The sequence below is a fragment of the Psittacula echo genome (assembly GCF_963264785.1).
Source record: "Psittacula echo genome assembly, chromosome: 4".
Taxonomy (NCBI): domain Eukaryota; kingdom Metazoa; phylum Chordata; class Aves; order Psittaciformes; family Psittacidae; genus Psittacula; species Psittacula echo.
The window spans coordinates 36,811,357-36,924,757 of NC_137738.1; the positions used below are offsets into that span (position 1 = coordinate 36,811,357).

Below are 113,401 nucleotides of genomic sequence, written 5' to 3' on the forward strand. Positions count from 1 at the left end.
TTGGGTCCAGGTCTGTGCCTGAGGAGACGAGGCACTGTCTGATGGCTGATTTCAAACAAGAGAAGCTCTTTTATCCCAACAGGACTAACTGGGACACCAGTCATGCCAAGATGTCAGAGCTGAGAGGGTTTATGCTGACAGCTTCCAGCAACGGGGGAGGAGATTGTCTCTGTATGAACCACCACAAAGACAAATAAATGGGGATAGGGCCTGATAATCAGCCTGCGCACTGCTCTCACAGCTCTGCTCAAGGGTGTATGAAACCTCTACTGCTCTTCAAGCCTTACCCCAACTAAAAACGTTGCTTTCATCCTATTGGGTATTAAGTCAATTTTAAATCATAAGGGTTAGTTCTTTGTAAGCCATGTACCAATGTAGCCGTGCTCAGCATTTTACCCATTTCAGAAACCCACTGGTGAAATTACCATAGTCATCTCTTGGCTAATGAGTGGAGCTAGACCAGATACAGTTAAGTAAGAATTTAGTCCACTACTGCAACATTGCTTTGGGAGCTACTTTCTTTCCTAAAAGAAAGCATCGTCTAGTAGCTGGGTGTCAAGATTTCACACACCTCATCCATCATGCTCTTGTCATGTACAGCATGTGCATCACAATCTGCCAGACCAGAAGCCAGAAAAGCTAGCAGCTGAGAGAGACATCAGCATTGATGTCACAGCAGTGCATGTCTGGGAGTCTCCTGACATTCACCACAGTTACACTGCTGGTCATACAAGATTCATTCAGTAAAATCAGTTCAACTGTCTGGCATGGGTGATGTCAAAGTGACCTTGGTTCCTCAGTATTCACCCATGTTTTCATTTCTCTATTCAAAATAGTTTATCAATATTTGCCACCATATCAGTGTGTTTCAAGACTCTGGTTTGTCAAAGAAATTCAAAACAACCCAGTGACAGATGCATGTGAGTGTGCATTAGTGCATTTATTCTATGGCAAAAAATTCCCAGCTTCCCCAAGATTTTCCTGGAACTTCAGCTCTGTGCACAGCGAGAGCTGAATACATCTAAGGACAGGAAGATGAGGGGTTTGTATACAATGCCTCTAACTGTAACCTCTTGAGAGAATGCCTTTAAATCTTTGAGGACAGATCTCAGGGTCAAACCATCATTTTAAACATTTTATCCTATACATACAGTAAAAAAAAAATATGCTCTTTGATATTGGGAAAGAAGCAAGGGAAGAAAGCCAAAGAAGATGTTGACTGATGAAGAAGGCAGAAGCAGTAAAAATAGATATGTAGAAGAGAACAGAAAGAGGGAGGGGAAGAGTGCGAAGGCAGCAAGCCAGTGAAAGAGCAGAGGCAGAAGCAGTGATGAAAGGTGAGGAGAAAGAGATATAAAAGTACAACTAAGTTACAATCATGAGCATCTTCAGTTGGAGCTCTGTTTAGAAGCCCAAATGTCACAGCTATTTCGGACACAGAATGAAAACTATGTAGTCTAGAGGGGAAGGCACACACATTCCCTATACACCCATGGCACTAGACTAGCATTTATACATGTCTGGGTGACAGCATGGGACCTTTGGATCAATGGCTGCACTGACTGAATTCTGGAAAGTCAACCTTACTGCAACACCCTGGATAACCTTTGCCAGTGCTTCAGACAATACTTGAAAACCTCAAAGTCCTTGTTTGGGACACTGTAAGCAATAAGGCAAAGACATCAGCCAGCTTGCAGACACCCGAGGGCACCATCCTACATAACAGCACCTTTTCTGAAGTTATGCAGAAAACTACGACCTAAGTTTATGATGCCCTATAGACACATGCCTCTTGCTAAATAAAAGAGGGCCTGTGAACAAACTTCAGCAGTGATCATTCACCCTGCCTGTTATCTTGCTGTTTGATGCAGCTTCATATTGCGGCAAATATTTGTCCCCCAGACAAATCTGCTGTAGATTCTACAGTCCTAAGGAGCAGGGGTGCAAATCAGCCAGCACCACACCATTCCAGGGGCAGAAGCCTGCCTACACTAGCTTTTTCTTCAGCTCTTCGTGCCAGGAGAAGGGGCAGAGATCCTCACAGCTCTTCCCTTGGGGCTTACTGTACTTCTGCTAATTGCCACAGCAGAGACTACCACAAGGATTCAGGCAGTAGTAACTCTAAATAGATGGCACAGAATCTTCATGGCAAAGCTTGGTTCACAGTAGAAGATGGCAGGGCCCTTCATCATTCTTCTCCACTCACTTCTTTCATGCACTTTCCAGCTGTTTTTTGCACAGGAAAACCAAACCTGCAGGGTTTGGTTGTCCTGTGCAAAAAACATTGCTCATCCATGCTGGAGTGCAGAAGCCTCACACCAGCCCCAGAAATACCACATGTTCATAGGGCTCACATTGTTACAACATACCTCATTAAGACCCAGGCTGGAAAGGATATAGGAGCTCAGATTTAGAGATTAAATAAATAGTGGATTTTTTTGGTCAGTAAGAGACCTCTTTGTGGCGCAATTAGAGAAGTTTATGCTCCCCTGTTCCACATATGGTACAGTTACATCCCAACTCAGGACACCAAATTGCATGCAGCTTTTTCTCTGACAGCTCCTGTGTTTTGGTTTTTGTGGCTGTTGGTTTTTTAATTTCACTTTGTTAATCTTTCTTCTTCCTCCCACCACCCACTTTTGTCTTCTTCTTTTATATCCCCCTTCTTCTCCATCCAGATTTCCTTTTTTTTCCTAAAAAGTGGCAACTCTACTCAAAGAGGTACGTCCTTTCCCAGGCCTCCAGATCAACTTTGTGAGCTGCAGGCCAACTTTGAGACATGGGAAAAGTCAATTCCAATCAACAGGATTTCCACCTTTTGGCAATTCATGAAAGCAATGCACAATGCATTATACTCCCCTCCCTCACTATTTCCATGGCCTTTAGGCTATTTTTACCATATCCATTCCAAGAACAAATATAAACAAATGTAGTTCTAGGAACTGTGGAGTACAACAACCAGGGGAATCTGTACACATCGCTTGGACAGCAGCTGAAACAGCAGAAGGAAACGGGAACATGGGAGAGAAGAGAAAATCCAAGAGAGAAGAAAAAAGTGGAGAGTGAAAGGAAAAGCAAAACAGGCACAAAGAGACTGTCACAGGAGAGGGGAAAAAACACCAAAACCAGAAGAATGAGTAGTGACCACACTGGAGACAACCTGTATCTGCCATTCTGAATGCTCATAGGCAAAAACCAGCAACGAAGAAAGCCATCCTCCACCTGCAGCCTGCGCTCATTTTCACACCCTGAACTTTCCTTCCTGCTGCCCTGGTGCAGAGGGTGGGGGAGTACATGGGGTTTAGGTTCTTGTAGTCCCAAGGCTCATCCCCACCAAAGCAAGCAGCAAGGGCTCCCTGCCTGCTGCCCCACACCTTTCCTTGCACATACCGTCTGGGGGCAAAGCATCCTCTGCTGCAAAGCCACTGAGAACCTGTGGAGTCTGTGTTTTCTTACCCAGACCCAGGGCTGCTTCACAGCCATGGCGCTTGCACACTGCTCCTCTTTGCCTGCTGCAGAAGGTCAGGTGCCACACATTTTGGGTGCCTGCAGATAGCCCATGTCTCTTCCTCACTGACTTTAATCCTACTTGGAGAAAGCAGAAGAAACCTGTGGCTCTCCAAGCACATCTGGGAACACATGCTCATTAGGATTTCAGCTCAGCATCTGAGATAGGCCAAGGAATCCAAAGGGCTCATCAGCTTCCCCAAGGCCAGCTGAGGAAAGGGCAGACAGAGGAAGAGATGTTCATGCACACACATTTTTATAGTCCGTATGTGGCTTTCCTCATCCTTTTCCTCTTCACCCGGTCACTCTGGAGGCCAGTGGAAGAGGCTGCACTGGGCTCTACCTTCCTGTTCAGATAAACATGCCAGAATCCCACAGCACATTCATCAGGACCTTTGCTAATGGCTTAGAATAACCAAGCATTTTGGCCATGAGATAAGACAAGCTGAGTTCACTGAAGGCTATTTCACACAATAGAATGAACAAGGAATATTTCCAGAGATGGGGGTAAAGGCCTGATAAAACGAAAATGCCTCCCCTCTCCTTGTTAACAGACACAATCTGTTGTGAATCGCAACGTCACTTTCTCTCTCAGCCACACCTGCCTCAAGTCCTGACTGGGAAAACAGGGTTTAGTTTGTGATTCCTCATGATCACACATCCCTCCCTCCATGACTCAGTTTCCGTCAAGTTTGGAAGCAAACATTCCTACATGTTAAGAAAAGGGCTTTGCATGAAAGTTTCCAGCCCCATTCAGTGAGGATGAAGGTGAAACTTTTAAAACATATCAAGGATGAGCTCGGTGCAATGAAGACTTCTGGGGGTGCCACTCACAACCTGCCTGCTTCCCCAGCTGTTTCTGAAGTGGGACTTTCACTAAAAGATAAAAACCCCCACAAAACCCAGAAAACCCCACAAAACCAAATACACACACACCCCCCCTTGCATAGTTTCTAGTATTAGTCTTCTTTATCTACTTCCATGCCATTTCTCAGTTTGCCGTTACATCAAATATTCTCAACGAGCTTTTTTTGTGGCCTTTCTGTTGCATTATTTTTATTGCTGAGAGCTCTCAGGAACTTAGAAGACACTAAGCTGGTCAGTGTAATAAAAATATTAGCATTCTTGCATATGAGATGATGGTAATAGAGCAATTCTAGGCCACCACTGTCCATCTTATGGACAGCTTTGGGTAGAAGCAGCATGACTTGATATAGAATACTATTGAGGTTCAAAATATCTCAACAGCTGAATAGCTGTCTGATCAAACTCCATACGGAAGATTCAATGTACATTGCATATTTATGTGCAAAATGATTTAGTCTCAGCAAATTCCTGTTTCTGGCTTTCCAAGAAAATAACCTTTTGTTTTTTAACTGCCACTGAAAAAGAACAGCCCTGCAGTAAACAAAAAAGGCTGCAGGAGCAGAATAAATTCAGAGCAGCGGCAGAGACTCAGTGGACTTCAAATGCACCAGCAAAAGTTTGAGTCTTCCTGGAAGGATGGATGGGAACTAGTAATTCCTCAGCGCCTTTCTCTAATCTCCCTGTAGCTGTTTTTGGAAGCCCTTAGTGGTAACAATCTATTTATAGTTGACTCTGTTTTTGTAGTTTATCTCTGCTATAACATTGTGTCCTTTGCCCTAACTGCACAGTACCAACCTAAAGGAATTCTTTGCAGCTGGGTTCTCACCTCTTACTTGATTAACATGCTTTATTAATAGGAAGAGGGACCAGGCCACTTTCATCAGGCCGCTTAGCTGGGTGTACACACTCTCTGTTTACAATTCGGCACCTAGCACATTACTTAAAATGGGCATTTAGAAATATGTGGTCCTACCACAGGATACTTCAGTTGCTCAGAACTTCCAGTTGTTTTAATGCTTATTTGCTTTTAGATGTCAGTATATTTATTACACAGGGTTTGTTATATTTTCCCCTCCCTAGTAACTGTTCCTGAGTGTATTTAATTAAAAAATACAAAGATGTAAATATCTGATGTGGAGAAGCAAAGCAAGAATGATTCAACAAACAGTTGAAAATCAAGGAATTGTTTACATTGGTCTGAGATCCTGAAATCCTGAGCAACCAGAAGAGCTGAAACAAAAGCCTGTTGAAGCTGAGTTTATCTGAAAAGAGTGCATTGTTTTTACTCATTTTCCCATGAAACTTTCCTGCAGTGACTGGATGGAAAGTCTAACATCTGCTTCTTGGGAAGCTGGACGAGACAAAATAATGCAGATGGCAGAGGGAGTCCTTGAGATGATTGCTGTATTTCTAGGCTGAGCTTTCAGTCATCAGGGTCTACAGACCAAACCCATACTTTAACAGAGGATCCTATGTAAGGGGGGGGGGGGGAGGGCAGTGATCAGGTAACTCAGAGAGGGAGACCATGGCAGTATCACCACAATGTAAAGTACAGCAGTAGATGGAAAGCCCTGGGCACCAGGAACTGGAAGGCATTGTCTGCAAAAGACTTTTCTTCCGACCACAAGATTGCTCCCCTTGGCATCAGGTCTCAGCAGAAGGTGTGCAACCCTTGACTGAGCCCCTGTAGCTATGCAGTAGCCAAGAGCTGGGGCCACAGACAAGGAATGGGACCACAGTTCTGACCCCAACTCCGTGCTGCCGAGCTGCAGTGGAGTAGGAAGTTGGGGAGGCTTGGAAAGTCTGGGACGGTGCCATTCACTGCCATGGGGATGGCTTTCCCTGGGGGCAGGACTCCAGGGCAGACAGTACTTCCAGTCCCAACTGGAAGTGTGGGACTGATCCTCCATGCTGAGATGAGGAGACAGGGAAGGGACTGGTTTCAGTAATTAAGTAATTACTGGACTAACTGCCAGCTCCCTGAAACTTAGATCTAGGAGACTAATCCAAAGATGAGCTTTATGAAAAGGTTATCGAGAGGATTAGCTCATATGGTATTTTTAGCAAATACATAGCTGAAGAAAAGCAAAACAGATTTACATTTGGTTTGTTTAATAAATGAAAACAGCAACGTTACCACATCATTTCTATATATGCATCAGTACAGCTGCTGGCGTCATCCTCACCCCTCAAATTACTACTCCCTCCAATGCTCCACAACAAGCTGTGCCTGGGTCAGTGGAGCCAAGGAGATGATTATGCTCATACATAGTGAGCAGGCATGAGCATGGACCTCATCCTCTCCTCATTTCCAGCAGGGCTGCAGGCCTCTCTGCCTTCCCACAGGGATGAAGGGGAGCCTAGCCCACCCCAGCCCTGCTGCCCATCCAGCACAGGCTGGTGGAGCAGGGGTGCAAGGTAATACACATGTCAGAGTGGTTTGTCCACCCAAGGAAGGCTGTCTGTCACACGCCTCATGCTTTGCAGGTCCTGGCTGTCACTCTCCCACCCCTCACCCCAGCTTGGTGGGGGCTTAAAGGCATCTTCACTGACCTCTTTCTGCTGCACAATCATTTTCCAAGGGGGTGGCTGACAGCTTTGTACCAGACAGGGGAGCCTTGGCACAACTAATCCCTTTCTTTCCGCTGTGTGATTGAAATGGCTATTTATTCTGAAGTACCAGGAATGCCTCATACATGATTTTCATGGTAACAGCTTTTGCTCAGAGGAGTTGCATTACCTAAGCAATAGGTCAGCTTTCATCAAGGAAGCCCCTTGTTTATTTCTGGAAGTCTCTGGTCTTCCCAGCTAATCCTTCACTGGTTTTTCTATATCGAGGGAAGTTTCTCCCTTGGTTTCCCCATCACGTCATGGTTTGTTCTTATTTTATTCTGCTCCACCTTAATTTCCCTTCCTCTGAGGCTGAATGTTTCAGGCAAGTGCAGTCTTCTCCCGGAAAAATCAATAAACTTGAAAAACGCTGTGTACATACGAGAAATCCCTCCTCCTGTTACTTTCCTCTTCCATAAAGCCATCAGTCCAGAGGCAAACACCAGTCTTGTGAATAGCATAGGGCAGCCTCAGACCTTGCAACCACAGTCCTAGCTGTGATCCCTGTTGGTGCTTACTGTGACAAAATGTTTTAGAGATTCACTGACTCAGACTGTGTCCAGCCTTCTGCGTAAAATTCTGCAGAATTCTTGCCGGGAGAGGATTAAAGCATGCTCTTAAGAAGGATGTCGTAAGAGGCAATGGGCACAAGCTGAAATACATGAGGTCCCCTGTGAATATCAAGAAACAGTCTTTTACTGTGAGGGTGACCAAGCACTGGCACAAGCTGCCCAAAGAGGTTGTGGAGTCTCCGTCCTTGTAGATATACAAAAGCCATCTGGACATTGTCCTGGGAAACCTGTTCTAGGTGGGCCTGGTTGAGCAAGGGAGGTTGGACCAGGTGACCTCCAGAGGTGCCTTCCAATCTCAAACAGTCTGTGATGACTGTTCCAACCCCCATGGCAGGGGGGTGGAACTTGATGATCTTAAGGTCATTTCCAGCCCTAACTATTCAGTGATTCTATGATTCTGTGTTTACTTTTCCCTGCAAAACAACCAAAGCCTACATTTCCTACGCTAAACCATTCCCCTCACTGCTGCTAGGAAACACAGGCAAGCTGGATTTATGTAATTTCAGCTCTGCTTTCTAATGCTTTTGTCAGAAAATACTGTGTGTATGTGCGCAAAAAACTACAGTAGTGCCAAACCACAAAATTATTCCTGACACTTGCATGCTGTGGTGGTACCACACCAGTTGTGTTCACCAGGCCTTGGGTCTAACCCCCACAATTCCCATAGAGATGGTTATACTAACAGCACCTGACCTAGACTAACCCACATTCACCGGCAGACTGTCAGAGCTTGCTTGCTCTATTGAGGCGTGCTGGCAAAGGCAAACTCTGACCTATGTCTGCACAAACAAAATAACTCCATGAGAAATTATAAGGTAACAACAGGAGAAATGGCAGAAAAGGGAAGCAATCAGTATATGGTGAAAGGAAAGCAGCTGCTTAAAGGATTTGCTGACCTGGGAAGAAAATACAGAGGCTGTACTATATGCTATCATACCATAGATACCACTGTAAAACAGCAAAACTGGGAGCAGAGGGTTAAGATGAAACAGGGCAGTCTGCTTGGAAGGGGATGAAAGTGGTAAGGAGAAGGAGCTTGCGAGAGGGACATTGCCTGATGATGGTTTGCTCTGGTGCAGGGTGGCTGGCTGGCTCTGCTCACCCTCACCAGGTTTCCTTGGTTTCTTCTTGTCCCAGGCTGGTATTTGCTGCTGCCTCTGCCTCTTCTCCTGCCTGCAGGTGGGTTTGGCCATCGGATGCTTTGCTGAGAGCAAAGAGCAGCTTGGCGAGCAAAGATCTGTTTAAAGCACTGTGAACCCACGTGAGCTGGGCAAATGGAAAGGTGTGCAAAGCAGGCAGCAGGCACAGAGGAAAAGGAGAGGGAAGATGTTAGCTGGCACAATGACCATTCAGGGTGCAGGTCCCCGTGGGAGAGCTGCTGAGCTCTTCTGATGGCCCCATAGCTCTGCTGGCCCCAAGAAGACATGGAAGAGCTGGGCCAGTCAGGGGACAAAGCAGTGGCTGCTTTGAGAAGCTGGTTGTGGCAACGTGGCATGGGCTGCTCCCAAGGGGCAGCTGTGGTGACAGTTTGTGTGCAGAAGTCTGATGCAAGATGAGGCCTGAGGCAAAGGTCCCAGGCTAGAAAAACTTGATCATGGGGAATGTTTGCAGAAGGAATGCAAGGCACTGAGCTTGAATGGGGACATGACACATGGGCAGTGTGACCCCAGGATCAAAGAACAAACTGAGGACATACAGGAATGGCAAGAAAGCCCCGCGGGAACTCCTGAGCCACATGGGCATCAGTCCAGCTGGCACTGGGTCACATCTTTCTAACAGCAAAACCTTCACCACAACACATTGACTTCACAGACAGCTGCAAGGGCAAGAGCAGGGGTTTGCATCACCAGGTGTCACCATGCCACTGGGGGTACCACCCAGGTGCAGGCTCCTGAGGCTGCCATGTCATGGGAGCACGGAGGTCTCATCCCTAGGAGGGGACTAAAAGCGGTTGTAGGAGTGAGGGGAAGCTGCTGGTCCAGTGGCCGTCACCTTCAGATGCAGATTAGCAATGCCGAAAATCAACATCATTGACTGTTAATGCAGAACTAACAGTGCCACCACCTCCATAGGATGACCATGGGGATGTGGCATTCCTGTGCCCTTGCAGTTAGCCTGTGTCACTGATCACTCCTGGCACCTGCTTAGAAAGCCTCAGCCCATTTCTTTGGAGCTTCTGAGACTTTCCAGACATGTTTCAGCTTCTCACTTGCTATGCAGCAGTTTTATTTAGCACATCTAGAGGCTATTCTGTTAAGATTATTTTTCCATAGAGTTCCATAGAGCCTGGAAATTCCAAAATAGCCACAGAACAGACAGAAGTTTAAACAAAGTTCTTGCATGCTATCGTCTGACTTACTTAAAAGCTTTTTTCTTAACAGTTGCCACCTGTAATTATCCAAGTGCACACACAAGTGTTACCGGATGTTCTTGATAAGATCAGAGTTTGGGAACCTGCAGTATATTTTTTCGCTGCTTGGTAACTATCAGAATTTTTAATTTGCATTAAGCATGGCTTTGCAGCCTGTTGGCAGTGTGGATCAGTCCAGCAGAGCACCTCTGTGTGAACCACCACAGAGTACATTCACTCTGGGACCAGCCTGGAAAGGAGTCTATGATGAGGTCGACATACCCAGCTGGACATACCCTACCCGAACTCGTTAAAGCAGATGCTCTCTCCCACTGGGTATGACCCTTGATGGCTGTATTTCTATCTGCTATTCGCCTTCTGCCTCTGCAATTCAAGAAAACAAGAAGTGAAACCACACGTATCCCAGACACCAGACATGCCTGGTGCATGGGAATGCGTGTGCACTACTAGGAGCAACAGCAGGCACGGAGGTGCTGGTCAGTGCGGCTGTAAGGATCCTAGGTGGGTAAAAATGATGCAAAACACTGAGCTGGTGCTCAGTTGATTATGGTTTGTCCAGAAAGTATTGAAGAGACCTTCTAGCCCTCTCTGTGCTGGCTGAGGTCCCCCACTCTATGCTGGATTGGGTATCACCTGTAATCCTGGGGCTGGCCTTGACACCAGTGTAAAATCATAAAGCTGGTGGAGACCCTCTGTCATGTGCACTAATTCAACAGAAATATCCTGTTTGCCTCCAGGTGATTCAGGTCAGCGTCGTGTGCTGTGTGACCAGTAGTGGTATTACTGGTGTGGGACAATTCTGCTGCAGGTTGTAGCAGAGACGTACCCTGAAATCAGGTGGACAAGCTGAGATCACATCTTCGCTGAGATCACATCACTTCGGCAGATGTAATAAGCACATACTTTATTGCATGTATGGTAAGAATAGTCACTTGGATGCTCCCCACAGGTGTGGCGAATCACACTGCCCAAGCCACTTCAACACCTAGAGACTCATGGAGATATATTTAATGACAATTTAGTCTCACAATCTTCTGGTATGCTCACAGCCCGCTTTTGTATTTATGGGAGAAACCAAATAGTTCAGAAGCTACTGGGAACCTCTGGTACTGAATGGGCAGCTTGCTCCATCAGAGAGTTGGGACATACCTTTTACAAGGTCACTCAGTCAGAAATTCCTCCCTGAAGAACAGTCTGTGCACTCTAGAACTGCCCATACCGTCGGTTCTGCTGCCTCGCTCTTGGAAAACAGGAGTGGGACCAGCACTGTTTGCACTGTTGGCCATGAAGGCTGTGGGGCGTCTGTTTGACCATCACCTGCTGACTAATGCAAGACCTTCCCTGCACACACACTGCCCCCATGTACACAGAAACAGGGACACGCTCCTGTTCTTGTACTTCTGTGAACGCTTCCTGCACTTTGTCCTTGTTTTTATCTTTATTTAACTTAACAGGCAGAGCTTCCGCCGTCATTTTATTAACATGCTTGACTCAAGGCCTTAGTTTCGGTCTGCAGAGAACAGCTTTACCACAGGGAGCTCCCCTGCTTTCACTTGGCTAACTGGTCCCAACTTGAGAGCAGGCCTACTTTAGCCTAACAGTGTCCTTGCACTGGATTTATGGTTCACCCAAGTGCCAAGTCCAATGATCTTGTTCCACCCCTTCCCTTAGATGTAAAGTGGCTAGGCTTCCCCATTGCTATTTCACTTCAAAAGCTCCGAAGCCTGCTGGGCAGCACACCAGGACAATTCCCACTGCAGGGGAAGACTTAATCACAAAACATTGGTCTCTATTTCCTAAGTCCTGTTACACAGATACTTGTTTGGCTTCAACCTTGCCTGCTTACTAGTTTCCTTGCCCCTGAATTTGACTCCCCTTACTTCTCTGACCAGTTTCTTTTAGTCTATGTAGTCCCACTGAAATTTCAGCAGTCCTAGGGATAAAGTGAGATAAAGTGTCTGCATTCATGATGGGTCTGTAACATTCAACCCCAATTCTTTACCAAAGGCCATCTGCTTGTCCATGAATATCAGGTGTGTATGTTCCCTTTGGACTTAAACTACTGATGCCTTCTTCCCACTGTTCCTTGGGAGCTTGCTTTATCCTTGTAGACCCTGAGAGTTTGCATTTGCATTATCTCATTTGTAGCTGCAACTGGATTTGTGCCATCGGTATGTTTCCTTATCTCCCAGAAGTGTAGACGGATGTCCAAATGTTCATAAGACCAAATTACAAGATATCAAAACCCAAAAATTTACAGCACAAGCTAAGATATGGAAATAAAACTGAAGAGAGGGAGCTCTCAGCTTCTCCAGAAGGGAAGACTTAAGAGCACCTGACGGAACACTGGAACAGGCTGCCCAGGGGGGTTGTGGAGTCTCCTTCTCTGGAGACATTCAAAACCCGCCTGGACACATTCCTGTGTAACCTTATCTAGGTGTTCCTGCTCCGGCAGGGGGATTGGACTAGATGATCTTTTGAGGTCCCTTCCAATCTCTAACATACTGTGATACCTACCATGACAAATAGTGTTGGACAGCTCCTCCTTTACTGGGGCAGCACCTGTATGGTGTCAGAGGCAGCAGACCAGAACATGGAAGCGAACAGATGAACGTGCCATTTCTCAACTATAAAAGGGCTGGTTTTACAAGCAATTTGAACAGAAGCAATAGCTTTATCAGCCACAGAGCAGAAAGCCCTTTTAGAAGCATAAATATCAGGGCTAATAACAATTGTGTAAACAAACACTGACAAACTGCATCACAGCTGTGTGCATATGATATTTAACTCCCCAAAGATTCCAGCTCCAGAATATATTTGAACTCCTTTTTCATGCAGAAAAAATTAAAATACTCAAACTCAGAAGCAAAGAATCTTGCTAAATTTGTTGCACTGACTGATCCCCTGTTGCAATTTCTCTATGTCAATTTAACTGCTTCACTGCTCTTTTTAATAGGCGCTGTGTATCTTACCCCAGCCCTTCTGTTAAGTGAAAAGCAATTTATAACCATGCCATAGGAGATGGGTGTGTTTCTTCATTTCACAGAGGTGCTAAAATGGTGATTTAACTGAGGACCATACAGAAAATCCAAGAATAATCTGCATAATGACACCGAAGCTGAAGTCTTCTGGCATGGTGTAGGTGGTTGATTTGGTAATTACCTGTGTCTCAAAAGACTGTGTTCACACCAGTGATGCTCTAAGCTGCATGGTGATACAGAAGTTCAGAAAATCAGGTCTTGGTTTTTATTCTATTCGGGCTGGCTTGAGACAACCCAGTGCTCCAGGTAATGGAATTCTGCTGCCTCAAGGATTGGGTGGGATTTCAGCAGGGCTCAAGCCATGGACAGCAGCTGCAGGAGGAGTTGGGGGGTCTGCCACAGGTTAAGGCAGGGCACAGAGGTGAGTTTGGGGTCTTTAAAGAGGACCAATTGGTCTTGAAGGACAAGAGCAGTCTCTCCCCATGCCCTCCTGTTCCTCTCCATCTTCCTGGGGTCAGGACACTTTGTTCCACCCCATTCTCCCCCTCTCAGTGGGAATTTGCTTTATAGGTGCTGTCCCCACTGTGTAGAGGTGGAGAAAGGCATGGGCCAGGGCAGAGCTCCAGAAAGCAGAGATCTGGGGCCCCCTGATACTGGGAATAGTGGTGGGATGTGCTGCTCCCTTGTCACCTTTGCTGTCCTCCCAGAATGCTAGGAGCAGAGCCCCATCAGGTGGGAAGAGAGCATCCCCTGCTCTAATCCCTGCAGGCAGGGCAGCCTCAGCCAGGGCAGCAGGGGCAAGGTGCCAGGGGTGGCTGCATGCCTCACATCATGCTGTGCAGCTGTGATACCCTGTTTGAACACAGCTATAAGTACATGATTAATATGTGCAATCTAGCAATTAATCAAGCAGTCACATTTTCAAGACCTCATTGCAAAATTAAATGCTTGCGATTAACTACATATTAAAGTCTTGCTGAACAGGGCCAGTTCTCAGCCTTGGTAGAAACACCAGTGTCTTTTGGCTGTCCTGACAGCAAATCTGCTTGCTGGTTTGCTTTCTCCTTTTCAAATGCACAGGTTTTCTTAGAGCTGTGCTCCATCTGAAACCTAAGTACCTCATCTCTTCTCTCTTATTCAAGGCATGGAGCAGCTCCCATCCCTGTAGGGCTGCTGGTTCAAAAGGAGAATCTATGCACAGGAGAGGAGTCACTGCCGAAGTGACTATACCCAGGCTGGGAACCATAAAATGGACATCACCTCAGCACTTGCCAGGTAACACAAGTGCAGTTACCCAGAACATTGTGACAGAAAACTACTACCAGCAGAAATGTATGCCATGCTGTGGCCTCAGTCACCAGGTTCACTCTTTCCTCACTTGTTTACCAAGTCCTTTGTGTAAGATCTAGCCTTGTAATACTTGTTACTGTTTGCGCTGCTTGTCTCATGTCGAGTCCTGCTACCCTTAGAGCCGGTATCAGCAGCTCAACTACGTGAAAGAAAAAACAAACCTAAGACTTTGACTGCAAGTACCCTGGGGATGGGACATGTCCTTGCCAGCCATACAATGCTGCTTACCAGATGCTGAAGCCCTGGGTCCCATGTGCTTCCAAGTCACATCAGTGGCTGTGACAGGAGGCTGTGTTGAGACATGAGGATAACTGGACAGCCTGTGCTATGCCTGTGCTGTATCACCCCAGAGCTGGGAAGGTTGGTCTGTCCAGGTCCAGCCTTGGCTCTGTTGCTGGATGTAGTCACTCCCTGCAGACAGCTCTGGGAGGAGTTCCATGAACTGAATGGGTGGATGGGCTAGGAAGAAATCTCTGATCAGCATTTAAAAACCCTGTGTGTTCTTCCTGAAGTGCCTAACGCACCCTCCAGGCTCTGTGCCAGCAGTTACAGGACTGCCTGGACTCCTTTGCTCCCCTTGGTAACCTGTTATCACTGCCCTCTTTGATAACAGCAGCTGTGCAAACTGCAGGGTGACCTTGCTGTCTCCTTGGGAGGTCAGAGCAAAACAGCAGCACCCTGGGGACCGTGGAAGAGGTTCACAACAAGCCAAGCTGCCCCAAAGCCAATTCCTTTTCCCTAGGCAGGGTGAGCATCCTTTGTCCTGGCCCAAGCAGCTGCTCACACATGCTCCAGCAACCCATAGACCGAAATGCCAGTGATACAGCAGCTCAGCAGCACTCCTAACCCTGGCAAAAGCCATGCCACCTCATAACTGCAGAAATGAAACGTTCAGAGAGCAAACTCCAGCAACAAGTCATGCTCTGTGCCACAGCAAAAACCAAGGATTAAGGACTGTGCACTGAGCTGTCTTTGTTATCAAGGGAGATACTCCTAGGTTGCATAATACTAAGTAGTAATTAGTGTTCAATGAGGAAATCATCTCAAACTGTGACTTTTGGATCTAGACACAAATAATCAAAAAATAGAGGGTTTTCACAAATATAGTGTGATTATCATCTAAGAAAAATGTGTTAGTAGCATGTGACCCAACCATAAAGTACACTTTGTTTCTCTCAGTTATAAAAATACTTTCTCATGGTGCTAATAAATATCTTACAAAAAGTCCCTCTCCAGCTTTCCAACACGTGTTGTTTGCCTTCAGGCTACTCGAGCAGTCCAAAACCAAGGTGTGTAGGCTCCCTCTATAGTCAGCTCTGAGACGTTCAGTCCTCGGTGCTGATCGGGAGAGCTGAGAGCCCATGACGCAAGGCACTGCTGGATCACAGACTCTGGCAGTCCAAATTTGCTTAAGCATTTTCTGAGGAGCACCTTTCTCTCACTGTGATTCACACACGATCACTCGTGTCTGCCCACTGCAGTCAGCCCCTCCATGAGCCCAGCACTTTGTGCCCTGGTTAATTAGGAGAAATGTCCCCATGTGTCAGCACCTTTGTCCAGATTAGCTGTGTCCTGCAGGGTGCTCTGACTGCTATTAACAGCTCTGGGTGCATAGATCTGCTATTAACCACTGCCGTAAGCTCCTGTTATACATGTGGATATATATGGAGGTACCTGTCCTTCTCTACTGACTGGACAGGCCTGGACAAGAGGTGTAGACAGCTAGCACAGTCTAGACACTTTGCTTTTATGTGGCTGATACTAGCCCAGGTGAAGCCTACCAAGAACTACAAGGCAGCTGGTCTCCCCATCACCGTCTTTCCTCTCCTCTCCAGCTTCCCTCCCCCAGCAGGTCCCAGCCATGTGGTTTCTGTCCCTTCCCTTGTGCCAATTCTTCCTCATCCTTTCACTGAACCTCTACAACTGACTACTGCAGGATAAATCTACCCCGATATTTGCTAGGATCAGCCTATGCCTAATTAGGGAGTTGATTCAATTCGTGGAGTATAGGATCAACAAGTGCTAGAACAGGCTGCAGGAAATGGGATGGAGAGTAGGACCTTCCCACCAAGACATCAGACTGGCTCAGCTGTCCCATGTATCTGCACCCCAATGCAGAGGCAGTGCTCCCAGTGGGAGCACAACTTGCTGTTTGTTTGGATGTTTCCAGTGATTCTCCACTGCATTACTCTGAACCTAGTATGTTTTGCTCAGATCCACGGTATCACATAATTATGGCAGAAAGCATCATGCTCAAAACTCCTTGTTATACTCACAGAAAAGAGAGCCGTGATAAGGACCACACGCATAGGTAAGCACCTAACAAAAATCTTTACTAAATGGCATGGATGATGACTAATGGAAGGAAATCAATGCAGAAATGTTTACTTGTGCAAGAAGACTCAGGGGGCAACTGAATGTCTTTCTGAGGCCCCTCTAGTAAACCATGTTGGCCTAAACTCTCAAATACCTGGAAAGAAGATCTCTGAAGAGGTAGCCTGTTAGATCCCTCTGCCTCAGTTTCTCAGTCTTTCAAAGAGATTTCATGAGAAGATACTTTCAGATCTTTGAACTAGGGTTATTGTTTGACAGTCAGAAGTTATATATACTATCGTTATCAGTATGCATTGTTTTTTTATGGGTGGATTAGGTCTGTCATGTACCTGTAACTTTTACAGCAGTGTTTAAGGCTTTGCTTTGTTCACATTTCTCCCAACCCTGGTGAACATACCGCTAAAAGTCAGGAAGGTCAGAGTACAGGAACAGTTATCCCAGCTCTTGGAAGGCTGACATGTTTTAAAGCAGGCATGGTAATTTTTCACTACTGTAAACTGAAAGGGTTAGTGATTATACACAGTAAACCTGTCACAGCTGACACTATTTCACAAACCTGCCACTGCAGGGCAATATGGGTCTTCTGTCAGAGGCACAGATGCCCTCTGCTAAGAGGCACTCTGGCTTTGTTTATTCTGCTCCTCTGGCTGCCTTATGAAGTTATATTCTGATTGATGTTGTGCTACATCTGTGCTAATAAATAAAATAGGCAGGCTCATTACTTAATGATGGAGGCATGAGGCATAACATGGCTTACATCTGTATAAGCCATCCCTGGTCAGGGTGATCTTTTCCCTCCTGCCCACCAGAAATAGCCTGTCCAGCATCACCACCCCAAACCTGCCTGGGCATTGTGAGGACTGCGCTAAGAATCAGGCAAAACAGTACTAGGGAGAGTGGTAAAGTCATAGAATTATAGAATGGTTAAGCTTGGAAGAGACCTTAAGATCATCTAGTTGCAACCCCTCTTCCTTGGGCAGGGACACCTCCTACTAGACCAGGTGGCCTTGATCCCTGCCTGGGATGGGGCATCCACAGCTTCTCTGGGCAACCTGTGCCAGTGCCTCACCACCCTCACAATAAAGAACCACTTCCTTGTATCTAATCTAAGTCTCCCCTCTTTCACTTTAAAGCCATTACCCCCTTGTCCTATCACTACTTGCTCTTATAAAAAGTCCCTCTCCAGCTTTCGAAGATTAAGCAGTGTGGCTAGGGGACACTGCTTGAGCCCATACACAGCCCATTTATTTTCTCAATACAGATGTCACCCTGGCAAGCTGTCACACTGCCTCTGTTCACATGCACTCAGATCCACCAGCAGAACTGCATGCGTGCTTACTCCCTGCTCTGTCCCCAGGGAAATGGAAAATTCCTGCTGCAAAACATCTTAAAGAGATCACACAAACACACTTTTGTGTCCGGGTGACAAGAGCCATGTGCCTTTATGTTGGTGGGGTGGATGCTCACTTCCCCTAAGACTGGCACCGCCGTATGCTGAAGGGAGTCTTCTCAGGATATTAGAGGGCAGCTTAGATGTCAATTACAAAAACCTCTGGACATCATGCAATATGTGAAGCTACACAGTGTTCATTTCCATTGTAGTTCAGTATTTTTCTTACTGGCAATACAAGAGAATACTCAAATGCCACTGGGGGTTTTCTAAAAGAAATAACCTCTAATTGCCTCAAAACCAGAGATACAACCTTCTACCAGAACAACTGGCTTATGAACTTACATGCATCTTTCTTCCTTCTCACTCTCCCCAGCATGTAACTACACTAGGCAGAATCAGGAAAGGGAGTAAAGCAGATTTCCAGGATGCACTTACGCACTTCTTGTTGCATTGAATTCAATTTTGGCTGACGCAGGTTTTAGCTGTTAACAAATGCATCAAATATGTGCACTGCTGAGTAGTCTGTGTGCAGGTGGGTGCAAGGTTTAGAACCTGCTCGTGCAGTGAGCTCCTTGAGCATTAACAGGGGGGGAACAGATCTGCTTCTGATGTAAAACAGACCTGAACAAAGATAGGCAAACATTTTAGTTGTAAATGGTGAAAGGTCAGGTTTTTTCTTGGCTGTGAAACATGTTTATTGCAAGGTAGCAGTCCCACTTGTCATTCATGACAGTTTCTAGGTATGCCAGTAGTTGTAACTCAACAGGGCTTGTTACTAATAGCCCTTTAAAATATCATGTTACTTATCACCTGTTTTGTTCATTGCTTAGTTTTATGCTTCATAAAACTCAGAGAGGTCACTGACTACCCCTCAGGGGGAAATTAACCCAGTGACAGCAGCCTGCTCAGAGACTCCCAGCAGAAGCGCTAAACAAGCTGCAAAGTCATTATAGTCTGGCTTAGAAAGAGGGGTAATAAAACCTGCGTGCGGAAACTTTGCAGGCAGTTTTTTCCCAAATCCACACTTCTGATGTTCAGCTGAACTGAACCACTTCCAGTCCTCCATCACAGCCTACATTATTTGACACAAGCTAATTGTTTGCAGAGGAGGCAAACACGGAGCAACATGAAAGGACCTTACGCAATCATGGCTATGGGAACATGACATAAATCATGCCCCTCAGTAAAACAGGACATCTCCATTGCTTAAGCACACATACAAACATTAGCATTGTCTAATAAACTCACATGAAGTATCTGTAAAGTATTGGTGAGACAAGGATGTGGTTTACAGCAGCCCGTGCCCACCACCTGCCCAGGGTGCAGGGCAGGAGGCAGAGGGCAGGGTGGGCACACAAGGGCTAGTGATGGGGCTTGGGGCCACTCTCAGTTTCTCAGATGCAGGGCAGCCTCATGTAAAACCCTGTAAGTTCAGTTTGGCACGTCTGACTGAGAAGTGCCGCAGGGGCTGGCCTGCTTCCTATCTGGGGCACAAGACAAGCTTGTGATCAGTTAGACAATGGCTATTCTCATAATTCAGTATTTCAGCCACCAGGCTGAGGGTAGCACCCCACAAGCCAGACTGAGGAGCTACGAATTTGGGTGATAATCCAAACAGAGATTCACTTACAATGAACAAGAAGCAGTGGATGAGGTTACACTTGTCAGATAATTAATTAGCAGCTTCAGTGTTCTTTTCTTCCAACTTACATTACCCAAACTAGATAATGTAGAAAGTGAAAAACAGTGCAAACCAGTACTAACAGTCTAAAAGCCATGTAGAGACCTGAAGCATAGGAAGGACCTCAAGAGAGATCTCTTCTGCTCCTCCAATCCCAAATCTGTATTAACTATACCTCAGCCATGCACAGCAGATGTTTCTGTAACCCATTCTTAAAAAACTGTGATGCTGGATACTTCACAGCTTCCTTAGGCAAGGTACTCATAATCCTATATTCCTTCACTTTGCTGTCATCACTATTACAAAGCAACTCCATCTCACTTTCCCTTGGGACAGATGGATTTGTCAAAGAGCACTCCCAGCCATCCCAAGTCAGTCAAGCCAGGGAAATGAGTCTGAGCTGTTTGGTACATTTGGTAAACTTGTATGGGTTAGAAAGAGACTAAATAAGCAGCCAAAGACATTCATGCTTCATTCTGAGACAGTCTAGTTATACCTTACTGAATATTTCTAGTTCTAAAGTTAACCGCAGTTGGCCTCCTCCCCTCTCTGTGTGTTGGTAATCTGTTAATCGTCAATCCAGAGCAAGTACTGAGTCACTGCAGAGAGAGAAGTCATCCAAATCCTGGTGTTTCACTAGTGCTAATGAGAAGCAGAACAATCATGTCTTGGCCCTCCTCCAGTAGGGCTCATGGCAGCCCTGCCACCTCTCATGCCCAGCACTGCTTTCATGCCACTAGATAATACACAGTTAGAGGCAGGCCTTGGAATCTGAGAAGGAAATGATGCCCCAAGTGTCCTGCAGATTTCAAGCAGATGGGTAGAGGGGAGATATTTCTGAACTTCTTAATTTGTTCAGAGTTTCTCTCCTTCCTCACTGTCCTCATGTGCCATTGTGCAATCATTTTCCAGGGTGTGACTCTTCCACAGGGTTTGGGAAAATCCAGACAAGATGTACTGCAGATGTTAGTTTAAGAGATTAGAGGCTTGCTTTTCTGGAGCCTGTTTTCTAGTTGTGCGTCATTGGTTTCTCTCCTCGAACAGTCATAGCTTGTGTTGACTGTTCCCGCTCTTCTAACTGTGGTTGCCTTTGCAGTTTAACGTGGTGTGTGAGAACTGCTAGAAGCTGGACCTCTTCCAGTCATGTGTGATCACTGTTTTTTATTGTCTCTGTGAGCATTGATTATATAGCAGGCAGGTAGCTAGTACGTAGACAGGTGTGAGATGAACTGTTTCCTCTGGTTATCTGCTTTCTGCACGCTGCTGAACAACACTAACAATTCAAAGAGGAATGCAATTAAAACTTGATTCAAAAGGCCCATGTGTCACTTACAAACGGGTGGATGGTGGGTTTTAAGCCCCAGCTTTCAAAGGCTGTTGTGACCCAAGAGTCCACATAAATGCCATGGTGTAGCTCCACTTTTACAGCCTTTCAGTGGCTCCACAAGAAATTTGCACATTCACAAATGAAGAAATCTTGTTTTCTTTCACAGTGGCAAACTGCAATGTGAGCTCAGGGTTTGAGATTAAATTTTAACTCACACACCAAGAAATATTTGCCCATCTTTGTGATAAATTTGTTTCACATTAATTTTAATTTAACGGTATCCAGGTGGCCATAAATTAGTTTCAAAATAGAATTTTTCTCAGAAACAGTGGTTGCTCCTTCCTCAGTTTTCTTTTACCTCCTTTTTCACAGTTGCCTCTGGATGTAGCTAGATCTATACCTTATTGTCCCACATCCTCTCTTTTCCATCACAAATGTCATTGTGCCATATATCTGCCCAGTGAGGTTTTTTTAGGTTAGAATCCAAAACACTTGAATGGTTTGTAGTTAACGTTCCTGTGCATGTTTACCATGTTTTTCAGTAAAATGCCAAGAGGCTTAGACTGGAATTTGAACAGATGACGGTAACACGCGGTGAACGCTCCTTCTGTAGAGTCAGTCTCTCTTGGAGACATGGGCTTTTTCCCTTTGTATTCTCAGAGCACAGGAGAGCACAATGAGCAGTAGCCTTTGTCCCATCAGGCCCCAAAATAATTTCTGTTGGACAGATATTGCCACTGTTCCCTTCTTTTCACTTTCTCTCTCCTCCAAGGGGGAGGATCAATGTGAAAAGGCACAGCCATCGCCCATAGTACTTCTGCAGTGCCACAACATAAGGATGGGACTGGGTTAGTCTCACTAGCCTGTGCTCCCGTGTTTCATTGCAGGCAAAACCAGCATCAGTTAGGTTGTGCACACAGTGTTTGTGGGGAAAGTGGCTACCACAGTCCTAGGTAGTCCCAACCTGTCCCTCCACACAGATAAACATGCTTGTGAAGAAGCTCTCCTATGCAGAGATTGGGAAGACCATTTTCCAGCCCCCAGTAAACAGTTATCTCGCTGCCAGTGAACCAGAGCATGGAGGCTTTGAGCTTTCTGCTTAAATGGATTTTTCATTAGAAGATAGTGATTTATCTTAGTAATTCTTTCTGGCCACATCTTGTGCACAGCTACACTTCTGACAAAAGGCTCTGTCGGGTGAAAGACATGAAATGGCTACAGCAGTACAGCAAAAATCTTACATCCAGTTTTCAGCTGTGGGCTAGAAGTCACCCATCTGATTTGAAGGACAAAAGCTGACACATTTATGCCAATTTTTGCTTTTCCTCACACCCATTTGGGAAGATTTTGGTTTCATTTTTACAATGGAAACATATGTCGGCCTCCCCCCTACCCCTTTCACTTAGATCTTGTTTTCTGGCCAGGCTTCTAGTGAATTTGAAATTATTTTATCCTTTTGCCCAGAACTGACACTTGCATAAAGATGCACAGCTTATGAGAGCAAAAGAGGGGAGATGTAGCAGCCATTTTTCCAGGCATTTCAGGATATGAAAGAGCAGTGAACAGATCTTGCAACCATTAGAAGGACCATTCTTCAGGTGACTCACAGCTATTTATACCTGAAATACCCCTTTTTCTGTGTCAAAATACTCATATTCAAGGATCTTTTTTACCAGCACACCTCTTACCAAGCAGAGGTGTGAAAAGACATGAAGGAGTAGTGTATCATTGCTGCTAAGGTAAAGCACATGCATGCTATAGCATCGAGGGGGTTTCTACTGCTCTGCTCACTACCATCTTGCCCCAGTTCACCACAGTTCCTGCACTGCAAGCACCAAAGAGCAGTACAAAAATCCCATACCCAGAGAGAGTCAAGGAAAATACAAACCCAGAAGCCACAAATTTGATAGAAGGAATGGGGAAAAGGCCCATGAATTCTGTGTTTCCTGGATTTGAGGTATCCGTCTTCTCGCCAGACAGCCAGTCAGTGCTGTTTTTTCTGTGCAGCTTGTCATACCTGGGACGACAACTGCAAACATTTCAGGTGTTCCAGGGGAGGTTTCATAAGCTCCTTCCAAACATGTTTCTCTCTAAGGAATTAGACCTGCTACTCATGTACTTGATCCATCTCTGGCCACAGATCAGGTGCCGATTTTGACATTCAGGAGTCAGAGGTGCCTCAGAAATGGCAGCCCTGTATCCCTAGAGAGCTCCTGACGTCAGTGCTACCACGCAGCATTGCACTTTTGCCATTCAGAGCTGGGCACTGGGAAAGGACCTTTGCAGGAGAGGGCTCCTCTCGTGATCTGATGATGCCCTCTTGGACTCGACTTCAAGGCAAGTCAAAAATGTCTGTATATGAGGCTTATGACAGGAGGAAGGTTTGAGTGATGGGATGTTATTGTGGAGAACAGAAGACATTTATTTTGGCTGGCATTTATTTTGCTATTTTTTGTAAGTGGACATTAACTAATTTAATGTTTTTTATAAATCATACTTCTAACTGAATATATAGCTCTGTCAGCTAGAAGCAGATGCCTTTCCAGTATTCCAGTAAGCTTGTTTCTTTTCGAAACAATTTATTTCTGACTATCAGTGAGTCACAGTGATGCAGGGAATTAAAAGGAACAGGGATGTGCAAAACTCTTATCAAGAAGAGCTCAATAGGCAAAATTTATGAGAAAATGGGTAAAGATCACAGTTATCAAACAAGATCCCCATTAAAAAGCTACTGCAGCTTTGAAAGATGGGCTGTCAGAGCATTTCTTGAACTCATTAGCTAAGTCATTAACCAGAAGTAAGCAACAACCTGACAAAATAAAGCAAGGGAGTCCACTGAGCTTCCCCCGAGATGAAAAATGTTGTGAAGGAGGGAGCAGATAGAGGCTCTGACTCAAGTGTTCAAGGCCAGGTTGGACAGTCTTGGGCAGCGTGGTCTAGTGTGAGGTGTCCCTGCCCATGTCACGGGGGCTGGAACTAGATGATCTTAAGGTCCTTTCCAACCCAAACCATTCTATGATTCTAAAATGAATAGAGAAGAAGGGGACAGGGACCATCAAATCTCCAGCCTCTTCAAACCCTTTGGTTTGCCACACAGGAACCCCCTGTTAAGCATCGGGGCTGACCCCTATTTGTGCCATCCAATTTTTGAGGAACTATGTGTAACAAAAGCAGACAGGGACACTGTGCTATATACTGCAAACTGCACTTTGCTTACATGCAGACATTTATGACCCAAGCTTCCACAATCTTATAGACAACATCAGCTGAGATCTGGCATTTTTCTGTTCCCTCTGCCCAAGGGCTTGACTTCATGCCACCTCTCCATTTTCTTTCTGCAGATTTCAACTCAATGGTTTTGAATCTATGATTCTGCGAATCAATGAAGTATAATAAAGACAGCTGTTCTGACAGATTTCTTTTGTTGCAGAGCAGAGATATCTCTGCAACCATAGGAGGACACCAGCTCCACAGGACAAATAATTATATCCCCACTGTCCCTCTTGCCCACCTCGGGACCAGCTTGCTCCTCTCTGACCCTGAAGCAGATACTAGTTTTGCAACTGCCTGGGCCAAAGTCACATAATTCCCAACCCGTCCCATCTCAGAGCGACCTTGTCATGGCCCTGCTTCACTGAACAACGTGCTTCCCTGCCCTTGAGGCCCCCACAGCAACACTGAACATTAACTGAGGTTCAGGCCAGTTGAAAGCAAGGGCAAGGTCACCGTACCACCGCACTGGGAAGCAATCCTCACTGAATTTCACCCTGCCTGCAAGATTCCAGCAACACTGCACAGCTGGGAACTCTCTCCCTGAAGATGATCATTAAAGGGCAGCAGTAGCTTGTGCCCTGCTTACAGCACCTTTAATGAAAAACAGCGGTTTACAGCAGTGCTGGGGACCAGCAACATGAACAGTGAAGGAGAGCCACAATACTGTTGTGGTTTTTTTCCCTCTGCAACTCCAGACCTGTTAGTGCTCTTAATGGGATGGACTAGGAAATTTGTTAAAGGTGTTGGCTGTTTTCTGGCAGACGCCGTTCTGTCCCTAATGCTCCCTGAAGTGCAGAACCAGAAAAAAATATAGATTATCCACTATGACGATCCTGTTTAACAAGACAAGTTCTTTAGGGATGGATCCCAGCATCCCCAAGCTTCTAAGATCTGTCCCCATGCTGAGGTCCACACAGCCAGTCCAGAAATTTCCCAGTCCTAAACAATATTTATCAGAGAGGGAAGCAGCTATGCAGTAATAGGGACAATCCCATCAGAAATCCCTAAACATTGTATAATAAAGAATAGACAGGGAGGGAGGACACAAAAATGAGGCAAGACTTTTTAGAGAGTATTTATATTGCAATTTGCCTTTCTATGCTAGTGCCCTAGAGCAGCCGGTCCAGGAAGAGTTAAGCCTTCTTCAGTCGTCTGCTACTTCTGACGTTTGGACATGGAGATAGATTTTTTTTGCCTTTGGAGCACTTTGCCTGAAAGAAGAACAAGACATGAGCATCAGACCAGGAATGCAGGTGTTCAGTGAGCAGCTAACTTCAAGTACTTCACTTGCTGTGCCTCTGCCCAAGAGAAAATGAGCACCTAATCCTCTAGGTTTGCTCTGGCTCCTCAGTAGATAGTGGTGTTTCACCCACCACACAAGTAGCTGCTGTCAAAACTGCCCTTTTTCTGTTCCACTATTATTTTTTTTTAAGGACAAATAAAGTTGTCCTTAATAGTGTTGCAGCAGGTTTGAGAGACTAGTGCTGTTGCTGTTATTCACAGGCCAGTAAAGCGTATGCTGCTTGTTTTCACATGCGTAGGCAGACAAACGATAGAGCCCAAAACCTCTCCAGCAAGAGTCTGGGAACTAACTAGCAGCTTCTTGGAAACATGGGAGGCAGCCAAGTAACCCTGGGTTTCCCCAGGGAGCTCTGGGCAGGGATTTTTCACCATTCCAAGTGAAATCTGCCAGGAGTTCATCCCCCTGACTCACCTGTGCAAGTTTTCAACATCTTCAACAGTCTCAGGCAAAACTCTTCCTTTAGTTTCAGGTAGAAGCAACACCAATCCACCACCAATCAAACCAAGGACAGCTTCAAATCAAACAGATACACAAAGAACTTGTTAACATACACCAATTTCCAACATATACACTACTTTCTACTGTCTGACACAAAAGACTTGTGAATGGCATTTTATATCCTTCTTCTACAAGACATGCACATCAAGGCTTTATATGCAAAACTGCCATGCCACCTCTGAAGGATGCGGCTGCCACGTGGAGATAGCAATAAGCCAAGTTCAGTTTCAAGTTATGCAATGAACTAGGGCATCTCAGACTGGACAGACAAGCCCTCCTTTATAGAGAAAAGAACCTTTTCTAGTGTGAGAGTGTGCCAGGAAATGGATTCAGTGTTTCTGCCATTCACATGAGATTAGAAAATACATAGAAAACGCATTATCTCCTGCTCGATGTGATTAACTTTCCCATTGATATTTTTTTACCCACTTTGTACACGTTTGGCATCTATATTTTAAATCTACTAAGCACCCTCCTAGGTGTCCTGTCTGTTAAAAACTGCATATTGCCATTCAAGACATTTCTCTATAAATAGTATGCTGATCTTAAGATTCAGAAAAGTTCTGCAGACCCTGACCAGAGAGTTCAAGCCACTAGCCTGAAAACACTTATCTTCCATCTATTTACCAGCCTCTTCCCTAAAAGCTCAAGAATAGCCAGCTAGCAGACTATCAGAAAAGCAGGAGAATAAAAACCACACTTGTACACCATTAAATAGGCAGTGATGTGAAATTCTAGGTTTTGGCTCCTGGACTGAAACTATATACCTCACAGAAGAGCTGTCATTCATCACATTGGAGCCATCAAATATTAATCTCATCAAAATGCTTCTCAACTCTTTGAAATCTGTCCAACCACTATTCACTTCTAATTTCCTTTAAAATGCAAAGAAAAATAATAAGGGCAAAGGAGTCATGACTGCATAAACAATACTTAGGTTGTTATGAACTGAGACTGTGGCTTGTGCAGACAGCAAGGAGCTTCTGCTGAACTTGGAGCAACTGCCTTAAGTTGGCTTCTTCCTCCCTTTGAAACTTGGGACCCACTGTGGCACCCCAGAAGTGGCCAGCAAGGAAGTAAGATGGCACTTACCAAAGACTATGAGTGGCAGTTCGTGCCAGACTTCCACCAGCCTGTACACAATGAATGGGACAATGACTCCACCAACATCGCACAAGGAGGAGCAGATCATCACCCCGAGGTTCCTGGTTCAACAGCAAAAGGATCATGTTAGTATCAGAGTACTGCAGATGGAATGGGATGGATCACAACTCTGATCCCTGCCCAGGACAAATCCAAACACTACGTGGGACTTCATCCACCCTTATTTTCTCTGCCTTTCCAGAGCAAATGCCAATGGGGAGGAGGATGCACCTACCTGATGTATGTTGGATACAGTTCGGTGTTTACAAAGCAAACCATTTCAAAAGCCATTGTTATTCCCATTCTCCCGATGCAAGCAGCAATTACTTTTAGCCAATGTATGTCTGCAGAGAAAATGCACTCAGCACATCTAAAAGTATCCCAACATAGGGTATCAATACACCAATGTTATTTTAGGGGGACCTCTGATCCCATGTCACTTTATATTTTTAAGGGGCCTGTGTGAATTTCACCTGTGTGAATGCAAGAATGGGAACCCTCACATGGCCTCACACAGGTGACTCACCCTCTGGGATAAGAGCTGTGACAAGGCAGGCGAGCCCAGCCACAATGTTGGCCGCAGCCCAGGGGTAACGTCGCCCAATGCGGTCAATGGTGATGATGATGATGAAGGCAGCTGGGAACTCAACAAGTGCAGAATAGAGGAAATCCAGGTACATGTTCCCAGCAGCTACTCCCATGTGCATGATAAGCCCCTGGTAGAGGACGGAGCTTGTGAACCTGGGTGGAGAAGAACATCTTGGCTTTGTTAGCATCCTGGTTTCAGCTATAGCAGTTATTATTTTTCCCTTCTTAGTAGCTGGTGCAGCGCTGTGTTTTGGCTTTAGCCTGAGAAAAGTGCTGATAACACATCAGTGTTTTAGTTATTGCTCAGTAATGCTTACTCCGATGAAGGACTTTTCAGTCTCATGCTCTGCCAGTGAGGAGGGGCACAGGAAGCCGGGAGAGAGCAGAGACAGAACACCTGACCCAAGCTAGCCAAAGGGGTATTCCATACCACAGCACATCATGCCCAGTATAGAAACTTGGGGGGAGTTACCTGAAGGGACCAGATCACTGCTTGAATCGGGTATTGGTCAGCGAGAGCTGAGCAATTGTATTGTCCATCACTTGTGTTTATTTGGGTTTTTTCCCTTTTTATTGTTAGTTTTATATTCTTTCCCCTTGTTATTTCCCTTACCATTATTATTAGTAGTAGTAGTTGTAGCAGCAGCAGGATATTGTACTTCAGTTATTAAACTGTTCTTATCCCAATCCCTGGGGTTTACATTCTTTTGATTCTCCTCCCCATCCCACGTGGGGTAGGGGGAAGGGAGAGGGGTGAGCAAATGGCTGTGTGGTGCTTAAACCACAACTGAAGTTTAGTCAGCTGAAGAACAGAGGTCTGTATCCTTCTGGAGCCCTCAAAACCACAGCTTCAAAAATAGTTCTCCATCATTATCATCTTACCAGTTGTACATCAAAATGAATGTGTTTTTTCTCATCTGTGGTGTCCTGACAAGGTCAAAGAAGGAAGGACTCTGCTTTCCACCATCATCCTCTTCAAATTTAATATCCTGTAGAAGAGTCAGTACAAAGTAAGTGTCTACTGCAAGGAACTACAGTGATGCTTACTTACATGCACAAGCTAACCCAGAGCTCACCTCAAAATGGGAAGGCATCTTTTTGCGATTTGTTTTAGCCATATCACCGACAATTTTCATGGCTTTGTCATTTTTTCCTTGAGATATCAGCCACCTGGGAGACTCTGGGAGGCACCTACAATGCAAGCGGATGATATTATATACCAACATAAAAAGCCCACAGAGTGCTCTCGTGTATGGAGACTGGAGAGAGTGCTTTGGATGAAGAGAGACAGGTGGATTTTGGTTGGTTGGGTTTTGTGTGTTGCTGCCCCCTGCACCCCATCAGGAAAAATTGTACATCCCACTGTTGAAGTGGGAGGAGGAGCAGTTGGGGTAGTGGATTTAGATATGAGTTTACTAAAGATAGGGAAGAGCTTTAAGTGAGAGTAGTGGTATCATTTTATTCAGCATGTTTACCACAAACTGGCTCCTCTTAGGGAGCCATCTTCCAGTTGTGCCATCACAAGTTTAGAAGAAGCAAGCAAGCTAGAACTGGCTTACCAATTCACAAATACCGAGAAAGGAAGACAACGAATCTCTTTCTACTATTCCTCACCTCTCAACCCAGCCAGACAATTTCTCAAATCCAAAGCACTCAAACTGAAAAATATCAATTAAAGAGAGAGGAAAGAATCCAAAATAAAAGTGAACCCACGTGTCTTCTTTTGGTTAGACCACAAAAAGCATCAAGTTTTTTTTCTTAAAAGAACATGTAAACATAACTTCTTACAGTTATGTCAGCATTCAACAATCCCTCAATAACCATTTTTTTAGTGTGTACTTTATGCCAAGGCATTTCTTTCCCTTTATGAAATGCTTAACAAAGATAATAAATGATATTAAGCCACTCTCCACAAGTTGCTTTCGAAGTGGTCTTTTAGACACAAGTCAGGTGTGGTGCGCAGGCTAAGACGCACTGAAATCTCAGTTGAGAGAATTCTGTTTCCCTCTCCTTTTTGCTGTGAACCTCCTCTTTGCACTAAGAGGTGCGCACAACCAAAAAGCAGTGCCAAATCTCCCTCCATGTCAAGCCTGGGGTGGCAAGAGAAGCTGGTTTTCAGGTTGTGGGCAGGTGTAAAACAAAAGCCCGTTTACCAGTAGTAGAGCAGGAAGAAGGAACTTGGCAGGGTGACAGTCAACTGCAGCCACCGCCAGTGAGAGATGGCGTAAGCAATGGCATCAAAGACCAGGAGCCCAATGGAGAAGGCCATCTGGTAGAGGATGCCCACCGTCCTCCGGTACTTCGGACCAACGACTTCTGTTGCTGCAAACATGCACAGACACAGGTGAATGACTGCTCAGCACAGGAGTAACTTGCTCTGCAGGGACAGGAAGACCAGTGCTGCATTAATGCCCTGAAGAAGCTGTGTTGGTAATCCTGAGCTTCCTGGCATAAAGCCTCTGGACAAAATCCCTTGGTGCTCACAGAGGCAGGTTTGCTTTTCTGTCACCCAAACACCAACAGAGGAGAAAACACTGCTCCTGCTCCTACACCAGCATCCAGTACTGATCTCTGTCATGGAAATCTCTGAGTAAATCAAACATGCATCAAAGCATACAGATAGATTTTGTCTAACACTATCCTACATAATATCTCCAACACAACAAGACCGATTATTTTGGTTTTGAAGTGCAGCCTTTCAGCCTGCATTACACTGCAAGTATATAAGATATGCCTGTGCCACAGGATGGTATCTGCAGTTTGCAGCTGCATATCATGGGATAGACTCATTGATTAATTCTGTCTGATACAGGGCTAAAAGTACCTATTTAGCAGGCAGGTACAAGCACACTCAAAGTTTTGCATCTGAACCAGTGTCCCAGGAGAGTGCAATAACAAGGTTGCTCTGTTCTTATACCCTTCCCTGGGCATTCAGTATTGGCTTATCCTTAGGGAAAGGATTCAAGTTTAGAAGGAGTTTGGGGATGATTCTGGGTGACACCTCTCACAAGAGAGTTTCAAGGAAAAATACAGAAGTAACAAGGTATAACTGAGGGAAAATATCAGGATAAGCCCAGTCATTGTCCTGAAAGGGATTTTGCGCTCTAAAATGGCATAAAGTTCCCCAGAAGAGGTGATGAAGATTTCATTTGTGCCAGAAAAAAAGACTTAAGAGGCTTAGGAAGCATCTAGAATATACACAGGAAGAAACAATCGTGTCTTGGCAAGAGCTGGTCTGGACTGTGGGCTAGATGTTTTTGTTTCATTTAGACCAGACGGCTGGATAACTGCATTAGCAAGATGTCCCTGCTAGAAGACCTAATGGGCTTTCACAGCATCGACCTTTACATTCTTACCGCTACCACAGTGAACAGGATCACTCAGAGCTAATCCAGAGAAGGCTCTATTCGGCAGCGTTCAAAGAATTTAATTTGCTGCTTTGGTGATCGCTTGGGTTTGGGCTATTTTTGACAAGAACCTGAATACCACACCAGAGAAGTCAGAGAAGTCCCAGGCAGCTCCACCAGGAAGTTGTCCTGAGCTGGCCTCAACCCATGCTTCACCACCAGCTGCTATCAGTATTAAGGCACTGGGAGAAGCATCAGCACAGCCTGGCACACTAATTCGCAATCCCCGGGGTTGGCCTCCACTCACACAAGTGCATGGACACCCAAACAGCTTGTATTTTTCTCAGCAAGTACATGCTGTTCTTTGGTTATTTTTAGGCTGTGAAGCCTCTCATTGCCCGTTAATGCTCTTTATGTCATAAAAATGCCTCCAATTTTCCCATCCTCTGCCTGCTTCTTTGATGGCCTCCTCTGTCATCTCTCTGTGGGTGACTGGGCTGGAGCAGGATTGAAACAATCCTGAGAAGTCAAAGAGGGAGAAAACTCTTTGATAAAAGAGCATGGAAGGCATTTAAAAATGGCTTTGTTCAGGATTGTGTTGGTGTTTCTTTGGTTTGGGGTTTTTTTGGGGGGAGGTTAGGGGTTTTTTTCCTCATCTTCTGCAGTCAGCCATGCTCCTGGGAAAAGGTCTGAACTTACCCAGGATGTAGCCTGCGATCCAGCAGCCCTTACTGACCAGCCCTTGGAAGAACCGGATGATGACTATCCACAGGTAGGTGGGCACAAAGACCAGAAGGATTCCAAAGACAACATTTGCAAGAATTGTAGTTATGAGGCAAAATTTACGGCCAAACCTGGATTAGAAGATAATACGTGTAAAGCAAATCACTAGTTTTAAACTAGTAAAAGCTTTGTGCATCTTAAAAAGTCCAATAAATAAATCCCTATACAAGGGGAAAGTACATACTGATGTTTATTCTTAGCCTATTCTTCACTTATCTGCTCTTCTATTCCCTGAAAGTTTACTGTGCTAATTCCACAAAGTTCCACAAAGGCTTTCAGGAAAGAGAGAAGATTCTTAAGAACAATAGTCCCATATTTACATATATTTGGACTGTGACCGTTATCCCTGACTTTTAGAACAGGCAGATTAGTACTCTATTTGTTTTTTTATATTATGGAGATGAAAAATAAGTATGGGTTAATATCATGATTAGATGTCTGCATATCACAGATTTAACAGATTTTTATACCACAGTCTTCATCTCTAAAAGAATCTAGTATGTATGGATGTTGTTGTCTGCAGTGGGCTGCATTCCATAGCTGGAGCAACTCGGAGCCTGCTGTACTAACAGTCCTAGGCAGGAGTGGAACAAGGCGGAAAATTGGCCATCAGATACTGGCATTTGTTTCTTTTTAACACCATCTGCTGGGCTGGGGCAACTGTCTCAGAACAGGGAGCTAAAGATGCCAGGACATGGGGATTTCTGCTTTTAAACTGTACAGATTTAAACAGATGCTGCTGTACCTATCTGTGTCTGCTATTTCAAAGCCTGTCCAAAGAAAGCAAGCTGTTTTTAAGCTGCAGCCACACAGAGTGTGACAGACCAACTGTGGGCTCCAAACAAGTGTTTCCTGCCTTCAGTTAACAGCCCATGGCTCTGGTGTGGCATGGTAGGGAGTTCGGGGTGTATGATCCCAAAGTAGTCCTGCAGGCTCTGCAGGACTCTCCAGCCACGAGATCTGTGCAAACCACCATGTATGACCTAAGAGGCTGTGTTACTTGCTGCTCACGCTGTGACTGAACGCCAGGTGGTTTGCCTTCTTTTGAGAGGAACAGAAAGGACATCAATTGCACAAGTTTTCTTTGCCTTCATCTAAGCCTAGCTGCTGAATGCTGCTGATAAGGGAGGTCAGGAGGTTTTGCTGCCAGCCCACACGTACCTGTCTGCTATGTAGCCAATGTTCATGGAGCCAATAAAAAACCCAGCATTTACAGATGACTGAAAGAGGTCCAGCTTCCAGGAGTCCTCACACACCAGGTTAAACTGAAGGAGCAACCACAGTTAGAAGCAAGAGAGTGAAATGAAGAGCTGGCTCACATCCATGGGTCATCTTCAGTTAAAGATTTAAACTTGTTTCTGGGTCAATGCCCATTTTATTAGCACCCAGAAATCCTACTGACTTAGATAAGTGCCCAACATTTAAAACAGGATCGAGCCCTTCAGCAGTTATTGGTATGTCCCATTCGTGCCTCATCTCTCATTACTGGAAAGAACATAAGTGAATTATTATTACCTGTCAAGATCAGGACTCTAACTTGTGCTAGGTAGGCCTTGTTGATCAAACCAGCATGGACTTGATGATCACCCTGGGCTTTTCAAACGGCTTTTTTGTAGGTGACTGTGAACGTTCGTAAGCAGTTCTGGTTGCCTCATACCCTCATAAATGACAGCAGTCCCTGCAGACCCTTCAGGACTCCACAAAAAGTACCCTAGAAGCTTGCGGAAGCTTGCCTTGTCCCATTTCCTGTGGAGCACTGGCTCCCAGAAGGAGGGTGGAGGAGGGATTGGCATCTGCCCCTGAGGCATTTTCTCTCTGCTCTGGCCTTTTGCTGACCTTGCTCAACTAAGTTTTTCTACAGCCTAACATGTCTAGAGACCAGGTAATTTGTATCCAGAGCCAAGCTTTAAACTACATGGATACCCACATGTATTTGTCATCTAGCCTTAGTTCTCATATCTTAGCTGTTGATACACATAAAAGCTACTTAAAGAATAAGTCACTTCAAAAAACTATCCTAACATGACTGAGAATGAACTGGGTTCATTTAAAGCTATGCATCAACATAAACCCAAATATTCCTCCTGATGCTCTGTGAGCCTTCCCATGAGGACATTCTTCCATGTGTAAAATTTTAGCTTCAGGCAAAGTAACATGTTCTACTCTGCCCTACTCTTTCTGTTGCTTAGCTGTCACAGAAAGGGACAATATAACAGAGCCTGAGAGCCTTCACAGAGGCAGTTATAACCAGAAACACATTGCCAAAATGCAGAGAGGCATGTGATGTTCTGGGCTATCCTGTGGAGGAAGCAGCTCACAGGAATGACCTTGCACCCCCTTCAGAAGGAAAGACAACTGATGTGAGAACACAAATCCACATGGACTGCAAGTTTTCAGCTTCCCGTAATCTCAGGAGATTCATAGTGGGGGCATCTGGATCACAGCATCTGCTCCAGCATTTTGCAGCAAGATATGCCTGGCATTTTGTGTAAGTCCCGAGTCATCCTCTGTTTGAGGTGTCCAACTTCCTCACTTTAGTATCACCCAGTCCATACTTGGCTGAAAGAAGTACACTTACAGTACAACAACTAAAATGTAGCTCCAGCCTCTTACAAAACTACAAATACTGAAGCTGCTATAGCACAGAATTTACCTGCTCCTGTGTTTGTGTTAAGATACATGGGGGAAAGAACCCTGACTTCCACCATCCCTAAAAATTTGGTGGAACTTTCTATCACACAACCAAGGTTTTCATCCCAGATACTGATTCATTTTTACAGTACTTCAGGGGGTTGGGTGCTTTACATTTTCAGTTTATTCACACGTCTTCTGAGAACACAAACCAGCCATCAGCTTTTCTGCAGCTTATTTCTGTCTTAAGCTATTTCATTTTCGGAAGATATTACCTTCTCCTCCCCCTCCCCCCCCCCCCCCCCCCCCCCCCCGCCATTCCAGTGTGTTTTAAACCAACTTTAAAAGACTTTGTTCCTTAAAAAAAGGAAAGACATTGAGATCTTCACATCTGGGTGTGGATCGCAGGAAGATTGGGAGGGAGGTCTGTGCAGTGTGCCCGCTCGAGGATCAGCAGGTTTTGTTTGCAGTGCTGCAAGCTGCTGCTCCTTCACACACACTGTTTACACACCTCCACCAATTGGACCTCTCTCATGTGACAGCAGTTTCTTTCAGAACTGGACTTTATCTGCCTGAGGGTTTATTTGCTGAAATAGGCTGTGTTCCCCGGCTGGAGATATAAGCCTCCTGAGCAGCCAAGGTAACGCTTCGCAGGGAGGATAGAGGGAAGGCGGTTGCAAAGCACCCAGCGCAAGTTCACAGTGACAGAGGATCCCTCATCCAGGTAAATGGGAGCCTTTTAACACAGCCAAGGCTACACCAACCCTCTCCCACATCCCTCAGCTTATCTGTAATAGAGGGCACAGGGGAAAGAGGTGTTTGGTTTTACCTCGGTCACAAGAGAGGTCCCTGGGGAGTCGTAGACCCAGCCATGCCGGCAGGGCCCAAGAGGGATGGTGTTCCGGTTGCCCCCAAGGCTGCCGAGGGGGTCGGTGCAGCTGACACCCGTTGCGTTCCAGTCCACCTCATACCTCCTGCAGCGGCTGCCAAAACTGGCCCCATGGCCACCCCACTCAGGAACTGTGTGATTCAGCTGCTCCTCCAGGCTCCAGCCACAGCGCTGGCTCAGCTCCGCGACACCGGGGCTGAAGCAGTGGTGCTCAGGGATGAACCCGAAGAAGACAACACCCACATAGACCGGGGTGAAGGCAGCGGAAAGCAAACACAGGACAAAGAAAGTTTGCTTCTGGAACTTGCCGAATTCTCCAACATGCTCTAAAATGTCATCGAGGGTTGGCATTTTAGTGTCGAAACCACATCAAAAAACCCCCCAAACTCATCTAAGTCCTCTCTGCAGCACTGATAAATTTAGTTGGCAGCAAAGCTATTTAAGTAACAAAGACATTTGACCAAAAGTCAAGAGTAACTCCATAAATTATTAAACTACATGTTGCAAGCTTTATTTTTAAGGTTTCATTTGAAATCAGACCTTAATTCACCCAGAAGAATTTGCATTTAACCCCTAACCAGAGTGCATATATGTTCTTTTCCTCTAGAAAAGCCCCTAACAGCCACAGCACTTTACGTTGGGTTTTTTTATTAGGCAAGGCAGCTCCCCCAGTACGAGGCATTTTAAGGAGCAAGCATAGATGGAAAACTCCAACATACCAGCAATATACAAGTTTAGTGTAGCAGCTGCTGCGCACCACATGCGAGCAAGGCTTATTAACCAGGCTCTATAAAGAATAGGTAAGTACACTGTGAAATACAAGTGTTTGGTTTGAGCCATGTGACAGTAAAGGAAAACTTTTCTGCAAACTTCAGTATCATGTGTGTCTCACCCCTTACTCTCCGCACTCCCCAGTTTCCAAGGAAAAGCTCTCCCCACCTATAGCAGGGAACCCAGTTTTCACTCAACCATATTTTTGCACTGATGAAAAGCATTCAGTACAGAATTAGGCATTAGGAATAGCTTTTGGGGCACCCAAAATAAATCCAGTTATATCAGGCTCCAGTGGTGCTCAGTGCTGGCTATGGACAGGTACCAGCTACTCCAACATCTTTAGCTGACAACAGCTGCTTCTATCAAAGAAAAACATGAAGGCAACATTTTAAAGATGGAAAAAAAGTGAAAAAGGGTCTGGAAAGCAACTTGAAAAGTCTAGGCAACAATGAAATAAATAAATAAATCTTTTTAACACCTCCTTTCAATACACTCCAAAAAAGAAACCAGCTTAGAAGGCCATTCTGGCCTGGGGACAGAAACAATCAGTTCTTCACCTCATCCTACTACCCATCAGCCACAGAGCAACAATGACTCAACCAGCTGTGAAAGCTGCTTTGTAGAGCAGCAATCTTAGATCTTCCCTTGCATCACGCAGGTGTGCCCCCTCCTCTCCATCAGGAATAGCTATAGCAAGGCAACAAGAACTCTCCTCCTGTTACACCACCACAGCACCACCCCAGACCAGGCTTTCACCTCTGTGGCTGCAGGGGAGAGGGACAGGTACACACAAGTGCACAGCACCCACCACACTCACAGCCTGTCCCCACAGCCTCCCTCATCAGCAGGATGTGTGTGGTCAGCTGAGGCCAAAGAAACTGATATCAAAGCCTGCTTGGGAAGCAGGTGACACTGAAAGCCATTAGGCTGCACCTTAAACACACCCCAAAGCCTCACATCACTTGTTGCCTAGTGTTTTTTTTTAACACCTGGTAATGGCATGCATAAGTTCCAGAAGAACTAAAACAGTCAGATCCAGACTGGCCCTTTTTTCCCCCACACTTTCCCCTGTCCACAGTCCAGACAGGGGTTGGGTGGCACTGTGCCATGCAGGCTTGTGTCTTAAAAGCTCACTTACCAGAGAGTCATGCTGTTGACTGGCAGGGTTTCTGTTCCTGGCCCAGCCATTTGTACATAGTCATCTGGTCCCCACTATTCTCACTTCCCTCTCTACGGTTAAGCAGGGTATTCTACTGGAAAAATAGTCTGGTGAAGCAAGTCACACATCCAGCTCTGAACAAGACACAATTCAGCCAGCATATCTATAAATGCCTAGATAAAATGTGGACAATAGTTCAAAGACTAGGCAAGGTCACTCACTACTGTCAGCTGTGTATTAGAAAATACATCATTGATACAAGAAATATGTCATTGCTTGGATAAGAAGGCAGAGTACCTCCATTCTACCTAAGCCTTGTTAGACACAGTTACAATGAAGAGACCTTCCGGTGCTATCCCTTAATACATGGGAATTCACATAGTGCAGCAGTTCATGGAGCAAACAACTCTAAGATGCCAGCCTTGAAGACTTGGGGAAGGGAAGCAGCATTCTTCAATATTAAGAGAAACGTTGCAATGGTAACTGACAGTATTAAAAATATACTGTCAAGCCTCTCAGTTCCCCAAGTTAACCTAATGCTAAATATGAAAAATATACTTTTGTTTTAGGTATGAAAAGATGCAGCTACAGCCAAACTGATTTACAGCTTCACTTGTAACAATACAAGAGGAAGAAAGCCCAAGTCTGATAAAAGAAAGACTACACCACTGGGACTTACCTATAAATTCTAATCTTTGTCACCAAACATCAGGTCTTGTAGAGTCATGCATTTAAGATCTTAGCAATCACAGCAAAAAAGGGTATCACCAGGCTGAGGAGCAGCATTACAAACTAGTGTAAGGAAGATTCCAGACCTGAGATGTGGGATTTGGAATACCCACTTCATCTCTTTTATTGAAATTGCTGAATACTTTATATTACACTATTTTGATTCAAAATGGATATTTTTATCAAAAGAAACCATTGTTGAAACTGAGAAAGCCAGCCAAAAGGAACAATGAAAAGTCTCAAATTCTGACCAATGCATGTACTTGTCCTATGCTTTGAAACCCTATCACTGCCCATAATTTAATTTAGGAAATACCTGGGGAAGATCAAGACTGCTAGAGGAAAGCTGACTGGCATTCACTGCCAGCAACATTTCAAATCAATGACCATGGCCAGCACCATAACATAGAGCTAGAACTTAAGATGATCAGAAAACACTGGCCTAATTTTTTTTTTCTTCTAATTAATACCAGAGAGAGGTATTGTGCCCACTAGGGCTCCTCAATTTGTTGGACTTTTCGCAGTGATGACAAACTGGGCACTGCAGATTGCATTATAGGAATTCTGCCTCTATGTCCTTGCAAACTGGTTCTCTGTGCAGTTGGCCTAGTCCAGCCATAATCTAGGAAAAAGAAATAATAAATCTTTGGGTGCTTATCAGCTGCTTAGGCATATACTGATGAAGTCAGTCATGTGACCAGTACCAAAAAAATATCATGCAAACAACAGCAACCATTTCAGGCTAAAGCTATACAGAGTTGTACCTTTCAGTCAATACCTTTGAACCAATGATCTGTTTAAATTAGAATGGATATTCAAACTTACAGGATAAATTAGACCAGTTCCAAAATTTACATCAAATCATCCCAACACACAAGTTATATTTTTCCTTGTCTTACAATGGGTGAACCCACAGAATAATACCCTGCCGGCAGGAAGAACATGTTGCTATTAAGCAAACCTGAGTAGTGAGGATCAATAAATACAAGGAGTCAAAATGCTAGTAGTCAGATCACTTGAGACTCAGGAGCCAGAGGCTTCATTCAGCCTTAATCCCTTCCTTTCAAAGGTTTCTCTTTTTTAAGCAAGCATTTAACACCTATGCTGAGGCTTAAAAAAAACAAAATTAAAAAAAAAACGTGTGTCCTGGCTAGAGAGAATCAGTGTAACTCAGCCAACTGGGAGCCCAGTCATTGCTGAACAGATCATTGTAAACAACCAAGAAATCTCTCTCTTCTTCCCTTTTCAATGGTTTCTTGTTAAAGGCAAAATTCAGAAAAATCTTTCAGGCTGAAGTCCTCTTATTTGGTTGGAAATGTTGTCCCGTTATATATAATCTCTCTATACATATATATCTGATTAGGCACAAGGGGGTCATTAAATATTCAACAAGTCCTCATCACTATCATCATGAAACGATACTGTATTTGTAGAGTTCTGTGTCTGCTGCTGGCCTGGCTTGGCTTTTCCTTTCTTTTCCTTTCCCCCATTCAGCAAATAAGCTTTATTACTGCCAAGATTGGGCAGCTTCTTTTGTGGGTGCTTGTCTAGTTCTCTTCCTGTCTGAATCTTTACATCTGGAATGGTTAACACTTCATCCTCACTGTCCAGGTCATCCACATGGAGAGAGGTAAAGGCTTCAGATGTAACAGACTTGGTAGTAACGTGCCCATTCTCCTGCCCTCCTTTTGCTGTTCTTTGATTTGGTGCTGCAATTTCCTCCATAAGCCACTCCGTTTCATTCTCATTAGCAGCTTCTTCACTGTTTATCTGCAAGAAAACAACAAAGACCTACAATGCAGGAGAAGACTGTGTATACCACTCTAGACTCCGCTACACACTGATCTCCCCAGTCATCAGACCCCACACCACACATAGCCTTAGGTTTAACTTAGTCATAAGATAATAATACTGCAACGGCATGCTTTTTACTATGTCTTCCTCTGTCTTGCTCTTCCTGTACATTTATGTGTTGTTTAGCTGTTTATGGACTTGTTCTTCATTTCCTCAACTCCAATCTGCCTTTCCCATTTCCCAATATAAATGTAGATATCTCAGCTATGTGGCTTTCCTGAAGCCACACAGTATAGTTTCCATGCACTGAAGGAGCTAGGAATTAAGGGGAATTAATAAAAGATTTATATCAAGAAAACTCTACGGGTAACAAAATCTTTGATTTTGCCACTGTATTTACCTTTGTGTATTTGTAGGAAACACCAGATGTTCTTCTGCAGCAGTTTGTTATCTTGTTTATGACAATTTCCCTAAGGAAAGGAAAGAATACTGCATTAGGAAGACTGTATCCCTCTTATTAGCCCTCACTTTTCTTCACTAGATTTTCACCATCAATATAAAGCATTTCACCAAGAAAGCTGCGAGCTATTACACAGCAACACTTCACCCTGAACCACTCTAACAAAATCAAGTTCATGATGTACATCTTCCTCCTTACCACAGCTTCAGGGTGACTTTTGAAACACCTCTAGCCTGTATGTTTAAGGTAAACAAACAAACAAACTTGTCTGGAAAGCAGAGAATCAGCAGGACTTGCACTTACTCCTTGCTGCTGTTGTATGGCTCCAGCTTGACACCATGAAAGGAGAGAGAGATCAAATACTAACAATATTGTCACATTGTTTTATCCTCCTTAATTAGCAGTTGTACACAACAAAGACTAGCCTAATTCAATTGTGTATTCCAGTCCTCTTTACATGGGCCTTCAGACAATAATTAATGGGGAATTAAAAAACAAAAAACCCAGCAACTTGACAGTTGAGGCAGCCAACTGAACACCAGAACTTAAATCTCTGAAGTTTACTACTTCTCTCTCACTGAGGAAACCACATCCCTACCAATGAAACTTTGAAAGCCACCCAATCATTTCTTACCTTCTCTCTTTTTTGTAGAACAGCAAGATTATTAAGCACGCAGTAAGAACCACCAGGAGGACACTCAGCACTGCCCCAACAGCTTGACTTCTCCTTGAAAGGCCTTTATGTACTTGGGCCTCCTGATCAGTCTGGTGTTCATCACTTTTTGGATCATTGGTTGATCTAACAATGTAAATTGGAAGAAAAGGATGAGCAAGATCTATTGACCAGTTGCATCAAACTGGATTAGAAACAGCAAATTCAAAGAAACTGAATATGCCACACCATCCTGCCAGTCCTACCCAACAGCTATAAAGACATTAATTTAGAGGATTTTGTTTTAATTAAAATCACTGAAAAATAAAATGTATGTACTGTGCCTACACCCTGGTATGCTTTCTAATAGTGTATAAAACTGATTACAGTCAAGACTGAAGTACACAATTAGGCACTCCAGAGCTTACACAGCAGCAGATATCCACACAAAGTTGCTATTTTAGAACCTAACCTGCACTTGAGAAACCTGCTAAAGCTACAGTAATTATTTACCTTCCAGCTGACTACACAGACCAAACCCCCTCAACAGCTATTTGCCTGGGTAAATCAGAATAAACAGTTTCCCTGTGCTTTCAAATCAGTAGCCAGGAAGTGAACAGTCCTATAGAGACGTAGTCACCCCATTCTTCGCTGTGAGGCTGCCTACAGGTCAAGAATGCTGGTAAGCACCTAGATACAGTCACGCTGCTTTTAATACTGTCACACCTCATTTCTCCTTTCTGGAACTGTAGAATAAGCTGATAATTAATTCCAGAAATATCTCATTGTTTCTCTAAGACCTGTAATGATTTTTACTCCCGCCTAAAAAAGTGGGCAGATGGCTTTTAAGTTTTCCAAGCAGTAAGGCAAGGAGGACAAAAAAACGTTACCCAAAAACTGGTTCCTCCTCTCAGCAACATGAAACAGCATGTTCTGTCAGCTACAGTAGGTTTTACTTAGTGAAAACAACAATATTAATTCCACTGTGCCTCTCCATTTCCTGTGCAAATGGGCAGCTTAGGCCCAGACAAACTTGGCAAGCTTTCATTTAGTGATCATGTGCCAAGCATTACGTAAGTGAACACCAATTCCACTTGTCCATGCATCTACTACTTTTTTAGCTTTTTTTTTTTCCCCACAATCACTGTGATGAACATGTACAAAAAAGCCTTTAGCTGAGAAGTGCTGACAAGAACAGAACTGCTTTCAGAAAGTGGTTAATTACTCACATTAATGGACACACAGCAGATGTGTACCAGGTAAATAAATACTGGCAATCTGCTGTCTCATGAAGAAATTCAGGGATGCCTTCCTTCACTTGTAAACTGCAGTGGAAGAAAATGGTTGAAGACACAGACTTTGACTCATCTTTACCGCATCTGGAGTCTGATGAAAATATGACATCCAAGTCATCATCTACAATGAGAAGAAAATGTTACGGTTTACTGCTTCCTTGAGAACAGTCTATTAAAACCAGATCTTGGAAGTTATGTATTTGTTCTCCAGTAACAGCTTATACTTCACAGTATCTACAGGTGAGCCTACACTTTTACATAGCTGACCCTATCAGCTGCTATGGAACAGCAGAGTAAGCTCTTTACAAGAAAAAAAGTATCTAAATAAAGGAGATCATTGCTTATGCAGCACAAGCACAGAGGAAAACAGGAGACCAAGTTTTCTATCTTGCACTGTTCCTACCAAAGTCTTTCAACAAATGTCAAGCCCAAAACCTATTAAGGCCATGGTCACAACTAAGCTTACACAGCAAGAAAAAAAAGCAACCTAAATTCTGCTAGACAGACTCTGAATACCTTTACAGAAATGGATTAGCACAGATATCATGCAACAAGAACCATTTCTGATGAAGCAATTCATATGGAGCATCAAGCAATTCTGGTTAATAAGCAAATACTTACCTTCAACATAATATCTAGCTTTTGTAGTAGAACCAATTCTCCGAAAGCGATGTTCATTAGTTTTAACCTGGCAGATATTTGCTCCAGAGCATTCTGGGATACTTGAGTTTCTTATACCAGAAAGTTGAATTTCATATACATATTTATCGCCATTTGTCCGAATGTCACCAGAAGCCATGTACAACCTGAGGAAGCAGAGAGCAGGTCTACCCTTAAGTCTAAACTCATAGATTTAGGTTATTCTCAAGACATAAGACTGGCAACAGTGGTAGCTACTACACTGGTTTATTCCAGAGCAAGATGGAGTGACTGATGCAGCAACCAGAAAAGATGCAGGACTGAGGCTTCCTGCCTGAACATTAGAAATGAGGATTATGCTTAGCATAAATATAATCTAATAAAGAAAAAAAAAAAAAGGCAAATTTTCTAGTTATACTGCCCTCACTGAGTACATGAACATGCAAACACCTCCAAAGAATTAAGATAAACCAGAGACAAAAGCATGATTCAGCAGCTCATACACAAACTAGCCTACTGACCATAAGACCCATATTGTGTGCTATGGTAAATAGCATAGCTTAGCTGCCTCCTCTAGCAGGATAATTGGTTCTACCATAAGTGTTACCAAAGTACTCTTTACAAATGTATCCTTTCACATTGCTGGTCAGAGTGAGAATGCTCCGAGATTCCCAACTATTTGTTTTAGGCATCTGCTCAAAGGCTGAGCTTGCTGAAATATGACTTGCCTTTAATCTCACATTACACCAAGTTTATAATTCTGTCCTGACTTCCTCTCCTCTTTCATCCAGGCCTGTTTGATTTTCGTATTTTCTCTATGCTTGTAATGCTATCACCACACTTGCACAGCAGGTTTATTTGCAACACTTCTGCTCAATTACTCAAACCCTGCACACTAATGGTTTGCACCCTGCAAGCAGAATTTATTCTTCCCATGACACCAGTATGGGCAGATTTCCTTCCATAACACTAGCAATGACATTAAGTATAGTAGTTTATAACAGATTCTGGAACAGAATTATGTGCAATGTGTAGTACAGTCAGTGTAACTGCTGGTCTTCCCCTGCCTCTTCTGAGTTCAGTCATGCTTGACCACTCCTCCAAGACCTGTCCTTCCTCACTTCTAAGGCTTTTCAGTCATGGGTTCCTACTTCATACGGATCATGTGAGCAGGAAAAACGGTGCTATCTAAAAAGCCAAGGACTACTCTAGGTGGAGGAAAAAAAGCCCAAAACAAAAAACTCTAGTTCTCTGGCACTGAACTAATGTCTACACACTATGTAATATGTACATTTACAATTACTTACAATGTAATGTACATACAATTACTATGTACACATAGTAATGAGTAATTACCCACAATAAAGAGCTCTAACACCAAGGTGAGTATGTGCAGGCTTTAGACCCATCTTGAATACACCTGGACATGCTCACAGCTATAAGCCCAGCTGCAAGCTGCACCATTAATTAGGCCTTTAAATCAATCATTGGTACAAGGTGAACTCAGTGCTATTTCTACTTGACAGCTAAGTACTCTTAAGGCAACACTGAATATTCACACCAAGTCCTTTCCTTGCAGTACAGTTGTGGGTTTTGGTTTGTTATTTTGGGGTTTGTCTGTTGTTTTCTTTTTTTGGGGGGGGGGAAGGGGAAGGGGAAGGGGAAGGGAGCTGTTTGGAGTTTGGTTTTTTTACTTACTTGTCATAAACATCCCCCAAAGAGAAGTTTTTCCCAGTTGCAGGATTAACAACTGTTCCATTCACCACCTCCACCTCCTGCTGCTTCACGGCACAAGCTGCACGTGTGTCCCAAGTGATGTAGTAAGCACAGTTTTCTTCATCAATCCTGCCAAATAACAGACACAACTTATGACTCCAGGAAATATTAACAAGTGCTTAGTATCTTGAGAAAGGGAAGACATATAGCTGCTAACTTATGTGTGGGAATGTCCTTGTCTAAGTATCATGCCAAGAGTAAACTAAAATAGTCAAGTAGCACTCAAAACCCTTCGTTGAATAATTGCACTGAACTTTTCTGCAGTCCAAGACCTAAAAGACCCAGCTGCAGTTGAATATCCTACTTCAAAAGTTCCAGAAGTCAAACAGCATATTAGAGGGCTTTATGAAAATATTTTAGCCAACAAACATGTCACAGTGCTCTTGGCATGTTTAATGTGCTGCACATTATTTAACTAGGACAAAGAGCATAAGCTAGTCAGATTTTGCCGACTAGTTCTTTTACTGATACAGAGCATTTTGCTCAGTTTCCCAATTCTACAAACAATATGCAGTTAATCAAATGAGAACTAAGCATAAAGCTATCAAGCTTTCTTAGTATTTGTGTTCATTCATATTTACCTCACTTTAGATAGCTTCTAATTAAATAATACCTATTGAGGTAACAATAAGCTATATTTTATTAGCTCAATAATGTATCTACAGTAAGTGTTCTCTACTAAATGGATTCTGAGCAAAGCTAATAATGGTTGTACTACAACTGACATTGAAAACAACAGCATCCCATCCACTGTCAGATCTAATTTGGAAGTAGAATGCTTAAAGTTTTGCCCATTTTAAGACAATCAAAATTAAGAAATTTTAATATAAATATAGAATACAATTGGTTTTGGAAGTGAACAGGCGCAGAAACTCCAGAAGACTCATGTTTTATAAGTACAGAGTGAGGATTATTTTAGGGACTGTCCAACAGAACAGTCACTGTCCTGAGACAGTCTACTAGAGAGGTACAAAGGAATAAACAACGAGGATCAGTTGAACATCAATTTGTTACTCACCTCTGCAGCATGGGCATGCCAACTGTTTTTGCACACTTTAGTTCTATAATTGTTGTTACTTTCTTGTTTTTCCTGCATTCCTGCCCACTGGAATAACTAACATACACCGTATCACCTGGAAGAGAAAAATGGTTTCCTGATGTTCAGATGAAAAATTAACTTATTACAACTTTAATGACAATGATGTTTATTTACTTCAATGTTTTTTGATGGCTTAAAAGCCACTTTTAAGTTTGAGTAGTAGCATTTACTGGTTTGTTTGGTATGAGGGCTTTTTGGTTGGTTGGTTTGTTTTGTTTTTAAAAAAAGTTTCTCCAGTAAAGATGTTTCAAAACAAAGACTTCACCATAATTTAGGAACCACTACAGTTAGGGTTGTAAGATTTAACCATCTCTAGCTCTCTATAGGAACAAAATTAACTTTACCTGTCACATCCAGCTTCTGTGTATGAACAAGTCCAAGAACTTGAACATCTCCGTTGTTGCTTTTCCTGCAAATACTGGCTCTTTCAGGGCAGCCTGTGGGTCCCTCATGTACCCTCTGACAGAGGTTCACATAGTATCTATAGAGAGCATGGTAGATAAGACTTCTTTAAAATTAATTTAAGGTAAACTGAAAAAGTGAGATGCAAACTTTAGAATCCTCATGGGAAGCTAGCCAAGTCAAAAGAAATTAAATACTCAAATTAGCTGACAGAAAGCAGGTACTAAGGTTTAGCAGATTACTTCTATCATTTTCAAGTAAAAGACTCTGTGCAATAAAAAAAGATAGAATTGATCATTTACCAGATTAGTTCACTAGTTAATTTTGACCTACATTAAAACTAGGAATTGGAACTGAGGCAAGAAATGCTCCAAATTTTTTTTCAGTTTTCATCTCTGTCCAGGTCTCCGGCTGCAGGGAGTGCCAGAGCCTGCTGCAGCTGGGGGAGGGAGGCAGGCATTCCACCTGCGTGAGGTGTGAGCAGGTACAAGATCTGCTCAGCATGGTGGTGAAACTTAAGGAGGAGGTCAAGACACTGAGGTCCATCAGGGAACGTGAAAAGGAGATTGACTGGTGGAGCAACTCCCTGATGTGCCACTCAGAAAGGCCAAAGGGGGATACCCCCCAAAAAGTGATGGAGGACCCGAGACAGCCCCTGTCCTGTCGCTGTCGGGCACGGGTAGGGGACCAAAGACATGACGAGGGTTGGAAGCAAGTTCCAGTTCGGCGTCACAGGCAACTCCCTTCCCTACCTGCTTTGCTTCCCCAGGTGCCCCTCTGTAATAGGTTTGAGGCCCTGGATCTTGAAGAAAAGGTAGGTGAGGATGTGGTACAAAGCCTGCCTACAGGGTCACATAGGAAGAGGCAGTTGCCTCCACACCTCAAGACTGCCTCTGATAAGAAAGAAAGAAGGGTAATTGTAGTAGGTGATTCCCTTCTGAGAGGGACAGAGGGCCCAATATGCAGAGCTGACCCTCATCATAGGGAAGTTTGTAGTCTACCTGGAGCCCGAGTCAGGAATATCACCAGGGCACTCCCCAGCCTGGTGCCCCCGACAGACTACTACCCGCTGCTGGTCTTCCAGACAGGTAGGGAAGAAGCTGCACCTCGTAGTCTGAGGGGAATGAAGAAAGATTTCAAGGCCTTGGGATGGATGGTGAAAGATTCAGGGGCTCAAGTGATTTTCTCTGCACTCCTTCCATTTTCAGATGATGACGTGGGATCAATTAGAAAAATTCAGTCCATAAATGATTGGCTTCAAGACTGGTGCTACAGGCAGGGTTTTGGATTCCTTGATAATGGCTGGTTTTATAAGACACCAGTCGAGACAGTGATACGTGGGAAAGGTTTATCTCACAGGGGTAGAAGGATGCTGGGACAGCAATTGGCAGGGCTCGTTTGGATAGCTTTAAACTAGATTTGAAGAGGGATGGGGTTGTAGCTGGGCTGGCACCAGTGGGGTAGCACTCTAGAACTGATGATGACCAGGAGGCCTCCCATCCCCGTAGGGTGAAATCAGTGTGCTCAGCTCGCACCCTGAAATGCCTGTACACCAATGCGCGCAGCATGGGGAATAAGCAGGAGGAGTTAGAAACCTGTGTTCGGTCGGTAGATTATGATCTGGTGGCAATTACAGAGACGTGGTGGGACAGCTCATATGACTGGAATATAGTCATGGAGGGCTATGTCCTTTTCAGGAAAGACAGGCCAGCCAGGCGGGGTGGTGGGGTTGCTCTTTATGTGCGAGAGCAGCTGCAATGTACTGAGCTCTGTCCAGGGACAGGGGACGAGCGAGTTGAGAGTCTGTGGGTGAGAATTAAGGGGCAGGCTGGCAGGGGTGATACTGTTGTAGGTGTCTGTTACAGGCCACCAGATCAGGGTGAGGAAGTTGACGAGGCCTTCTACGGGCAGCTGAGAGCAGCCTCACAGTCACAGGCCCTGGTCGTCGTGGGGGATTTTAACTTCCCTGATGTTTGCTGGAAAGACTACTCAGCAACCCAGCCACAGTCCAGGAGGTTCCTCCAGTGCATTGATGATAACTTTCTGATGCAAATGGTGGAGGAACCAACTAAGAGAGGAGCACTGCTGGATCTCATCCTCACTAACAAGGAGGGTCTAGTTGAAGCAGTAAAGGTTGAGGGCTGCCTCGGTTGTAGCGACCATGAAATGGTGGAGTTTAGCATCTCGTGCAGCAGGAACAGAACAGCAAGCAGAATTGCAACCCTGGACTTCAGCAGGGCAAACTTTGGCCTTTTCAAACAATTGCTGGGGGAAATCCCATGGGCAAGACTGCTTGAAGGTAAAGGGGCCCAGTATAGTTGGCTAGCATTCAAGGACTGCTTCTACCAAGCTCAAGATCAAAGCATCCCGACACATAGGAAGTCAAGGAAGGGAGCCAGGAGACCTGCGCGGTTAGACAAGGAACTGCTGGGTAAGCTCAAATGGAAGAGGAGAGTTTACAGATCATGGAAGGAGGGGCTGGCCACTTGGGAAGAATATAAGGCTGTTGTCAGAGGATGTAGGAAGGCAGCTAGGATGGCTAAGGCCTCCTTAGAATTAAACCTGGCGAGAGGGGTCAAGGACAACAGAAAGAGTTTTTTCAAATATATGGCAGATAAAACCAACACCAGAGGCAAGGTTGGCCCACTGGTGAACGGGACGGGTGCCCTGGTGACAGAAGATACAGAGAAGGCAGAGTTGCTGAATGCCGCCTTTGTCTCTGTCTACTCTGCTGGAGGCTGTCCTGAGGAGCCCTGTACCCCTGAGGATCCAGAGGAAGTCAGGAAATTGGAGGAGTTTGCCTTAGTTGATGAGGAATGGGTTAGGGAGCAATTGAGCAATCTGGACATCCATAAATCCATGGGTCCAGATGGAATGCACCCCCGGGTACTGAGGGAGCTGGCTGAAGTCATTGCTGGACCACTCTCCATCATCTTTGCCAAGTCTTGGGAAACAGGAGAGGTGCCTGAGGACTGGAGGAAAGCAAATGTCACTCCAGTCTTCAAAAAGGGCAAGAAGGAGGACCCGGGTAACTATAGACCGGTCAGCCTCACCTCCATCCCTGGGAAAGTGATGGAACACCTTATCCTTGGTGCCATCTCAAGGCATATCAAGGATAAGAGGGTCATTAGGGGCAGTCAACATGGCTTCACCACGGGGAAGTCGTGCTTGACCAACCTCATAGCCTTTTATGAAGACATAACAAGGTGGTTGGATTATGGCAGAGCAGTGGATGTGGTCTACCTTGACTTCAGTAAAGCGTCTGACACAGTCTCCCACAGCATCCTCATAGCTAAATTGAGGAAGTGTGGTCTGGATGATCAGGTAGTGAGGTGGACTGCGAACTGGCTGAAGGAGAGAAGCCAGAAAGTTGTGGTCAATGGGGCGGAGTCTAGTTGGAGGCCAGTATCTAGTGGAGTGCCTCAAGGGTCAGTATTGGGACCAGTATTATTCAGTATCTTCATCAATGACCTGGATGAGGGAATTGAGTGTACTATCAGCAAGTTCGCTGATGACACTAAACTGAGAGGAGTGGCTGACACGCCAGAAGGCTGTGCTGCCATCCAGCGGGACCTGGACAGGCTGGAGAGTTGGGCTGTGAAAAATGGGATGACATATAACAAGGGGAAGTGTAGAGTGTTACATCTGGGTGGGAACAACCCCAGGTTCCAGTACGGGTTGGGGAATAACCTATTAGAGAGCAGTGAAGGGGAGAGGGACCTGGGGGTCCTGGTGGACAGAAGGATGACCCATGAGCCAGCAATGTGCCCTTGTGGCCAAGAAGGCCAATGGCATCCTGGGGTGTATTAGAAGGGGGGTGGTCAGTAGGTCGAGAGAGGTTCTCCTCCCCCTCTACTCTGCCCTGGTGAGACCGCATCTGGAATATTGTGTCCAGTTCTGGGCCCCTCAGTTCAAGAAGGACAGGGACCTGCTGGAGAGAGTCCAGCGCAGGGCAACTAAGATGACTAAGGGAGTGGAGCATCTCCCTTATGAGGAAAGACTGAGGGAGCTGGGTCTCTATAGTTTAGAGAAGAGGAGACTGAGGGGTGACCTTATTAGTGTCTATAAATATATAAAGGGGGAGTGTCACGAGGATGGAGCCAGGCTCTTCTCAGTGGCAAACAATGATAGGACAAGGGGTAATGGGTACAAACTGGAACACAAGAGGTTCCACTTAAATTTGAGAAGAAACTTCTTCTCAGTGAGGGTGACAGAACACTGGAACAGGCTGCCCAGGGAGGTTGTGGAGTCTCCTTCTCTGGAGACATTCAAAACTCGCCTGGACGCCTTCCTGTGTAACCTCATCTAGGTGTTCCTGCTCCGGCAGGGGGATTGGACTAGATGATCTTTTGAGGTCTCTTCCAATTCCTAATATTCTGTGATTCTGTGAAGGTTAGAGTACTATCCTAAATTCAGCACTTCTTCAGACTTATAACAGTTAAGTTTTAATAAAACAGACGAACCAGTAGCAAGGTGGCGAATGGGACAGTTTTGTTACTCCAGTTTACCATAAGTTTAGAATTAGATGCTCTTATCCTTGCCAGTTTATTTCTATTAGCTAACTGGAGCAGGTATGCTGGAGAGGTTGATGAATTCCTGTCATTCTGTGTTTTCCTTTCAGTTGATATTTACAGGACTGGGGTGGGGAGGAAGCCTTACATAAAGTTTACAACACATTACATACTTGAGTCAAAAGACAGCAACTAAGTCATTTTTTTTTTCAACATGATTAAGGACCAAAACCAAATTGCATTTAAACTACAAAATGACTGTGTTAAGTTAGCAATTTAAATAGAAAGCCTGTTAAAAGCTTAAAGTTTCGATTTACTCATCCTTGGAAAATGGTTACTAATAGAGGGAATGGGTGATGATGAAGACAGTAATAATTCATCCTCTCCAGATAAATTTTTGTCTGTATTCACTGTTATTTTTGTCTGCATTCAGTGTTAAGCATTGACAGTTTTAAGATAACTGCTAGCAAATTTAAACAGACTCTGAACAAGGACCAAACAGAAGTACTATGCCACAATACAATTTCAACTGCACTGATTAGCAGGCTGATCCATGGGAACTGCTCATTACTCACGAGTTCCCATTGTGGAAAAAGATCCATGATCCTGTCAGGGAGGAGAGCATTCTCAAGTCATAAGTTCTATGTTTTTCGACAAACTTGCATTCCATCTTCTTGGGAGGACAAACAGCCTGAGTCCTCCATTCAAATGTGACAGCACAGCCAAGTGTCTCACTCAGGATGCGTGGTCTCCCAACACCAGCATTTTCCTCACATGTGAAAATAATAGTAGATTCCCTTCTTGCAGTTCCTGCAAAGGGGAAAGGGTTTGAAAAAAAGATTAACAAATGTTTTGCAAGAGACTTTCAGGCATGAATTGATTTTAGTGCAGCAATTTTACAGTATCAACAAAAGTTTTAAACAGGTACTGTTTCAGATAGTGAAGAGGCACAAGTGTGTTACCTGGCAATTTTATTCCCTAGGTTAGCATTTATGCTTTTTAGAACGTAGTGTTCCTTCCAACATGACTGATCTCTGTTAAAGCAGAGTCATCACTTATGACTTGAACACTCATTATCTAAAGGCACGAACTTTTTCAAAAGTATTCTGCTCACTGACTTAAGTAAAGTCAGGTTTATCCCATACATTCCTTGTTTGGCCCGCTCCCATCCCTTTACTTCCACTGTGTTGAAGCAGAGGTCTTTTGTCCACCCTGATAATGGCTAACCCCCTGTGTTAGGTCAGATCCTTGCACATGAAGTATAAGAAGTTCTTACCGTTAGCACAAAACCCCCACTTTCCATCTCTCTGGTAGTTTTCAGTTGTAGCACACCATGGCCTATTCTTTTCTTCTGTAACACACTTCTCATAAGTCTTCCCTTTGTACTTGAAGGGGAACACACAAAGCTCTCCCTTTTCAGTCACTGCAAAGAAAGGTATATCCTCTTAACATGCAATAGAATAGCAGGCATATCCATATTCAGGACTATATCCAAAGCCTGTACTTCTATACTAAAGAAAAGCCATAGGCAGACAAAAAAAATACTGAAACATAGAGTCTAAACCCAATTAGAAAATTAGAATATCACACAAAATAAATTATGATAATCCTTACAGAAAAGCTGCACTCTCTCTTCTAGTTGACACATAATGTTAAATCACATGTATCACACTAAGCTATAACAAAATTACATGTTTCTATTAATATATGCAAAATCCATGTGGATTCCCAACTATCACAACAAACCCTCATATTTTAAGGGAAAAAAAGTTTTATATAAAGAATGGGCCTGCTTCAATCTCACCTGGAGGGCACCAATCACCCCCAGTATACTGCAAGATGACTGTTTCATCCTGGTGGCTATAGTCCATTTTCATTTCCTTCACGTTTCCAAAGGATGATGTACCACTTTCAGACATCAGGCACACTGCCCCATCTTTGCATTTTCCCTGGGGCAAGTCTGCTGCCTTACTGCACACACCAACGCGGTAACTGTTGGATCCAGAAAATACCTGTGTGGACATCCAGAAGAATCACAAACAAGGCTGCCTTAGAGCCTACAGTCAATATTTACAAAGAAACAGCCAAATGCTTTATAAACCAAGTCTTCATGCAGTACTTGCATAATGCAGAAGAAAAAAATGACAGCTAATTTTGCAAGTCTAGCCTTCTTTAGAATAGCAAAACTGCAGATAAAGTGCACCCTCAGACCAAGGATATAGTCTGTTCAGCAGACTTGCTTTCATACTCAGGATTCTGCCACAGGTGAAGATTTCTCCTTCCTTTCTCCATAAGTATACCCATGACTTTCCCTCTCAAAAACATTAAAACCCTAATGTTATTCCTCAAATATTATTCCCTCTGTCAGAGGCCAAACAAATATCAGCACTGACTACAGCTGCAGCACATGCTTCAGTCTCCTCTTGCACTCCAGGATGCTTAATAAAAAAAAAAAACACTGCTCAGATTTAAAACGTTGATAGCAATGGTCAATTAAGGGAGGGAGAATGGGGGGAGGGAAGAGAAGGGGGAGTGAAATCACATCACCAGAAGGGATTACCTCAAATGAGCTTCCAGAAAGGCTGGTTAGGTTAAAAGTATAGTGTAGCTGTTCATCAGTCACAGAGCAGCCTAAAGTTTTCACTTTATCAGGACACACAACTGGAGTTTCCCACTCAAACACAAAACTGCAGTCAAGTTTCCTCATCATCTTTGGTTTGCCCTGTTACCAAAGAACACAGCAAGATATATTAGGTTTAAATTTTGGGGAGTTTGTTGTTCTTTCTGCATCCCCCTGCCCTGCAACAGTTAGCCTCAGTTATTACCAAGGCTAGACTTTACTGACTGTAGGACAAACATCATACCTTTGTATTACAACCTGTAACAAAAAAGCTACAAATGAAGTACATTCTACCTAGCTCCAGAAAACAATCAAAGCAGTAACTGAAGTACACAAGGTTGTTTATTAATTAACATCAAGATTTTGATTGTTCAACTTAGTTGCAAGCAGCAACAAAGTGTGGGAGCACTATGTTTCTCCATAGTAGAGAACATTAAGAAAGTTCACTGAGCTGAGGTTTAGAAAGAAATGCCATTTCCTTTGTTGCATTTTAAATAAAAATGAATATGGACTGTGTAATATTCAGAGCTGCCTCCAGTTTCAGCTCATGCCCCATGTTAATGGAAAGTGGTTCCACTGAGTATCTTCAACAAGCTCTAGTTTGTCAATCATCATATGTAACTGCTTCTCTACAGCCTGTTACAGCATTCAGAAAATTCAAGAAGTGTTAGATTCACACCACCATTCAACCTCAATTTAGTATTCAAGTGTCAACACAAAAAAACCCAGAAGTATCTACATGCAAATTTTTATAGCTGCATATGATTATGCAAAGGGTTACAACACAAGGAAAATATTTCACAGTAATAGGTTTACCAACAGTTACACTGGGTCTTGTGTTAGCTTGTGGTATAAGTACAAGCTTTTGGTCTCAGACAAGGTGCAACACAGCATTAGTTTAATGCCAGCAATAAGTTATTGCTACATTACTTCAGTGGAATCTGATCCTTGAAACCATCAGAATCTGCTACTGTCAAGCCTAAAGTTCATGCCCTCTATGAAATTTTGCCTGGTTGACAAGACAAATACTAAGTGTTTAAGTATGAAGAATATATATACTAACTATATTCCTTGTTGAAACAAGCCTATGCTTACATGCTAGAAATAAATCCTTGGTTTAAGCAAAGCTAACATTGGTTACTACCCAATTCCCATTGCATTCCAGTATCAAAATTATTTTAATAGATGTCTTACCAGACTAGTTCCTTGGCTGCAGTGAAATACAATAAGAGAAGTATAGTTCAATTTGTTGTTTATCTGACAAGGAGTAGTGCTGTTGTAAGTGATGTAAACTTCATTTACTGCCTCGTTTAACTTTGGAGGTTCAATAACACGACCAATATCCTACACAAGCAAAAATATGGATTAAGAGACTTATAGAACACACATAGATCTCAGATCAGCTCAGAGATTCAGGTCAATTCAGATTCATCTGTTTAGTTTACAAGGGAGCACAACTACTGCATTTTTGAAAACTGTATTCTATACTCAAAGAACAGTTGTTATAATTCAATCCTAATAAAACACAAGTTGAGCAGCTCAAAATACTCTTTGATTAAGCTTGACAAAAGCCAAGGAGGTTCTGCACCTTACAGGTAGATTCTTCTTTAAATCACTGTGCCAAAATACCAACACATGACTTAAAAATAGCATAGTATTAACACTAGAGTAAGGTCCCTAGATCAATGTAGAAGTTCCTGGAAAACAATTTCAACTTTTTATATGCACCTTCTACAGCTCACAAACAAGATCGCAAAAGGTAAGAGCCTTCATCTCTCAAGGTAATAACACAGACAAGTTAACCAATATTCTGTCACAGGCTTTCTATTCATGCAGCTGTCAAGTGTTTACATGTAAGTACCAAATATACTTTGGAACATGCTAGGACATACCCTGCTCCATATTGCAACAGGCTATTGCATGATCAAGCATGCCATTTCTGTGCCAAAACCAACAGATTAAGATGCACTCTGCTTTCCAGTCTCTGCATATGGCACACAGCACTAAATAAAAATCTCTAGTAATTTTTCGTATTTGTCACTGTATGGAATCTTCTGACACCCAAAAATATCCCTGCTTTTCAGGACAGGAAAATACTTCTTCCTAGGGAAAAGTGATGAAAGGGAATTTTGCAGGATAGATTTCAATTTTGTATTCTATTTCTTTAACCTGTTCCCAAGCTTCTGGTTCAAATCAGGTCTCCAGGCAGGGATCACGGAATCATAGAATAGTTAGGGTTGGAAAGGATACTGTTTTAAACTAGCAGGAAAATGCACCTTTCAGTGATTCCAGGCATCGTACTTACTATTGGTGATTCATTAACAGGAACCATGCAAACAGCTGCTCCAGGTGGACAACTGACATCTTTGATAGGATTAAGAGGCTCACAAATGTTGATGTAGAAGTCTGGAGAAGCATCAGTTGTATCATCTTCATCCACAAATGCCTCATAATACCCAGTGCGATGGATCAGAGGAGACAGGTCAATAATGGAACTACCGTTCAATACTGAGCACTTCACCTACAAGAAAGTATATTTTTTTCCCTTATTCTTTTATTACATGCTTTGATTTATTGACAAACATCCTGTGCTTCATAGGGCCACAAGTTTGGTTGCATTTAAAAGCTTCAAATTTAATTTAAATAAAGCAGCATTTGTTACAATTGTTTGTCTATAGATACTAAGCACCTACAAGTCGCATATGAAAATCCTCAAACATTCTTATAGGATTGAATCCATATCAGAAGAATATTAAGATGTAAAGTTCTGGCATGCATACTCCAGCATACATAGTCACTACATTCTCATAAGACTAGTACATCCTTCAGTTCTTTCCTTTCTCTCCCCACCTCCACATGTTACTGGACCACCTCCAATAAACAGGCTTGGTTGTAACAATCTAAAGTTACTGTATTGCAAGCTGGCTTGAGTACTGCATTTCCTCAGAACCCATTTCACACATTCCTGAAGTGCATAAGCTTATTGACAGCCTACCTGGACTTCAGGAAGTCTATTCTTGTTTAGGTATTAGGTAAGAAGCAACTAACAAAACTACTGTTTAATTTCAAGACAAATAATCATCATTGCTACCTAGCTACCACCATGCTGAAGTAGCAAAAGTCACTGTGGATACACCATGAAAAGTGATCACCAAACACAGCTAATAGGCTAGAAAACACAATGTTTTCAGGCACTATGATTTGCATTGCAGCATGGTACATACTACTTAAGAGGAAATCAGAGCTATGTATAGCAGAACTCTTACAAAAGAGGGAACACAGAACAATTCCTGTCAGGGAAAATAAAATGGAAAATGTTCTTCCTAAATGGAAGCAAGAGCTACGGTAGTACTGAGACTGCAATGAGGAGGAAAAACAACCCCATCCCCATGTAGAGAGATGCTATCCATCCTCAACTTGACTTAAGGTCTGTTGGCCTGTTGTATTGGACGATCTTAACCATCGATTCCCAAGAAGATGCCCTATGGCTTCCTTTTGAGCTGTACAGAAAAGCAGATGAATAGGTTCCACAGAGGAGTTATTCTGCAGTGTTGAAGTTTTAACTTGGCTCACCATGTGGACCAGAATTTTCCAAGTATTGTTCATCCCTGGTGAACAAGTCAGTAAGAAAAGTATTTGAGAACTTCTACATGAACTTGAGTTCTGTACTAAAGGAAGAGGCTGTCCCTCAAGGAATTTAAAAGACATATTGCTATTAGTCCCACAGGTGCTTTCCATACAAGTAAGTTTTACCTCTTCCTCACAAGCCAAGGAGGTATGCCAAGAGAAGTAACTAGTGCATGTCTGCTCATCAAAAGACAGAAAAACAGGCAGGCTGTCATCTCCAGCATCAGACTTGCATACAAAGCTTAAATAGCTTCTATGCTTCAGTTCAGGGTCTGCAGGGCAAGGATCTCCATCTTCATACACAAGCTTTACCACTTGATCTTCGTAAGTTAAAGTTTTATTTAGTTTTCCAGCATTAATTGGTTTTGTTCCACCAGTAATACAGACAGCTAAAGAATAAAAAAGAAAAATGAACAAACAAATCAAGTCTGATGTAACTGCCTTTCAAAACTGCACCTTGCAACATGAATAGCAGGAAACTCAGCATTTTAGCTTGACTTTAATTTTCCTATGAGAAATGTTTTAAAACCATCTGGAGTTGCAATTAAACTGAGCTGAACTGCACTAAAACAAAGACCAAATATTGTCTTTAATGCTTCATTAAGCAGCAGAATATACTGCATCTATACACACTTAAGCAATCACAGAGCAGAATGTTTGGTTACCACTTCTCGGAAAACAGAGATTAACACAAAATATCAGCCAGATTATATATATCATTTTATTAAGATGCCACTTAAAAACCAAATCCATCAAGTATTTCTTTTTAACTACACAAAAATATTTTTGATTCACAAGCAATACTGCTATTTTAGCATTTAAGATGCTTAAAAATTATTTCATCAGTTTGACAGAGGAGCTAACAATTCAGCCTGCTAGTAAGCAGCTTAAAATACAAGTTAACTTCTGATATTTTAGAAGCATCCAAAACAGAACAGAATGCTAGAAAGAGGGTTGGCAGGGATTTGAAATGCAGACATGTAACATCAATACAATCACCATAGAGCAATTTTTGTGTTCAGCTTACTCTAGCTGGAATCTTGTAACTTTTTCCTTTTCCCAAGTCAAGAGGCACAGCAGAAGCATCCACATTCCTACACTCATGTCCAAAAGAATACTCACCCACGTGGACCTAAAGGGATTGGACTCGAAGTCAGCCCATATGAGTTTAGGAATTTCATAGGAATACATAATTTCTTAAAACAGTTTAAGGATCTTTTCCTAGCCAATTCAGCTTCACACTTCACTCCTTCCACATGTGAAGTAAAACTTGTTCCTCACATTTTACTGTAAACTTGAGCATACGTATTTCCTTTGGGTATCCTATAGTCAGCAACTACAGCATTAGAAGGGTTAGATGCTTACCAGCTCCATTAGCACATGAAGTTTTAGCTGCAGCGCAAACATTCAACTCAATTTTTCTGTTATGTGAACCAATGATGGTATAGCCAGACTCTCGCTTTAGTGATGTCAAATCAAAGAGGTGGCCTGTAGACACATCAGGGAATAAATTTAATCTTCTTTTTCTTTTCCCAGATACAAAACAAAGACATTTCTTTGTATTAAAAGCTTTCAGTAACTTAATTTAGTAGGAAGGTCAACCAGCCTCTACATGCCTGCTAGCTTAAAAAGGCAAACAGTTACTAATTCCTATTCATAGAATTAAAACTAGTTTCAGAACTATAGATTACTTATGTTCCAAGGGACACTGCAGTACCTTAAACAATATTTCTACCCACTAATAAGCTTGTTAGACACTATCCAGAGAATGTGCCACACTGCCCTTTTCTAATGAAGTCCCTCAAGAATGCAAGCGCAGTAGTGCTGCCTCCAGCACCATCTTCCACATAGAAAATCCTGAGGCCGCCTCCTTACCTGTTGCAGGATTGGTTACCCTGCAGTCATTTTGCACATTGCTTTTAAGAGGACATGCAGCAGCAGTGAACCATAAGAAGGTATATTCACAATCTTCAATGGCTGTTATAAGTTCTGGCTTTGACTCCTGAACATGAAACAGTGGAGAGAGTGACATCTCTATAGAGTGATAGTGTTAAGATTTCATGGCACAGCATTAATCCCCAATGCCTGTAAAGTGAGCTCAATTCAAATGCCAGTCTTAGGACTTGACACACCATCGCGGTCCAGTGAATTAATCCAAGGACAGAGTGTTTAACTATGACTATTCCAAATACACAACAGTACAGAATCATTATGAGGAACAATAAAATTGGTGAGATGAGAGCTAAGAGCAGCTTAGCTGGACAACAGAAAACCTAAAAGGTGATGGTAAGACATTCACCAAATAAAAGATACTTAACAGCAAGGCATACAGGTGTGCAAGAATTAAGAATTACACAGTCAGTAGCATTATTTACTACTTGAAACACTTCACAGTCTACAATATATTCATCTTCAAGATGCAGAAAATGTGAAGCTATTGCAGATGATAAAAATCTGTGCTAGCAAATTGCACAAAAGATCTCTTAAAAACTGCTTAGCATCTAAAGTTTAAGTACTTATAAGCCAGTCTGCTTACAAGACTGGCTCTCATCACCTACAGACTATTACAGAATGGATAAGAACTGCCCACCATTCTCCAAACACATACAGTGGTATGAGAAACTCATGAAAACATAAAACCCTGCCAGAGGCAGCGCACTTACAATTTTGCTTTCATCACACTTGAGGCGCAATATTGTTGTTTTCCTGCGAATTTTATCTGGACATTGCTCCCCATTAATATATTTCAGAATAGAAATGCCATTTTCCCACCGGGGACCATCAGCCACTTCCCCAAGACTTGTACATTTTGCACCTTCCATGAGGGAGGCAGCAGCATCAGAAGGACAGGAACCTATACAGATGAAAAAAATCTGTATTATTACTCCAAATGTTATTAAGGCTTACATGCCTGGAATAAAAACTCCACTCTCTACTCTCAGATTATGTCGTGGCTGACTTCTCTCCAAGTCACTGTCAAAAGCATTCTTCCCCGAAAATCACAAGTAGCAGCAACAGCTTCACTTCACTCAAGGTCATGTAGAAAGTAGTGGCAGCTACTACTGGGGAAGCTGACTACTACACATGGTAAAGGCTACAGTCTGTTATCTGGTTTTCCACTGCACAAGATGCAGAGTCAGTGAGATGATGCTACAGAGAAAATGTTGAAGTTAACATCCTGCATCAAAAGATTATTTTAATCTTTAAAAGCTATAGCAGACTTTGGGTAAGAATGGAAGAGCTAAAGTGCTGATGTTATCAAGAGAAGATAAGACCTGATAGCAAATCTCACCTGCCAAGCAGATGGAAATCAGGCCCATAGTGTACCCTTCCCTCTGGTGCTGAAATTACACCACATAATCCTCTCTGAATTTTTCACTCTTCACAACAGTACTGTCCTACCATTTGCCTCCCCTATCTACAGCAAGAATACGTTTTTGTTTTGCTCTTACGTGCAGCACCATATGGTACTAAGGGCTTGCAGACATTAATATAGTACTTCTGTACAGTAGCAGACAGAGCAATTGCCTCCCAATTCTCTCTATGCCGTGTCAGAGATGAAAAGTCATAGAAGTTTCCTTCATCATCCCTGTAAGGAAGACAAAGGATTCAAATTAAGGGACATCTAAAAAGAAATCAAGTAATTGTAAGCTACAATTCTTAAGTTACTGTAAGACCTTTTAACCCAATAACTCTAAGCAGAGTACCATGCTGGAAAAGAAATATGCACTAGACTCATTTCTCCCTACAAACCTCAAATTCAATACAGAGATGTACCACTGCACCAGCCATCCGCACAGTAACTGTCCATGAGCATGCAGCCTTCAGCCGACGCAAGAGTAATTCTGACTTTTCATGGAAGCATGCAGGCTTTCAGTGCATGGCAAGCACAGATGCACAGCCAGAGTGGATTGTTTCACCTTCAGTTAGAAACCTATCATGGTGCCAGATATTAAAACTCCAGGCCAATTATTAGCCACATTTGATCTCACTTATCAAATCTTAATGAGCTAATACTTGGTTGTGACAGAAATAAAATACATTTTTACTGGAGCTGGGTTAGGTGGAAGTTCCCAACAGACAGGAATTGTATTCTTGTTTAAATTAGCTATAGTTAAATAGTAACTAGACACTTAAAACAACCTAACATACTCAGAGTTCAACAATCAATAACTGCATACCAAACAGTTCGCTTTGATACCAAGTTTATCCTCCAAAAGAAGTTCAAAGAAAGTATTTTTCTTTAGTGAAATTAGTTTTAGAAAGTATAAATTGCGAAAGCTACTAAAAATACATTGCGTTGGCATCGAATGCCACATTAGCTATTTACTCACAAAGTCAAAACACAATAGCTAAAGTGGCAGGATAGCACTGGCAGAGTTGCAATAAGGCTATATTTCTTTCTGACATCATACAGCTCCATTTTAAGTTTATGAAACAACTTACTTGTAGGAGCACTCAGTAGATTTAACAGGTGGGCAAGCATACTGAGTATGCCATTCAAACATGTAGGTGCAATCTGGAGTTTCCTTCAAAAATACAGGCTGAAAGAACAGAACATAAAAAGGAATTTACTTTATCGCTTAGACACACTCAAGCTACCAGAATGTCTGTTTTACTTCAGAAGATCCAGGAACTTGTGTTTACATATTATCTTAGGAGACACATGACACACCTCTCATTAGCTGAAAGCATGGCTTCTCCCAAACTTGAGTTTATCCACATGCACACTTCTGATAGGAAGTGCCATTAGGAGCTTCTACCTCCTCCACGGCAAAAGGGGACGATCAAAAGTAACTCTAGGCACCAGTGTTTAAGAACAGTAAGAAGTACAGAGAAAGATACTAAAAGCAAGTAACCAGCTTAATTTGATCAGGCCATGTAATACCTGCTTTCCTGTGGGTTCATCCTTCTACCTTTCATTTCTTATGCAGAAATGAAGAAACAGCCGTTATTTCCGGGAGAACATCCCTTCCCAATATCTTCAAGAGCTTTGCTCATAGGAAGCATCCCTTAAAGAACAACATGGCCTGACTCCTGAGGCATGACAGAGGTACCTTCCACAAATAGAAAATTCAAAGTATTCCTCATTTTTTATCACTTCCTAGGACCTTTCACTCTGCTAGCTAATCTGTAAATGATTAGCAGCCCTTGAGGGAAGCTAGTTCCATGTTCACCTTACCCTTCCACACACTTAGTAAGGGGCAACTCTAGAAGCCATTATGTACAGGAAGCATGTATTTCGAAACTAACCTCAGATGTAGTCTTGTCACAATAGAATAATATGGCAGTTGATCGTTCATAGATTTTATGACATTTTTCTCCATTGGTGTAATTAATCATTATTAAACCATTTTTGAAAGTCAGTTTTTCTGTAGACAAGCCTAGAAGCAAAGAGTTAAGAAATGTAAACAGCTAATCCAGTAGATACATGACTGCAGTAATGCCTCTGGCAACAGGGTTACACAGACAGCAACAACATACACAAGAAAGTACTGATAGAAAGACCTCAACCTTCCTAGTTGACCTCATGACCTAGTTATTGTATGAATACTACTCCAGTACAGCAAGGTTGAGCACATTCCTAGTTGCATGACAAGATAACTATATACATGACATTTTATTTGCAAAAGAGCAAAAGTGGTAAGGTGCTTTATCTCATAAGATGTACAAGATGAGAAAGAACCCTTCTCATGTCATAGTAGGCTTCAGTTACACCCTGATTCATCTTCCCATTCTCCAAGTTCCTTCCAAACAAGTGCTATACCTGCTACTTTTCTGAAAGTACTGTCCATCTTCTTTACTTGACACGATGACACAGCGTTAGCCTCTGGTTTGCAAGGTTCTGTTATTTCTCCACAAACTCTGAAGTAGTAGTCGTACTCATCTGTACTCACTTTTATGTCTTTATTGGAAAGTGGCTTCAGGTTATAAACATGACCATACCTTGGATCTTTCACCTGGCAATTATCTCCTTTAAGGAAAATTTAAGAATTTAATGAAGGTTATTATTATTATTATTATTATTATATTTAAGAAAGATTATATATAAGCTGTGCCTTAGGACAATTAAGGCTTACTGGCACAAATAAAGCCACAAAAATGAGTAACTGGCACTTTAGGCAGTGACAGTGAAAAACCATTTTAGTCCAGCTAAACAGCTCATTTCAGGAAGCCATCAGTATCTAGAACTATGAGAGCAAGCTATAAAAGGAACATTTCTTTTATTACCACCACTAAAGCAAAATGCAAGTCAGACTAGCTCAGAAACCTCAAAGTGGCCTCACAGGTTCTTCCTTCAGCCATGCTGAAGGTTAAGTACAGAACCAGAGACACTAAGTCCAGCACTTGCTTAATTATCTGGAAAGAACAGCAAGGTCACAAGGCCAAAGCAAAAGTTGCCCTAGATGTCAGTCCTGTACCTTCTTTTAACAGCTAGGAAGCTTGCTGAGTAAGCAAATAACTGATCATAGGAAATCATAACTACAGCTATGGGTCTACCAAGATGTATACAGAAAAAGTTTGGGAAAATTCAAGTTTCACAAGCCCAATCAGCTGATACACAACAGTAACTTTGCCCCTGATTAAGTCCTCAGCTTTAAAGTGACCTTTTGCTCAATATCTGAAGCTTTAAAAAAAAATCTAAAAAAAAAAAAAAAAAAAATCAGATTGTTTCACACGATTTTTACACTCCCCTCAATTCTTCAACAAATTGGTACCAAGTTAAAGACCTCAGTTTCCCTCCCTTCAAAACCACAACTCCTGTCACCAGTGTCCTGCACACTAATTGCGTGCTACAGAACAGCAGCTTGTAAATATTACTCATGCCACATGAGATCACTGGCAGTTTCAATAACATCTAGTACTGTTGCAACAGACTCTTTGCAGAACGTCTGGATGATTTTCAAGGCATTGCATCGTTACAAGTTGTAAAACAAAGCCTGCAATGGGAGAGAGGATACCTGCACACTCAACTTCCTATCTAAAAGCCAACTAAATACCAGAACTAGAACCTGTGATTCCTTCTTATATGTCCTAGAGCCAGCTGTAGACTCTGATACTCTTCCCACTAATGTCTCCCACACTGTATAACACGGGTCAAGTTCACAGAATAGCTTCCGGTCCTCAACAGGAGACACAAAATGACTTGCCAGGCACAGAATCAACTGCATTGTCATGAAACCTTAAAAGATTTACAAGACACCAGCAAGTCTGCTTGTGATTTAACAAAGTAGTACTATGATTTGTCAGAGACAGCACTACTACTTTATTTTCTTTCCTTAGGTAGGGAAGTACATTTGCCTCAGTTGTACTTTTGATGTTAGATGGGACTCTTAGTTGGCTTAAAGCTCAGAAGAAATATCCCTCCAAAAGCCAGCACCTTTTACAGAAAGATTCACAGGCCAAGAACCAAACATAATTTCACTAAGTATTTACTTCTTGTGCAGATTTGTTTGATATTTTAAAGCTCAAATAACTACACTTACCTTCTGCTTTGTGAACAGGACATGCTGCCAAGGTCCTCCAAACAAATACAAACTCACAGTCATCCTCTTGCTCCAACACTGGTGATCCCTACAGAAAAAAGCCATGTGAAGGAGACTTAGTAACATTGCATGTCTCAAAACATACATGCAGAATCCTTTTCTACTGCAGCTGCAGAGTCTAAGACCTCCATTATCAAATTTCAGTACTCATTTTCAGCAAAGAGCTGCTTTTGGTGGCTCACAGGATACCAAAATAGAGTTCACTATTGTCCTACAGGCTCAGAAAAGCAGTTGTAAGAAGAGACAAGTGAAAAGCCTGTATACAAGATATTACTTTCTAGAACCAGCCTCTCCATATCAAGAGAAATAAATACTGTCCATTTTGTTACAGTATAAGTCCAAGTTCTAAATTCATAATTAAATAGCAATGGGCAGAGAAAATTACCATTGTCTGATCACACTGGAAGATTATACGTGTAGAATAACGCTGCTTATCTTTGCACATGTCACCATTCAAGTAGATAATGCTTAATGACCCATCAGTAGCAGCCTGTGGGTTTATCTGAATGACGCCAAGGTTCTTGCTTTTATCAGTGTATTTCACACAAGATCCTATGGCACCACCTACAGGAAAAAAAAAAAAAAGCCTGTGTTTCAGTTCAAAGCTTTGACAACTAAAAGGTAACTTCATTGTAAAACAACATTAATGGAGTAGCTCTAAGAGAGCTTTGAGCATTAAAGCAGTCTATCTTAAATTCCTAAAGCAGAAAATGACAGAAGTGTTTTCATAAATACAGCTAGAGACATTGTGTGTCTAAAGCTTCTGAGGAATAGAACAAGTTACTGTCCTACACTCAATGAAATCTTCAAAACTGCGCTAACTTATCTGCTCCCACAGACTGATAACAGATGTTAAATAAATCGAAATAAAAACAGGTTAAATAAATCAAACTGGCTAAAAGTGCAATAAGACATGGCATAAGTTTCCCATTATGGCCTCATTCAGTTAGAAGTCTTCAACAACATTGAACTTTCCTTTCTTCAAAATAATCAAAGATTCTGGCAATTACTGCTCTCAGTGCATTTTTCCTAAATACATTCTCACACATCTCAATGCAAGAGTCCTGATGAGCAGTAAGACTGACCTCAGTTCAAGGAAGTCTGTTTATTGTACCCCACCTAGGTCTATGCAAGTTCAGTGACTGAACAAGCAGGATTCAAGAAATCCTACTAAAATAACCATGGATGTCATTCTGCATATAAGGTCTTGTATCCGAAGTCACAAGTTAAGAAATGCTTGACACTTGGCTTACCAGGGCACCCAGGCACATAGGGTAAAGGCTTGCAGACATTCAAGAAAAATGTTCGCTTCTTTGCTTCCTTTGAAGTGTCTATTGCAACCCATGGTTCACCCTCTTTGCTTAAGTCACTTAAGTCATACTCATTGCCAGCAGCATCTGAAATAGATATGGTACATCTAGTAAGCTGAAAGACAATCTATTAGATACTTGTATCATTTCAAGCCCAATATTGCTACAAGTTTCACTGATGAATACACATAATTCAAAATAATTTTCAGAATCACATTAGATATCCCTTAGGAGAAGGTATTGTTGCCATAAAAAAATGTCACTACACCAAATTCAGAACAGAGTTCCCTTGACAGTTAATTCCCCCAAGTTCCAAATTCCACAATTCACGGGTGATTTTTCCAGAGACAGGTACTAAATTAACCCATTTTCTTCAGAGTTGGGCTGAAGCAGCATCCAGTTATGATAAGGATTAAAGATCTTCAAAGCAATTAACAGCTTTCTTGTGTATACCACTACATCCCGCATTAGCTTCTTGTCTGACTTCATAAATTAAGCTTTCTTTGAACAACTTACCTTCTCTTCCTCTCTACAACTTTTACAAACACTTGAAGTCTTATGAAAGTCTCTACAAGAAGTATTCACAAAGCCTTTCTCCACAGAAGTTTGCTGTTCAATTAATCCTTCCAATTTGTTGGAGAGAGATCACCCAAATTCCAAGTACTTACCTGTAACCTGACAGTCTACAGGAGCAGGAGCACAGGCCAGAGCTGTGTGAAACTCAAAGAAAGTATCATGGATGTTCAGCTCGCTGTTTATCTCTTCACGCACAAACTTAAGCTCTCCAGGATATGAATCATTACAAATGAAAGTCACCATAAACATGTCTGATTTTCCTGTAAAACAAACACTTATCTGCTGCTGCTTCACTTGGGGAATATTTGAATTTAAATTCAAGCTAACACTTGACTTAGAAAAATTTACTAACAGTTTCTTATTACCAACTGCTTTAAGGAAAATGCTATTGTTTATGGGTTTTTAAACTGTAAATACACAAGCCTTCTTTAGAGACCCGTGCTAAATTGCCTAGCAGCCATAACTGCCTCTCCAAACAGGAAACAGAATGCCTTGACACATTTCAAGAGCATAATTATCTTCAGTAAATTGTGCTTCCTAGGTCTTTGACATATTTGAAGGAACAGCAAACCTGTAAAACAATCAAGTGAGCTGTACCAGCAACCTCTAAATTTTATCACACACAGCAGAGCTTTGGGTTTGGGACTTTGTTTGCTTGTAAGAAGTTCAGTGTAATGACTACAGAACAAACAATACTGATACCACTTAAGTAGCACAATTTAAGTTCATTCTCTTTTCCACAGCCCACAAGAAATGGTAGAATTATGGGGAGGGGGGGGAGTAGTATTTGCCATCAAAATTTTAAAAGCTTTTAAAGCAAAGTACACAAGAGCTCAATCACTTGTTTTCTATTGTGTATTAGGCACCAAAACATCACAAGTGGGAAAATAAGAGATATTCTGTGATTACCATAGAATACCAAGAGAATTTCTATGGTTACCATAGAAAATATCATATACTGTATTTGGTCTCTTTCCAGGAGTTTTGAAATGCCATATATTACAGAAAACTGAGCCATTACAATTCTGCCTGATTTGATTTATTCCTAAAATTCCCATATGAACCAGCTTGTTTAAGTGACTAACACCAAGCCCAGTAGGTTTTAGTACATGCAAAAGGAAGGAATGAAGACCATTCACAGAATTTGCACAGCATCAGCATCCATTTCCGCTGCATGTTTCCTGAACTCACCTGATTTCTTATGAAAAAGACCGCTGTAGGTAAGAGTTAGAAACCCTTCACCAGACAGATACAGGGTTTTGTCCAATTCCACCAGCCTCACTGATGTCAGATTTTCTGCTTCACATCCGGCAGCTACTTTGCCATTGATTTCACCACAGTCTGGCATGGGTCCACAAATGTTTAGCTAGAAATTTTGAAACGTGGGTGTACACAGTATTAACTGCATTAGAAAGATCAGCCATTTCTACATCACTTGTCAAGAACTATTTAAAACAGCATGAAATGACTGTCATTTCTAGACTGCAAGACAACCAACTATAACATAAGGACAATATCCTTAATCTTCAATTTACTGGGTCCACAAATTCACCCCACTAGAAGTACAGCAAGTTTATTCTTAGACTGAAAACCAGCATGGTAATATCTGTGGACAACCTAGGACTACTGATATATGCAGACTGCATTAAGAACACTGATATGGACAGATTAATCTTCTACGCTTCCACTGCCCATTTCTTCAGCACCAGCAGATAAAATGGTATTATGCCACAGAATCCATAACTGGAAAACCATGCATAGCCTCAAAAATATGGCTACCTTATGTTTGCTAAGAACAAGAAGTTTGATACTTTTAGACCATCTGAGACAAATCAAGTTATCTTCCATTCCCCCCTCCTCAAGCACAGTACTCAAATTTCATAAGGACCTAGTCAAAGCTCCACTTGCTCAATAAGCAAGACTGGGAAAACATAACAGCATCCATAAGCAATAGATTGCACAGTCCAAATCCTTACCATGAAAGTCTTCCCAATGCCAGTAGTCATATAGCCTTTTTTAGAAGCTAATGGTTGCAGATTGAACAGAAAGCCAGTGTTTGGATCTCGCACAGAGCAGGACTGAAAAAAGTTACAACAGCATTATTTTCTCCTTCTGTATTTATTCTGTTTAAGTTTTACCTCTAACTTGTTTAAAGAGACAAAGTATTGATTTACATATATTCCTAACCTGTATACCATCAGCAACTTAACTTGGACAACCAGAATACAGCTCTGGTAGTAGCAACACTTCATTCAACACTTCACTGGACAATTGTCTATTGACATCAGCCACATACCAACATAAAAGTGCAATTTAGCTGGTGACACCTATCAGGTTCACTAAGAGCAAGGATATTTTAACTGAGTGCTGTTGTCACACTAATGTATTTATGTTGAGACCTGTGAAGTAGAAGCAACTGAGTCACCTCATTTACTGATCATTTGTACACACTAAGGACAACATAGGTCTTTAAATACAAACTCAGGTTTACTAGTAACCTGGTGAGGAAATGAAACATTCAGTGCCACAGCAAGTAAGCTATTCTCAAGAGAGAGCACTTGAATACTTTGGTCAGAAGTTACACTTCTCAGACACACTTCAAGAAGGCAGTAAGATATCACATCCATCTCCATCAAGATAACCTCAGGCTTCACTGTAGTTAGCTTTCTCCAAGAGTGATGTAAACACTGCAACCAGCAGTGCCAAAGACAAAAAAAAATAGTATGTTGAGACGATGAATACAATCACCTTCCCCTTTCTCACCTGAGAATCATCTTTTGTGTCCTTGATTGGACAAGCAGCCTCAGTTTCCCATAAGAACGTGGCCACACATTCCTGAATGGCTATAAACCTTGGGCTGCTACTCTGGAAACAGATTGCAGACAGAAGACCAGGATAAGTATAATAGCCAACACTTTCTCATGTCTGAGACTGCACTTTTTTAGAAGAACCTGACAGTTTCTCATGTACTGCTAAATGAACACAATTCCTACCCTGCTTCTCTCTCCCATTTATTTTTAGGGTCAACACTGAAAACTGTCTAGGTAAACACATCAAGCTTTAGCAGAGAACTAAATCTGGCATCCAAATATTCAGATCAAATTCGATACTGAATCTCAACATGCATAGCCAGACCTTGCTTCAGTCTAGGCTTTGAAGATATTTGGAGTGTAATGCATAATCCACTATATAAAACAATAAAATAAAAATCAAGCAACACAGAACTCCATTAGTTGAGGCAACAAGGTAACAGGACTATGAATTATACACACTTCATTTCACTCTTTTCAAGCAAAACAGTTCATAACTGCTCCAAATCACAGATTTGTGCTGAAGTTAATCTGAGTGAGAGGAGTAAGACCTGAAGATTCACAAACCAGCAAGAAAAAGTCTAGGCATTTAATGGGGTGGGGGTGGGGTGTCTAAGAATCCCCTCAATCTAAACTTCAGTATGTGCAATTGTACCAGCAAAAGCTTTACAAATTTAAGAACCCCTCTAGAATCAGCAAGCTTCAGAGGATGTTGAACCTAAGCCTGAAGACACACTTTACAACATTCTTCCTCTTACGAAGGTCTGCAACATTTGCATGTATAACTCCTCAGCCTTAAGTCCCTGTGTATTTTTCATCCTAATTAGACCAGTCTGAAATACCATTGCCTACTGGGGCTGTTATATTTTAACTAGTTCGTGCCTATGATGAAATAAACAGTCTGAGACACATGCTCCTGCAGCATTTAAATCAGCTTTAGTTTTACATCTCTATTTCAAGTCCCCAAGAAGTCTTCCTTGTCATGAATGCACTACATATCTTCGTGTAGTTTCAAATTACACGATGGAAAGCCTACTATGATGAAGCAACAACTAAAAAAATAATTTGTCCTTACAAGAGTACCCCTGGAACAGATAAAGTGGATGGTGGTGGTATAAGTAGTTTTCCTTCCATCAGCATCAACGCACACAGAGCCATTTGCATAGGTTAGAAAAATGTGTCCAGGTCTTTCAACTACTAGTTCTTTGCTTGCAACACCAAGATTACTGATAGAGGTGACTTCAGAATAAGAACCCTAGAAATAAAGAAAAATACGTCAGCAATTCTAAACTCAAGTTATAGATACAGTCAAAAAGAAGAAACTACCTACCACAGTAACCTTGTATACAGAAGGTTATCTTGAGTGTTTTGATGATAATAAAAGGTGTAGACATCCCCCTGCATTTCTGCCCCTTTCTGTACTTAAATTTCACATTTAACAGACAAGTTTCACAAGCAGGCATGGTTTGGCTTTTTGTTTTTATTTTTAATACTATAAGGTGCCTCTAGCGTCTCACAACAGTCATCTTCATCTCACCTGCTATCCAGCTTAGTAATTTAGGGAGTCTTATACCTCATGCATAGTAAGTGGGATTTAATTTGTAGAGGTCTTTAAAACATCGTATGCAGAAGCCTCCAGAGGCATTCTTAGAATTGACTTTAGGGATTTGCCATGCTTAGCAAAGCCTAAAAAGCACTAGCAGAAACTGAGTGCTAGGACAACAGTAGGTGCTATGACCAAGGTCCAAATTAATTTCACTTCTGCAAGATAACTGGTATTCCCTATTTTTAAGAGACAATTGTATGTTAGCAACAGAGGAATACACCTCCAAACCAGCTCTGCCCACAAAGCCTTCTACCTTTTTTTTTTTTAAACCAACTCTGCATGTAGGTTAATGCAGCATAGTTACTTTTTACTCCAACATCTTCAGCAATGAACTAATGAAGCCTTAATATGTCTCCATATGTAAAGTAAGTAACCTTACATAACAAAGACTAACACAAGCACAAGGAACTAGTAGTATTTAGCTCAAGTGCCATGAAGGTGATGTACATATATCCTCTTCAACATTATGGAGGGAAGGTGTTCTCCCTGTTTTACAGAACAAATTAGGACAGGTTGGTGAGCTTCTAGTTCAACTTTCCTCTTCATCTTTAAGGAGCACTGAAACCAGACCTTGGGCAAAATGTCCAGTCAGCCTGTCAGCATAAACAGTCCTATAATAAACTGCTACACTTCAGAGAAATATAGAAGTAGAAGCCTGTAAACAACACCTTCCCCCCGCCCCCTCCCCCCACTTGGTAACATCTGCCTAGTCTACCACTCAAAGCCAAAGAGCTCAGAGGCAGGGGCTTACAAAGAATCTTTAACCATATTTCTTCCACAGTACAATCTATAGGGAAAAAGAAAAACAAACAAAAGAAAAAAAAAAAAAAAAACAAACAAAAAAAACACAACAAAAAAAAAAAGCAAGAATGTCCAGGAGAACAACGGGCTCTTAAAGCAATGTTATCAGCCTCCAAGACTGTAGCAATTTACACAGAGATGCAGTTGGTCTGCCTCTGCAACACAGGACAGAGAATCATGCATGTTGAACACACTGGTACGCTTGTAAAAGTTAAAGCTTTGGTCTTTGAAAAGGTGAACAAGAGGTCTAGCATTCTGCAGGGATTATGCCAATGTTACAGATACACAAAATACCATTTTACACAAAATGCTGAATATATGTGCCTATCTTATATATTCCTTAATCTCACTCACTTGGCAAACCAGCTCTGAGCTGGGATGGAAAGGCTACTCACATGATCATGCCGATATTCCATTTGGCAGACAGATGCTCGCCGGTCACATCCTGAGACAGCAATAAGTGGTCGACAGACATTTATGTAGTACTTCTTGCGCTCATTTGGGCTTGAATTATCCATGGCATACCAGTTTTCACTTCTCTTCTCAGATTTTGCTAAGCTAAGCAGGAGGAGAAAGTTCTACACTAAGAACACACACTCTTCATAGATTCTTTCTAGCTTTCTCTGTCAGTCTCAAGACACAGAGCAACTGTAAGGCATTTCAGAATAACTTTTTACACTAATTTTTAAGCGTTACAATTAAAAAGCATAATCCTAGAAAGCAAAGGACACTTGACAAAGTATTAAGCAAAACCATCCCAAAAAGTCAAACTTACATTTTATGAAGCATGTCAATATACTAGGGGAAAATACTATCTTTATTTCAACATACTTGCAGTTAGGATTATCTAAACAGATGAAGTTTCTAGTGCTCTCTACACTGGAATCCAACTTCATCCAGCGAACAGAACTAGAATAGCTAAGTTACACTGCATATGTTACTTTCTTACCTTGACAAGTCATATTGGTCCAAGGTGTTGGGATCAGTCACGATACATTCCAGTGGCATTTCAGGACAAGCATATTCAGTGTACCACCTGAAGTTGTAGGTATAGTTATCTTCTGTCTAAAAAACACAGCAGAAAAGGTCAGTGAGGCTTTCCACACAGAATACGTTGACTCACAGCTACTCCTTTATGTGTTACACTTCTGAATTCCCCTTATTTTGTAACGCAAGTTCTCAGACCAATTTGTGTCTTGTCGTAGATCTTGTCCTTTGCTGCGTCACCAAAAATTCTCATTTAAAAAAATAACAGAACTAGATCAACTAGAGCAATGTAAATGCCATCTGCTCTGTTACAGGACACACAGTCCTACCACTTGCTACTTCTCAGCCAGTTTGGGATTTTTCAGCTAAAAATACAGGATGAACAAAAAGCACTATAAATTACATGGCCCAGAGACTAGAGAAGAGCAAAGTAAGAACCTGGATCCAGATGGACAGCTTACTGTTCAGTAGTCAAGACAAGCTTTGTGACTGCAACAAGAGGCAGATATACCACGAGAAATAACTACTTATCTTAGTCTGCTTTATAGACATTGGATATTTCTATCCATGAATTTCTGCTTGTACTAGCCTAGCAGCAATTATTGTCAGGATTTTGGGATGGAGATCCTTCCCTTCTCCATACAGAACTTCTCACCTGATATTCAGGCTGACCTATTCCAGCCTGATGGTCACACAGGAAAGTTACAAGGGTAGATCGCTGTGTTTTCTTCTCATTGTTGTATGCTGTACCGTTTCTGTAGGTCAACTGAATCAGACCATCATAATATGAAAGTTTGGAACTTGGCAGTCCAAGACTCCAAAACTGATCCTTACTAGAAAAGAAAAAGCAGGCTTTGAGACTGTAGAAATACAAAATTAATTCTGTCTTTAACAGAAGTCTTACTTGTAAGACACAGGTAAGTTTATAGAAGACACCATAGTAAGACAAAAGAATTAAATAAGGTTGACTAGACATAAGTGACCTAGGATGAATAGCATGCTGCCAAAAAGGAAATTTAAAACATGAACATAATCCTTTTGGAAAGGAAATGAAGTTGTACCTTGCTTAGATACCTAGAAAACTTTAACACTCCCTTCTCTAGAAAAGGGACAGAAATATCAAAACCCCATTCTCCAGAGTAGAATGCAAACTGCGGACGCCCTAACGCTGGGCTTAAACTGGTTCCACACAAATACACGTGGACAGCAAATACCTAGCACTGGGCAACAGCAAGTCTTCTCACTCAAGGAAGAAAACTGCTTTCACACGCCCTTAGCCCAGGACCAGCTTTGGTTCAAAAGGTTTCTTTACTCTGACTTAACACTGACTCTATCACACCTAAGCATGACCACCTTCCCCTGAAGAACATTTTTTGTGTCTGCAGTGAACTCTTCTCTGGAGAGTAATTCAGCTAGAGCCAACTCAAGTACAGCCATATGTGTTTGCACTGTACATCTCTAGCTACAGGCTGACCTGGAATCTGAAGTGTACAGATACTATCTCACACATGGAATCACAGAATGGTTAAGGTTGAAAAGGACCTTAAGATCATCTAGTTCCAATTCTCCTGCTATGGGCAAGGACACCTTCCACTAAACCAGGCTGCTCAAAGCCCTGTCCAACCTGGCCTTGAACACTGTCATGGATGGAGCATTTACTACTTCTTTGGTCACCCTGTTCTGGTACCTCAACACCCCAACAGTAAAGAATTTCTTCCTTATATCTAATCTAAATCTCCCCTGTTTAAAAGTTCAAACCCATTGCCCCTTGTCCTATCACTAGGTTCCTGATGAAGAGGTTTTATAGCCTATAGAAGTCCGATGCTGTCAGAGTAGCAGTATGCACTGGGACTGTGCCTGCACCGCACTTTTAGTAATGGAAATTCAGGGCAGCACCCAAGCTCTGGGCTTCACCTCTGCATAAGGCAGTCACTACTCATCCCAAGCACAGCAGTGATTCTTTAACCCAGCTCTTGGATTCCAGCTGACTCTGAATCCAAATTGTAAGTTGGCTTAATACAGCTGCTTACAGCTTACGGTCCCTATGAGAAACATAAGGAGGAGCAACAGACACATTCAATATCAAAAGCTAGCTGTAAGCAAGATTACAGGTGTGTACACTTTGTTTGAAACAGCTGGCAGCAAAATTACTGCAATACCAAATAATACCTTGCATGCAAATTACCTGAATCTATTACAAGCAGCACAGTAATTACTTTACATGCAAATTTTTCACTGTTGCACACAGACAACACATCATGCAACAAGAGACCTTTTATTACAGACAACAGAACTAATGTTACTCACCCGTGTGTTACTTGGCATGCTGCTGATTTGGTGTGGCACAACTCATCCGGCACACTGCCGCAGATGTTTATGTAAAATGAGTATTCTGTAGTATTAACTATATAGTACCCATTTTTCTGAGCCAGAGGTGATAAATCAAAAGAGAAGCCTAATTGGGAAGGAATAAGCTTTATCAGTTCAATTTTTTCCTGCCATCTCTCACAGGTTCACCTCCCTCCTCCCAGGTAAGCCTCCTTCCATGTAATTATTGTTCCAGAAACAATATGGACATAACAAAAACGTGTTTTCTTATACAGAAACATTTATTACAATAAAATACACATTACACTTATTTTCCTCCATACTTACTAGGGGAATATTAAGCTTGTGCTGTTCTGATCTACCATAAGCCTATGCTTAAAACTGCTGTGCTCTAACGCTGTGGGTGCTTACAGCTAGGCTGAACTCGCTTTGTTATGTGCATTAAAAGGACTAAGTGTTGAAACACAAATTCTATCCCCTGTGACCTTTCAACTTGCTGAATATAAATACATACCTGCCTGAGGATCAGACACTTGACAGTTATCTCCTTCAGTTTTAGACAGGACGCATGCAGCAGCAGTATACCAATCAAATGCATATGAACATTCACTCTCAGACATCAAGATTGGAGCACTTTCCAGATCACCTAGTACCACAAGAGCAATGTGTTATACATACAGTCAGGCTGCCAAAAGAAACTACGAATTTAAGTCTAAAAACACTAACTGCCCAACAGCAAACCAAGGCTGACTGTAAAAGTACCTCTCTGAAAATAAGGACTAAATGGAACCAAAACTTCCTTGCACAAATTCTTTGCATCCTCCTCCCCACAATAAAAGTTTAGCCCAAAAGTGAAGATGCACCGCTCAGCCTGTTCCTGAGGACTAACACACTCTTCAAAAAAGCAAAAGAACAAACCCCCCCCCCAAAAAAAAAAAAAAAAAACAAAAAACAAAACACCAAAACCCAAACCTTTTGCTTTGATACACAAACCTGGTGTATTGATACAAAGCAACAGATTTATTAGCTTTATAACAGCTATATAACCTGATCCTAACAGCCAGCGCAATTGGAGGATTCACCTTCCTCAGGCTGAAGTAGAGGAATTCAAGTTTTCTGTTTCCCTGACAGATGGTTAAACTAGTCGGCTATTATATTAACATCAACTTCTGCAAATGCTTCTGCTTTTCATAAGCTGCAAGCAGTTTAGACACAAAACATACTTTAACCTTCTCTTTCAGTAAATATCTGATCTTGGTCCAGAACTAGTCCTTCCCATTAAGACAATCTAGGAAAGAAAGTGCTTTGTACAGTTTCTAGGTTTTTGTGGAGCTTTAAACATACTATTATCATATATGGAAGACAATTATTTCAAGAGACTCAAGGGTCTTTAAGAAGTACCTGTATAAAAGGTGAACAGAGCTAAATACCTACAATCACACTGTTATCATCCTAGTTAAAAAACTACAATGTTTCAGCTTTCGCACAGAAGGAAATAAAAGACAGACACATGCCAATATTTAACACTCATGCCTGAGCATATTAAGTGACCTCCAGTTTTAAACTGGATCAGAGAACAGGGTGTGGATATTCTCACCTGGTCGGCACACTAGAGTGATGACAGTTTTGATTTTTTTGTTACCACCACAGCTGTCTCCATTTGAATAGATAAGTTGAATATTTTCTCCAACCTTTTTAGGAGAAGATAAAAAGGTTCCAAGATTCTTACTCTTGTTTTGTTTATCTGTAAAGACAATAAATATGTCACTTTTGTTTCTCTGGAAAGAAGTGAAGTTTACTACTAAAATAATATTAACTAACCAAATGGGAAGTCTTAAGAAAGCATATCATTAGGAGTTTGGTTCTATGTCACAAAAACCACACTACAAAGCCTGGAGTTCTTTAGTTAGAAAAGGCTACTTGCATCATTCCTTTTAAGGTCTTTGGGAACACAAGAGAAATGTGCTCCTGTTTCCTCAAATGCTTGAAGGCACCCAGGGCACCCTTCTATTTGTAGATTAAATGACAAGCCTTCAGAGCCTTAAAAATACACTCAAAAAAAACCCCAAACCCAAAAAAACCCCAAACACACCACAAAACACTAAAAGACTCACCTACAGAACAAATAGCAGCAGTATCTTGACAGCTGGAAGCTCCTCCTCTCTTCAACACTTTATGGCAGACATTGATATAATAATGCTTTCTCTCTGTCTCCGAAAAGCTACTGTCCACAGCTTCCCAGTTCTGGGCTAACTCTGAAATACACGGGATCATTCAGAACAAGTCATATGGCTTAATTGTTGTAACCTCCTCCTCCCCAGGCCAAAATGCCTTTTAGAGAAGAAAAAAAGGCAAACAAACCACCCCACAAGAAACAAACAAACAAAAAACCCCAAACCAACCAAAAACCAAGAAACCACCCCCACAAACAGAAAACACACACCACATTTAAAACCACTTCACTTAAGATGACAGCAACCAACGCAGTCATGGATACAACTACTTTCACAAGGCACTCCCTCCTTTTGGGACAAAGGAAGTGAACACCAGTACCCCAGATATTTACTAAGAAGAGCAAAAACTGATTAATGTCCAGTTAAAGGATTTCACTAGAGATGGCACGTAAGCTCAGGACAAAAAGAAATGACAACTAGTTTTCACCGCTATACCTGAACTGCGGATCAGAGGTGACAAGTCATAGTGCTTTCTCTTATCAGTAATTCTGCAAAGGAGATCTTCTTTCTCTTTAACACATGCGTATTTTGTATCCCAAGTGAAAAAATAGGTGCAGTCCACTTCACCAGTAAACACTGGAGCTCCTTTACCATCATTACCTTAACATTGAAGATGGATAAACAGACGTTAGGCTTCCAGAGCGGGAAGGGAAGAAAAAAAAGGAGACTTGTGACCTAGCAATGAGCAAGGAAGATAAAAATCCTTTTGCTGCACAGGACTTACGATTGTGGTTTGTTTGGTTTTGGGTTTTGGAGCTTTTTTACTGTTGTCTAAGAAATGAGGCTCTTTTATATTTTTATATTTTTGACCAGTGTAAATTTAGAATAGCAGTGCTACTACACAGCACAAACAATCCTGCCAGTCCCAGAAACTAGTGCTTACTTCAACAATATTTATTCCTTGTGTTGGCTGTGGCTCAAAGCATGCATTCCCTTTGAATAGAAGGTGTACTAGCAAGCACAGAATCAAACCCTGAGCAGAGTCATCACAGCTTCTTAAACTCACCTGCTGTTTCATTGCACTCAAAGTTTATAACAGTCATTCTCTGAAAGCCGGAACTACATGGATCCCCATTCGGATAAATCAGAGTGAGATCCCCATCAGAGTATCTGAGTAAAAAGTCAGTTTTAGATAGAAACACAGGATCAGACACAATCATAATGCTCTTCACATTACAGAAGCCACACTCTTGTTTATTAATTGCCTCAAAGGGAAAACAAACGTGTGTTCAACATTAATACTGACATTTATACTGCAACAAAGGCTTGGAGCCACTGCTTTTTCTAGTTATTTTCATGAATTTCTATAGCATTTAAAGCATGCCTTAAAGCTGCTCTGTGGTGGAATATCTGTTCACATTAGTTTACTGCATGGCTATTTCTGCAGGTGGCAAAGCCATACTTCCTGAAAGATCATTCCAGCAAGTCTGGTCATGTGCTTACAGACAGGATGTAGATCATATCTAGGTGAATAATCTCTTCTTTGCAATCTCACACAGACTATTGTGCCCCACATGCCATTTAAGAATCTTGAATTTCTTAATAAAAAAAAAAAAAAAATCTTTAAAAACTACCACAAAATCCTGGACCTCACTAGTCTTGGATATGATTAATGTAGAGATGCTCTCTTGTTGAGGACAGCTTTTAAAACATTTGATCCTGATGCCGTTTTACATGCAAAACTCAAGGTGGGCAAGAGGAAGCACTGCACAATTTGCAGTTCTGACACCAAAGTCACTGAAACTTTCTTCCCTGTTCAGGCAATAGCATCTACCAATCTCATCTGCTCCTTCATTTACTATTGCTATCCTGGTGTACTGTTAAAGTTTACCTATAAATAACTGAACAAAAATACATGCATTTTCTGTTAAATACTGCTTACATAACAAATAAGGGCAACAAAGAAAGAAACAAAGATCAACCAATCAGAACAGTTAGCAGCGCTAAAGAGCCTTTACACACCTTAGGGTTTGGTTCTCAAATCTTCCTGCCACTTTTTGCTGGTTATTCAAAGATTTTACTTGGCAAGATGAAGTGTATCCCGTGCTGTCCTTGCAGCTACCTGCAGTGGTTCTCCCACATACATTCAAGTAATAGTAATACTCCTCTTTGTCATCTTTGGCTAAATATGGTGTGACATAATCTGAATGAATAACAAAAGGAGAAGTATTCTAATGCACAGCAGAACAGATGTAAAAACCCAAATATCTACAGAGGACATTTTTCCCACCTCCAAACACAGAACCAGAAAACTGGCTAGTAACTCCACAAACACAAAAATAGTGAGCTCACCTGGAAGTTGAATAAGTGGTGTTAAATCAATGGAGACATCATGTTGCTCATTAGTCAGAAGACAATTCTTACTCTCCAGGTAATCCCTGTGACAAGCATACTCAGTAACCCACTCAATTTCATACCGGCAATTTGTTTTTGCTGTGAGTTTGGGACCTGCACTCTGATACAGAAGTGAATAGCATTTAAATTACAAGTAGAGACTTATTTAAAATATAATCTTTAAAGCAACAGTATCATATTCCTTTAGAGTCAGTGATGACTAATTTCATCTGTAATTTGCTTAAGAGGTGCAAACATTGTCTATGGCCTCTAGAAATAGGTGTTGAGAAGAAATAAACCAGCTCATACTAATGATGTGGCAAACTATTACAAATCTAAACAAAGGTAAAGTATCAGGCATTAGCAGGAGTAACAGTACTTTAAAAAGCACTTTTTTTAACATGTTGACAAAAGCAGATACATGAGCCCAAATTGCTAAGCACAGCTTGGACTGTGTTTGCCTCAGAGGAGTCCTCAAAGAGGAGAGCAGAGATCAAGTGTTCTCTCAAGGAAAAGCAGCCTCTTAAACACTGGTGTTTTAGCAGCTTCAATTCCCTCAGTCCAAATCAAGACTGAAAGACGTTAGGGAATCCTTTAGCCAACACTTCTGGCAAATCTGTTTTCTGTAGTGAATATTTTTGCACCTTTGGTAGAAAGGTAGTCTTCATTTTCCTCACTTTTAAGTGAAACATTTAGAAATCAACTTCGTTACATAATTCTGTTTTTTCTGTCACCCATCTAGAACAACAGCCAGATACACCTAAAAGTATCAGATAAGTTCCAGGCACAAGAAACATTATTAATACTACTCTTACTACAAATGTAAATAATTGCAGTGAGGAATTACAAAGTGCCAGCAGAGAAAGGCCTATGCTTGCTTCTGCAGCAATAAGGGTGAAGTATGGTACCTATCTAGGTCAGATTATGGACAACACAGTAAAACTAAGAATTAGCCAGACTATAGTTCCTCCTGCACTACCCTGCAACCAGAAGCATTACAACATGAAATGGCAGAGCATTAGCAACAACCTCTCTGGTCCAGTTAGAGAAGTGTGGGTTGCTGAGATTATCCAGCATCACAGAGTGACCATCATAGGAATCTGCTTAGTAAATGATAGGCTTTTGCCATGCAACAACACCTGTTAGCTATTTTTTTCCTGAGGAAGGCCAGATTAACAAAGAAACCAGTTACAGGCAACAGCTATAAGCATGCTCAGCCTGATTATGGAAGAGAGCTCATTAGCAGGCAAAGCTCTGTGCTAAGGATTAACATTATACTAACTCCATCCTATTCTCAGAGGACAGCTTTGAACCCAGAAAAGGGGAGCCAAATTCACCAAAACAAGAAAGAACACATCCCTGGGAAATTTTATTCAAGTTATCATTCCTTAAGTTCTAGAAGTGTTTTTGAAGAGTATACTTAGGGTCTCACACTCTTTATGGGCTGAACTTCTATTCTCTTCAGCCCTGAATAAAAAAGAAAGATAATGCACACAAAAGTTAAAGACCATTTAACACAAACTAAAACAGCAAAGTTACCTCTTCTCCCCTCTTCGATGGGCAAACAAAAGTGATCGTCACTGCTGGGTTATGGCCTAAGCAGAAGTCTGGCTTTTCTTCATCACTATATGTTCTCTCATAACTCAATATCAGCCTAGAAATAGAAAATGGCAAACCAAAAATACAAATCAGATGCTGAGCACTGTACAGAAAAAGAATGTTCTTGAAAGAACATCCACTCTTTGCTGGACACCCAGGCAGAATATATCAAAGTAGTCCTGCTCTTGAAAGCAATTTTTATGGAGGTCTTTATTCCTTTAATCTTACAGTTAACCAAAAAAAAAAGATTGAAACAGCCACAGCAAAATTACTTACTACAGCAGCCTCTTGCACTCCAGTTAAGACTATGCTGAATGCCTTGTAACCTGTATTATGGCAAGAACTTGGCTGATAACCACAAGAATACTCCCAGCTTTGCTCCCAAACTGCTGGAGATCAGATGCGACAAACACTTTTGTAACTTTTGGAAGTAATAATCACTCATGTTTACCACATTTCTAGACCACCTCTGCCCCCAGAATTAAGAGCAAGACAAACTCATTAGCAAATTGACAGGAGCAAGACAACTGGGACAAATCAGAGGCGGCAAGAGCTTGAGAATGAAACATGGTAACTACCTGACAGAGAGAGACAAATGGTATGATGGCTCAGGATAAGTCAAGTAGGAGATCAACACAACTAAGCATTACTGTTCCATGTAGTCTCAGGCACAAAACAACAGCTCACAGAAGGATGACAGGCTAGCTATACCTCTAACTGTCCTCTCTATACCTTTAGGACACAGATATACAACCATCTTACCCTGTTCTCAGGCCACCCTAGTCTGAGCATATACAATGAATTTTCCTCAAGCAATTAAGAGCTCTTCAATCCTAACAGGGATAAGACAGTGTTTGCCAAGCACTTCTATCGAGTACTTGTTCCACTTTAATATGAGAACAAGCTTGTGCTTCCTCAGATAAAAGCTTCTGCTTTGATACAGAACACCTCAGCCATTTGTTTCATGCTGGAGGAAGGGTCCTGCAACTAAGGACTAACAATTTCACTGGCAAACTAAAAGAAAACCCTCAACCTTATCACTGACAGGCCAGAACCTTTGTCCTCCCTGTTATTAACCTGGCTTATTCTGACTGTTTTCTTCAGCTTGTGTCCAAGACAAAGAGTACAGCAGAAGTCAACAGGGTACTACTGACCCTACAGATAAGGTAAGTAGGCTTGGATGACCTGAAGCTCAGAAAGATCAGCATGTTCAGTAAGCCCCCTGAGCCACACTGGGCTGTTGGAGGAACAGGGCGAAGGAGGAAACTTGGTGATGGCTTTTTTGTTTAGCTGGCTTTTTTCTTTCAAGCTACACTTCCAGCACAAAAGGCAACAAACAGAACAGAGGAAACAAGCATCAAGGAAACAGTTTTTCCCAGTCCCAGCCCTGCCACCACCAGGAACAATAAGCCTTGCATTGCTAATTTATTTCTTCTGTTAAGAACTCATTAGCACAAAGATTCAGAGGGACCACAGCCATCCTTATTCTCAACTTCTGAAGTACTTCTGGGCAGTAGAGTGAGCCAATGCAGCACAGAAATCCAGAGAGACAAACTCATTTACGCTGTGGGCCCTCAAGACAGCAGGCAGATGGGGTCAAATCTCAGCCTTCTGCTTCTGCAGCAATCATCCCTCAACTTCTAAGAGTTTTGCAGCTCTGTAAAAAGGATTCCCTCAATGAAGAAGAAAATTTGATCTGTTATGGCAGTACAACAGGATGCCTGAAAAAGACTTTGCCCTGCCAATACCTGAAGAACTTTTTTTCTGCCAATGCTTCAAAAGGGAAGAGATATTCATGTTAAGTTTTAGAGGACTCATCTGTTACAGAGACTGCTTTTGCCAGCTCAGATGACTACAATTGTTCACAGAAGTACCACCACAAAAATTACAAACCTGTCGTTGTCATGAAGTTTCAGCTGTTCCTTTGGATGGCCAACATCATACACCTGACCTTCATGTAACAAGCAAGCAGCACTGCCAGCAGGGCAGTTTTCGGTCTCTCCACCTGACCTTCCTATAACAGAATACAGAAAATAGAATATAGGACTCATTTTATAAACTCTGTCAGAAGTAACTTCCCACTTTATCTGTGGCTCACCATTCATTGCTTTACCCTTTTCTAAAAATACCTTTAAAACAGGTTACATTAAAATATGAAACTAATAAGACAAAACCTGAAGTGCTTGTGATTGCTGCCCCATTTTTGGACCGCAAATTCATTCTTCCTGCCAAAGCAGCTACAGCTAGTTATTAGTTGCTAGTACAGCTGCTGGATGCATAGGGCTTTGAGAACTTCTGAAGCATGCCAAGTATTTTGTTTCTTCCCGGACACCAGAATGATGCCCAATAATGAGTAACCCTTCTCACAAGGAAGTTGTTTTTACCCCCTCCTTTGTTTCTTGGAAACCATCTTATTCAAAGCTGTCAGTAAAAGCTTCACACTATTGGGGTTTTTAAAAGAATAGACCTGACACTAAAATTGGAAGTATTAAACCCGTAATAGGGACACAAAATACATATTTAACTGCAGAGTGAAAACCACAGCGTGAATATATCGCTAAACTAGTCTTTTCAGTAAGTTTCAAATGAGTGATTTTGCTGGTTTAATTCCTTACATATATATCTCCCAACTAACATAAAAGTGCTAGCTAGGCACCATTACTCATCCAAGCACCTAAACACTATTTTAGATGCATCTCAAGCCACTTATTTGGAACTAAGCAGCAATCTGAACTGGAACTCAAAGTATTAAATTTAGAGCACACGAAGTGCTATAAACTATCTTGGTCCTGTTCGGCAGCAAACAGACTCAGATACAAGACAAGCTGAGCTCTCTCACTCAGCCCAGCTTATGTCAACTTTTCTAACAGTACTTGACCATCTCTGAACACCTCAGTAGTCAGAGAATAAAACTTGGCTTCACAGAAAGCAGCCTTCAAATCATCAAAAGTAGCTTGAAACAATAGTGCAAGTCCTAAAATACTGATATCTGATCATGGACAAACTCAAATGAGGCACTGGAAAAGAACCACACTACTTAAAATTTATACACCAACAGGCAACACAATCAAGCATTCATACCTAAGTCCCTGCAGATATTTATGAATAAGGAATCATCACCAGAATCATCCACCAAGTAGTGTCCTGGAACTTTGATGAGAGGATTCAAGTCATATTTCTTCAAATCTTCATCAAACACATAGCAAGGGACCTAGAACAATAAAAAAACTATTACTTGTGATCCATGCTACATAAATAGGGAGAAGTTATGAACAGACATATACAAGGCCAAGTTAATATGTAGAAAAGGTTTTTACTTGTGGAAGCTCAAATACTTAAATCTAGATATGCTGACTAAAATGAGGCATCCAAAGTTAGACTGTTCTGCTCTAGTTTTTCTGAGTTTTACTATAAACAACCATCCAGACCACAAAACAGGTTGAAGAGTTATTTAAAATTCTCAGCTCCACCAACTTTGACAGATGCTTCATACGCCTACAAAACTGTTAGGTTTACGGAGGTTGTTGGAATTCATCTGGGGTGGGGGCAGGTGGTTGGAGTAAAATTGCCAGATTAACTCCTGTGTGGATAGTACACAGATTACCTCTTTCACAGGTTTAAACAAGTCTTTCTTGCAAGCCACTGAGGTCCTCCATTCAAAATAGTGCACACATTCTGTTGCTGTTACAAATTCAGGGGTGCCCTATTTAAAAGAAGAAACAAATTAATTATTTTGAGCAGAATTCAGTTTTATTTTACAATTGTAGACTGCAAGAAGTTCATTCAAGTGATTAAGAAAAATAAAATACAGCATGTCAAAAGAACAAGGGCATACAGTTTCTTAGTAGCACTAGTTAAGTTAACAGTTTGTTGGTAGACTCAGGAAGATGCAGTGTGCCAAATCCTTCTCAGTCTGCATATGCTCCAATTCTCAAATTAACATGTGTCACCCCTAATATACAGTAATTGTACAACATCTTTTAGGAAAACGCTTACCATGCCAACGCATACTGGCAGAAGCACCAGTCACATCTAGTTACTAAAAAGGAAAACACCAATGCAAACATGTATAAATAGGTGAAAAGCAAGGCAATGCATGGTTTACCTCTCACTGCCTGCAGAGAAGACTGATTAGCAGTCTCTTCTACTACACAGAAAGAGTATCTCTGATCTCAGCTACTTATTTTTATAGACTCATGTTACACACACCTCTATTCCAAGATGGAGGTTCTACCATAGTTCAGGGCTGGAAGTGCAACTGAATGTCTCTACTTACAGGAAGACAACAACCATTTTTCCACTCTCCCTCCATCAGCTCAGTTAGAAGCACTACAGCGTATTTAAACTGATTCCCTCTCTGTTTAACCTGCCATAGAAGTATTGAAAACAAGTTGTTCCAGACAGTATTACAAAATCCTTCTACTGTCACATGAAGAATAGGTGTTAAACTACACTAGCTAGAGAAGCTGGAAGATAATTATGATCTGTTTTTACAGAGTTGAGCAATAATTTTTAATTTAGTTTAAAGAGTCTTCTGCTGAAACACAACAGGAAGCACTGAAATCTCTGCTGCACTGGCACTGTGTTTGAATTGGCTACATTTCCAAGAGAGGGTGTGCAATAGCATTATCAGTGCCAAATGCAGCACTAATAACTACCTATCTCTGGTACAGAAATATATAAACGGATCATGGTCTATACAGAATACCAAGCTGTGGTATCACTTAAGTGTGTGGAAGGTGTAACTTCAAAAGAAGCACATGGAGATAAACTGCATACACACACGCCCTTAGGAACTTTTGGGGGATCTCCATTCATACTTCCAGCAGATTCTCATGAACAACTACTCCCTCAAAATCCCAGCCGGACATGTAAGCAATGTTAGATCAATGGTATGCAGATAAAAACCTAACGCTTACTGTTGTCAGCTATGCTGACACATAGGAGAGGTCAGTCATTTTCTTCAATGCTGTTCTATTAAACAGCCATACTAGGTCCACAGCTCAGGCACAGCCAACAATTAAACAATAGCTCTCATTGTTACAGCACCCTATACACTGTTGACTTTTTCCTGCATATTATGCTGTCCTGGTTTAGCAGTAGCAGTCATTTTTTCTCCTTCTTAGTAGCTGGTGCAGTGCTGTGTTTTTGACTTTCGGCCTGGGAACAGAGCTGATAACACTGATGTTTAGCCTGACCAAGGACTTTGTGAGTCTCATGCTCTGCCAGGGAGGAGAGGAAGCTGGAAAGAAGCAGAGACAGGACACCTGACGCAAACTGATCAAAGAGGTATTCCATACCACAGCACGTCATGCCCAGGAGGTAGAACTGAGAGTTCCTGGAAGGGCTAGATCACTGCGGGGTGGGGGTGAGGTACCAGTCAGTGAGCGGTTGTATTCTCTTCTCTTGTTATTTCCTTTATCATTATTACTATTGGTGATAGCAGTAGTGATTTGTGTTATACCTTAGTTATTAAACTGTTCTTATCTCAACCCGTGGGAGTTGCATTCTTTTGATTCTCCTCCCCATCCCTCCAGAAGCGGAGGGAAAAAAGGTGGGGGGGGGGGAGGGAGAAGTAGACTGTGTGGTTCTGATTTATGGCCTGGGCTTAAACCATGACATATGCTATTAAAATACTAGAGTGCAACCCCTGTAAAAACACTAAAGACCCAGAAGAACCTGTAATGAGAACCAAGATGCAGATCCACAATTGTTTTCTACCAAGACTGAATTTTGAAAGCCACAGTACATCATGACCTAAACTTGATACTAAAATACAACTGGCTCTTCCTTAAGCTATGAGGCTCAGTAATTAGTAGGTCCATGAGTACAGCAGTCTCCTTAAAAAGCAAGTTAGAAGTACGTGCCATTTCCATTGAAGATTAGAATACACGATTTAGACTTACCAGTGTCTTCCCACACAGGAAGTTAATGTTGCTTTGAATCTGATGCTGACTGCCTTGCTGAAAGCAGTTATGTGTAGTGTTGAGTTCCAGAAGAGTTTTAGAAATTTTATGCAAGCCTAAGTCACCTAGAGTTTATGAAAAAAAAAAAGAAAAAAGAGGGAGGTCATCATAATACAGTGCCTTCACAGAAGCTCAACAGACAGGCTCCAATTTCAAGCATTAAGCAGCACAAGACATACCAATCCACCTGAAGACAGTCTGTGAATAGAGTACAACTGAAGACCTCCTTTGCAGTGCTTGAGATTTGGAAGACTAGATACAAATTAAGATAGTGTTTGACATCTCTAATCACACAAACTTTCTCAAAGTCTTTTAGGAAACACTTTGAATCTTAAGAAGCCCAGCAACAGGTGACACTACAAACAAGTCACTGCCTTAGGAACAACAGCGAAGGGACTCCATCAGAAAACTGCTACCTGCTAGTTAAAGCTGAAGAGCTTTTTATAAGAGAAGCCTTTGGGGTCTCAACGCCAACCATGGTATGCCACACTGACACCCAGTTAACATTAACCACAAGGCTTGCCTTGGATACAGACTGACTACTGTCACAGCATGTGGCTTTAGCCCCGTCAAAGCTGGGAGCAACAAACAGAACCAATCCTACAGCTGTCACCCCTTGCATAGCTGATATTTAAAAACAAAACTATTGTTTGCATTGAAATGTTTTCCCTGAAAAAATGAAGAAGACATATGATTAAGCCCATACTTGAAGAAAGCTTACAACTTAGCAAAGTTTATCAGCTGGCAAATTGCCTTTCCCCCCATATCAAAGCCCTTCAGCTGCACTCAGCTCACAAGTAATCTCAGCTCAATTGAGGACAAGTACATGGCTCAGCTGTTTTAGGTAACTGGAATCTACATTGGGAATCTACTGCCTAAACATGGATCAAAGAGTGATTTTTTTTTTTATTTCTTTTTTTCTGGACAAGCAAGATGCTTGACAACCAATTCCCACAAACTCAACTCAGTGTGATGGTGCTAAATCTCCAGTGCAACTAGAGGCAGATGAAGTACGGTAGGCATCACTAAGTCTCAGACTAACCATGAACAAGAACAAAACTTAGATAATTTGACTAACAAAACAAAGCAAAATTAAATGCTGATGTTAACTCCACTGCCTTGATTTCTAAGTATATTGCAAGGTGGTTAAAAACATACCTTGCTTGAACAGAATTTGTGGCTTATCCATTGAGAGTCAGTTCAAACAGCCTCTGCAACATTTAGCTATGATTGTTGCCAAATCCTTTTCCACCCAGTAGCAGGCAATAAGACACTCAAGATTGCATACAGTGGAAAATCTGATTCGGCTCATGGTCATCACCCAGCTCTGTTCTCCCTTCCGCTTTCTTCAAGAGGCATGGAACACAACCTACACAAGCCTCTAGGTCTCACACTTCCCTGGGGGGAACAAGCTTCCTCAAGCTCACTCAACCTGCCACATTCCAGTCTCTGTCAAAAAAGCATGTTAAAACAGATGTCCAGATGCTGCTTCCTTTTCTAATCCACAGACAACTGAAGCCTCAAAAACATGAGTCGAGACCCACGTCAGCAGGAAACAAAATTCTTGCTGTACATTTTAGGAATGAAACACACTAACAGCATCAAGTGGTCTGAGATGTCATGCTCCTAGAGTAGAGGATGCTCCTACATGTAATTGCAGTTTGAACTCAAATAATCTAACCAGTTACCCCAGAAAATGCTGGAGCTTGAATATACTGCATTACACAAAACAACATGAAGCCACAAACTAAGATATATTTTTATTCGTATACCAAATGATTTTATAAGCCTGAATTGCAATACTAACAGTTTGTTTGAAAAGCACTGATTGACCACAGCCTCAAACCAAAGTATCTCTACAGTTAATGGAGAGGAATGGGACGAATGGAGGCTGTCTAGCTGCTCTGCATCTGCATACAGGCAAGAATCAATCATCTTCTTCTTCACCACCTTCTAGCAGTTCAAGCTCAAGCATTTTCACTGAAGACTCATAGCTTCTCATAAGTGCTGTCTGCCAATGGAAGGCAAGATTGGCAAGCATGTTAAATTCAGATCTGCAGGTACTAAGAGGCAGTCTGAAGAGAACTGCTCTTTAGAAAGCTACTGCTTTATTATATTAGAAATTAACAGTTCATGATCAGAAAACCTCTCCATCAGTATTCATATATTGTTGTTTCATTAGCTGAAGCACAAAAGCAACCTTGAAAGTGACAAATATCCATTAAAATAAGCACACAAATACTGTTCAGAACACAAGATGCTTCTGACTAATGAAATCATGTGCAAGCATGTGTACAGAGATACGCCAGTTTCATATTAGATCAGCATACAGAAGTCCACCACTCCTCAGAATACCAAGGACATCTGTGAACTACTGAAGCAGCCATCAGATTTGACAGGTGTAACTGAAACAGAGTACTGCATGTGACTGACTTCCTTTCTGTGTGTAACAACTTAAAGGTGACATCCCAGAAACTTAGCAATACTCCAAGATTGCATTACAGAGAGTAATCTGACTCTAAATAAAGAGCTGATGTTACATTAGGCTAGGTTGTGGTACAGTTTAGAGCTGTAACTCAAGCTTTAGCCTGTGCTTAGTCTCAATTTTTGAACAAGCCTGCCCACAGTGCATATCCTGCCACGGGTAGATGCACTTATTTCTACTTGCATAGTTTCACACTAGATTACAGTTAACTAGACAGTAAGATAAGTTTCACTGTCCTATGAAGTGATTATCTACGATCAGGTTGCGTTTTCCCTTATCTCCCCAGAAAAACTGTAACAGAAAAAAGTTTGACACTGCCCTGAGAAGAACAAAAAAAAAAAAAAAAAAACAACTTTGCTAACATGTCGAAGTCTGCAGTAGTTACAAGACCATCCATTAACATGACTGAACTACTCATGAAGAAATACACTTGTTTACTTACCTACAGATAGATAGGCTTTCGTATTGATGTTATATGCACAGACTGCACTTGATCTTCCACACTCTTCAACACCAAAACAGAGGTTTATTTTATAAAGCACATTTCTGTCTGCATCAATTGCTTTCCATGTGTAACTGAAAAGAAAAACAAGCCTGTCAGTATTCATATTGCCTGCACTGCCACCCTCTAGACACCAGCTGCTGAAATAACCAACTTATAAAGTTGAAAGCACCACTAACTCGAGTTTCATGTGTTCTATATCCATAAATACCAGAAATAATTGTTATTGTGTCAAGGCCCAGAACAAAACAGATTTAACCACTTGAGGAGCATATATCGGGTCCATTTTACAGAACATCTGTTATGGTTTAACCCTAGCTGGCAGCCATGCAGCCGCTTGCTCGCTTCCCTCTTCACCCCCCCTGCCGGTGGGATGGGGAGAAGAATCAGGAAAAGGTAAAACCCTTGGGTTGAATTAAGAACAGTTTAATATCTGAAATAAAGTAAAATATAATAATACTAATAATGAAAAGAAAGCTAACAAAAAAAAAAAACACCTCAATAAACACAAGTGATGCACAATACCCTCACCAACACGCAGGCTACCCCCCAGCAGCGATCAGCCCCTCCTGGCCAGCTCCCCTCGGTTTATATATATGCATGACATGCTGTGGTATGGAACTAGTTTGGATCAGGTGTCCTGTCTCTGCTCCCACCGGCTTCTTGTGCCCTTCCTCACCAGCAGAGGACGAGAGACTGAAAAGTCCCTGATTGGAGTAAGAGCAACAGAGCAACAGCTAAAACATCCACATGGTAGCAACATTATTCTCAGACTAAAAACAAAACACAGCACTGTACCACCTACTGGGAAGAAAATTAACTCTATTCCAGTTGAAATCAGGACAATACCCAACCACCCATTCTTCCCTGTCAAATCTGTGTGAAGAACACTGAAAAGATGAACTCTTCTCTTTGAGAGCCTGAAATTCCTCAGATGTCTTTGGCAGGCTACATACTACTGCACTTTAGCAATACACAGTAACAGTGGCAGAAGTGCTAAGTCTAAGTGGAACAGAACAGCCAGTCCCATCCTGCCTGCCAGCAGCAGGACCACCTAGCTTCAACATAGAAGTTGAGGTTAAGATTCTCGCAACATTCAGACTGAAAGATGCTATTAATGCCTATTAGGGCCTATCTGCACCTTTATGCATTTTATATATATATATCTCAATATTGAAAGGGCAGTTTCTGAAGGGTGATGTCAGAAGCTGGAAAGCAAGCAGAGCTATTCACAAAAGACTCAGTGAAAGATCACACAAGCTAGCTACAGCCATATCAAAGCTGTCTAAAAACTGCTAAATGAATATGAAGCTTTGGTTAATTACGGTGGGGAATAAATCAGAGTAATGGAATAAAAAATAAATATAATGTAGTTCAGAGGCAGAGCAAGGATTCATTTCCCTCCTAACAGGCACTATGACTGCTGTGAGATGTGGTCAGCTGCATGACACAGCAACACTCGGTTTCGAGGCAGGGCCAGGTCAGCTAGTTTGGAGTCAGGAGCTTTTTAGACAGCCTGCCTTACTAGCACAGTGCTCCAGCCAATCTCTGCTAAAAAAGCACAGCTCAGTAAACATTTACTGTCAGCTTGGCTCAGCTACATCCCTTCCGAGCATGCAGCTGAGCTGCAGCCTGCATCCTCCAGATACTACTGATTTTTGCAACATAAGAGATTCCTCAGCTTCCCCTATATCCCAAGGGAAAACTTCAGTAGGATTTAAGAGTCATCACAATCGAAAACTGAGGACAGCACAGTGACTTACTGTGTATACCCATTATTTACAACTCACAGAGGGTTTAATGCATGTATCTGACCCCTAGAAGCATTTGTCTTAATCTGCAGATTAGTATTGAATCCAGCAAGGGAGCTTAACTTCCCCCTCTCACATACCAAGAAATTAGAAGCTGACCAGAAGCTTCACCCGTAAGGTTTGTTTGCCTTAGCCTCTAGCTCACAGGTGATGCACCTCTTAACATTATTATATCCCACATCCCCCCAGGAGAAGAAACCATTCTTGTTCCACTTTGAAGGCGAGTCCTTGCGTGAGGAAGGGGCAAGAGCAATTCAGCTACCTTACTCTAGATTTTTAATCCCCCAAGAACTTGTCTCAAACCCAGTGCACCCCACCCCTAATCAAAGAGCCCGCAGTAAGATACCACATACTTTTCCACTTAATTACTGAGTACAGGGTTCTTGGCTTCCCTGTACTACAGCAGGTATTAATTTCAGTCTGTAATCGCTGGAACAAGTTAAGGACAACTATAAAAGAGTTCTCTCTGCAAACTGAAAAAAAGTAAAATCTTTATATCCTTATTACATTGGGATATAAAGGCTCAACTATAATTATATAAGGCTCAAATACAATAACATATGGCTCAAAAAAATAATTTACAAGGTACTGAATCACACCCAAAACACCAATAAAATTACATTTAATCAGATTTAAGGACTGTATCTCAATCCTAGACACATACTTGCCATTATTCTTTCCTCCTAAAGCAGGTAAAGCTGACATTTTACAATCGTACTGATTAGTTCTCTGAGCTAGTTTCATGCATTTCTGAAGTGGATAAAGACAACCCTGATGCAGGATGATAATTAAGCTACAGTACAGAATAACTGAAGGTCAGCCATGGAAGAAATACACACAGAAGTAGTTAGAATCACCTGACTCTACCTTCAAGGGCTCTGAAAACCCCAAGAAATTAAGAATAAAGCCAGTTTTTTACCTCCAGGAGAAAATGTATTTCAATCAAAATACAGTTTCTTCACAATGAAGCCCGAGAAATTCAGCATGGCACTGAGAAAATCCCAAAGGCTCCAGCATTTCTTGACCAGTTTTGGAAAACAACAAAAAGGTAACATACACCAGTATTAAGGCACGAAATTTTTGGTCAAGCTAGAGTGTTCTTCAGTATGGTTTTGTAATTTATTTTTTTTTTTTAGTGAATTTGCAACTTAAAGTCTGCTTGTGAACTGAAAGAACGTAAGCCCTTCACACAACAGAATTATCACTCTAAGAGATTAAGCCGTTTGTTTTCCCAGTTATGAAGCAGAGGAATCAACATCTTCGAAGTCAATTCACTCACACATCAGAAGCAAAAGATAAACAAGACTAGCAGCTTAGAGAGCAGAAGCAAAGCAGCCACTGAAGCCAACCCTTCCCATTAACCTTTCACAGGCTCCTGGACAGGGAAGGCTGAGAAGTCCTTCAAAACAAAGTAAGAAATCCCAGATTTAATCATTTTCCAAACCACAAACTCAGTGGCCCACAAAAATGAAGATCTAGATGCAGTTTCAGGGTAGTATTACTTTCAAGGAAGTTCAAGGGACTTTTTGTTTTCTAAATAGGTGGGAGGAGCAGGGCAGGATTCATTCATTGTGAGTAACAGCAGGCTGGATGTAGCCTAAGCAGCTGATCACCCTCATCAGAGAGATGCAAAATATATTTTCACAGTAAAAGCAAGCATTATTTCTCTTCCAAGTAAGACTCCTGGCATTAAATCAGTGCTTAGGAATAGTTTCAAGTTGCAGGTGCTCTGCTTTCCAGTAAGATGCAAACTGGCCTCTCCACTGCATCTCGCAATGGAAACAATCTGTTGGCAATCGTATCTCCCATCCTGACCACAGCTTAGCCACATGGACTGGCTTCCTCCAGCTTCTCAGCACTAATATCCATCAGTGGTGATGCCTCAGTAATGACCCCCTCACCAGGGCCAGCTGAAGTTACCTTGTTTGAAGGGCTTAAGCTATCCTGGATTAAATGCAGCTGAGCTAGTTTAGGGAGCTGTTATACCAACAGTTTTAAAAAGCAACAGCCTTGGTCATAGGGTGGGGGGTGATGTACTTTCTATCCAGGGGGCTCAATACAGTTGCTGCCTCGCAGCTAACACCATTCAAGCAACCATTTCTGGTGCAGTTCAGTTGGGCTCAAACACAGCATCTGCCTTGATTAAAACTGTCAAGAAGGTGCTTTTGCTGAAACTACAACATGATGCCAGTTTCCAGATAAGCCCAACTGCGGACTTTGCCACAGCCATGAGGCCTGAAACACACCCCATGTTCATCCCTCCAAGGACACGCTTTCCTCCCCTGCATGTTGCTGGCCCCAGCACCCAAAGCAAGCTGAATGCAGGGACTGCCCTCTCTCAAAATTAACTCGGCAAAAACAACAGGTGCCTGTGCTTGTGTGTAGAGAGGGGACTGAGCCTGGTCAGGTCCTGCTCTGATTCACATGGGTTTCTGGCTGTGCACCAGGCAGCAAGGGAGGATCCCGACCTGGAGGCAGTGCCAAACCAGGCCACTGTCCAAAGCAGTTGCGCAATTAAGGTCCAAACAAGTTACTGGGAATAATCTTGCCTGCATGTGAGCCTTTCCAGACACCTAGCTTTGTTTTTAAGACACTAAAGCACGAAAAAGAAGATTAATTTTCAGTTGCAAGTTGTAAGATCAAGAGGTATTTGCCTTTCTTTTTCTTTTTTTTTTTTTTTTTTTTTTTTTTAACACAGCAAAGCAGCAACTCATGGACAAAACAACATCAGAAAGGGAAAGGTAAGTCTAATTTACCTTGCAAATCAGTCGTACAGACACAGAAGCCAGACAAGACGCAGATGTCTAACAGCAGTCTCAGTATGTGCGTCCCAACGCAAGAGCCACTTTGAGGTCTGAGCACTAGCGAACCTCTTCAAATGCAATAGAGCATCAGAAAGACTATTGCTATCATTCTCATGTTCAAGTTTTTGATTCTCAAACTCTTACCCAAGGGATGACTGCTAGGAAGAAGAGCACACCCTGCTCCAAACAGCTGTGAAGTGTTTACAAAGAAACATGCATTTGCTTTCTGGGGAAATGCACTGAAGCTGCTGGTTTGCTGAAGGCGTTTCACACAGTCAAAGTGACAGAGATAAGGCAATCTAAATCCAGAGCTGAAAAGTGCATCCATATGTGATGATGTACCCACACAATTTGTGCCCAGCAGCTCCTCAGCTATCAGAACACTGCAGAGATTAAACTAGATTCTAAAGCTCTTTATGAGCAGGTTCAACCAGTATGATCTCAGGTAGACAAGCTCAGAAACAGTTTCCAGGATGACCAATTCAAATTTAAAGCTATCAGCTCAGATCCACTACTTGCCACATATATCACTATTAGATGTGGCTAATTATCACAAATATGTACAGAAAATAAACTTCTATGTCAAAGCAAGTTCTCCTTACAGAAAATAACAGGTTGAATGGCAGAAGGTACACAGCTGTTGCTGTGCTTCAGGAACTTTTTAACACATACCTACTCATGCTTAGCTGTGTTCTATCTCACCTGTCACCTTCTCCAACCATCACACACACACCGCACGTCTTCAGGCAAGTTTTCTTTCATATGCATAACGTGTAACAGCCTTACAGTTACACCACAAGCTGTTCTTCTCCAACCGAAATACATTTGGTCTTTCATGCTACACTCTAAACCACATCTACATCATTTTACAGAATGCTTAAGAAAGCAATAGCCATTTGAAGTTCAAGTACATAACAGCTATAGGAAGCTCATGCACTGAGAAATCATATTCAAACCATTATAATGACAGTTTCCCAGGCATGTGAAGCAACCATGCACATATGCAAATAGGTCCAGTAATGACTTATTTATGACATCTCCCACTTAAATACATGAAAGCACTTAGTAGAGCTGAGCAAGTTCACCTAAGGGTCACCTCTGTATTTAGTGCACGTTTCTTCACTGAGACTAAGCTGAACACTAAACTCAGGGTTCCCTTTCAGCACTCATGAGCACAGTTGTGGTTCATAACAAAGGCTGAAAAGTTAGTGTTTGAATATACAGTAAACTGTAGGAGTTGAGTTATGAAAAACTACAACATTAAGTGATAAGTAGACTTGCCTTACAGCCCAAAATTAGGAATTCTGCATAATAGCAATCCTGTGATGTACAACAGTTTAAGGAGTTTCCCTTCCACTCAAAAGTCTAAAACTTATACAAGTTATGCACCAACTCCTGTCCTTGCAAGGGGGCAAAAACATTACCTGACATCAAATGGTCTTACATCCAGGATAGATCAGATCAGGCAAAGCAGCAGCCAGAGGAGATAGTTTGCATTTGCTGCTCTACCATCACACTGGAAACATTTCCTGAAATTATCTTTAGAGGTGAAAGAAAGCTTTACAGTAACTTCTCTGATATTACATGGAAGGTGAACTCAAACTGTTGAGCTTTATTTTGTATTTAAAGTAATGAATTTAAAGAACAGATCACAAAAGTAACTCTAACTTCAGAATTCGTTTCTCCTGTGTTGTCACAGGAAAGATATAACAGGAAGACGGAAGAACAGGGAGAGACCAAACCGGCTAGTGCCTTTCTATATCCAATCAGTTCCCTGTATTCTTTCCCAGGTGATCATACTGCAGCAACCCTGGAGACACCTTTACACAGAAGACACAAAGTGAATTCCAATTGCAAGTCACACGACAGCACAGTCAGCTGTCAGAGCACACAAGAACAAAGGAGAAAGCATGTTGAAACCAGTCACTGCAAACCATGACATTTGACAAAGTTTCAGAAAATTAAAGCTTTTCTTCTTTCTCCAGAGTGTCCAAGCATACCAGCAGTAAGACTACACAAACAAGCAATGAAACTACTAACTCAAGTTTAAGTAGCCCTATGCCTCAGTTCTTGCACGAAATAGTTTTTTGACACCTTTCTTCCTGCAAAACAGTTTTTCTAACCCAGGTATCACTCTACTCTTACTTAAAGGAGAGTCAGTGTTTCTTCTAGTCCTCAACATTTCCCTTCCTTTCCCACCTTTTGACATTCACACACCAGACAGAAGCTGCTGCAGCTTCACCAACCCTATTATGCCACGCTAAAGTCAGGATGCCGTTTTCTGAACAGTTGCAAAACCAATCAAAACCTTAAGGCAGTACAAATAGGTTGGTCAGGGACTTGTCCTGCACATCCACACTGTACCTTTTGGCTGAGACATCAGCCAATAGTATAAGCATTTGCATGACCTGACTGCATCATCCCTCACTTAGTAACTTTCCTTCTCAGTAACTGTGCCTGAGATGACACTTCACCACCAATCTCCACCTGTCTACCCATTCCAGATTACTAGGCATAAGCCTTTCAAAGCAGTTTTTCTCACCGTGGCATGACAGCAAGCGCATGCTTTCAAAACACTGCATCTTAAAAGCAAAGCTGCCAATTATGCTATTGATTCACAATTTTTCTTTTGCCAGTAGCAAAAGAAACTAGCTTAATTAATTAGCATCCAAAAATGCTACATGCCTCTCGGTGGCACTCCCAAATATTCCTCCAGTCACAGATATGCAACAAAACCAAGACAGCCATTGACAGAACACAATGCTATTCTCAAAATAGGAACCACTTGATAAGACATTTAGGGTAGGGTGTTTTGGTTTTGTTTTATTTAATCATTAGAGTCACAGGAGCTAAAATTCCCTCCACAAGCCACGCAATAGTTTCTTACTTCTGTCTAGATCCTACAATTAGGGTGGTCACCTGACAAAACCACTTTCTGCCACCCCCTGGGATTAATCTTGCAAGCAAACCTACTTTTTCCTTTTAATAATTTAACAGTATCACACCCGATTGCAGAAGGAGAGCCCATTGCCTCCAGTGACCCAGCCTCAGTACTAGCTGTTGACTGAGATAATGTGCTCCTGGAAGTCCCACTGTATATTCTAGCTAAATAATGAAGAAACAAAGACTAGCAAGATACTGTTGGCCAGACTAGATTAATGGCTGCATTCAGAGTAGGAACATGCCAAAACATGAAGAACAGTGCCATTTCAATATAGCAGTCCTCATTTCTCAAAGTCTTCTTAACACACCCATAAATAATGACATTTGGCCGTACCCTTAGTAAGAAGATGACTGTCAAGTGACACCCCTGCCAAGCCACTTTGGGTTATTTCACATTAGAACGAATACAGTGGCATAACTCAGCCCTCCTGACCACAGGTGACTTGAACACAGCAATACTTATAGAATGGTTTGGGTTGGAAGGGGCCATAAAGACCATCCAGTTCCAACCCCCTACCGTGGGCAGGGACACCTCACACTAGACCAGGCTACTCAACTTCTCACCCTCAGACCTCCTGTATCTGTGGATACTCCTACAGTGAGCTCCCCCACACAGGGACCCCTCAACTCAGCCCACCCACCCACCCTCTGAAGAGGCTCATTTGGTCTCATGTACCGAGGAGCTTCCCCAACGCCTCCCGGCCTGACCCTCACATGAACGGGAGGCCAAAAGCCCTGCTCAGGCCGTCCCGGGTACAGGGCCCACCCTTGGCTGAGCTCCCGCACACCCCACTCGCTCACACGCGACCCCAGGGAGAGAGGGAACGAGCACGGGCACCGAAAGAGCCCCCTCGTCTCGCACTCCGCCGGTTCTACCTCTTCCCCGCGGGAAGGCCCCTTCAGCTGCCGCCTGTCCCGTCCCACCCCACGGGCCGCCCCCCGCTGCCCACCTGCACAGCTCCCGGTACGATTCGTTCAGGGCCGCGGCGGCCCCGCCGCCTCCCCCCGGCCGCAGTGACAGCACCAGAAGGCCGAGGAGGAGCGGGGCGAGCGCGGAGGCGCGGGACTGCGGCAGCGCCGCGCGGGGGGCAGCGGGTGCCATGGGCGCAGACCGGGCCGGGCCGACGCGGCTACCCCGGGACGTCAGGCGGCGCCGCCGACCAGAGGGACGTCATGTGACACCCCGCCGCCCGCCTACTCCCCGGTCATGTGACCGCCGTCATGTGCGGGCGCGGCATTCACATGATGTGCTTCTCTATCAGCCGCCGAGTGGGTAGGATCTCCCGTCGTAACCCGCCCTCGGACACACGTATATCGCCCTCCCGGTTTGCACGTGCTGGGGGCCGGCGGTTGCGCCGCCTCAGGGGCTGTGTTGCGGCCCCTCAGTCAGTGTCAGTCAGTATCAGTCAGTATCAGTCAGTATCAGTCAGGGCCGGGGTGTAACGACCACCAGCCACCTCTACGGCCTCCCTGTGCTATCCGTTCACAGGAAACGGGAGGGGGGCCTTCCCTCCGCGCCCCATGGTGTGGTCTCATCTGCTCTGCTCTGGTCTGGTCTGGTGCGGGGGGCTGACCCGCTGCCACGTGGGCAGCTTTGCAAACACTACGTGATAGAAGTACGGAGTGAGGAGGTGGCTGGTTTCTTCTCCTATGTTACAAGTGATAGGACAAGAGGTAATGGTCTCAAGCTGTGCATGGGGAGGTTTAGATTGGATATTAGGAACAATTTCGTCACCAGACAGGTGGTTAGGCATTGGAACAGGCTGCCCAGGGAAGTGGTGGAATTACTGCCCCTGGGAGTGTTCACACACTGTAGATGAGAACCTTTAGTGGTGGACTTGGGAGTCCTGGGATAATAGTTGGACTTGATGATCTTAAAAGTCTTGTGCAGCCCAGTTGTTTCTATGATTCTATGGTACTTACTCTGGAGCATCGGCCTCGGGAGGGGCAGACTGCCTGCCAGGCAGTGTGGTGTCTGGAGGGAGACTCAGAGCCCAGTGCTGGGCTGGCTGTTGGCCAGCTTTTGTGGGGGATATTAAGTGTGCAGAGGGTCACCTTGTGAAATGTGCTGTGAGTGGTCAAGTCGGGGACACACTGCTTGGAATAGGTTAAATGCAGTTTTAAATAAGTTACTCAAAATGTGTTGTGAACCATAGAATCACAGAATGGTTAGGGTTGGAAGGGAGCTTTAGATCAGCCACCTTGAGATCAGAAAACTAAACCTGTTAGGGATGGTGACTGAGGAGGCAGTGACAGCGATTTGGTCCGTTACATGGCTGCAAGAGTTACTACCACAATGAGGAAATTGGCATGGTGTGGAAATTATCCCTCATTTCAAACAGTGGGCAGGAGGAAAGGCTTGCACAAGGCAGCAGCCTCGTCAGAGGGAAGTGGAACAGATACTAACCTATCACCTCTGCCTCATAAACGGCCGAGAAGAGCCAGATGTCCCAGAGCTTGTACAATAGATTATTTCTCAGGTTTATCAAATTTTCACTGGAGTGTTTAATACTCAAAAGAAAGACTTAGCATTTAATTTTTATGAAACAGCATTTAAGAAGAAAAGGACCTTTGAGAGTGGGAAGAGCATAAAGGTGGGGAGAGTGAAAGAAAATAAAAATTGCACTCATTAAACAGACAGCTGTCTTATTTGTGTGCAGAAGTCCTTCCATAATTATGAATGCTTTCCAAAAGTCATTCACACAAAGAAACACAAAGGCCTACAACTGAAATAGTTTATTTTTCTTGCCCCATTCCCAGTCATCCAAAGCAGTAAGACAGCAGTGAAGATTGGCCTCTATGACGGTTTAGCCTGGTTCCAGGCCGCTATGATCATGTCGTTTTCTCCTTTTCTCTCTATTACATATTCAGCTTCCCCCCCTTTTCAGTAGCACTAGTCCTTCTGCAGCAGGGCAGTTTGCTGGCTAAAGGTGCTGATCTGGCTGAAAGCTAACACACTGTTTTGGTAGTTCTGTGTAGGTTTTGAGCTCTACCAGTTGCCTGACATACTTGGCTCACTGCATAGCGGCACAAACACCTACACCTCAGGGAGGGGAAGAGGGAGGCATCACTGGTGCTGCAGGGTAGGAGTTCCCAAGTAATACCAGCCTTAGCTGCTGTGAAATTTCACCCAACCAGAGAAGCCAGAAGTTACAGCTAAAGTCAAACCAATCCTGCCCACCACCAAGTACAGCCTTGGCCCCCGCTCCCCGCTGCCTGTCTGCCTGCACAAGATGTGCTGGTACTTGTGTAAAGCAGGTCTACAAAATTCAACTCACTAGTCCAACAGGAAAAAATCACCTGCTGAAAAAAGAAGGAATAGTTTTCTTCTGGCTCAGCAGCTGTAGCAGCTTAGTGAAGAGATGAATCCTGGTACAGGGCCAGAGGAGGAAGAGGAGGCAGGTAAAGAAGAAATGGAGTGCGTGTGTTGGCCTTTTAAGCCATAGCAACTTAGCTTTTAAAGTTATCACACCCTAACCTAATAGCCATGTCCTCAGCTGATGGAGAGAGTTTGACCTTCAGTCATTATGCTGGAAAGAGTGTTGTGACATGAAACAGTAATCAATCTATCTTTTCTCAGAACCTAAGAAAGAAGAAATTAATGAAAAGGACTGGGTAAATGCTGTTACCCCTGGCAGTTTTCCATTACCATATGACGGATTATTGCCAGTTCTTCCACTTTTGTTTTAGCCTTCAGTGGTTTCCTTAACCTGATTACCTGAGAATCCCTGTTGTCTGCTTATAAAACTCCAGACTGTAAAGACAAGCTTGATGACAGGACCTCAAAGGCTCAAAAAAAGACAAAAGCAGTAGACAAAATGGATATCGAGTCTATTATTGCTGTGATTGTGTTTCCTAAACTTTGCTGTTCTGCTGGCAGTACCCCCACCACTCACTCTAGCCAGAACAGTGCAGATACATTAAACTTACTAGTAAGTTCTGACTCTGCTTACCAAGTTCCATTAAAAATGTATTGACCCAGAAATTCACTGCAGACAGCAGTGCAGGCAGGCATATGTAGCTTCTGATCTTACTAGCTATCCATGTTCCTGCAAGTAGAGCTTTATTCCTGAAATTATCTTTGTGTACTTCTAAGCATGTGAGTGACTCCACTGAAGACAATGTGACTGCTCACCCTGGTAATATTAAGAATGCATGTAAAGATCTGCAGTGTCAGGGCCTGGCAGTGTGGAAGCAGTTAGTTTCAGTTATCTGGTAAGGGCCAATTCAAAGTTGTTTACTGACAAAAGAATGAAGAAGTTGATGTTACATTCTTCATTCTGCATACTGTTTTGTATGCATAGATCTTATGTTTGCACAAGGCTCAGAGGCTTCAGAGCAGTTTCTTTGCATGTAGAGAAAAGTATGTGAACAGCTACCTCACAAGAAAGAAAGAAAATGAAACATCAAGGTAAAAAATTCTGGTTAGAAAAGAAATTCTACTTTCCTCTGTGGTACTAATACCTAAATGCATCAACCTAACAATGAATCAGAGTTGCAACACAGCAAGGATAGCCATGGAAATGCAGAAATACTGAAATACACAATGTAAGTACAGATAATTTTAAAGTTATAACGTAGTTTTCTGATTCCAATCCTGTGCATTCAGATTCCAACCCTCCAACTGGTTCCATTTTCTATATATTTTCCTTAACTTTTATAATCTGGGGGACTCATTGGTTCTCAGTGTTTCTCCCATGTTTAAACTAACTACATGCATAAGCTATGTGTCAGTCATTTTTGTATCCTAAGCTATGTATTGCAAGTAGGCAGAAGTGTTTTATTCTGAGTATCATTTATGAGTAAGAATTGAAATATTTACCACCCATGTTTAATGTTACTGGCATCTTGGCTAACAGGATACCATTAAAATATCCTGAAATGTAATCTCATAATCTTACCTTTTCCTTTTCCTCAGGAGAGGCTCAGCTCAATGACGTTGCATTGAATCCCAGCCTACTTCAGATTCATGCTGAAATTTCCAAGCTATGGATGATTTTCAGAGGCAGGATATCTTACAAAAGTGGTGAATACATAGGTCCTCCAGGATTCTTCCATGCAGCTTGCCAGGTGTCAAATGTCACATCATTTCATCGTTCTTCTGATCCACAGTCTTGCTTCATGTGGCCAGAATCAGCTTCTGCAGTACAGACTGGCTGAGTGGCAGCTTGTTTCTACTGTTATTGTCTCAGTTCCCTTTAACACTCATGTCTGATCTCTGTGTTTTCAATATATAGGAACAAAAATGCTTTCAGAATCCAGAGCTGGTTTTATATTTGATTGTGGGAAATTTTTTCTTCAGGGAGGTTTGGACAGTTTATTTCCAGCTGCCTGTAAACTCTGCTATAATAAAATGATTGGTTTCATGCTTTGTGAAAATTTCATAAGGCTGTTCCATGGACCTGCACTGTTCTTCAGAAAGTGCAGAGACACTGCTCACTGGGTGGTTCTCTCTTCCTTTTTTTTGTTCACTACACCTAAACTTTAGTCTTCTCAGTCTTTCACCCATTGCCATTATTTCTGAATGTTCCTCGTTCTTTCTGCTGCTCGTTCAGTCTCTCGCCATTTCTCTTAAGTCTTTCGACTCCTTTTCCTTCCTTTTCTGTTCTGCTTCTGCTCTTCCCTCTTTCTTTCTAGCACTTTTCACAAGCAAGCCCTTGATAAGAGTTATCTCCTGATTTGTTATTATGAGTTATCCTGCTTCATAACAATGTAAAATAAGACTTTTGAAGAAAACAGTGCCTGATGGCCTTGTTTTGGTAGACTTATGTTTAGGCTTCCCAATGCTGTTAGATAGTTAATGACATTTCCTAATCTAGCTGATATCGTTCAATGTAAAAGAATATCAGTAAAAGTAAAAGAAACTGTAAAAGAATATCAGCTTTGTCTAAACACATTGACTTTATTTGAAATCTTTGCCTTGTTGGGAAGGTTCTTACAGGCTGTACTCAGTGTATGTGCTGAAAAGGGCACTGCTTTGTACTGTGGCTTGGAAGATTAGAACACGGCCCTAGTCAAGGCCATTCTTAAAGCATTGCCTGAGTAAGTAAGTGTATAGCTGCTTTTCAGTATTCCTTCATCTCTTTTCACATCTTTGGCCTAGTTTTCTAGTTTTTCACATCCTTTTTCTAGTTTTCACAGCTCTTGGCTGTGGTTGAGTCAGAACTTGGTATTTTATAATGATGAAGGATCTGATTCACCAACTAGGGCCAAGGTTACTTGGTGGACATACACCATGTAGAACAAGAACTCAAAATACAAATCACCAGAGCAAACCAATGGTATTTTCATTGGTAGTCAATGAATTTTCACTAGCACAAGTTTTTTATGTGGGAGGAATATGATCTGACTTCTCTGCTAATCTTGTTTCATTTGAAGGGCCTACTAGAAATTTACCACAAATGATTTAACCTCAAAGCACCTTACCAATAAATCTAGAGTGAAAGACTCTTCAGTGTTTTAAACCTTGTTACCCAGTCCTGGGCTCTTTTATTTCAGTGTCAATCTTCACACTTCAGTCTGTTCTTCTCACAGGAGCTTTTGTCTCTGTGGTCTCTTGTTGACAGCCGTCTCTTTGAGCTAGCCATCATCCTTTGGTTCTGTGTCTCATGCCAATACTGGGATGACATGCAACGTGAACCTGCTCTTGCTGACCTCGCTGTGTTCCTAGAGAGCATTCTGTCAGACGAGCAGATGTAAGTATGATGGTAGCGAAAACAGCCCCCCTTATAAGGCAGGCTTTGGAAATGAAAATATTTCCACATGCATTTGTTATTTCAGAATTCTTTTCTGACAGTTCCCTCTATTCTCCTCCTGACTTATATTTGTCAGCAGTCTGCCAGACTGCTACCTGTTGATATTAACCATGTACTCCAACAATATCACCTTATCAATATCAATCTCTTTCCAATTATGATAATCTATCATGTTTTACTCTACAGTAATTCCACTTTTCCAATCACTTTTTAACTTCTGGAGATGAAGTGTTTCTTTTTCTTGCATCTGGGACCTCATCTGTAACATGGTTATCTAAATGTAAGTTGTAGCTCAGTGCAGAAGGATGCGATAATGGAAAAAGATAGCCTCCTGCTCCCTCACCTGCGGTAGCTGAAAACAGTTGTGGTTCCTCTACTGTGGGAAGTGCAAGCTAATACAAGATATGTAAAGACCACTTGCCATGGCAAAAACCTGCAGGTATCTCTTGTGGAGCTGAAGTGAATAAATGAAACTTCTTAAATCTGGAAGACTTACTGCTCTAACAAGTAGTATTTTTGTGCTGAGACAATAAGCAAGTTTTTCTAATTCAGTAGTTACTTTGACTAATGCATTAGTTCTCTGTATGGCTATAAGTTGTCCTCTGTTCCATCTTGCTTGTCTCAAGGTAGCTGATAAATGCCTGTTCTGCTTAATTTTTCCTGGCTCTGTGTAGTGTGACTTCTTTCGCTTCTAACCGAAGGACACCAAAATGAAAATCCCTTTTTCAGCATCACACTTGAAAATTAACAAACTTCATACCAAATCAGTTTTGTTTAAAGCTGCAAGGCTCAACCTGAATTTTCTTTCTTCATATTCCTGTCATGGGAAAGAAGCAGTACAAGATATTTCTTACATAATGTGCTATTTGTGGGGGACTAAAATGTGTGGTATACTTTATTCAGTTGATTCTTCTATCACCTTGTCTTGCTATAATATATTTATGTATTCTGTTCATGTATAGACATTTATTTTAATAATAAGTTTAGGCTAATATTAAAAATCTTCTAGATAAGCATTTTATTTCCATTACATTTGTCTGTAAAACATTTTAAGATATCTGAAGTAGAAGAATAAGAAATAAAGTTACTTACATATAAGATCATTTAGCAGAAAAGTAGCAATTTGTTTTTTTAATAATAGATACGACATGTCCCTGTATGGTTTATATTCACAAGTTGCTGAAGGAGACAGGGTAGAGAAAAATAAATATCCATAGCAATGTATATGTATATGAAGGCCCAGTTAAGCCATTACAAGATTAATGCCAAATAACAATATTGTATAAATGGTTCAGTTAAAGATTCACATTATATTATACTAATAGATTGCACATGTAGATCATCGGACAAGAAAGAGATCTCCAAACTACATTGTTTTGAATCTGTAATATATGCACTTGAGTCAGTGGAAATAATTCCAGATTTTCCATACCCTTTTTTTCAGTCAGAACCTGAGTTAAATGAACAGAGCACAAGTAAATATGACAGTGAATGTGCTAAGAAATATGCATCAGATTGACATGAAATGATAACTGTCTTGAAGAGTTTTCTGACAGTATCTCATTTACTGACACGAAATTTAAAGTTAGAATAAGTGTTATCACAGGGAAGAAAAATCTTACAGTTCACCCTTACTGAAGTGAATAAAAACCGTGGTGGAAAATATACTAGTGATTAATATTGATATTTTGAGATGGTCATTTCCTTAGCAGCTGAAGTAAAGTAATACTAAGAAATACCAGGTATGTTCTCTCCCAAAATAGGATGGAAGGTTGGTGCCACACATGAGAGAAAATAATTTTCTCTGTATGTTATTTGCCTTAACTTTCACCTTCAAAGTGTTCTAATGAGCTCTGAAACAGGTACTATTGGAGCTGCTGCTTTCTGATGTGGTAGCACTAACTCATATTTTAAGCCTTTGGTAAAACAACTTGGAGGGATTTTCTGCATCTTTTCTTCTTCCTGCTCCACACAAAGCAGTAATGAGGAGACTGACACTGTGTTTGATGATGGGCAGCAGTACTGAAAGCTTATTCAATCCTCTTGGTGGTGTTTTGTTATCCTAGTGCTACATGAGGTGCATGATCTCATGAGCATGGCCAAGAGAAGACAGTAATGGCTGCAATGACTCTGAGTAGACAGGGTAGGAGGTATGCAGTCTCTGCAGAGTTTCTTGCTAAGGATCAAGCTGGAGTGACGTATGAGTGGAGTACACAGTAGAAAACTCATCATGCATTGAAAGATGAGAGATGCATGGCATATATTTCACTGTGAGTGCCCAAGGACTTAAAACATTGTGCTGAAGGCTTAAAGTCTTCTGCTATAGAGATTAAGCAAGGGAGAAACCACAGGATGGCATACACAGTGGCTGAATGATGCTTTGGGAGAGAAAAGTTTCTCCACACTGAGGACGGCTAAGAAACAGGGGCCAGTATTGTGCTCAAAATGATAAAACAGATAAATGAACCAAAAGAGATCTGATAATGTAGTTAGTGAGTAAAGCTATATTTACAGAGAACCTCAGCTGTTTGTTGCTCTGACACTGGCCTGACTGGCCCAGCCTGTCCCCTGGTGTGGTGGTCCCTTCCAGGCCAAGCCCAGGGAAAAAAAAATAACCAAAATTAACCAAAACAAAAATTTCTATTTGCATATATTTATTTTCATCAAAATAATTACACATTGTTGTATTACGCAATTGAGTATCTTCAGTGAGATTGGAGTGTGTGTTCATCTGAAAATCTTCATTTGCCATAAAGAGAACTTTTTTTCCTATAAATAATATAAAAAGGTTATATCTGAAACACATATGACACTCTTTTGAGTCAAAAAATAAATTCAGATAGACCAAAGACAACATAGAACATAAAGCACCTTCCTCCAATGCATTTAGGGAAATGTTTTTTTCTTCTGAGATAGAACAGTGACACCAGGGTGTTCACTCTATCTTCTGCACATAGCTGTTAAAAGTTTTACATCTCTGTGTGGACTCTTTAAACATAGAAATACTTTTATTGTTCAGATTACTATTTGTTTGCTATAATATACAATTGTCAAAGCCCATATTTGTCACAAATTCTTAATGGGATCAATAAATACTTAAAGTTACTCCTATTCCAGATACAGCAGCTATAAAGAAAAAAAGAAAAAACCCAAAAAACCAAACCAAAATCAGTTTCTTAGTGTCACTTCTTGCTTAGTAGTGCTAGAATGATAGAATCTAAGTAAGAATCTAGTTCTCATTCCCTTGAGGACAATCCTTCAGGGTGACCATGAAATGCTAACAAACTATAGAGGAAAGGTAAGTAGAAGGTGTTAGTGGTGGAATAATTACAACAAATTAAAGAAAGTTAGGATAAAAAACTACTATAAAAAATGAACGTTAGTCTAGATTTCAAACCTATTGACTAAAATTCCAGTTGGAATAAGAAAAATATATTTTCTGTATCACTGACTTCCAAGCAAAGGTGCTGAGGGATGTCAGAGAGGCTGTGCAGGCAGAGGCCAGGGCAGTAATGTGAGGCAGGGGCTGCCCCATGGTAAAGTGACTGTTATGTCAGAGTGTGTGGCCAAGGTGACTATTTCAGATAGTCAATGACTCCCCACAGAGCAGCTGGCACAGGGGCTGGTGAGGAGAAAAAACATCCCCTGACCTAACTAGGTAGCATATAGGACCTGGTTCAAAATGCCACTGTCAAAACACTGCTGAGCAGTAGCTACTGTAATACATACAGATTTGCACAGGAGTAACAAATCTGTGGACAATTGCACATAATGTCTAGACAGGAGCTCCTTAAAAGTGAGGAGGTTTGGGGTGTTTTTTTAAAGAAAGAAGCTGAACATAAAACACCTATTAGGAGGTGCAACAGAAATCTGTTAAATCACAAGTGGCACAGACAGGCTGGTCAGAGCAGATTGTTTATGTTGTGTTTTTTCCAGTAGAAGAATTAGGGACATTAAAAGATCTAGGAGTAGCAGCTCTAAGCAACTTAAAGGAGGATATTTTCAGGAAACATTTAATTAAGCTGTGAAACATTGTTAAAGAACTGTTGTATGGCCTCCAGCGTAGGTCAGATGTATCTGTTGAAGAGAATCCATTGACAGTTACCAAATACTCTATAGCTAGTACTTTATCTGCAAGACAAGCTTTCCTGTTCCGCACCACTGCAGAGTACTTATTAACATCACCTGTTCTGCACAGGGTTATTTCACTCTCTCCCACAGATGCAGACAACTTTTAAAAATGCAGGCTGCTGGAGAATCACATTGGTTTTGTGCAACAAATGAAGTGTCACGTTTTCCTTTTTTCCCTTTTTTTTTTTAATCATGGAATAATGTGCTTATCAGTTCCCAATGTACTGCAGCTTGTCTGCACGGAGAAGAGTCATCAGGTGCTGTTGTAAAGAAGAAAGAACATCCCTAATATATTTTTATCTGTGGACTGGAAAACATTAATCATTTCTTTCAGCTGCTAGCTGTTCATTCTTACTCATCCTTCTGGATGTTCATCTCGTGCTGAATGTTAATTTTGTCTGCTCTGTGAACTGATCTAGGAACAGTTGACCAAATTCTCAAACATTTCAGGGCATGGCCAGACACAGGAGAAAAGGGGCAAGAAGCTTAAAATCCTAGAGCACCTATTCAGTTTGCGTGCATCCAGGTTGCCCTGCTGCATATTACTGCCTCTTCAGATCTACTGCCCTGGCTGCATGCATAGTGATCCTTAACCCAAACCTGTCATAATAGTCTGGGTATGTTTAAGCACTATAAATAATATGCCTTGTCTCACCTCAATCACTTTGCAAGAACTGGGTTACACGTACGGTTAGAGTGGAAGCATGTTTTGAACATGCTTCCTGAATTTTTGTTCCTCTCTGATTCTCCATGTGGTTATTTTAAAGGGTCTTGAGGTAAGGGTAAGGACTGGCTTTAGAGAAGAGTGTTTTTTTTCTGGGCTACATCTACCCAATAACTTTATGGCATGTATTACTGTTGACAGATTCCCTGACAGTCCCCCAGTTCCCAGCAGGTGCATATACACAGGTGCCACATGTATGTAGACATCACACACAATCAATCTGCCTGACGCTCCCAGGGTGTTTACAGACCTGCTTGCAGTATGCTGCCCTGGGGAGCTGCTCTGCTGATTTGTAATTCAAACAGTACAGTAGATCACTGTCCTAAGAGAGTAGCAGACTGCACTCATCTACCACCTGAATGAGTAGATGTGACTAGCCTGGGACTGGAGTTTCAAAGACAAAAACTGGGACAAGTAGAAGGGCTGTCACAGGTAAAGGTTTCAATGGAGCGAGGGAATTAGGAAGACAGAAGGGTAAACTCTTCCTTTTCCCGAGTCATTTCTGCAATTACATAGCGACATTTTAATGTAAAGAGAAAGAGGCACGTGCATAGAGGGAATATTTGTCCTTCTGAGATCTCTTCTCTATGTGAATTCCCATCCAGTCCTCAGTCTTAACCTACCTCTTCCTTATTGTAGGACTGCCAGTCTTTCAGCAAAGGAGGGGAAGGTTGTATTTTTCTTTCCCTAGTTAGCTATTAAGTGTGCCAATGGAAACTTGGCGGGAAGCTGAAGATGCTGCTTCTGTCTGTGGCAAGAGGTCTTAGTTCCTGCTGAATTTGGAGCTCCATGGGGGCCAGAAGCAAATGGATCTCCCAGACGTCTCAAAGTGCCACAGTTCTCTGACTGCCCAGACCTCCCATATTCTGTCTGTGTCATAAACTTGACCTAGCCCAATCCCTTTCTTGCTGTTGTCTTCCTCTGTACTCTGCAGCTTGGCTATAGTTGGGCAAGTGGCCCTGGAAATTAAGCTCCACAAAATACCTACCCCAGTACCTTAGCATACAGCTGAAGGAGGCAGTCAGCTGGATTGGTGTGGCTGGGGTGTAGCCCCATTGCTGCCTTTTGTGAGGCACCTTTCTTTTTTAGTGTTTTTCCAAAACTGATTGTTACAAAACACAAAGACCACACAGGGAATACATATTCTCCAGAGAACAGCTAAATACTAAGTAAGTGGCTGGGACAGCAAGTGTTGGGACTGACTTTCTCATAGACTCCTTGGATAACTAAACCTACAGGAACGCTGACATTTTGGGGATAAGCCAGCCCCACCCTTCATAATTAAGGCAAAAGCCTTCTGTGAGTTGACAATATCCCTATGTTGCCAGCTAGTCCTGTGTGTAAGGTACCAAATTATCCAAGGACCCAGAGAAATGCTAATGTTGCTGGAGATTACACAACGTAGCCCCTTAACCACAGAGGAACTTGACGATTTAATATATACTTAAAGGTCTTGATAGACCAAAGCTGCACCGTATCTTTTTGGGTATGTATGGGGACTTACTCCCATACGTGGATTTCTTCCTCTGTTTCCCCCAGGGAGCAGCTCTTTTGTGCACTTAAACAAACTGGAAACGATTAAAACTAAATCCCAGTATGCAACATGAATCCTGCATATAGTGGGTTTGACTTTCAAAAACGTGAATACACACAGGCCCTCATGACTTCAATAGCATTTATGGGTGCTCAGTGCTTGTATAAATGTCACACTATTTATAACATATTTCTGTGTCCTTTTTATATATTCTCTGTTGGCCTGTCTCTTTTCCACTGTGGTATCTTTGACTGACATAGTCACGTCAGGATGTAGCATGTGTTTGGATAATTAAGAAAATACAAATAAAAGTTATCTTTATTCTAGTCCATATTTTTCCATTGCTCAGCCACCAAAGATAATAGTACTATTTCACCACTGCTTTTTACATTCTATGGAAGAAAAATACTTTTAGGTTTGCAGTGGTTTTTTAAACCTTCCACAACCAATTGCTTGTCCCTGAAGTTTCCCCCCTAAGCTTTAGAAAATTGTTTCAGCTATATCCAAACTCATGCCAACTTCCTGGCTTCTCGGCCGCAACCCATCAGCAAGTGCTCTACTAAGAACCACTTTGAGGCTCTCCTTGAACCTCTTCTTCTTGCTGCTTCCTACGAAGAAGTAAACAAGGGGGTTGATGCTGCTGTTAACGGTGGAGAGAACAATGGTGACGTGGTTCTGCTGGCTGAGCAAAGACGACCAGTGGTGGTAATTCAGAAGATACAACAGCCTCATAGGCATAGCGAAGATGAGGAAGACAATGACTGTGGCCACAATGATGATGTAGAGCTTTGACGAATGAGGTCTCAGTGAGTTACGATGAATCCTGATAACTAAGATGAGGCTGGACAGAATCATTAGAGGAATGAAGATCATGAAAGTCAGGATCCATGTGAAGATGAGCAGTGCTTGGCAGTGGTTGCCATTGTCGAATTGTTCCTTCGTTGAATCATCTTTGCATGTTAGGTATTCAGCTACTGTCATCAGAAAAGAGAGAGTCCACAGAATTGCACACACAATTGCCGATTGGTGCTGTGACCGGTGGCATCGATACCAGATGGGGTAAACAATAGACAGACACCTCTCAATACTGATGGCTGTCAGGAGATAGAGACCAGTATTGTATCCAAGAAGGAAGACAATAGATAGTGTGGTGGTTATGTAATAGTAAAAACCATACGCAAATCCAAAACCAGCAATGTACTCAATTGACAAAACAAAGGTACAAAGCAGTAAGGAGATATCAGCAATGGACAGGTGTGTGATGTACGCAGTGAATGGGTTTCTTTTGATCTGGAAGCAGAGGCACCAGAGGACAATTCCATTTTCACAAAAACCCAGGAAGGAGATGATCATAATTACCCAAAGTGGGGTCAATATCTCCCAGACCCTTTCCTGTGTAGAAATGTTTCTGTGCATTGAGATGTTCTCTGTGCCTTCGCTGGGATGAAACGTTATGTTTGACTCATCCATGAGGAAAGGTCAAGTTTGGATAGCACAGATCTTCCTTCTGTAAATATGTATAAAAATATACTGTGAGCATTGTTGTGCTCCTCCCCTCCCCCTTTTCTTTCTGTTTTGTGGACCCCCAATTTCTGGTCATATCTGAAAGCCTTAGCAAGAGGAAAACCAGCTTTCATATACTGATGCTAGCTGAAACCCAGTTGGAACTACTCTTGGCAATGTTAAAGACTGCTAAGCCCATCATACTAGCAGAAATCCTGAGCTTTCTTCTCAGTGGGGTTCAGCATATGAGTGCTAAACTGCAGCTAAACAGATACTCTTAAAGAGCAATCAGACAAGCAATGTGTCCATCACGTTGCAACCTTTCGTGATCTAGTGACCACAGATAGCATTGGTGGTTCTTCTTAGAGTCCTGGATTGTTCAGAAACAGGTTTATTCAGCTCCCGTTGAAGCTAATGATATAAATTTTAAGTTAAATGTGAATTTGCCTCATAAGTTTTCTGGTTAAAAAAAAAAATAAATTGATACCAACATCATTTTTCCAGGAAGGGTTTTAATTAAGTAAAAATAATAGTCAGTTACTCAGCGTTGTATTCCCTCCTAGTACAGAGGTGGAGGGAATGCAAAATGCCACATTTATCACAGCATAACATAATTTAACCACGTTTACACACTCTGAATATTTATCACAACTTCAAATATCCTGCAAACATTACAAATCCAATCCATCACAAGGAGAAGTAGTTGCTCAGGTTCCCTTCCATTGTTGTAATGGTTTTAACTGTTGTTTTGCTGAGGTACGGAACAAGTTATCCTTTTGTATGTCTCCTTTTAATACATAACAGAGAATTAGTAGCAGTTGCTTCAGTTGTTTTTCATATGAATATTTCATGCTCCCTTCCCTGTTAAGTTCGTGGCTGCCCCTGTGGTGATAGAGTCACATTCATGACCCTTGCTGATTTACTGATGTTAACAGGGACTAACCGTTGACAGTCATCAAGCTGACTTGGTTGGTTCATCCATATAAGCAGCCTTGTTCATTAAACGCCATAATGAGAATTTACCCACATCCTTGAGCAGTTAAGAACATCAAATGCAAGGTAAAGAAGTTTTACTGGGGCAACTTTTGCAATGATTATTTAAACAGAGCCATTCACCCCAGTCGTA

At 42.2% G+C, this 113,401-nt stretch overlaps 3 protein-coding genes across 3 annotated transcripts; all 3 read right to left on the bottom strand.

Moving 5' to 3' along the window:
• Positions 1-25,356: 25,356 nt before the first annotated feature.
• On the bottom strand, positions 25,357-35,799 carry LOC308219721 (solute carrier family 22 member 2-like; the record flags this gene model as incomplete). Its single annotated transcript, XM_080615075.1, has 11 exons — positions 25,357-25,477; positions 25,981-26,080; positions 27,160-27,272; positions 27,446-27,554; positions 27,737-27,951; positions 28,681-28,787; positions 28,875-28,989; positions 29,952-30,120; positions 31,845-31,999; positions 33,090-33,193; positions 35,389-35,799. 11 exons carry the CDS (start codon positions 35,797-35,799, stop codon positions 25,411-25,413), a joined length of 1,665 nt encoding a protein of 554 aa, XP_080471201.1. The 3' UTR covers positions 25,357-25,410.
• Positions 35,800-35,805: 6 nt separating this feature from the next.
• On the bottom strand, positions 35,806-98,803 carry IGF2R (insulin like growth factor 2 receptor; the record flags this gene model as incomplete). The annotated part of the gene is given in 49 exon segments (XM_080615074.1): positions 35,806-39,880; positions 40,305-40,374; positions 40,999-41,163; positions 42,246-42,432; positions 42,933-43,117; positions 44,649-44,795; positions 45,745-45,859; positions 46,170-46,306; positions 51,314-51,548; positions 52,015-52,161; positions 52,543-52,750; positions 53,299-53,460; positions 54,553-54,702; positions 55,664-55,879; positions 57,112-57,374; positions 58,351-58,473; positions 58,861-58,987; positions 59,649-59,839; positions 60,438-60,574; positions 61,432-61,529; positions 62,239-62,369; positions 62,753-62,959; positions 64,473-64,560; positions 64,918-65,096; positions 65,786-65,929; positions 66,511-66,678; positions 67,610-67,784; positions 68,395-68,496; positions 69,182-69,283; positions 70,304-70,483; positions 72,031-72,193; positions 72,585-72,700; positions 73,278-73,455; positions 74,930-75,077; positions 75,465-75,596; positions 76,548-76,694; positions 77,065-77,205; positions 77,620-77,784; positions 78,191-78,294; positions 79,147-79,327; positions 79,477-79,639; positions 81,058-81,172; positions 83,011-83,131; positions 84,199-84,328; positions 84,722-84,820; positions 87,024-87,148; positions 90,011-90,144; positions 98,579-98,761; positions 98,763-98,803. Coding segments are annotated over 49 exon segments (7,518 nt in total). The 3' UTR covers positions 35,806-39,487.
• Positions 98,804-111,252: 12,449 nt separating this feature from the next.
• On the bottom strand, positions 111,253-112,242 carry MAS1 (MAS1 proto-oncogene, G protein-coupled receptor; the record flags this gene model as incomplete). The annotated part of the gene is made up of 1 exon (XM_080614841.1): positions 111,253-112,242. One exon carries the CDS (start codon positions 112,240-112,242, stop codon positions 111,253-111,255), a length of 990 nt encoding a protein of 329 aa, XP_080470967.1.
• Positions 112,243-113,401: the final 1,159 nt, after the last annotated feature.